At 38.2% G+C, this 144,179-nt stretch overlaps 5 protein-coding genes, 1 long non-coding RNA gene and 1 pseudogene across 9 annotated transcripts; 4 read left to right on the top strand and 3 right to left on the bottom strand.

Moving 5' to 3' along the window:
* The first annotated feature begins 53,030 nt into the window (after positions 1 to 53,030).
* On the top strand, positions 53,031 to 56,033 carry LOC104248916 (cyclin-dependent kinase F-1). The gene is made up of 2 exons (XM_009805271.2): positions 53,031 to 53,541; positions 54,722 to 56,033. The coding sequence occupies exons 1-2, from the start codon at positions 53,056 to 53,058 to the stop codon at positions 55,655 to 55,657; spliced, it is 1,422 nt and encodes a 473-aa protein (XP_009803573.1). The 5' UTR covers positions 53,031 to 53,055; the 3' UTR covers positions 55,658 to 56,033.
* Positions 56,034 to 62,533: 6,500 nt separating this feature from the next.
* Positions 62,534 to 74,567, top strand: LOC104248917 (protein tesmin/TSO1-like CXC 5). 2 transcript variants are annotated; one of them, XR_716573.2, is made up of 9 exons: positions 62,534 to 63,208; positions 63,914 to 64,024; positions 65,539 to 65,716; positions 67,260 to 67,616; positions 67,912 to 68,012; positions 68,087 to 68,181; positions 69,608 to 70,027; positions 71,013 to 71,249; positions 74,116 to 74,204. XR_716573.2 is itself a non-coding variant. In XM_009805272.2 (8 exons), exons 1-8 carry the CDS (start codon positions 62,883 to 62,885, stop codon positions 74,364 to 74,366), a joined length of 1,839 nt encoding a protein of 612 aa, XP_009803574.1. In that variant the 5' UTR covers positions 62,534 to 62,882; the 3' UTR covers positions 74,367 to 74,567. The 2 variants fall into 2 exon arrangements, 1 of the variants encoding a protein (XP_009803574.1); XM_009805272.2 differs by lacking the exon at positions 71,013 to 71,249 and having other exon boundaries at positions 74,116 to 74,567.
* A 537-nt stretch (positions 74,568 to 75,104) lies between these two features.
* LOC104248918 (peroxisomal fatty acid beta-oxidation multifunctional protein AIM1) lies at positions 75,105 to 84,243 on the bottom strand. 2 transcript variants are annotated; one of them, XM_009805273.2, is made up of 18 exons: positions 83,938 to 84,243; positions 83,763 to 83,834; positions 81,488 to 81,550; positions 81,340 to 81,396; positions 81,135 to 81,202; positions 80,972 to 81,053; positions 80,816 to 80,871; positions 80,089 to 80,391; positions 79,784 to 79,870; positions 79,019 to 79,193; positions 78,730 to 78,851; positions 78,378 to 78,541; positions 77,594 to 77,848; positions 77,206 to 77,327; positions 77,007 to 77,128; positions 76,740 to 76,888; positions 76,175 to 76,313; positions 75,105 to 75,467 (listed from the first exon to the last, which is right to left on the bottom strand). In XM_009805273.2, the coding sequence occupies exons 1-18, from the start codon at positions 84,029 to 84,031 to the stop codon at positions 75,420 to 75,422; spliced, it is 2,178 nt and encodes a 725-aa protein (XP_009803575.1). In that variant the 5' UTR covers positions 84,032 to 84,243; the 3' UTR covers positions 75,105 to 75,419. The 2 variants fall into 2 exon arrangements, with proteins under 2 accessions (XP_009803575.1, XP_070003979.1); XM_070147878.1 differs by lacking the exon at positions 77,594 to 77,848.
* Positions 84,244 to 108,673: 24,430 nt separating this feature from the next.
* LOC104248919 (uncharacterized) lies at positions 108,674 to 109,259 on the top strand. The gene is made up of 2 exons (XR_011400493.1): positions 108,674 to 108,964; positions 109,067 to 109,259. It is a non-coding gene; the product is annotated as an uncharacterized lncRNA (long non-coding RNA).
* A 1,937-nt stretch (positions 109,260 to 111,196) lies between these two features.
* Positions 111,197 to 116,581, bottom strand: LOC104248920 (heme A synthase COX15-like; annotated as a pseudogene).
* Positions 116,582 to 117,805: 1,224 nt separating this feature from the next.
* LOC104248922 (probable protein ABIL5) lies at positions 117,806 to 120,586 on the top strand. 2 transcript variants are annotated; one of them, XM_009805277.2, is made up of 8 exons: positions 117,806 to 118,048; positions 118,622 to 118,704; positions 119,197 to 119,344; positions 119,444 to 119,543; positions 119,651 to 119,687; positions 119,969 to 120,102; positions 120,195 to 120,259; positions 120,345 to 120,586. In XM_009805277.2, the coding sequence occupies exons 1-8, from the start codon at positions 117,965 to 117,967 to the stop codon at positions 120,441 to 120,443; spliced, it is 750 nt and encodes a 249-aa protein (XP_009803579.1). In that variant the 5' UTR covers positions 117,806 to 117,964; the 3' UTR covers positions 120,444 to 120,586. The 2 variants fall into 2 exon arrangements, with proteins under 2 accessions (XP_009803579.1, XP_009803578.1); XM_009805276.2 differs by having other exon boundaries at positions 117,809 to 118,048; positions 119,960 to 120,102.
* Positions 120,587 to 120,742: 156 nt separating this feature from the next.
* On the bottom strand, positions 120,743 to 125,577 carry LOC104248921 (rho guanine nucleotide exchange factor 8-like). The gene is made up of 7 exons (XM_009805275.2): positions 125,076 to 125,577; positions 124,660 to 124,776; positions 124,147 to 124,301; positions 123,968 to 124,042; positions 123,024 to 123,290; positions 122,031 to 122,354; positions 120,743 to 121,308 (listed from the first exon to the last, which is right to left on the bottom strand). Exons 1-7 carry the CDS (start codon positions 125,341 to 125,343, stop codon positions 120,862 to 120,864), a joined length of 1,653 nt encoding a protein of 550 aa, XP_009803577.1. The 5' UTR covers positions 125,344 to 125,577; the 3' UTR covers positions 120,743 to 120,861.
* Between the last annotated feature and the right edge of the window lie 18,602 nt (positions 125,578 to 144,179).

The raw sequence follows: 144,179 nt of genomic DNA, 5'->3' as shown, positions 1-144,179 counted from the left end.
AAGATTGAATTGAGATTGGGGTACCATCAGTTGAAGATTTGGGATTCGGATGTTCCGAAGACTGCTTTCCGAACTAGATATGGCCATCATGAGTTTCTAGTGATGTTCTTCGGTTTGACTAATGCCCCAGCGACATTTATAGATTTGATGAACATGGTGTTTAGGCCATATATTGATTTGTTTGTCATTGTCTTCATTGATGATATTCTGATCTATTCGCATAGCATGGAAAATCACGAGCAGCATTTGAGAGTAGTACTTTAGACCTTGCGGGAACAGAAGTTATATGCTAAGTTTTCCAAGTGTGAGTTCTGGCTAGATTTTGTAGCATTATTGGGGCATGTTGTATCAGGAAAGGGTATTAAGGTATATCCCAAGAAGATCGAAGTAGTTTAGAGTTGGCCTTGTCCTACTATGGCGACTAATATGAGGAGTTTCTTGGGGTTAGCAGGTTATTATTACCGGTTTATAGAGGGCTTCTCATCTATTGCAACACCTTTGACTAGACTGGCCTAGAAGGGTGCTCCATTCCAATGGTCCGATGATTGTGAGGTGAGCTTTCTGAAGCTCAAGATAGCATTGACTTTAGAATCGGTGTTAGTGTTTCCTTCCAGTTCAAGGATGTATATTGTATATTGTGACACCTCACGCATTGGTTTGGGTTGTGTATTGATGCAGGAGGGGCGAGTTATTACATATGCTTCACATTAGCTGAAGCCCCATGAGAAGAATTACCTATGCATGATTTGGATTTTGCCGCGACTATTCATGCTCTTAAGATCTGGAGGCATTATCTTTACGGGGTGTCTTGTGAGGTTTACACCGATCATTGTAGCTTGCAGCATTTGTTCAAACAGAGGGATCTCAATTTGAGGCAGCGCATGTGGCTTGAGTTACTAGAGGACTATTATATTACCATCTTTTATCATCCGGTCAAGGCGAATGTAGTTGCGGATGCCTTGAGCAGAAATGTGGAGAGTATGGATAGTTTGGAATTTACTTCAGCAGAGGTGAGGCCACTAACGTTGGACATCCAGTCCTTGGCTAACCGACTTGTGAGGTTGGATATATCAGAGCCCAACTGAGTTCTTGCATGCGTCGTTGCCCAGACTTTATTATTCGAGCAGATCAAGGCTCACTAGTTTGATGATCTGCACTTGTTGGTTCTCAGAGAGACGGTACTACGGTGTAATGACCTGACCGGTCGTTTCGGGCATTTACACTCCTTTCAACTATTTGAAGCCTTGAATAACTTCTTATGATGTATTATAGCATGTGTGAATTGTTAGTTTTGGCTTTCAGGTATTTTGAAGTCAGTTTGGAAGAATGAAATTCAAAGTTTAAAGCTTAATTTTAAAGGTTGACCGGATGTTGACTTATGTGCAATGACCCTGGAATAGAATTTTGATGGTTCCAACAGCTCTGTATGGTGATTTTAGACTTAGGAGCACGTTCGAAAAATTATTTGGAAGTCTGTAGTTTAGTTAGATTTACAATGGCTAAAACATAAATTTAAGTTTGGAAGTTTGACCGAGGAGTTGACTTTTCGATATCGGGGTTGAAATTTGATTCTGGAAATTGTAATATCTCAATTATATCATTTATGACTTGTGTGAAAAAGTTGAGGTCAATCGGACGTGTTTTGATGGGTTTCGACATCGAATGTGGAATTTGGAAGTTCATAAGTTCTTATGGTTGAATCAATGTGAGATTCATGTTTTATCTTTGTTAGGTGTGATTTGAGACTCCGAATAAGTCCGTATTATGTTACAATACTTGTTGGTTTATTTGAACAGGATCCCGAGTGGCTCGGGTGAGTTCCAGAGTGAGTTTTGGAAGAGCTTGGGCATTTCGACACTTTGACAGTGTTATAGGATAGCTAAAGTGCGGAGCGCACCTTTTAGAGGGCAGAATTGCGAACGCACACCCCAAAGTGCTGCAGCAGCTGAGATTGTACGGACCACACTTGAAGATGTGCGGGCCGCAGTTGAAATTGTACGGTCCGCAGAATTCTTCCCACGGCCGCAGAAATGCGATTTCGCAGATTCGCTGGTCTGACTTCGGAAGCTTATATCTTTTGATATACAAGGAATTTGAGTATGACTCAAAAACAAAAGTTGTAGACCTTTGAATCTAGTTTCCATAAAAGTATATCAATAGTCATTTGGACATCAATAGAGAATTTTATGGCCAATTTACTGAAGTCGGGTAGTGGACAGGCTGGAAGTACGGCCGCACTCAAAATTGTGCGGTCCGCAGAACCTGGAAATGTGCGACCGCATTTTAAAATGTGCGGACCGCACATTCAGAGGTAAGACAGTTTGCTATTTAACTGAGAGTTAGGGTATTATTTCATTTTTGGACCTAGAGAGCTCGATTTGTGAAGAGTTTTCGTGGGATTTTTAAGAAATTCATCAGGGTAAGTGATTCTAACTCTTTGGTTAATATACATGAATATATCATTGTTTTCATCATTCAATTAGTATTTTGAGATGGAAATTTGGGGAACATTGTAGAAATTTCATAAAATGAATTTTTCAGATTTGAATGTCGATTCGGAATCGGATTTGAGTAAAACTAGTATGGTTGGACTCATAACTGAATGGGTTTTTGGATTTTATGAGTTTCGTCGGATTCTGAGACGTGGGCCCTACAGACGATTTTGAGTTAAATTTTGGATTTTGTTGAAAAATTAGTATTTCTTTATGTAATTAATTCATATAACTTGTGTTGACTGAATCGAATTAATGATGGCTAGATTCGAGGCGTTCGGAGGCCGAATCGACGGGCAAGGGCATAGTAGAGTAAAGAATTACACGGTTTGAGATAAGTAAGTCTTCTAAACTTAGTGCTGAGAGTATGAAACCCTGAGTTATGTGTTATGTGATTGGTATTGAAGTGACGCACATGCTAGATGACGGGCATGTGGGCGTGCACCCGGTGAATTGCGATTCTGTTGTTTCCATGGAACTGTATAGTAGCTCTATCTTGTGTTATTTGTGTTTTCGCCATGTGATAAAGTAATTGAGTTGTCAATCATGCTAGATATCATGTTTGGTCTTTATGCATATATTGTTGGGACCCATAATGGTCGTTTCTTGTTGTCATCTCACTGATTTCATTGATATTTCGTACTCAGTCATATTCATGCATTCATATCATATCTTAGTCTCAGTTGTTATTTATTGATATACCATATCATTGTTGTCGGGCTAGTTTCATGACATTGTATGCCCGTGAGTGAGACTGGAGAGATTAATGACTGAGTGAGGCTAAGAGTCTGATTATGAGTGACAGTTATGGATCGGGCTGCACGCCGCAACGGTTATATTGATTTATGATGGCGCTTGGGCTGAAGGAGCCCCTCCGGAGTCTATACACACCCCCAGTGAGCGCGATTAATTATATTGATGGATGGATCTTCCCTGGACAAGGATCTTGTCTGAAGCATTTATATACTTGGAGATGGATCTTCTCCATGGGGCTGGATTGGCCTTCCTCGGTACTGGCGACTGATGGTCAGTAATGTATATATATTCCGGGGTGGATCTTCTGTCACGACCCAAAATCCACTAAGGGTTGTGATGGCGCCGGACACCGCTGTCAGGCAAGCCAACTGAAATACTTAATTAAATTCTTGTTTTAATAATTTTGAAAACACTTCTTTTATACAATTAAAACAATACTCAGTATATTCCTTTGAATGAATAATGAAATATCTAAACAACTTTTAAAATTTCCGAATAAACCCAAATACATCCCAGAACCCGGTGTCACAAGTACATGAGCATTTACTAAGAAGGAAATAAAATACAGCATCCGTCTGGAATACAGTGGACAGAAAGTAGATACAATATACTGGAAGGGACTATACTAGCTGCGGGCCGCCTCGAATAATGCAACTCAACTAGTCCCGGTATCATCTGTGCTGCTAGGCCTAGTAGGCCACTAGAGATGCATGAGCCTGTGCAATAAAAATGCACAGAAGTGTAGTATGAGTACGAAAACAACGTGTACCCAATGAGTATCTCGTCTAATCTCGAAGAAGTAGAGACGGGAGGTCGACTTCAACACTTGCTAGTGGTCAAATAATAATATCGTGAAGATGTGAGTAAACATGGATTTATCTAGAAATTTTAACTCATAAAGCAGGGAAACAGGTAACACCTTCTCAAATAATAAGGAAACTTCCAAGATTCACTTTTCATTATCTTTATTAGTTTATATCAGCCATAAAGAGGCGATATCAACTTCAATAAGTTTCAAAGTAAGCAATGCAAGCATGCGCAAATTATAACGGCCCGATCCAACAGAAATAAACTGTGCACTTGCCAAGGGTCGACGACGCACCTATAGATGCATCTATTTAATCTACCGAGGCGTTCGGCCCATTCAAAAATAAACACACACAGACAGACAATCAATCAAGAAGTCAACATGAAGCAATTATCCAAAGAAAGGCCAATCCTCTGTTAACCATTTAAGAAAAATGAAGTTTAATCCTTTTAGAAATTTATTTACTAATTCAATGTGATTTAAGCAATTCAAGCTGTCAATAAGTTTACGATTAATCCAAGTATAGCATGCTTTTGGGTCCTAGACTACCCGGACAATAGCATAATAGTAGCTACGCACGGACTCTCGTCACCTCGTGCGTACGTAGTCCCCACAAATAGGAGTACATAACCAATTAACTCACCTATGGGGACAATTCCCTTTTATAAGGTTAGAAAGGAGACTCACCTCGCTCTGAAGGTCCATAACCGGCATTCCACGCCTTTCTGAAGACTCGAATCGATGCACAACGCTCAAAAACTAGCCAATAATTATGTAAACCCATTAATATATGCTAAGGTACTCATTATAATCCAATTTATAACAATTCCTAACCCCAATCGAAAAGTTGACAAAAACGTCCTGGGGCCCACGTGCCCGGATCCGAAAATTTTCGAAGATAATATTTACCCATAAACTCATGAACTCAAATATATGATTTTCTCTTAATTTCATATCCAAAATCATGGTCAAAATTCAAGAATATCAAATTTCTAGGTCTTACTCAAAATCCCAAATTTCCACTAATTTCCAGGTCTAAATCCATATATAAACCTTGTATTTAATTAAAAATTAGCATAAATTACTTACCTCATGAAGAATGACGGAACCCCCTCTTCAAAAGCTCCAAAAATCGCCCAAGCCAAGAGAAATATGGGTGAAATGAACTCAAACCCCGATTTTTAAACATTCTGCCCAGTCCAGGTCCGCCCTTCTTCGCGTTTGCGACCTCTCGCTCGCGTTCGTGAAGGCCAATTACCCAGCCCCTTCGCGTTCGCATACCAGGACTCGCTTTCACGTAGGCCAATGACCCAGGCCCAGCTTTTCCTTCTACGCGTTCGCGATCTCCTCCTCGCGTTCGCGTAGTAACCAGCTCGACTCCTTCGCGTTCGCGACCTCCACCTCGTATTCGTGAAGGCTAAAACCAGAAGCCTCCCATCTTCCTCTTCGCAAACGCAGGACTCCCTCCGCGTTCGCGAAAAAAGAAACCAGATACCAGCAAAACAGCAGCAGCTTTTAACCCATATTCGATCCGTTAACCATCCGGAATCCACCCGAGGCCCCCGGGACCCCAACCAATCATATCTATCAGTCCCATAACACTTTATGGACTTGATCGAGGCCTCAAATCACATCAAACAACGCTAAAATCATGAATCAACCTCCAACCCAAGCTTTATGAACTTTAGAATTTTAAACTTCTACTTTCGATGTTTAAACCTATCAAATCACGTCTGATTGACCTCAAATTTTCCACACAAGTCATATTTGACATTACGGACCTACTCCAACTTCCAGAATCGAATTCCGACCTCGATATCAAAAAGTCCACTTCCGGTCGAACTTCTCCAAAAACCTTCAATTTTCTATCTTTAGCCAAATGACTTCAAAATGACCTACGGACCTCCGAATTCACTTCCGATCGCGCTCCCAACTCCAGAATCACCATACGGAGCTACTCCCAGACCTGGAATCCCAAATGGACATCGATAATACTGAAATGCACTTCAAGCCAAACTTATGAAATTTCTTCCAAAATGCTAACTTCCACAATAGGCGCCAAAATGCTCCCGGGTCATCCAAAACCCGATCCGGGCATACACCCAAGTCTGAAATCATTATACAAACCTGCTGGAACCTTCAGATCCCGATTCCGAGATCGTTTACTCAAAATTCCAATCCTAGTTAATTCCTTCAACTTTAAGCTTCAAAATGAGAATTCTCTTTCCAAATCAACTCTAAATTTCCCAAAATTAAATTCTGACCACACGTACAAGTCATAATACCTGAAATGAAGCTGCTCATGGCCTCAGACTGCTGAACGATGCGCTAGAACTCAAAATGACCTGTCGGGTCGTTACATTCTCTCCCACTTAAACATACGTTCGTCCTCGAACGTGCTGAGAACTATACTAAAGTAGTCTGAAATCTCTGTTTAACACCTCATGCACCTTCCCGTGCTACCACAACTTAGTTGAGCACATTAGCTCGGTAAATTCCGAAGATATTCCCTTTTATCAAGCAAATAGGCCTTAGAGCCCAATTCCAACATCCAGAATTCTATGCCAGACCTGCTTCCAACATACGCTCACCATATCAATCACTACATGTTGTACCCAAACATGACTGCACAATTTTGCTGAATTCACACCTTGCATCACTTTACTCATCGGACCACAATAACATTTTCTGATCAACTTAGTCGAAATTCCATGAACCTGATGCTCCCATTGCACCTCATGACAGACATAGGTCTTACTCTAACTCTTACAATACCGCCAAGACGGAAGAGATGTGCAGAAATTCATAACCAACTACGGAATCAACAATTCATTGGGTCTATAATCCTGTCAAGAACCATCACTGCATTCTGAAGAATAATGGCCTTAGCTCCTTAATGTAATTCATATACTCAGATTGCACGGATCTTAAATCCAATAATCTCGTCTCACCCAGTACGAACTGCTCAGGCAATAAGCCCCTCAAACATCATCAAAAGTCTCATATGATGCCACAATGTGCCAATAGTCTACCAATTCGAATGCGATACAAAAAGAAAAACGAACTCCGAAAAGGAAATTCAATTACCCCGCTCGCAAATCGTACATGCGACGCGGTTAACATAATTAAACAGACATCCCGCTCGCGAATCATACATGCAACGTGGGCACACAACTAATATGAGCTTTTCTTGGAAAAATAGGAAACAAAACACATGAAACAGACATAGGGAACTGTACTCAATATCACATTGTTGTGGCATGCAACCCGATCCAAATAACATACCCATGGCGATGTGCCACCCGATCCATATAACATGCCCATGGCGGCGTGCCACTCGATCCACATATAGAACTCATATAAGGAGATATACCTCGAACTAAATTTCTTATTAAAACAAAATACCGAATATTGGTCATAAACACGCTAAGTGCATAATACCATCCCTGAAGGGACATATCGCGCGGTAAGCTACAAAACTCAAGCACAACTGAGGTGCGATATACGATTTGAATCTCAAAAGCCAATTTGCTCATACAACATCATCTCTACGCGGATCCTCAACACATAAGAAATTCACCAAGCCGTCTCACAACTCGCACGATGCAATACATCATTACATGAAATAGCTGACGACGAAATAACACCCCGACTACTCTTCCATAAGGAGCGCTTTGCTGAAATGAACACATCGGGCCTGATATAGTGCCCATATTCACATTTAAATCCATTCACAGACCCCAAGCTGATTCCAATCACACTGACTAGGCTAATAGCCTGGCAAAGGTCCATAATGACGCCCCCTTTTATCATAACACACAAGAACAATCATCATAACCGGAGTAATCCTCCACAGTCCACAACCCAATAAGCTGGGTGCCCTCCAGGCATATATTCTCAAATTGACAATTTCATCGCAATCTCCATACTTGGTTTGAATCTTTAATCTGTCAAGTGACTACATGCCACACTTATACAATCTTCCTGTGGGACACGCTCCCATAACCTACCATAACAAATAACAAGTCTGTACATCCAAACCACCGACCGCACTAACGCTGTAAAGCGATCAAGAATCCTTAACCAGGGTGCAAAGCCTCTTTCATAAAACACCAACCTCAGGTGATGCTTAAGACAACACCAACTTACTTTAAACATCGAAACTTCTTTCCTGCTCATCCGAGCTCGTGACATCTTTGTCAACACCGAACTGCCACCTTGATCCTCACTTCAAATTCCTTACCACTCACTGCACCCCAACATGCCAATACACGATAGAACATGACCTTTATCATAACTCCGGAACTACTAATAGATTAACACTTCATCATATAAAAACTTTTCACTTAACTCACTTCAGGAGAACCATAGCAACACACAGGTGAAGTCTTATAACCGTAGAGTATGCAAATCTCTAAGTAGTGGTCTAAGCCACCATAACCCTTCTGGGATCCGCTTACACATAACAGGCCATAGCAATAGAATGCTTCTAAATAACATCAATTACGGCGTCCGACAAGCCTCACACGTTCCTTCACAATCACTTGCATAACTTGATCACGCTGAAGGAACTGATCACTACCAACATTATGCCAATTCAACTAACCAACCTATCTTCTTTCCAATTTATCATTGATTTCAATGGAAATAATAATAACTCCATTCAACATGTACCACACTCTATCTGCACTCATCCTAAGTGACCTTGAATCACGAGACCATGTTGTATCAAATCCCACAAACCATTTCATATCTCTCAAATGCTACACCTCAAGTCAAAACATCATAGAACATTATGGGCCTCTTCTCATAAGCTGTTGTAAAAGCTTGAATTCTCAACCGCACCCATAAGCTCGAAATCATTAGGCACCATACCTTACCCCTTTTGAATCCATTAAGACCGTTGTTGAGAGCCACCCACTCTGACTTGGCCTCGAATATAATCAACTTCATGAATCTTCTAACACATGAATACCCTCTCGACGAAAAACCTGGAAGAATCACTTCCCTTGGAACCCGCATCTATACAAGGCACAAATCCTGAATCATTTCCCAAATCTGAGCATGAGCCAACAAGGCCAACCATAGCACACCTTTAACCATTCCTTGCTCAAATCATCACTTATGTTCTTTTCCCGTAGCTGAAATAGCCCATCACAATGCTAATAATCAGAAACCTCGCAAGTAGCTAACTATGCAACCCAATCATAGGCGGTGGGACTCTCCCACTTAGCTTGAAGCCACCATTACACAACTCTGAAACTCACTAGAATTCTTTTCTTGTTGACATAACCTTACGCAATCAACCGCCCAAATTCTCGGAATCTTTCTGTAGAAACCCCTTTTATACTTTGAATCATCAACCACACTTGCACGACCGATCTCTTTGCTGCACAACCAATAGAATTCCTTGTAGAAGCTTCACCAACTACGCGACCGCTAACCTACCCACCGGGAATCACCCACCAGTAGAAATCACTTCCCGACATCTTCCAACGCTGCTGCACGGGGTACAATCACTTATGACTCTACTAACCCATCCTGGGTCCGAGCTCACTCTCCGGCTGCACTAGTTCATTCACCCCTCGTGGACATCAATTAAATGTGCGGCATCATCCTTCCAATTCATAATTATGATGTATCCTTCTTCATTTTAAGCGGCTCCTTTCCGTCGTATCAAATCTCCTGTCGCATGATAGCCCATACTTCAAATTAAACACGTAGGCCCCAATCACTAATCTCTGAAATTCCCCAAATCATTCCAAACTCTACTTAAGGTTCGTAGTCATCCTACTGCCAAGCCCATATGCAACTCTGCCACTCTCCCACTTTGGGCAAACTTGCTTCTTTAATCAACTACTCGACCTGTGCTTCTTATACCTGGCCTTCTAGAAGTTTTAAACATCGTCTGACACTTCCCACATGCCCTTCCTCATACTTTGCGGCTCAATTGTTGCCTTGGATAAAATCTATCTTCGTAGCATTTGAACCCACAAATCGCTACTAATTTTAAACTTTTTCGAAGATCATATTTCTCGAGCCGCCGACATTAGGAATACTGATTAAATCCTGCACCGCCGCACCCCGCAATATCTAACAGTCGCTTCTTCAATATTGACCCGCAATATCCTGCTCCAAAGGTGAATTGTAGAAGATCATAACACCGGCGAATTTAGTACATTCAATAAGGACAACAACACCTCATCATAGAAGGAAACTTCCACCACGCTAGCAAATACCGAGTCTCGATACCTCAACAACCTAAACCTGAACATTCTCTGCCTGATTGCCTTTCCCCTACCGGGAATAAAACACTGAATCTCTAGATCATGCACTGAGTAAACCTCCCTTCAAGTTATTCACTGACTCGACACGTAGGTAAACATCCTACCATCATATCAATACTACAAAATAATCGTTCATAAGCATCATGGCAATCTGTGCCTAGCCTCAAGGCTCTCAGAAGTACCGCTACTAAGCTGAAACAATAGAATATCCTTCCATAAGGCAACGATAATAGTTCACACAACCCCGTAGGGAGAAACACCCCACACCACATTCGTAGTACCATTAAGATTATTAAATTCTCGATTTACATCAAGCGATTCGCGTCGCGTAAGATTGAGTAGGAAGGAAACAAGGGCATAAGTCTCAAGGAAATCAAATCGCACGATGAGGAATCAAGAAGAGAAGTACTCCTAACAGCCCTGTAGCCTCCCGAAGATAAGTACAGATGTCTCCGTACCAATCCGCGAGACTCTACTAGACTTGCTCATGGCTCGTGAGACCTACAAGAACCTAGTGCTCTGATACCATATTGTCACGACCCAAAATCCACTAAGGGTCGTGGTGGCGCCGGACACCGCTGTCAGGCAAGCCAACTGAAATACTTAATTAAATTCTTGTTTTAATAATTTTGAAAACACTTCTTTTATACAATTAAAACAATACTCAGTATATTCCTCCGAAAGAATAATGAAATATTTAAAAAACTTTTATAATTTTTGAATAAACCCAAATACATCCCAGAACCCGGTGTCACAATTACATGAGCATTTACTAAGAAGGAAATAAAATACAACATCCGTCCGGAATACAGTGGACAGAAAGTAATACAATATACTGGAAGGGACTATACTAGTTGCGGGTCGCCTCGAATAATGCAACTCAACTAGTCCTGGTATCATCTGTGCTGCTACGCACAGTAGGCCACTAGAGATGCATGAGCCTGTGCAACAAAAATACACAGAAGTATAGTATGAGTACGAAAACAACGTGTACCCAATGAGTATCCCATATAATCTCGAAGAAGCAAAGACGAGAGGTCGACTTCAACACTTGCTAGTGGTCAAATAATAATATGGTGAAGATGTAAGGAAACATGGATTTATCTAGAAATTTTAACTCATAAAGCAGGGAAACAGGTAACACCTTCTCAAATAATAAGGAAACTTCCAAGATTCACTTTTCATTATCGTTATTAGTTTATAGCAGCCATAAAGAGGCGATATCAACTTCAATAAGTTTCAAGGTAAGCAATGCAAGCATGCACAAATTATGCCAAGGCGACGGCCCGATCCAACAGAAATAAACTGTGCACTTGCCGAGGGTCAACGGCGCGCCTATAGATACATCTATTTAATCTACCGAGGCATTCGAACCATTAAAAAATAAACACACACAGACAGACAGTCAATCAAGAAGTCAACATAGAGCAATTATCCAAAGAAAGATCAATACTCTTTTAACCATTTAAGAAAAAATGAAGTTTAATCATTTTAGAAATTTATTTACTAATTCAATGTGATTTAAGCAATTCAAGTTGTCAATAAGTTTACGATTAATCCAAGTATAGCATGTTTTTGGGTTCTAGACTACCCGGACAATAGCATAATAGTAGCTACACACGGACTCTCGTCACCTCATGCGTACGTAGTCCCCACAAATAGGAACACATAACCAATTAACTCACCTATGGGGACAATTCCCTTTTATAAGGTTAGAAAGGAGACTCACCTCGCTCTGAAGGTCCATAACCAGCATTCTACGCCTTTCTGAAGACTCGAATCGATGCACGACTCTCCAAAACTAGCCAATAATTAAGTAAACCCATTAATATATGCTAAGGTACTCATTATAATCCAATTTATAACAATTCCTAACCCCGTTCGAAAAGTTGACAAAAACGCCCTTGGGCCCACGTGCCCGGATTCCGAAAATTTTTGAAAATAATATTTACCCATAAACTCAAGAACTCAAATATATGATTTTCTCTTAATTTCATATCCAAAATCATGGTCAAAATTCAAGAATATCAAATTTCTAGGTCTTGCTCAATCATACCAATCAGTCCCATAACACATTACGGACTTGTTCGAGGCCTCAAATCACATCAAACAATGCTAAAATCATGAATCAACCTCCAACCCAAGCTTTATGAACTTTAGAATTTCAAACTTCTACTTTCGATGTTTAAACCTATCAAATCACATCCGATTGACCTCAAATTTTGCACACAAGTCATATTTGACATTACGGACCTACTCCAACTTCCGGAGTCGGATTTCGACCCCGATTTCTAAAAGTCCACTTCCGGTCGAACTTCTTCAAAAACCTTCAATTTTCTTTCTTTAGCCAAATGACTTCAAAATGACCTACGAACCTCCGAATCCTTCCGATCGCGCTCCCAACTCCAGAATCACCATACAGAGCTACTCCTAGACTCAGAATCTCAAACGGATATCGATAATACTGAAATGCACTTCAAGCCAAACTTATGAATTTCTTCCAAAATGTTAACTTCCACAATAGGCGCCAAAATGCTCTCGGGTCATCCAAAACCCGATACGGGCATACGCCCAAGCCAAAATCATCATACGAACCTGTTGGAACATTCAGATCCCAATTCTGAGGTCGTTTACTCAAAATTCCAATCCTAGTTAATTCCTTCAACTTTAAGCTTCAAAAATGAGAATTCTCTTTCCAAATCAACTCTGAATTTCCCGAAATTAAATTCCGACCACGCGTACAAGTCATAATACCTGAAATGAAGCTGTCATAGCCTCAGACTGTTAAACGATGCGCTATAACTCAAAATGACCGGTTGGGTCGTTACATCTTCCCTGAGTCGTATGAACCATATACAGCACCGAGTGGTTGAGCATTTATATATACCCGGAGATGGATCTTCTTCATGGGCCAGATTGTCCTTCCTCGGTACTAAGTGACTGATGGTCAGTGTCACACCTCCTTTTTCCGCCCCGCGAGGGGCGTAGGAGTTTTTTCCAATTAAAGGACAATCGAAACGGGATTTGTTTGTCTATTTTAGAGTCACCACTTGGGAGATTTAGGGTGTCCCAAGTCATCAATTTTAATCCCGAATCGAGGAAAAGAATGACTCCATATTACAGTCTGCGCACCAGAAATCCGGATAAGGAATTCTGTTAACCCGGGAGAAGGTGTTAGGCATTCCCGAGTTCCGTGGTTCTAGCACGGTCGCTCAACTGTCATATTCGGCTTGATTATCTGATTTTATACAAATATGAACTTATGTGCAAATTTTAACTTTTTACCGCTTTCATAATTATTATTATTATTATTTACAGGGAATTGCAACATTGCAAAAATGTATCTCGAACCGCGTCACAATCAATGTACCCGTGGTCGTCGGCACATTTTGACTCCATTGAGATTTGGATTTGGGTCACATAAATGTGCACCCGAGTTTAAGAAAATTAAATTATTAAAGGCGCGCCTAAAGTGACTAGCGTATCATTTACTTTGGGTAGGGCCGTGGAATTTTGCTAAACGGTCCATCCCGAAGTCTAAGCAATTTTAAAATAAATTTTTTACTGAGGGCCCCGCAATTTTGTATTTTTTTATTCGACGAAGCTCATCTCATTCTTATTTTTTTAAAAGGAATTTGGAACGTCATGGACACGCAGCTCGAACCATATCACAATCAATGTACTCGTGATTAGAGACACATTTCGACTCTGCTGAGATTTGGATTTGGGTCACATAAATGTGCACCCGAGTTTAAGAAAGTAATTTAATTAAATCGCGTTTAAAGAGGCTAACGCGTTATTATCTTTGGGGAAGGCAGCGAAATTCACTAAACAGTCCATCCCAAATTCTAAGTATTTATTATGACCAATTATTGAGGGCCCCGCAATTTGTATTTTTCTTTGGCGAGGCTTGTCTCGTTTTATTTAAAAAGGTCGTCCTATAGTGGCTATGTTTTCTATTGAATTTATCTCTAATAATGAAAGAAAAGATACCTCATTTATTTACATGCTTGAGAGTTATTATTAAAAGAAATTTCGGACCTAAATAGTTAACATCGAAGATAGACGGGAACATGAGGGCTAGCACAATTTTAGGGGCCCAGGTCCAACATACCGGGCACGGAACTGGACTGGGGCCATTTCTATATATACTTTTTTACGTCCGACTTGCGGCTTACTTTTACATTTTTATTATTCACAAGAAGGCAGAAATGGAATCGACAACTACAAAACTCCTTTTATGCCTCTAAATAAAAACGCCTGTTAATTTGAACAGTTTAAACTACTGATTAATTAGCCTAGAGCCTTTATACGTATTTGAAACATGCTTTGCACAGAAATAAGCTGAAATAACAGAATGCAATCATTACATTATTGGTTCTTGTAGAATAATATGCGAGGAGTTCTATATACTATTACTGCTTGAATACTCAATTTTACATAGCAAAACTACTACATGCTTCTAACGAATGAAACTATGTATCCTTTACATAACTTAAAATTTCAGAATACATGAAACCAAACGTAAAAATTTCAGTTCTTCATCTCATATTCATGCTTCAGATTTTCAGACCTACAACAGCCATGACAAAGTTGTGTACCTGGTAGAAGAACAAAGATACAGTGGAAAAGGAGTCAGCAGTGATAGCAGCAGTGCAGCAACAACACAAGCGGTACTCAGCAACCAAACAAAACCCAGCAGGCAGATTCAAGAACCAAAAGACAAACCCCAGCCGAAAAAATCCAATGACAGCCAAACAGAGAAACCAGCGACATGTTTGAACCAAAAAATAGAACACTAGGAGTAACCTAATGGAACAGTACTCATCAAGCAGAAAACTAAACAGGGGCAAGCAACAGGGATTTCTGATTTTTGTTAAACACTCAAAGTCAAGGACAAGTTGAAGTTTTTGATGTAAAGCTTAACCTAGAATGAGGATCAAATAGCCCTCCCACTCTTGTTCCTTTCCTTTTCAATTCTGAAATCTTTTTCCTCTAACTTAGTATCTGATTTTTCTGCCCTTAAACTCTGATCCCTCTTTTCTTTCTAAATGAGCCTATATATATATCCCAAATAGGCAAACCCCAGGCTGCCTTGATATCTTTCCATCTTAACTCTGCCCATACCCCTAAAACATACTAAACTAATCAGAAAATGCCTATGATATTCCTGACAGCTCCCCATACCGCATGTTTTTCTCTTTTTTAATCAAAATTATGGGTGTCTACTTATTTTAATTAACCTCCCACATGCCATTTAATCTTGTTCCCCACTATTGCCTTAGTTTAAACCTATTTCAGTACCCTATTTTCAGCCTAGCTTAAACTAAACATTTCTGATCTTTTCAAACCCCCAAACTAACCCTGCTAAACCCTGATTATTACAGTATTACCCTATTTCAGTAGCAGGAATTTTGGACTTCTGAAAGTTCTAATTCAAATTGCCCTAAACTAAACTCTAGCTGTTACATTGCAGCTACAGACCATTCACAGATATGTCAATCAATTAGCTAAACGACAATGATTCGACCAGTCATAAGAAACCATACGAATCAGAATAGTTGCGCATTCAGTCCTATAAAAACTAATCGACGATGTTTATCTAATCGACTATACTAATTATAACATAGAACAATCAGTCGAACAAACAAACAAACGAATAGGGCATCAATTGCCTTCAATAATTTTTTGCACGACACTAGGAACTCATATGAATTATCTGCCCGACGATATCAATCAAATTGAACATGCATCTTATCATACGTGTTCAAACATAAACAAAAGAACAATCGACCAAATAAAAGGTCTTACAAAGACGGAGAACAAATTGGAAAATAAATATTAGAAATACCAAACAAACTAACCAAACATGCTGACAAACTAAAACAACATTTTAAACAAAAATAGAAAAGAAAGGGGGAACTCACTCTGAAAAGCTTAGACACAGACGACCCCAGCTTTGACCGTATTTGCCCATTTAGCGGTCGAACAAACTTTAATCGGGGTGTTCTCAACCGAGAACACCTTGATTAAGGTCTATTAGACCCCAACCCTCTGTTAAACTGGCCGGATTCCAAGGTTCTTGTGTTCTAGGGTTCGAAACAGTCCGATTTGGGGCTTGAGGATTTGTGGGTAGATTCGGACCGAACCAAGCTTGGTTTGGTCACGAGTGAGGCCAGGGTGGTGACTGGTGTGAAACTAGGGTGGGTTGGTGTAGGTCAGGGTTGGGCTCGAACCTTCAAATTAAGATTCGAGATGATGGGGGATGATTCGAGGCAAGGGGTAGCAGATCCGTGTTCAGGGTGGTGAGGTGCATCAGGGGTGTTACTTTGGTGGTCACCGGCGTCAGGGCCGCCGGGTTCAGGGTGAGAGTGTATGGTGGCGGCTAGGGTTTGGAACGGGGGCTTGGGTTTGTTTTTGGGACGATGGTGTACAGTGGTGAAGGGTGGGGTTTGGTTTGGGGCGTGGGGTGTGCTGGGGAGCTTATATACGGAGGGGGGTGGTTTGATCCTGGCCGTTGGACAAAGAGTGATCAATGGCCAGGATCCCTTGGCTAATGTAGAACGGTGTCGTTCCACTTAAGAGGGGATCGGGTTGGTCCGGGGTTAAATGGATCGGGCATATGGGGATGTTCTGAGGCCGTTGGATGGGGTTGGGTTAACGGTTGAGATCAGATAGCCCTATACGGCGTCGTTTGGGTAAGTGAATTTCCTGATCTGGACCGTTCATTTGAATCAATCAATGGCTCATGATGGGAATGTTGATTCGGCGTCGTTTGGGGCCGTGCCTGGGCAGCCTGGATTTGGACTGGGTTGTGGTAATTGATTTGGGCTTGACCTTTCATTTATATTTCTTCCCCATCCGAGTTTTTTCATTTTTTTTTCAACTCTTTTTCTTTTTCTTTAATTACCAAAATTAAACAAAAAATCCTAAATAAATTATAAAATTAAAAATAAAATTACACACATATTATTTAACACCTATAATAATTAACACACAAATTAACATTAAATAAAATCACACAATGACAAGAAACACACATGCATATTTTTGTGATTTTCTTTTAACCAAATTATGGTTAATTAATTTCTAAATGTACCATTAATTCCTAAATGCATGCAACATGTATTTTTGTATTTTTCAACTATTGCAAGGTGAGTATTTACGGACAGAACAATTATCAAAATATCACGCAAATTCTCAAAATTGTTCCCGAAGGTAACTTGTTTTATTTTTATTTTTATTTTTCGATTTCTTTTGGAGTAGTTTTCCGTGAAGCAAAAATCACGTTCTCACAGCTGCCCCTCTTTTCCCGAAGACATGAAGGGTGTTCGTGCAAAGATAAAGTGAGCAATTTTTGCCCATCCGAGTACTCCGTGTGAAGTATTTTTTTTTTTGAAAAAGGTTTAACCGAACCTTTGCTTCAAAGGTTTCCTACATATCCCTGGCTAAAGGGGAATCAGGTTAATGTAGTTCGGGAAGTTTTGGTAGCTGGGACTACCGTGGGACTGCAAGGTTACTGCTGTTGCATGCTATTACCACTGCTTACCGATCTCCTTGTTACACCGTGCTTAAAAGAAAACAAGAAGCTAGGCTAGACTGCAACTTGTTCTTGTTGCCTTGCTTTCTTGTCGGCTTGTGTTTCCTCCGGTGCTTTTCTTCCGTGAATTTGGGGATAACACTGGCCTTTTGCCTTTCTGAATACCAGTTTCACCATTTTGCTCGGTCCGCCGGGGATAAGATGACACTAGCCTTTTGCCTTTTTGAATACCAGTTTCATCATTTTGCTCGGTCCGCCGGGGATATGGCTTTCTTCATTAAGCTTTTCGGCGGTTCCTCTGGGGATACGACTTTCTTCATCAGATTTGTTATGCTGGGCATGATTTAATGTTCACAGGCTGCTTCTTTCAAGACGCGTCTTTTCTTCCTTTTGACTCATGCGCTTGAATTTGTGCTGGGACCTCCTGTTGCGACCTTCCGCTTTCCGGTGCTGGGGTTTTTTATTGTTTCCTGCTAAGGATTCCTGTTGTAACCTTCTGCCTTCTGGTGGGTTACTGATTTCAAGATCTGCAGTATAAGACTGAAAAACATTCTTCTCGTTATACAGGTGGGCGCCTGAGTGCAAAAATTATGAAATGTGTGCCCGCATTATACTGGTGGGTGACCTAGAACAGAAATGGAAAGACATAAATGTATTCCCGCATTATACTGGTGGGCGACCTAGAACATGAAATGAAAAGACAGAAATGTATTCCCGCATTATACTGGTGGGCGACCTAGCAGAAATGTATTCCCGCATTATACTGGTGGGCGACCTAGAACAGAAATGAAAAGACAGAAATGTACTCCCGCATTATACTAGTGGGCGACCTAGAACAAAAATGTATTCCCGCATTATACTGGTGGGCGACCTAGAACAGAAATGAAAAGACAGAAATGTATTCCCGTATTATACTGGTGGGCGACCTAGAATAGAAATGTATTCCCGCATTATACTGGTAGGCGACCTAGAACAGAAATGAAAAAGCAGAAATGTATTCCCGCATTATGCTGGTGGGCGACCTAGAACATGAAATGAAAAGACAGAAATGTATTCCCGCATTATACTGGTGGGCGACCTAGAACAGAAATGTATTCTCGCATTATACTGGTGGGCGACCTAGAACAGAAATGAAAAGACAGAAATGTACTCCCGCATTATACTGGTGGGCGACCTAGAATAGAAATGTATTCCCGCATTATACTGGTGGGCGACCTAGAACAGAAATGAAAAGACAGAAATGTATTCTCGCATTATACTGGTGGGCGACCTAGAACAGAAATATATTCCCGCATTATACTGGTGGGCGACCTAGAACAGAAATGAAAAGACAGAAATGTATTCCAGCATTATGCTGGTGGGCGACCTAGAACATGAAATGAAAAGACAGAAATGTATTCCCGCATTATACTGGTGGGCGACCTAGAACAGAAATGTATTCCCGCATTATACTGGTGGGCGACCTAGAACAGAAATGTATTCCCGCATTATACTAGTGGGCGACCTAGAACAGAAATGTATTCCCGCATTATGCTGGTGGGCGACCTAGAACATGAAATGAAAAGACAGAAATGTATTCCCGCATTATACTGGTGGGCGACTGAGAACAGAAATGTATTCCCGTATTATACTGGTGAGCGACCTAGAACAGAAATGTATTCCCGCATTATACTGGTGGGCGACCTAGAACAGAAATGTATTCCCGCATTATACTGGTGGGCGACCTAGAACAGAAATGAAAAGACAGAAATGTATTCCCGCATTATACTGGTGGGCGACCTAGAACAGAAATGTATTCCCGCATTATACTGGTGGGCGACCTAGAACAGAAATGAAAAGACAGAAATGTATTCCCGCATTATACTGGTGGGCGATCTAGAACAGATTTGTATATGAATTTGTTTCCTCGTTCTTCCGAGAAAATTTTTGAACAACGGCAGAAAATTTTTCTGCCCCGGTTTTGGTGACCTTTCTTATGGCGTGTTTTTCCGCCACCATCAACCGTTATTTTCCTGTAAAAATCAAAGAGAATCTTGTTAGTTTTAACATGGTGAGTGATCGTGTCCCTCCTGCTGGGGTATGATTGTTCCTTTCCCTTTTCCTTGCTCTGTGCTCCCAAAAACTGGTTGGGGGATAAAATTGCTTGTTGGGGATGATATGTCTGCTGGGGATGGTTTTCCATTTATCCCTTCCCCGCCTTCTTGTTTCAGAACGAGCTGTGGGAGTCCTCTTTAATTCCAAAACTACTCTCTTAAAATTTTTATTCCTTCCCAGAACTGCAGGGCATAGGATGTTATCACCTGGGATATCCTTATTTGGGACAGGACTGTTAGGGTTGTCTTGCGGCGGATCAATTCTCCCTGCCTCCTTCCCCCTTTCTGTGGTGTCTGGCCACCTCGGACCTCGGTCCATGATCTATCGACGTTCTGCTGAGGGATCTTATTGGAACTTGGTCCATAAGTCCCTCATCCGTCGTTTTCCGCTTTTCTTCACGTCCCCCTTAACTTTCTCAGCCAATTTGTCCTTTGGTTTTGCAACAAACGCCTTTTGTCTTGTTGCCTCATCTTTGGCCTGTCCCATTCGTATTTTGCTTTTGTACCACTTTGGTCCCTGGTAGTAAACTCTGAAAAATCCTTTTCAAAACAAATTTCTGGAAAAAAATGAAAAAGATAGAAAAGGAGAAGAATCTTTCTGAACAAATGCTGGGGGGGGAAGAAGAAAAGGAAAGAACTTATCTGGATGGTATGACTGGTCCCTATGATCATGTCATGCACTACAGATTCCCGACCCAGTCTATTTGTATTCATCAATCTGCCTGATGGCCTTACTTGCTGGGGATAGATAGGTGCCCACCTCTTCGCAGATGCGGATCCTATTGCCAATCTGTCTTGTCGCCTTACAGTGCCCTTCGAGGGTTTTCACTAATAAGACTCTCTCTTTTCTCTCAGCTCCCATCGCCTTACGGTGCCTGTGAAGGTTTTCACCGATAAGACTCTCTCGTTTTATCTCTCTCATCTTTCATCGCCTTATGGTGCCCGCAAAGGTTTTCACCGATTAAGACTCTCTCATTTTATCTTTCAACGGGTGATTGGAGTGTTGCCGATATGACTCTCTCTTTCGGAGATTCTTTTCGGCCATCAATTCATTTCCAGTTTATGACCCTCTTCTTTGCTGGAGATCAGCGTATTATTCTCGGCTTCCATTGGCCTGGCTTGGCACTTCTCGGATATTGATCAGGAGGTCTTTTTAGGCATCGGTGTTGGTTTTGTGTGTCAAATATTTAACTTAACTTTGATGGGTGAAGTGTTACAACTCTTGGAATCAAACCCTTTTTGGATATTCAAAAACATAATTCCTGCCCCAGTTTTCTTGCTTGGGGAATTTTATATTTACACTATGTTGAGCTATGCATATTATGCATACTATGACCGAGTCGTGAGGCGCCTACGTATCTTCTTTGAGGAATCAGGTCAAACGTAGTTCCTAACGCTTTTGTTGTTTTTTTTTTGTGATTTTTATCTCTTTTTTTCATTTTTCTTTTAATTTCCCTTTTTTCATACCTTTTTCCCATTAGTGATTCCAAAAGAGGGGTACGAAAGAATAACTTAAGGCTCAAAGGGGGGAAGCAAAGGTTAAAAGTGTTTGGATAGAAGAAAGAATTGCCTCCGTCATTTCATTATCCAATAAGTAATAAATACAAACGAACGAACCAATAGCTACCATAATTAAAGAAATCACTCATAATATCTTTGACTGCATCAGAATTGATAGTCATGTCGACACACCTTCCCTCGATATCTGTTAGACACAAAGCACCGTTGGACAACACTCTGGTCACGATATAAGGCCCTTGCCAATTTGGGGCGAACTTGCCTTTCGCTCGATGTGGATGTTGATTTTGGTTTCTCTGACATTATCTGCATCCCTTAGATTCACAGCCTCAGTGTCATTCAGATTAGGCTTGAGTTTCTCTTCAAATTGGCACAATTCTCGGTTTATTTCTTCGAAGGCTTCATCCCCATCATATTCAGACTCATCGTCACAATTGATCTCTTGTATCATTAAGTCGGAGTCGGATTGATTTATTAGACTAGGTCGAAGATCCACTGTGCATGCCATGTCATTAGAACCAGTAAAAAGAGAATTGTTCAGAAAGAAAAAGAACAAAACAAAATTAAAACGAGACAAAAGAAAAGAATTTTATTGAAATTGCGGGATAACAGGGTTCACACTTTTACAAAACAAAATAAGAGTTGGATTACACCCTGGAATACTCCGAAACAAGAAAGCAAAGATCAAAGCCTACTACCAGGACTCCTCCCGGATAGGAAGAGGAGTAACCGTCCAATTGTTGGTTTTGGCCTCAGGCCCCACAAACTGTATGTCCGCTCTTACAGCGATCGACTCTTCTTTCGGAGCGGCTTGGATTGTCATCACTGTCTGTGAGGGTTTCTTTGGCTCTCCTGCCTCGTATACCAGCTCGATCATGTGAGCTTCGTGGTGTACTGGCAATGGGTTTTGGTTGATTTTGGGCGCCTCCGGTGTCTGGACTTCGATCTTATTGGCATCAATAAGATCTTGTATTGCATGCCTTAACTTCCAACACTTTTCGATATCATGCCCCAGCATTCCTGAGCAGTACTCACAGCTTATTGATCGGTCCAAATTTTGGGGTGGAGGATTTGGTCCTCTAGTCTCGACAGGACTAACCAAACCTAATTGCCTCAATTTGTGGAACAAGGCGGTGTAGGTTTCTCCCAACTCAGTAAAAACTCTATGTCTCTGTAGCCTGTCATTTCTAGCAGCTTGATTTCCCCGAAAGCCCGCTCCTGGAGGGTTTCTGTATGACCTTGGTGGAGGATAGGTGTTTTGCGGTGGTGCATGTGTGTTCTAGGGAGCCGGCGCGTGCCATTGCGGGCGAGCCGGAGGCTGAGTGTATGTCTGGGCTTGGTGCACGGAGAAGTGTGGTTCTTGAGGTGGATAGTAGTGTTGTGGTGGGCTGTATGGGTAGTTTGGCCTGTGGGATCTGGGTTGGTTGTAGTATGGTTTGCCGGACCTGGACCAACTGCTTGCCTCAATCGTGGCAATTTCTTCTTTCTTCCTCCTTCCCAGCGCACCTCCCGTGCCGCTCTGAATAGCCTGGGTCGTTGCCTTGAGCGCCGAGTAATTCAGGATTTTGTCAGACCTCAGACCCTCCTCTATCATGACCCCTATCTTTACTACTTCATTGAAGGATTTTCCAACCGTCGTCACCAAGTGACCAAAGTAAGTTGGATCCAGTGTTTGCAAGAAGTAGTCCACCATTTATCCCTCTCTCATGGGAGGATCAACTCTGGCTGCTTGTTCTCTCCAGCGGAAACCAAACTCACGAAAGCTTTCCCCAGGCTTCTTTCCGGTCCTCAGCAATGTGAGACGGTCAGGGACTATCTCGAGATTGTATTGAAAGTGACCCGCGAAAGCCTGCGCCAGATCATCCCAAGTGTACCATCTGCTGGAATCCTACCTGGTATACCATTCCAGTGCCGATCCACTCAAACTTTGACCGAAATAAGCTATCAGTAGCTCGTCTTTGCCGCCTGCCCCTCTCATCTTGCTACAAAAGCCCCGCAAATGTGCCATGGGATCACCGTGCCCTTCATATAAATCAAACTTAGGCATCTTGAACCCAGCCGGGAGTTAGACGTCCGGGAAAGGGCATAGATCCTTGTAGGCCACGCTGACCTGGTTGCCCAATCCGTGCAGGTTCCTGAAGGACTGCTTCAGGCTTTTGAACTTCCCCATTACCTCATCTTGTTCTGGGACCTTAACCGGCTTTTCAATCTCTGCCGGTACCTCCAAGTGCGGATTGTAGGTATGGGGTTCTGGTGCATGAAATGTGGGCTCAGGGGGATAGTATTGCGTATCGTGAGCCTGAAACAACGGCTCGTTGGTTGATCTTTGTAGGGTGGCTGATGTGGGTCCCATAAAAGTGGGAACATTTGGTGTTGGGAGAGGTTGATGGGGTGATGGAGCTTGGGAATCATGGGGGCTTCTCTCCTGAAGATCACGGTGATTCGGGAGGCTTGTTGAAGGGCCAGAGTGAGGGTATTCCGGCATATGCCCCAGTGGTTCAGGGCTCTTTTGTGCTTTGGCCAGAGCTAACTGCATTGCATTCATCTCTAGTCCCATCCTTTCTATTTTCTCCATCGCTTCTTTTAACAACTAGCTCAACGGCCTTTCTTCCTCGGTACTATTTTCTGAAGTAGTCATGCTCGTTGTTACCGGTCCTTTGGATCTGGTTTGGTAAGGGTGTGTTAAAAGAATGCTTTAACAACTAACTGTCTGATATTTGTTGAAAACAACAAACTTGTTAGCGTTAGAGTTTAACAGATTTGATGATAGCACATTGGGTATGCAATGCTCCTAGGCAGTTAACCATTTCTAACATGCTTTGCTTCAAACAAATGCGTCATCCCGGCTCGCTTATTTTCCCCTTTAAAGTATTTTGGGAACCCCTGTATTTTATTTTTATATTTTCTTCTTCTCTTTTTTTTTCTTTTTTTCTTTTTTTTTTCTTCCTTTCTTTTTTAATGGTGGTCGAATCTTATGTGGATTGCCTACGTATCACGTCCCCGCGTGAATCAGACCGGGCGTAGTTCTGCCCAATGAAAGGTAACAACAATGAAACATTTTTTTTTTTGGAATTATCAATTTTCATAATAAAACAAAGTGGGTTTCAAAGGTTTAAAGATGACATACAAACTTGAAAATCAAACGACCCACATATTCTAATCAAAAGTTTTACGAACTCAAAAACAAACGGTCAGCTCCCTTTCTCTGTTCGACAAATGCAACCAAACGGTTATTTTTGCAAATGTGGCCCCTTCCAAATTTCACATGAATTTTGAGGCCGGGGAGGATTATTTTATGACACTTTACAAACTTGTCCGTTCTTTTACGAAAATAGCCTTTCGACAACTGAAAGATACTCTAAGGCTATTTCGGCAAGAACGGTTTAAGACACTGCCGAAGCTGACTCGGCTTATTTTGACTAAAAATCCAAACGGTATTCACCTGACCGCTGACTCTTTGTTGTTTTTTTTTGTTTTTTTTTAAAAAAATTAAAATAAAAGACCTGCTGTTGCAAACACAGCCTTTCAGTGTCTCGGGGACAAAGATTTTAAGGCTGTGTGGGTCAACTGGACCAAAATCCTAAACATGACCCAAAAGGTGGCTGTTTATGCAAAGTCCGCCTTCCGGCGTCCCTTTCGGGGACATTCGGCTATTTATGAAAAAACAACATCACCTGACTTATTTATGACTCTTTTTATCGTTTTTTTTCAAAATAGAAAACTCAATATTACAAACACAGCCTTTAATCGCCTCGGGGACGAAGATTTTTAAGGCTGTGTGGGTCAACTGGACTCAATCTTAAACATGACCCAAAAAGTGGTTGTTTATGCAAAGTCAGCCTTCTGGCGTCCCTTTCGGGAACATTTGGCTATTTTTGACAAAACAACATCACCCGACTTATTTATGACAAAATTAAAATTTTGACATTTTTTTTCTTTTTATTTTGTTTATTTATTTGTTTTTGGCTATTTTAGCAAAAAGGGAGGTTGGACCCGATGAGGGTTGCCTACGTATCTCACATCCGGTGAGAATCAAACCCGCGTAGTTGGGGAAGATCATGAATAAGTAAATGAACTAACTTTTTTTATTTTATTTTATTTTATTTTTTGAAGGAAAGACTTATAAAGAAGAAATGGAGCATTTTTGCAAAGAAGGATTTCTAAGAAAATATTTTTGGAATTTTACTTTCAATGAAAGAAATGCTTCTAAAAGTATTTTTTGAATTTTGAATTTTCTTTTCAATTTTGAAAGAAGAAGGAAAATATTTTCGGATTTTTTATTTTATTATATATTTTTTATTTTATTTTTTAAATAATTAAAAAGACTTTCTAAAGAAGTCAATAATGGAAAATATTTTTGATTTTTTGTTTTGAAAATTGGGGGTCTAAAAAACTTTTCTAGACTTTTTGGCAAGACAAATATTTTTTGCAACAAATAAAGATATATATATATATATTTTGGAAATAAAGAAAACTTTTTGGATTTATATATATATTTGCAACAAATAATGAAACCACTTTCAACGCGTGACTCTTTTTATTTATTTTTAATTTTTGGCATTTTCATAAACAAATAAATATAAAAAAATCATTTTAAAAACAAGACTCTTTTTTCATTTTCATTTTCATGGCAAGACAAACTATTTTTTTTTATTTTTTTTTTGAAAAACAAGACAGAACAACGACTTTTTTTTTCTATTTTTCCTTTGCTTTTAATAAAACAAACTAATAAGACATTTTTTTTCATTTTCTCAAAATTTCGGCGCAGTTTTGACTGTATTTGGGTATTGGGTTTTTTCAAAAATAAACAATCAATTCCCTAACTGCTATTTTTTTTTAATTTCACAATAGTCCTGATATTCGAAAGCCGATAAACACACAAGTCCGAATCAAATAAATGCACAAGTAGCAGCAAGTAAGATGCACCAGGATGGTCATTTTTATTTTTGGTACTCCTGTCCTAGACAGACCCAACCCCTGTGTTGAGCCTCCAAAGTCAGATGCACGTGATGCAAACAAACGTTCCTACTAGGGATCCGACATGAAGCTGAGTTATTCTAAGTTCATAACCTGGGTATTTGTTCTAGACTGTGTACCCGAGCGGACAACTCGAGTCGAGGAGGGGGCTACGTACCGGGGACCCGCGGGATCGTCCGGCTTTGTAACTTGTCCGGCCTCTTTCTTATTTCAGGTATTGACACTAACAGAAAAGGGAGTCTCGACCAGCGAGCTTCTCCCCGGAGGTAAGAAGAGAAGGGTTTCGGCACAGTTTATATACAGTTCACATAATATCAAAACGGTAAACGCATCATTTAGCACATTGAGCCCAAACATGTAACAAAATCAGAAAAAACCAAATATAACAATTTATCTAAGCTCGAATTTCTAACCCTGAACCAGTGGTTCTGGGTTTTCTCCCCAGCAGAGTCGCCAGAGCTGTCACACCTTTTTTTCCGCCCCGCGAGGGGCGTAAGAGTTTTTTCCAATTAAAGGACAATCAAAACGGGATTTTTTTGTCTATTTCAGAGTCGCCACTTGGGAGATTTAGGGTGTCCCAAGTCACCAATTTTAATCCCGAATCGAGGAAAAGAATGACTCCATATTACAGTCTGCGCACCAGAAATCCGGATAAGGAATTCTGTTAACTCGGGAGAAGGTGTTAGGCATTCCCGAGTTCCGTGGTTCTAGCACGGTCGCTCAACTGTCATATTCGGCTTGATTATCTGATTTTATACAAATATGAACTTATGTGCAAATTTTAACTTTTTACCGCTTTCATAATTATTATTATTATTTTTTACAGGGAATTGCAACATTGCAAAAATGTATCTCGAACCGCGTCACAATCAATGTACTCGTGGTCGTCGGCACATTTTGACTCCGTTGAGAATTGGATTTGGGTCACATAAATGTGCACCCGAGTTTAAGAAAATTAAATTATTAAAGGCGCGCCTAAAGTGACTAGCGTATCATTTACTTTGGGTAGGACCGTGGAATTTTGCTAAACGGTCCATCCCGAAGTCTAAGCAATTTTAAAATAAATTTTTTACTGAGGGCCCCGCAATTTTGTATTTTTTTATTCGGCGAGGCTCATCTCATTCTTTTTTTTTTAAAGGAATTTGCAACGTCATGGACACGCATCTCGAACCACGTCACAATCAATGTACCCGTGATTAGAGACACATTTCAACTCTGCTGAGATTTGGATTTGGGTCACATAAATGTGCACCCGAGTTTAAGAAATTAATTTAATTAAATCGCGTCTAAAGAGGCTAACGCGTTATTATCTTTGGGGAAGGCAGCGAAATTCACTAAACAGTCCATCCCAAATTCTAAGTATTTATTATGACCAATTATTGAGGGCCCCGCAATTTGTATTTTTCTTTGGCGAGGCTTGTCTCGTTTTATTTAAAAAGGTCGTCCTATAGTGACTATGTTTTCTATTGAATTTGTCTCTAATAATGAAAGAAAAAGATACATGATTTATTTACATGCTTGAGAGTTATTATTAAAAGAAATTTCGGACATAAATAGTTAACATCGAAGATAGACGGGAACATGGGGGCTAGCACAATTTTAGGGGCCCAGGTCCAGCATACCGGGCACGGAACTGGACCGGGGCCATTTCTATATATACTTTTTTACGTCCGACCTGCGGCTTACTTTTACATTTTTAGTATTCACAAGAAGGCAGAAATAGAATCGACAACTACAAAACTCCTTTTATGCCTCTAAATAAACAAACATGTTAATTTGAACAGTTTAAACTACTGATTAATTAGCCTAGAGCCTTTATACGTATTTGAAACATGCTTTGCACAGAAATGAGCTGAAATAACAGAATGCTATCATTACATTATTGGTTCTTGTAGAATAGCATGCGAGGAGTTCTATATACTATTACTGCTTGAATACTCAATTTTACATAGCAAAACTACTACATGCTTCTAACGAATGAAACTATGTATCCTTTACACAACTTAAAATTTCAGAATACATGAAACCAAACGTAAAAATTTCAGTTCTTCATCTCATATTCATGCTTCAGATTTTCAGACCTACAACAGCCATGACAAAGTTGTGTACCTGGTAGAAGAACAAAGATACAGTGGAAAAGGAGTCAGCAGTGATAGCAGTAGTGCAGCAACAACACAAGCGGTACTCAGCAACCAAACAAAACCCAGCAGGTAGATTCAAGAACCAAAAGACAAACCCCAGCCGAAAAAATCCAATGACAGCCAAACAGAGAAACCAGCGACAGGTTTGAACCAAAAAACAGAACATCAGGAGTAACCTAATGGAATAGTACTCAGCAAGCAGAAAACTAAACAGGGGCAAGCAACAGGGATTTCTAATTTTTGTTAAACACTCAAAATCAAGGACAAGTTGAAGTTTTTGATGTAAAGCTTAACCTAGAATGAGGATCAAACAGCCCTCCCACTCTTGTTCCTTTCCTTTTCAATTCTGAAATCTTTTTCCTCTAACTTAGTATCTGATTTTTCTTCCCTTAAACTCTGATCCCTCTCTTCTTTCTAAATGAGCCTATATATATATATATATATATATATATATATCCCAAATAGGCAAGCCTTGATATCTTTCCATCTTAACTCTGCCCATACCCCTAAAACATACTAAATTAATCAGAAAAAGCCCATGATATTCCTGACAGCTCCCCATACCGCATGCTTTTCTCTTTTTAATCAAAATTATGGGTGTCTACTTATTTTAATTAACCTCCCACATTCCATTTAATCTTGTTCCCCACTATTGCCTTAGTTTAAACCTATTTCAGTACCCTATTGTCAGCCTAGCTTAAACTAAACATTTCTGATCTTTTCAAACCCCCAAACTAACCCTGCTAAACCCTGATTATTATAGTATTACCCTACTTCAGTAGCAGGAATTTTGGACTTCTGAAAGTTCTAATTCAAATTTCCCTAAACTAAACTCTAGCTGTTACATTGCAGCTACAAACCATTCACAGATATGTCAATCAATTAGCTAAACGACAATGATTCGACCAGTCATAAGAAACTATACGAATCAGAATAGTTGCACATTCAGTCCTATAAAAACTAATCGACGACGTTTATCAAATCGACTACACTAATTATAACATAGAACAATCAGTTGAACAAACAAACAAACGAATATGGCATCAATTGCCTTCAACAATTTTTTGCACGATACTAGGAACCCATATGAATTATCTGCCCGACGATATCAATCAAATTGAACATGCATCTTATCATACGTGTTCAAACATAAATAGAAGAACAATCGACCAAATAAAAGGTCTTACGAAGACGGAGAACAAATTGGAAAATAAATATTAGAAATACCAAACAAACTAACCAAACATGCTGACAAACTAAAACAACATTTTAAACAAAAATAGAAAAGAAAGGGGGAACTCACTCTGAAAAGCTTAGACACAGACGACCCCAGCTTTGACCGTATTTGCCCATTTAGAGGTCGAACAAACTTTAATCGGGGTGTTCTCAACCGAGAACACCTTGATTAAGGTCTATTAGACCCCAACCCTCTGTTAAACTGGCCGGATTCCAAGGTTCTTGTGTTCTAGGGTTCGAAACAGTCCGATTTGGGGCTTGAGGATTTGTGGGTAGATTCGGACCGAACCAAGCTTGGTTTGGTCACGAGTGAGGCCAGGGTGGTGACTGGTGTGAAACTGGGGTGGGTTGGTGTAGGTCAGGGTTGGGCTTGAACCTTCAAATTAAGATTCGAGATGATGGGGGATGATTCGAGGCAAGGGGTAGCAGATCCGTGTTCAGGGTGGTGAGGTGCATCAGGGGTGTTACTTTGGTGGTCACCGGCGTCAGGGCCGCCGGGTTCAGGGTGAGAGTGTATGGTGGCGGCTAGGGTTTGGAACGGGGGCTTGGGTTTGTTTTTGGGACGATGGTGTAAAGTGGTGAAGGGTGGGGTTTGGTTTGGGGGCGTGGGGTGTGCTGGGGAGCTTATATACGGAGGGGGGTGGTTTGATCCTGGCCGTTGGACAAAGAGTGATCAATGGCCAGGATCCCTTGGCTAATGTAGAACGGTGTCGTTCCACTTAAGAGGGGATCGGGTTGGTCCGGGGTTAAATGGATCGGGCATATGGGGATGTTCTAAGGCCGTTGGATGGGGTTGGGTTAACGGTTGAGATCAGATAGCCCTATACGGCGTCGTTTGGGTAAGTGAATTGCCTGATCTGGACCGTTCATTTGAATCAATCAATGGCTCATGATGGGAATGTTGATTCGGCGTCGTTTGGGGCCGTGCCTGGGCAGCCTGGGTTTGGACTGGGTTGTGGTAATTGATTTGGGCCTGACCTTTCATTTATATTTCTGCCCCATCCGAGTTTTTTCATTTCTTTTTCAACTCTTTTTCTTTTTCTTTAATTACCAAAATTAAACAAAAAATCCTAAATAAATTGTAAAATTAAAAATAAAATTACACACATATTATTTAACACCTTTAATTATTAACACACAAATTAACATTAAATAAAATCACACAATGACAAGAAACACACATGCATATTTTTTGTGATTTTCTTTTAACCAAATTATGGTTAATTAATTTCTAAATGTACCATTAATTCCTAAATGCATGCAACATGTATTTTTGTATTTCAACTATTGCAAGGTGAGTATTTACGGACAGAACAATTATTAAAATGTCACGCAAATTCTCAAAATTGTTCCCGAAGGTAACTTGTTTTATTTTTATTTTATTTTCGATTTCTTTTGGAGTAGTTTTCCGTGAAGCAAAAATCACGTGCTCACAGTCAGTTGATGTATATATTCCGGGATGGATCTTTCCTGGGCTGGATTGGTCATATACAGTACTGAGTGATTGAGCATGATGAGTGAAAATTGTGAGCCAGTGAGATTGAGTACTATGAGAGTGTGAGTACATGATTCATCTTTGAGATACATGGCATTGGCATGCACACATGACATACATGCATAGAGATACATTTTTCCTCATGTTGTACGGTATCACGTCATTCATGACTTTTTACACACATTGATATATGGGCATAGAGAGGTATTTCACACTTGCTATTTGGAAAGGATTTTTAGAAAAATTGCCGTTTCCAAACTATCTCATATTTTTCGACGATGTCGGTAAAGGATTTGGGCTTTTACTGATATTCTTGAAAGGCGGAACTGTTTTCGAAAAACTGTGAAAAAGCTGAGGATTTTATCTCTGAGTTAATTCCTTAATTATATGCTTTACGTTGTTATGAATTGTTATTGGATATTGGTGTTGAACCCGACCCTGTTCCAACTTATCACTACTTTCAACCTAAGGTTAGGTTTGTTAAGGTTGTACTCATACTACACTTCATGCACATTGCGTGCAGATTTCGGATGTCGATGTTGTTGTGCATGGTGGAAGCTGGATTTGAAGGTGTACGTGTGTCCCTGCATCTTTTCAATGGTAGCCTTAGATCTATAAAACTCTATATATGTATATTTCAAACAGATGATGTATTTATTTCATACCAGTTTTGTAAACTCTATTCTTAGAAGCCCATGATTTGTACTACCAGTCCTTGGGAGGTGTATAAAAGATCATTTATTTTTTCTCAGTAAGTTATATTTGTATTGAACTTGATGAATTGGCTTACCTAGCGGGATATTTTAGGTGTCATCACGACTAGTTGAATTTTGGGTCGTGATATACGGGATTGTGCCAAGGAGGCTACTATCCGTGAGGATGGTATTCTGCGACTCCAGGGTTGCCTATGTGTTCCTAATGTTGATGGCTTGAGGGAGAAGATCCTAGAGGAGGCACAAAGTTCTCGATATTTTATTCATCCAGGTGCTACGAAGATGTATCGCGACCTGAGGCAACATTAGTCGTGGCGGCGGATAAAGAAGGACAAGTTGAGTATGTTGCGAGGTGTCTAAATTGCCAGCATGTTAAGTATGAGCATCAGAGGCCAGGTATCCTACTTCAGCAGATGACTATACCTGAGTGAAAATGGGAGCGCATTACGATGGGCTTCGTAGTTGGGTTGTCGTGGACCTTGCAGAAATTTGATGCAGTTTGGGTCATTATCGATATTTTGACCAAGTCGGCATACTTCATTTCGGTTGTGACCACATACTCTTTAGAGAGGTTGGCCCAGATTTATATTTAGGAGATTTTTTGGTTTCCTGGCGTACCTGTTTTCATTATATCAGATAGAGGTCCTCAGTTTACTTCGCATTTCTGGAGAGCAGTACAGAGAGAGTTGGGGATCCGGTAGAGCTCAGCCAGCCTTTCATCCGCAGACCGACGGGCAATCGAAGCGGACAGTTCAGATCTTGGAGGATATGCTCAGAGCATATGGGAGTGACTTCGGAGGGCAGTGGGATCGATTCTTGCCTTTAGCTGAGTTTGCATACAACAACAGTTATCAGTACATCATCGAGATAGTTCCATTTGAGATTTTATATGGTCGGCGATATCGTTGCCCATCGGATGGTTTGAGCCCAGCGAGGCTACGTTATATGGTACTTATTTGGTGAAAGATGCCTTGGAAAAGGTAAAGTTGATTTAGGAGCGACTTTGCACAACACAGTCCAGACAGAAGAGTTACGCGGATCGGAAGGCGCGTGATTTATCATTTATGGTGGGCAAGAAAGTTCTCTTGAAGGTCTCGTCGATGAAGGGGATCGGGAAGAAGGACAAGTTGAGCCCAAGGTTTATAGGCCCATTTGAGGTGTTAAGACGAGTTGGGGAGGTTGCTTATGAGCTTGCTTTGCCTCCCAGTCTATCGGGAGTTCATCCGGCTTTTCACGTGTCTATGCTCTAGAGGTATCATGCCGACGGGTCGCATGTGTTAGACTTTAACACGATTCAGTTAGATGAGAGCCTGGGTTATGAGGAGGAGCTAGTTGCCATTGTTAATAGGTAGATTCGCCAGTTGAGGTCGGTGTTTTAAAAGGAGAAGGCACAAGGTGAGGCGTTTTACTACGTATGGGGCGAGGCGTAAGCCTCGAGACATGGGGCGTAAGCCCCACGGATCTTTAATTTTTTTTATTTTATAATTTCTCTTAAATAATAAAGTATGAAAAGTTCATTAAGATTATATAAAATTCAATAAACAAAAAAGTTAAGAAGGATTATCATTGTCTAACATAAAATAAAATAAAAATTTGCATATTTGTATACGTAATATTTAAACATATAATCATTGACTACGTGTTGTTTGTATATTATTAAATTATACTCCTAAAAGTTGACTGCCAAATCATAATTCTTAGAGCTCATTTAGTTACTAACCTTTAAATAATAACAATAATAATAATAATAATAATAACCACCACAACATAAGTCTGACAATGAAAGTATTGTAAAAATAATAAGGCAATGCAAACCAATATTGCATTACTCTCTATATCCGACTGAAGTGACTCAACTCTTTTTATGTCATATTTCTTTTTGTGTAAAGATAATTCTGTGATCTTTTTACTTATCCTAATACTGTATAACTTGGTTATGATTACTCCGATGGCCAATATTAGAACGAGTTAGACCAGCCAATAAATTCTAAAAGAAAAATAAAAGACTTACTTTGGAAAATAAAATAGCAAGATAAAACCAATTAAAAAAACCAAACAATAGAAACATAAAACAGAAAATAAAGAAAAAGGTAAAATCATACACGTGATTTCATGAGATAACAACATTTGGAGGGGCGGATTTATAGGGTAAAATGCGGGGTACGTGAACTCATGGTCTCTTCTCAAAATTAAATAGTTTATGTACATATTTTCTAAAATTGGTATAATACTAATTGTTGGCACTCAAGCTTCAAAAAAGTTGATGGTGCACTTGGTTAAAGGTTGAGTTATTTACTAAGAGAAAAAGGGGTCAATTTTTACTTAATATATTTTTTCCACTTTTTTTGGTAGTGCATCCATGTACTAAAAATTCTAGATCCGCCTCTGATTATATAGGAGTGGGATGGGTCTTTACAGCTTTTCCAATGAGCCCCTTTTGTGAAACAGACAAAAATGAAAAACTTTACTTTCAAAGTCACAAAGGGCTTCATCTTCATCCCTAAATACCCATTCACTTATTCAGAAATGACAACTCTTCGTATCAAGCAAATGAGGAGCTCTGAGATTTTCTGAAATAAGCAGTATATTTATGAAATCGCTGATAAGAATCTTTTTCTTAGTTTTATGAATAAAAATATGCAATTTCTCTTCTATGTCTTAGTCTACCTTTATTTCATGTTTATGATTCTTATTGATTTTTAACTGATTTGCTTCAGATCTTCTGGGTGTGTGCCTCGCAGGTGGGACGCAAGGTGTGCCAAGGCGTACGCCCGAGTGGTTTGACTGTGCGTTCCGTGGATATGCGCCCCCAACTCTCGCCTCAGTGCGATTTACCATCGCCTCGCCCAAAGACGCGTCTCAAGGCGCGCCCCATCAGCGCCTTTGAAAACACTAGTTGAGGTCCAAGAAGATTTCCGCGATGAAGTTTCAGTGGAGGGGCCAACCAGTCAAGGAGGCAACTTAGGAGACCGAGTAGGAGAAGCGGAGCAGATATCCACACTTATTCAGCACTCCATGTATAATCCTAGGCTTGTTCGAGGACGAATGTTTGTTTAAGAGGTGAAAAATGTAACGATCAGACCAGTCAGTTTATTTTCTAGATCCTCGTTCCCCTAAATAATATTCCTCGTATGTGCATCAACTGTTTTATGACTTGCGGGGATGGTTGATCGGGATTTGGAAGAGTTCGAGTTGAAATCAAAATACTTGGTTCCTTGGTTTGGCTTTAAAAAGCTAAGTTTGACTTTGGTCAACATTTTGAGTAACGACCTCGGAACCGGGATTTGACAGTTCCAATAAGTTTGTACGATGATTTTGGATCTGGGCGTATGTTCGAATCGGGTTTTGGATGACCCGATGCGTTTCGGCGCTTAATATTGGTAGTTGGCACCTTGAAGGTTTTAAAAAATTTTAAATTTGGTTTGGAGTAGGTTTTGGTGATATCGAGGTCTGTTTGGGATTTCAAATCTGGGAATATCTACATATGGTGATTTAAGACTTACACGCAAAATTTGGTATTATTCTGAATTGTTTAAGTATGTTTTGACGTGTTCGAAGTAAGTTGGAAGAATTTGAAGTTAGTAAGTTGATCCTATTGGTTTTGGGTTGTGACTTTTATTTTGGAAGCTGTTTTCCGTGTTCTGAGGGTGTGAGCGAGTCCGTTTTATGATTTCAAACTTGTTGGTATATTTATACTGTCCCCGGATGCCATTCGGGCGATGTGCGTATTGAGTTAGGACCCAAAAGGGCTGCTGGTGCACCAGTTCTGGTGTGCCTGCACCTGTCAGCTTTTGGCCGCAGATGTACAATTTTGGCCGCAGAAGCGGCTTTGAAGACTTGGCCAGTGGTCCGCAGAAGTGAAGGGGTATGTGCAGAAGCGACACCGCTTTTGCGATGAGGAGCCGTAGAAGCGAGACCGCAAAAACAAAAACCCGTCCACAGATGCAGCCAGCGCTGGGCCTGTGGAGTTCCCTAGAAGCGAGCCTAGTGCTGCAAATGCGGTACTGCAAATGCGGCCCAGCGACCGCAGATACGGAAGTCCTGGAGGCAGAAAGCTTCATTTATTACGGGACTTAAGCCATTTCTAGCCATTTCTCTCACTTTTTGGGCAATTTTGGAGCTTCTTGAGAAGGGTTTTCACTTAGCACTTTGAGGTAAGTAATTTCTATACAATATTAGTTTCAAACATAGGTCTTAGATAGATTTTAACATATAAAATTGTGAAAATATAGGTTTAGATGAAAAACCTGGATTTTGATTAAAAAAAATGAGATTTAACTACGAAAATGGTTGTGGAATTGTGTGAAAATTATATATTTGAGTTCGTGAGGTTATGGGTAATATTTTTCTTCGAAAATTTTCGGAATCCGGGCACGTGAGCCTGTGATGAATTTTAGAAATCCTTCAATTGGGGTTGGGTAATCACTCTAATAGCTAGAATATGAATTTTTGAACATGTATTGATTAGTTTATATAATATTTGACTAGTTGTAGATTGTTCGGCACCAAGTGGGGTCTTTAGAGTGAATTTGTGGCCGGAAAGTGAGCTTTGAGACGAGGTAAGTCTCTTGCTTAACCTTGTAAGAGGGAATTTACCTCATAGGCAATTTAAATTTATATTTGCTTCTAATTGTGGAGGCTACGTATGCACAAAGTGATGAGAGTCCATGCATAGCTACTATTTATGCTTATGTCCGGGTAGTTTAGGACCCAAATCATGAATTACTTGTATTATTTGCACCTGCTTGTTAATTTAAGTGCCTAAACTATATTTTAACTTGTTAGAGGAATTGTAAAAGACCAGATTTCACTTGCTTAAACTTTGAGCGGATTACATGACCAATAATGAATGTATTACATTGTGCATCGGCCTTGTTATAACATTTAAGTCAAAAGTGATTATAAAGTATCCTCTCTTTTTGTGGAGCGGGCCGAACGTATCGACGGTCAAATAGATGCATCTATGGATCGTGTCGCACATCCCTCAACAGTGTACACGTTATTTTAGATCGGGCCGAACGACCTCGGCATAAATCGTGCTTAATATATTTGGAGCCTAATCATACTTGATATTATTTTGTGGCTTGTGAGGTTACAATTATTAATTATGGGAATTGTTTGTGTCACGACCCAAAATCTACCGTCGTGATGGCGTCTATCGTGGAACTAGTCCAGCCTCAACTAAACAACCCAACACAACAACAATAAGTTTAAAAGTAGAAACGGAAGCATTTAAATATTTAAAGAAAACTGTTGAAAACATAAGAAATCCCAATTTACGATACAATTCAGCCCAAAACCGGGGTGTCACTGAGTACATAACGTCTAAACCAGAATACAGTCCACTACAGTATCTAGAAAAATAAACTGAAATGCGACAAATGATAAAGAAGGAGAGTCAAGGCCTGCGAATGGTGTGCAACTACCTCGATAGTCTCCAAACTCTGATAAACTCAATCAGCAACCGCCACTGCGACCGGTATCGCCTGAATCTGCACACGAGGTGCAGGGGGTAACGTGAGTACACCAACTCAGTAGGTGATGAGTCTAAACTTTGGACTGAAAGGTAGTGACGAACTCAACAACAACAGATATAACCGAAATAAATGTGCAGAAACATAGGCATGCTTTCAAGTTAAATAGACAGCTTAAAGAAATAAGGTAAGCACAGATTTGAGCAGTGTAAGGTATATAACTCAGCTATCTCTACATGAAAATGCACATCCTGTATGAAATGTACCATGTGCTCCCACTCTCAAGTGCTCAACCACTCTGTATTGTATATCGCCATCCAGCCAAGGGAAATCCATCCAGTAACATATACAATACTGACTATAAGTCACCTAGTACCGAGGAAAAAGGGCAATCCAATCTTGTGGAAAAATCCATCTCCAGGTAATATGTACTTCGGAAAAATCCATATCCAGGGAAATCCATCCCTCAATAGTATCATTCGAGCTCACTGGGGGGTGTTACAAACTCCGGAGGGGATCCTACAGCCTAAACGCTATCATAATCATCAATATAACCACTGTGGTGTGCAGCCTGGTCTCATAACTGTCACTCATAATCAGGCTCTCGGCCTCACTCAGCCATCAATTTCTTAAGTCTCACCCACGGGTTCACAATATCATGAAAACAACCTGAAACAAAGATATGATGAATCAACAAATAACTGAGACTGAGATATAATATAAAAATACATGACTGAGTACGGAATATTAAAGAAAATAGTGAGACGACAGCAAGAAATGACCACTAAGGGTCCCAACAATAACGGTATAAAGCCTAAACATGATATCTGGCATGACTTGCAGCTTAATTACTTTGTCACATGATAGAAACATGGATATTGACAGGATAGAGTCACTAAACGGTACCATGGAATCACACAAGTCACAATTCTCACGGTGCACGCCCGTCATTTGTCATGTGCGTCACCTCATTACTAATCACATAACATATAGTTTATGGTTTCGAACCCTCAAAATCAAGTTTGAAAGCGTTACTTACCTCAAACCGAGAAAAATCCTACTCCGCAATGTCTTTGCCTCTCAAATCGGCCTCCAAACGCCCCGAATCTAGCCACAAGCAATACAATGCGACAATATAGGCGAAAGGAATCAATTCCACAAGAAAAGTACCAAATTATAGTAAAAAATCCTAAATTGGCTCAAACACGGCCTCCGGGCCCACGCCTCGAAATCCGACCAAAGTCACAAAACCCGAAAGCCCATTCACTCACGAGTCTAGCCATACCAAATTTACTCAAATCCGATAAAAATCCCATTCAGACCCAAAATTCTAACTCAAGAACACTTCTATCACGACCCCAAACCGGATCCGGCCGTGATGACGCCTCTCGTGGAGACAAGGCTAGCCGACACAATTCCCAATTCAATTCAATTCAATCATTTAAATGAGTCAGTATAATGTCTTTTCAATTAATCAGATATTTCATAATATGAGTTTAAATAAACACTGCGAAAATAAATACAGCCCGACATCGGGGTGTCAAAAGTCATGAGCGTCTACTAGGGTCTAACTACAACTGAAGATTCTAAAATGTACTGAGTACAGATAAATGAAATAAAGTGGGAGAAAAGCAGTGTTGTGGACGCCGTCAGCTACCTTGCTAAACTCCGAAGACTCTGCCTTTGATCAACTGATACCCGCTACCGGGTTCAAAAATACCTGAATCTGCACACAAGGTGCAGGGAGTAAAGTGAGTACTCCGACTCAGTGAGTAACAAAGGTAAATAAGAACTGAGCAGTAAGAAATCACGTAAAGCAAATCAACATGCTGTATAAAAGCAGTATAAAACCTTTTGAGAAAAGCAATGAAGCTGTGAAATCTATTAGAAACATATTAGCTCAGTTTAAACTTCTTTGAAAATGACTTTTTCAACAGTTACGCAAATGAATGCAAAATAGTTAGTGCAGATAAGCACAGAAATCCGCCCTTCGGGCACAAATACCATAGTATAACAGGTAAAATGACAAGTAAATATGAAAGATGTTATGAACACATAAAGATTCACCCTTCGGGCACAATGTCAACAACTCTGCCCCTCGGGCAATATCTCAAAACAATACCAGCCCCTCGGGCAATCACATAGAACGGTACCAGCCCCTCGGGCAATCACATAGAACAATACCAGCCCCCCGGGCTATCACATGGAACAATATCAGCCCATCGGGCTATATCTCACATCACAATGGGTACCCGCGCTCACTGGGGGTGTACAGACTCCGGGAGGGGTCCCTTACGGCCCAAGCGCAATATCAAGCCATCTTGTGGCATATAAATCTAGGCCCTCGATCTTATATCAGTCAAGCCACCTCGTGGCGTATATATCTCAGGCCCTCGGCCTCATAAACAATATCACAGGCCACCTCGTGGCGTCTATATCTCAGGCCCTCGGCCTCAAATCAGTATCAGTGTTTTCTCACAACTAGGCCCTCGGCCTTACTCAGTCAAAAATACTTACAAACCCCTCGGGCATTAGTAAAACAGTGTTTCTCAGCCCAAAACATCATTTAAAATATCATTTAAGTCTCAAAACTGAGTAAAAATGGATGAGTAGTAAAACAGTGGAAAATAACATGACTAAGTTCAATTAATAAATTAAAACAGTGAGGAAATAGTAATAAAAATCCCTGAAGGGTTCAAATAGTTGGCACGAAGCCCAAATATGGAAATCAGCCCAAATCATGATGATAACAAATAAGTTTCAGTCAAATACGCGGTAAAATCATCAATCGGGACGGACCAAGTCACAATCCCCAATAGTGCACGACCTCACGCTTGTCATCAAGCGTGTGTCTCACCTCAATATAGCACTACGATGTGCAATCCGGGGTTTCAAACCCTCAGAACATCATTTACAATCATTACTCACCTAGAGCTGATTCAAACTCTAGCCCGCGATGCCTCGCCCGCACGAATCGACCTCCGGATTCTCCAACTCTAGCCATAATCAGTACAAAATCATTAAAATATGCCAAGGAAACGAAGCCCACTCGAAAATATCCAATTTAACATCAAAATCCCGAAATTGCTCAAACCCGACCCCCGGGCCCACAACTCAGAACTCGATAAAATTATCATCAATGGAATCCTCATCCTCTCACGAGTTCATACATACCAAGAACATCAAAATCCATCCACAAATGACCCTTAAATTCCCAAATTTTAGGTCTCCAATTTCAAGCCCTAGTTCTTCAATTTTAGGCTTAGATTTCATGCTTTTCTAGGTGGAATTCACATAATAATCGAGTATTGAGTTCAAAAATCTTACCTCCAAGCGTTTCCCCTTGAAACCCCCTTCAATCTCCTTCAAAAATCTCCAAAAATGATCAACTATGGAGGAAATAAGCCTCAAAATCGCGGACAAGACGAGCTTAAAAACATTCTGCCCAGGCAAAATTCCTTCTATGCGATCGCGGGAGAACCTTCGCGATCGTGAAGCACAAAAACTCAGCTCTCAGATTTAACCCTATGCGAATGCAACAATATCCATGAGAACGCGATACACTGGCATATGACTCTACGTGATCGCAAACAACACTCCGCACTCGCGATGAACAAAATCCAACTAAGACCTCAGATCCACTTTACTCTATGTGAACGCGACCTTCCCTACGCGTTCGCAATCAACAATTTCACCCTACTATGCGATCGCATCTCTACTTATGCAAACGCGAAGAACAATTGAATTGCTCCCTCCAAAGCTTCTATGCGATCGCAAGAGAACCTATGCGATCGCAATGAACAAAATGCCTGCAACTGAAACCTGCAAATTCTGCAACTCTCAAAACATGAAATTGATCCGTTTCACCTCCAGAAACTCACCCGAGGCCCTCGGGACCTCATCCAAACATGCCCACATATCCCAGAACATTATTCAAACTTGTTCCAACCTTCGGAACACTCAAAACAACATCGAAATACCAAATTGCATCGAACTCAAGCCTAAGAATCCCAAAATCTTCTAGATTACGTTTTTGATAAAAAAAAACCAACCAAACCACGTCCGAATGACCTAAAATTTTGCACACACATCCCAAATAACATGACGGAACTACTACAACTTCCGGAATTTCATTCCGACCTTAATATCAAAATCTCACCTATCAACCGAAACGCCGAAATCTCAATTTCGCCAATTCATGCATAAACCTTCCACGGACCTCCAAAATGCATCCCGATCACGCTCCTAAGTCCCAAATCACCTAACGAAGCTAACCAAACCATAAAAACTCTGATCCGAGCTCATATACAAACATGTCAAATCTTGGTCAAACTTTCAAATTTTAAGCTTTAACTGAGAACTGTTCTTCCAAATTCATTCTGATTACCCTAAAAACCAAAACCAACGATTTACATAAGTCATAATGCATCACACGGGGCAAGTCATGCCTGAGAACTGGCGATCAAAGTGCAAAAGCTCTAAACGACCGATCGGGTCGTTACAACTTCATCTTCTTCCCAAATTTTTCACCCCAAATCACCAATTAGTTGATAAAATCAAAGATATAATCATGGGATTTAACCAAAACCAAGCAGGAAACACTTACCCCAATCAACTCCGCAAAAATCCCTTCAAGAATCACCCAAATCCGTGATCTCTAGCTCAAAATATGAAAAATGGACTCAAACCCTCGATTTTGAATTTAATCACCCTTTGACTCCTCTCTACATCTCTCATAATCTCTCTTCCTTACTAGTTTATTTAATGTTTTCTTTCTGAAACATCAACTGAGATACTGTTGGGAAAACCTGCATGCTAATATGTTACACTAGAATAGGTTTTCCACTGATAGAGGCGGATCTAGGAATTTTAAATATGGGTGCACCACTAAAGAAAGGAAAAAATATATATATTAAGTGAGAATTGATCCATATTCCTCTCGGTAAATAACTCTATATTCAACTAAATGCAGTATTCAGTCTTTTGGAACATGAGAGCCAGCAGATGATATCATATTAATTTTAGAAAACATATACATAAAATACCTAGTTTGTTAGAAAGACATCACGTGCCCCACATATTGGGGAGTAATCCGCCCCCGCCACCGTGAGTTTCTTTCTTGCCATACAAAAGAATCCTATAATTTTTCAGTCTTTTTTTTTGATTTTTTATAACCAAAAGTTTCTTATGGGCATTGGCGTACTGTTCAAAACTCGGAGGATAATGGGCCGGCCCCTCTAAGTTTTTCCACTTATATCAAGCTATTGTCAGATTCCTGACATACATGTAAGTTACACAACATCGTAATGTACTCTTACTACTAGAACAAAGCCCTTACAATCCTCCTTCCCTCCCCCTCCCCCCTCCCCACAACACACACATACACACTTTTCTTTTCTTCTTGTATACCTCAGAATCTATATATATTGTACAGTTTTTTTTGTCAACATATTTATGAATTTTCAAATGTGGGATTTCATGTTTTTTTCCTCCAAATTTTCATTTTTAGTTATTTTTTCTTGGGAATTGATGTTCTTGTTTGGCATGGGAAGCATTGAACTATTGAAGCAAGCTACTAAAAATGCAGCTACTCTTGAAAAATTGTTTGTCTTAATAATCTATTTGTGGCTTTTTTGCAGGATTATATTCCTACTGTGTTTGATAATTTCAGTGCTAATGCGACTATGGATGGGAAAATTAATTGTCAATTTGAGATTGTGGGATAGTACTGCAGGTACTTTCACTTGCTTTGATTCTTTCAAATAGATTTAGTTTTCTTAAATTCTGATTGGATGCCTAAGTATTCACTACTAGAAAACTACCTAAAACCGTCCAGAAATATCGATCAAAATTGGTCGGAAAACTGAAAACACCAACCGATTTCCTACCTACTTTAATCCGTCGAAATTAGGTTGGTCGGTAATAAATAGCGACTGAAGTCAGTTGTAATTTCCGACCAATTTCGATCGGTCAATTAAATTTCACAAACAACCAAAAAAGAAAAAATATGCCCAAAAAACCGTCTGAAGTCCGTCAGTATTTTTAATTATGTAATTAAAAAAAACACCATTTGGGAATCGAACCAGGGTATGTACTGTGTCAAGATACTATTCTACCACTGGACTATTGGTACATTTTGGTTTAAGACGTTCTTTTCTTTTATTTTATTTTTACTCTTTAATTGCATTTTCGTGCGAAAATAACTGAAGGGTCACCGGTCGATTTTATTAAAAATATAAAGTTACCGAACGAAGTCGGTCGGTTTTTTTAAATGATCGACTAAAATAAACGACCGATTTCGGTCGGTTTTTTGAATATTAATTTTAATTTATTTTACATGAAAAAGCGAATAAAGTTGGTCGGCTTCTTAAAAAATAAATTTTGCAGGATGCCAAAATAGTTTCCCGCATTTTGCAACAAAACAAACTGACCGAAGTTGGCCGATTTCGTAAAAATAAATTGAAAAATAAAATATTTCGAAAACCGACCAATTTTTGGTCGTTTTTTTTGCCGACCGAAGTCGGTTGGTCGGCCGCGATCGGTTTTGGCCGAATTTATAGTAGTGATTTAGCTTTTGGATTTTATATTTATGTGTTTCTCTAAAGGTCAGGAATATTATAGCAGATTGAGACCATTAAGCTATAGAGGTGCAGAGACATATATCAAGCTATGAAAATGTTCTCAAAATGGTACAATCTTTAACACTTTGTTACTCTCAAAAATCTAAGATTGGCTTAATTTCTACCACGATCCAAATCTCCCTCCGTAAAATGTCGTGACGGCACCTAGTCTCTACAACTAGGTAAGTCTAACAAAGAGCGAAAATAACGAAACGAAAGTAAAAATTTAACAACTAACTGCAACAGATACTTAAATAACTGATAAAGATGTCATTCGGCATGTACAATAACCAACACTCTAGTATACAAAGTATTCCCAAAATAGGAACATCATAAGTCACAAGCTACAGAAGAAAACTAGTATCTCTATACACCAGAGTCTAAGAAAAAGTACGGAAAGTTAAATGACATAGGAGGGAGTATAAGGGGACTCCGAGGTCTGCGGACGCGGCAGATATACCTAGAAGTCTCCAAAGTCTCGCTGCTCACTAATGACGAGGTTGATACGAAGTACCTGGATCTGCACATAAATATGTGCAGAAGAGTAGCATGAGTACACTACAACGGTACCTAGTAAGTGTCAAGCCTAACTTCGATCGAATAGTGACGATGTCAGGTCAGTGCCCCACTAGTATATATAATAAATAAGTCAGAAAAAGTATTGCAGTGTAATAAGAGACTGGAATTTAACAAAGAGGAAATACAGCAAAATAACAATACAACACACAGGATAAAATAGTAGGGGATCTCCCGAGATACCATCTCGTAGTCCCAAAAGTAAATACGCAAGGAGATCTCCCGAGGTACCGCCTCGTAGTCTCAAAAGTAAATGTGTAGGGAGATCTCCCGAGGTACCGCCTCGTAGTCTCAAAAGTAAATGTGCAGGGAGATCTCCCGAGGTACTGCCTCGTAGTTTCAAAAGTAAATGTGCAGGGGAATCTCCCGAGATACCGCCTCGTAGTTTCAAAAGTAAATGTGCAGGGGGATCTCCCGAGATACCACCTCGTAGTCCCAAAAGTAAACACACAGTTCAAACCAATAAATACAATAATTAACAACAAGAATTCTACAGTTAAGACTGATACAGATCAAGGAAAAATAGAAAATCAACTAGTCATGCTGCACAGAGTTCAAATAAGAATTTAAAACACGTAGATATGCGATATTAGGCTAAACATGATAACTACACAAGCTGGTATAACTCAATTAAAATGAAAATAGGTTACTACTCAGTAAAAAATTAGATTTTACAACAAATAGCCCATGTACGCACTTGTCACCTCACGTACACGATGCTCACATATCCCAACAGTACCAAATCCTAAAGGAATTTCCCTCACACAAGGTTAGGCAAGCCACTTACCTCGAACCAAACTCAATCAATCAGTAAGAATGTCTTTTCCGTGATTTTTCCGACTCCGAATGACCCAAATCTAGCTAGAAGCAATTACATACCATAAATACAACCATAAGAAACTAATCTAATTAATGAAGTCAAGACTTTAGCAAGAAATTAGAAATTCGCCCCAAAAAGTCGATCCGGGCCCATGCCTCGAAATCGGGTAAAAGTCACAAAATATGAACACTCATTCACTCACAAGTTCACTCGCCAAAATTATCCAAATTCGAATCAAAACTCAAAAACTTAGTTGAAGAACTTCTCCCATTTTTTCCAGATTTTTCAACCCAAATCCGAAATTAAAGGATGAAATCAACTATACATTAATGGAATATAATCATAAAGGAGTCAAGAATCGTTATCCAATAGCTTCCTTTGAAAATCCCCCAAAATTCCATCCAAATCCGAGCTCTCTATCTCAAGTTATGTCCAAAATGGCTTAACTCTCGATTTTGAAATGTTATATTCTGCCCAGGCATCCCTTCTTCGCGAACGCGGAAGAACCCTCGCGTTCACGAAGCACAAAATTGCTTCAGTCCAACATCCTTCATCGCGAACACGGTTGCGAACGTGAAGGTTACTTAGCTCGACCCTACGCGAAAGTGGGACCAACATCGCGAATGCGTAGGCAAAATGCCCTGGAGACTCAGTTGACCAACTTCCTCCATGCGAATGCGGGACCCTCATCGCGAATGCGTAGACCAATTACCTTAGAGCTTCACGAATGCGGGGCCTCCATCGCAAAAACAAAGCACAAATCTCCTCCTACCTCCAGTTCCTCTTCGCGAACGCGAAGAAGGAAACCAACAACTGGAAACACCAAAAATTCTGCAACTTCAACAAGTTCAAATTGATCTGTTAACCACCCGAAATCAACTCGAGGTCCCTGGGACCTCATCCAAAGGTACCTACAAGTCATAAAACATCATACGAACATAGTCGAGCCCTCAAATCACATCAAACAATGGTAAAATCATGAATCACCTTTCAATTCAAACTTAATGAACTTTGAAACTTCAAACTTCTACAACCGATGCCGAAACTTATAAAATCACGTCCGACTGACCTCAATTTTTTCACACAAGTCATAATTGACATTATGGACCTACTCCAACTTCCAAAATCGGAAACCGACCTCGATATCAAAAAGTCCACTTTTGGTCAAACTTTCCAAAAATTCAATTTTCGCCATTTCAAGCCTAATTCAACTACATACCTCCAATTTACAATCCGGACACGCTCCTAAGTCCAAAATCACCCAACGGAGCTAACAAAACCAACGAAACTCCATTACGAAGTTGTCTTCACACAGTTCTAACTATGGTAGAAAATTCTAGAAATTAAGCTTCCGTTTTTAGGGACTAAGTGTCTCAAAATACTCCGAAACCAAAAACAGAACCTCCCGGCAAGCCACACAAGCAGAAAAAGATATGGGGAAAACAGTATAGGGGATCGGGGCTATTACTCTCAAAACGACTGGCCGGGTCGTTACAACCCCCTCTTAAAATAATCATTCGTCCTCGAACGAGTATAGAGACATACCTGAAGTGGTGAAAAGATGAGGATAACGGCTACGCATATCATGATCGGTCTCCCAAGTCGCCTCCTCGACCGGCTGACCCCTCCACTGAACTTTTACTGAAGCAATATTCTTTGACCTCAGCTTTCGAACATGCCTGTCCAAAATAGCCACCAGCTCCTCAACATAAGATAAATCCTTGTCTAACTGGACTGAGTTGAAATCCAACACATGAGACGGATCGCTGTAATACTTCTGGAGCATAGAAACATTCCCGATAGACTAGGTGACTGGGTAAGTCTGTAGTAAGGCTGTATTTTGGGGTGGGCCCGGGCCTAAATGAGCTAAACGGGACGGGCCTAACGAGCCCGGGCCTAACGGTCCAAATGGGTGGAACTGGCCCACTGTGGGCCTAAGACAACATGGTCCGGGCTAAATGGGTCGGGCTCACTGGCCTAAACGGGCTTTTTCGTTCCACGCTATTTTTTTTTGAATTTTTTTTATCTAAGGCAATTTCTTGTAAACTATATATATATATAGTTTATATGTATTAGAGATATATATAGTGCCTTTTATGAATGAATCTATCCCTATTTCCAATATATATATATATATAGTTTATATGTATTAGATATATAATATATATACTATATCAAATTTAAACACAAAATAAATTGCAAAGAAATATTCAGGGGAATGTCTTATAATTTTTATTATTACGACATTAACAAAAAATGGCAATATCTTTCTTAGTCTTCCTCCCTCCAATGGAATGAGCACAACAAGGTACTAATACCACCATTAAAAGGAAAAAAAACTAAGGAAGATGTGCCAAAATACAAGTGACATATTAGTCTATGTATTATCTCTAACAAATCTCATAAATCCTTCAAGGTCCGGAGGAATTTCCGTTGGTGGTGGTGGAAAATAAGCTTTTTCATCACCGCTTCCGAGCGAAGCAGCATCTTGCGCAAGTTCCGCTAGCATTTCTTCATAAGCTTAGTCTATCTCCGGTTGTGATTCTGCAAGTCCAAAATTTCTTCTTTCCGAACGGATCCAATCTCTGAAGAGTACTGATTTTTCCAAGCTCTCCCTCATAGACGCTCTATGATCACCTATTTGAAGTCTCGCTTGACTGAAAGCGCTCTCCGATGCCACTGTTGAAGCTTGAACACTTAAAATATCTCGAGTCATCCTTGAAAGAACTGGATAGTGTTTTTGTTTGTCCTTCCACCATTCCAAAACATCGAAGGAGCCGTCGGGATTCTCTGATTCAAGTCCCTGCGACAAATAAACTTGAAGTTCATTAGTTGTGAACTATCACCAATATTATCACCTTGAGAACCCCTGAACTCCGTCCAAGAACTAAAGACTTTTACGCCCGCAGTTCTTTTAGATGATTGCGAACTAGACGAAGTAGGATTTGGAACATTTGGTCTAGCATGATCTAAGGTAAGTTGATAAGCATTATAAATTGTTTGAGCATTTATTTTAACTGAGGCTTTTGCATCTCCAAGTGTAGTAAATTCTTCAGCTGAAGTAATAAAGCGTTATAAATTTTTGAGTACCAAAAGTGAGGACCTCCTAATTTCATTGTAGGATTTAACACTGCAACAACACCAAAAATAGGGGGATAGGGAAAAAATATTTGTTAAACTTAGCTTTCATAGAATTAATAGCTTGTTGATAAATTATCCCACCCTCTGAAAATTGAGTAAATAAATCTGCAAGTGCTGCAATATAAACTAAGCAGTTAGAAATAGTAGGATAATATCATTCAGATAATTCATTTGTAGCAACATGAAATTGTTCTAAAAAGTCTACAAGCATTTTAACATTAGTCCAATCTTGATTTGTAAGATGTTCATCATCATCATCATCATCATCACTTATACAAGCATTATACGTTGCGCTTATTGGGTTTCTATATTCGTATGCAACAGCTAAACTTTCATACATGTAATTCCATCTAGTCGGACAAGGTTTAGGAACTTTTCTTTCTCTAAAGCCAAATTCATCACATTTTTTAAAATAGTCTCTAAGTCTACTTCTACGGTTTGAATAAAAAAGCCAATTGAGTGCCATTTTAACCTTTTCAATTTCTACACTTAAAACTTTCATACTATCACCGACGATTAAATAGTAAATATAACAAATACATCTAACATGAAAAATATTACTAAATGCAGGATTTAGTGTAGTTGTAAGCAAGCCTATAGCATTAGTGTTACTAGAAGCATTATCCATTGAAACCGACATTATTTTATCTCTAATGCAAAAATATCTACAAATATCTGCAACTTTGTTAGCAATAAACTTACCTGTGTGGCGTGAATTAATTATTCTATAAGCAATAATGCGCTTTTGCATTATCCAGTCCTCATCTATCCAATGACTTGTAACAGTTAGATAATCACAGTCATTACCACTTCTACCAATATCAGTAGTAATAGCAATGCGACAATCCATATGAGTAAATAAATAGCGCAAATATTGTTCTTATTCTTGTTTATATTTATAAATATCGCTCTTTACAGTTGCGTGAGGTCATCCTTTATAAGTAGGATTAAAAACTCTTCTAATATAATGCACAAAATGAGGGTTAGAAGGAAAACTATAGGGTAAACACATAACAGTAACCATTTTTGCCAATTCTTCACGATCTTTATTTGGATTATAATATAAAATGCCACCAGTAACAGTGTTAATTCCCGGTTGAACTAGATTTGACCATGTACTAGGGTTAACCGTAGTATCTACACTCGTCCCCTCTTGCGCAACTTTCATTTGTAAATATCTAGCTTTATCTCTAGGGTATTTCTTTATGTGTCTAGTCAAAGTACCCGTACCGCTATGGTCTCCAGTATATTTATGAGCCATCAAAGACCCACAAATTTTACACTTAGCCTTATTTTGTTCTCTTAGTTGAGTAAAAAAGTGCCAAACAAGAGATGTTTCGGGCCGTTTAGAAGGTTGTCTATTAAAAATAGGGGTTACTACATGAGGGTCAGGCGGGGCATCAGTTGGGTTATTAACAGGACTAGTAGGTGTATCATCTAAATCCGGTTGCATTTCATCTAAATCATCATTTTCCTCATCATTTTCAAAGATAGTTTGATTAGGATAAAGAGCATTCATAACTTCTTCATTTAATTGTTGACCTGGTGCAACAGCATGGCAAAATTGACTATCGAAAAATTGAAAGCAAGGGTTATCACTATCAAGAATAACAGGTGGAAGAGGACGGGTAACAGGTCTGGGTCGGGGAGCCGAGGGAAGAGTAGTAGCTTGGCGACTACATTCACCAATTTTAGATTTTCCCTTACCCTTACCACCAAATATTTTTTTCAAAGAAAAGTCCATATTAACTATAATTATACTAACTAAAACAAACAAAACTATAATATTAAAACTTAAGAGTTGGAACGAGTTTACCGAATTGACGAACAACTTCTTGAAAATTGAATATCGTTGAAGACTTGAATACTTCAATTCACCAACTTCACAATTTTTCACGAAATTGCAATAATAAAGTAAGCAATTATAGAAGAAAATTAGAGAGAGGTTGATGAATTTGTGAGTAAAAATGAAAGCATGAGGGGGTATTTATAGTTGAGAATAGGAAAAAAAATATAATTATAAAAAGTTTGGGTTAAAACAAAGTTTGGGGGCCAAATGGCTATTTTTGAAAGTGTCAAACGGCTAAAAATACAGGCCAACGACTACATTTTAAAATTCTGACCGTTGGCCTAAGCCCGCGAGCCCGGAACCGACAGGCGTCGGTCCCGGGCTCGCGGGCTTTTTGGTGAGGACCGGCCCACTGTGGGCCTTTTGGACCGCTAGAGACCGGCCCGTTTGAACCGGTCCGTTTGACCTGTTTGCATGCGGTCCCGGACTGGGCCCGACCCACAATACACCCTTAGCCTGTAGGCTACCTCTCCAAGTCCCGATCTCTATGTATTCACAATTTGAAAATCTCCACCATATGTTGATTCCTATCTTCTACTTAATTGTTCAATATCTAATAAGTATCTCACTTTTATCCAATAATAGGCTCTGATTCTCAGATTTTAATAGCCTAACAGTTTGAATAGAAGAATGAAAAGAAACTAAACGCCAAAGTGGAACAAGCAATAGCACCTTGGATAATCATTTTCTTCTCCCTCATTATTGTCAGAGACGGGTCCAAAATTTAAAATTTATGAGTTCAATCTTTAAAGTTTTTAGAATTAAACTCATTGTATTTGTAAATTTATGGGTGCAACATATGGGTGCAGACCTACTATTTGTGACAATTTTAGTGAACTTTTACAAATAAATTTATATTTCACATTAAAAAATTGGGTTTAGATAAACTCGACTTATCGCTACCCTACGTCCATCACTGTTTATTGTAGAGCTAAAATGAGCATATATTAGTGTTCCTTTTCTAATTACTTTAACGTTAAACAAGGCCATTCACACAATTCAACATTGTTTCACGCTACTATCTAGGGTCCTGTTCGGCGATAAAATTTAGGAGTTTTTTTTCAAATTTTATTTTTAAATATCTGTTTGTTTATATATTTTAATTATTTTTGAAAGATTTTGAAAATAAAATCTTCAAATCCCAAAAACTGCTCTAGAATAGTTTTTGAAGTCTTTGAAGTTTTCTACTTACAAAACTTTAAATTCTTTTCAAGTAAAATGTATGTCCAAACACAATTTCATCTTTCAAAATCATTTTTTATCTTATTTTTAAAAACTCATTTTTTTCAAGTTTTAACCAAATCTATGTCTAAACGCTAGCTAGATTTTGTCTTCATTTAAGGATTTTGCGCTAATTGCAGACTTGAAATAAATAAATAAAAGTATATTTTTAAATAACACTACCTTCTCCGACCATTATGACCAGGATGAGGTATATTGTGAGGTTGCTCAAATTTTCTCGTTGGCTGTAATTTTCTGAAGTTTAATAAGAATAAGAATAATTATTATTATTATAATTATAATAATTTTCCATATTTATGCTTAGTCTATTACGAGCGACTCCAATTAGAAGCATTTAATTGACATTACCTAAGGCCATCTCCAACCCTTACCTCCATTTTCTCCTCCAAAAAAGAATATTTCATTTTATATTCTTCTCTCTCTTCAATATTATATTATTATCTTTATTTAAATTTTATTCTCTTATTTCTATTCAAGAAATCTATCTTTTTTTCTTTTTTATATAGTCATCACATATAATTTAATATAAAATTATTTTATACCATAAATTTTTAAATAATATAATTTGTAAGCAAATATTATACATGATATATTTTCATTTAATGTATTTTTAATTTTCACTTTTCAATTTTAGCAGCATCTAATATTTTATATTCGCACCTTTCAATTTTAACAACATCTAATATTTTATATTTGCACCATTCATTTTATTAGATGATTATATATTCTTTGTACAATTATAACTTATAATAAAATTAACTTATAATTTTACATAAAAATAATAAATGCACGAAAATTAATTTATCAAAATTATACGTCAAAGTTAAAATGTAAAATTAATATTATAAAGATATTACATAAATACAGTTAGGTATATATAAAGAGATAAATTAAAAGAGTTAAATAATAAAAATATAATAAAATATACATGAATAGTAATGGAAGAGATGAATAGTGTCACTATTTGGAGGAACATTATTAATCCTCTATTTCGGAGGTAAAAATAAAGGAAAGTTGGAGCTTCGTTATGACAAAAGTTGCCCGTAATACGGAGAAACAGGGGAGGGTTAGCCTAACCTAATTGTGCTATGAGCAATCAAAGTTGAATAATTTTATAGTGGAAAAAGAAAAGTCAAAGTTGGATTTTTTAAAATTTATGTTTCGTCTAACTTCGATGCACGTGCAATATCTCCAGCTCACGTGACATAGCCAATTTGCTTCTTCTTCTTCTTCTTCAAAACAAACCAAAAGAAAGAAAAAAAGAAAATACCATAACAATGGACCCTCCACACGAAAAGAGCTGGAGCATCCATACCCGAAAAGAAATCACAACTAAATACGAAATCTTCAACCGAATCGGCGCCGGCGCATATTCCGACGTCTACAAAGCTCGCCGGAGATCCGACTCCGTTATCGTCGCCCTCAAAGAAATCCACGATTACCAATCAGCTTGTCGAGAAATCGAAGCCTTACAAATCCTTCAGCACTGTCCAAACGTTGTCGTTTTATACGAGTATTTTTGGAGAGAAGATGAAGATGCTGTACTCGTATTGGAATATTTGCCTACGGATTTGAGCTCTCTTATAAAAGAAGCGAAGAATTGGGAAAATGGATTGGGCCTTGGGGAGATTAAAAAGTGGATGGTCCAGATCTTATGTGGAGTTGATGCCTGTCATAGGAATTCGATTGTACATAGAGATTTGAAGCCTGAAAATTTGTTGATTTCTGATAATGGAGTCCTCAAGTTAGCTGATTTTGGCCAGGTTCTCAGTTTTTCTGCTTTTTTCGAGATATCAAAATTTTCGATTTCGATTCGATATTTCTGATTCATTTGAGCTTACAAAATAGTCTTTCACCACATATACAGAACTCGTCAAGTTGTGAACTTTAATATGTGTTCCTCGTCAAATTTTCATCGTTTATTAGTTATTACTAGTAGAATTTTGATTGCAATTCATAAGAGAATTACAGCTTAGCAACAGGTGCAGTCGGCTGGGCGATTAGAACTCATTTAAAGACCACTTTATACCTATGTTGCTCGGAGTCTCCGAAAATATCGTCCAAAAGTAGTGCATTTTTGAAGGATCCGACATAGTGCAGTAGCATTTTGGAGAGTTCACGCAACATTGCTTTTTGCAAGGATCTTATACTAGAACTCTAGAAGATATTATCCTCTGAGGTATCCATTCACTAAGCTCCCTGTTCGAGTTAGTAGCTCTATACGAAGGCAAATCCCAGGATATAGAGTGAGTGAGTTTAGAATGAGTGTACAACAACAACAACAATAAACCCAGTGTAATAGATGTACGTAGACATTATCCCTACCTTGTGGAGGTAGAGAGGATGTTTCCGACTAATGAGTGTGATTTTATTATATATTTATTTATACATTTTGATATTTTTTTTAAATATTGCGGAATTCATGCAGACTTAGCGCAAGATAGGATATAATGAAAGAAAATAATCTGTAGAAGTGATACCTATTAGTTGGGTATATGTTTTAGTCATATTAGTACGTTTTTTTATTTCTTATGCTTTCTAGGAGTCTTTTAGCCATGTCAGAGATTTATATGTTAGTAGAAATATAGAGAACTTATTGGTATAACTTTGGCTTGAGATGAGTTTAAATGGAGAAACATGGTCATTGAGAATTCATATAGCAGAACTCAGCTTGTTTGGACTGCTCGTAGTAGTTGTTGCTGTTTGCATGTGTATAGGTCGAGGCAAAAGAAATAGTTAATTGAACCCACAGTAGTCGCGTTAGATCCCCTCTGTTCTATATACATAACCTTTGTTAAGCACAGAGTCTTCTTCAGGATATCCATAGTGCTTTTGTTCGTGTGATGGAACATCCTTGGATACCTGAACTCTATTCAAGTCTACTTCTGATTAATGTTCTTTTCCTTCTCAATACATGACTTTGCCTCTTCTTGTTCCACACAGGCTAGGATACTACTGGCCCCCGGGTTTGTAGCTGCTAATGACAATCAACAGCCATACGTACAGAGCAATCCCGATCAGGCAACTGTGGCTGGTCCATCACATTTCAAGCACATATCAGATGTGTCTTCTGAAGGAGGTCTATTTATTGAAGAGCCAGGGTCTGTTGTTCAACCTGAACGCCTTGGAGAGTCGGATGAGCTGAGATCCAGGTTCTTGGATGACATTGATAAAGATAGTAATATTCAAGATGGAGACACTTCCTGTCTAGCTACAGGCACCATGAGTAATGTTGAGGAAGATCTCTTACCAGGCACATATTCCTACGATGTTGAAGATGATGAACATGATTGTTTTCCTCCCCTTACCTCCTGCGTCGGAACTCGTTGGTATAAGGCACCTGAGCTACTTTACGGATCCACAAATTATGGACCAGAGATTGATTTGTGGTCACTAGGTTGTATTTTTGCGGAGGTTTTGCGTCTGGAACCACTTTTTCCTGGAAATTCAGACATTGATCAACTCGGCAGAATATTTAGCGTTCTTGGAAACTTATCTGAAGAAGTTTGGCCTGGTTGCGCAAATCTTCCTGATTACAAAATAATTTCATTTGGTAAAGTGGATAATCCAATTGGCTTAGAAGCATGTCTATCCAACAGGTCAACTGACGAAATTCTGCTCGTAAAAAAGTTGCTATGTTTTGACCCGGCTGGTAGAGCTACGGCAATGGAATTACTACATGACAAGTATCTGAATGAAGATCCTTTGCCTGTCCCATCGTCTGAACTGAGGATTCCCTCCAAACATAGTGGCGCAGATGAAGATTCACCTGATGAATTAGGTGATTATAGGGATTTTAACTCTGACTCAGACTTTGATGATTTTGGCCCAGTGAAAGTATCAACCACTGATTATGGTTTCTCAATTAAGTTTACTTGAGCACCCGGGTGTATAATTTTGTTCTTAATTTACTTCCATTTTCCCCCAAAATTTTGTGACTGAGCTATCCTCACATTGGTAGAAGTAATTCCTCTCAGAGTGATAGAGATTCTCAGTTTGCCATGTGATATTCAAGTATCATCTTTGCTGCAAACTTTGTAATGTTGCAGCACTTCATATATTTTGTTGTAGGGGATTCTCAAAGTTTTGTAAGTTGTAACAATTGTGGCTTCCTCTGTTGGAATAGCAATTAAGAAACTGAGCCATATACGTAAGCGGCAAGTCTATATTATTTGTATTGTTTTTTGTACTGAAGGAGACTTCTTGTATTGTGCTACAATCTACTTAAATGAAGAATTGGATCCCATCTGTTTCATCCCAGGTATATAGTTATTAATTTTTTTTATTTTTTTTTGGTTCCCCATCCGGTGTCTGGTACCTGCATTGGGGCCCGACTAAATCCGGATTCGTGTCGGGAAGTCCCATATTAGGGGTAAAATGCTTCCTAACAAAGGTGACTCCATACCCAGGGCTCGAACCCGAGACCTCTGCTAAGTATATAGTTATTAAGTAGTCCTCAATGTTGTCAGTACCTCAAGATTTTGCTCTCATTTTGCCCAGGACTATTTTATTTTTCAATTGCCAATTAACCCTTCAAAATTTGAGAAGTGGAAGTGATCTTGTTTCAACCAAAAACACTTTCTCTTCCTTTAGTCATTGTGACATATGTTATCAGAAACTTTTGGTGGAACTGGAACAAAGCTGGTGATTTACAATAACTCGAGATAACTTATTTAGTGGGCGTTTGGACACAAGAACTGTGAAATTCCAGAAAACAGTGAATTTTTTTTTTTAAATAAAAATGGTATTTGAAAATTATAGTTGTGTTTGGACATGAATACAAGATGAAGCTGTTTTTAAATTTTTGTGAGTGATTTGAAGTGAAAATTTTGACAAATAGCTTTTTGGAGTTTTTCAAATTTTCAAAAATTTCTATGGCCAAACACTGATTCCGAAAAGTAAATTTTTATAATGGCCAAACGGGCACTTATTCCATGGTTACATTCTAATTTCCCATTTTCGGTTTGTGTCTCTTTCTTCCAATTTCTTTGGTAGGTAAAACAATTTTTCATCTCAAAAGACATACGAACCCAATTCTGAAAAAGAGAAAAGCTTAAAATAATCCTTTATGTTTGAGATTACACTAAAAATGATCCCAAATGTATTAGACGATATATATTTTTTTAGTTTAATCATTTGGTATTGAAAATTTACTATACCGATTTATTTTGTTTATCCATTCTTAAGACTCAAACCGAAATATCTGATTAACATCTGATTAAGTATGGTAGAATTTTATCCATCACACCGTACTCTTCGGAAAATTACTAACCGTCCTCCAAATCTAGGTACATAGTTCCAATCTCATTATCCTCATTTTGTCTTTCCTCCTTTTACTTTTTATGCCGATTATTAAAAAAAATTAAAAGGAGGAAAAAAAAAACACCCTCTTTGCTGTCATTTGAATCTCTAATCTCTAGTTAATAACTGTCAAGATTTATAGTCTAGTGATACCAGTAAAAGTTTCTCGCACGATATGTACGTGGTCAATTTCCACTACTCCCTCTAGTCCACGATAATTAACTAATTTGTTTTGGACACATCTATTAAGAAAATACTAAATTTTAGACGAAAATAGTTAGTTTGACTAAACTAGCCTTCATTATATGTTGCACCATAGTTATAGTAGCACTTATTTCTCTTCTCAAATGTGAGGAGTAAATGACTTTTTAAGGATACATACATAAGAGTTTTTTGAAAAACAAATTGAATTTTTTTCTTGATTATATAAATGGACAGTTATTTTGGACCAAAATAAAAAAAGTAAATTGGTCAATTATTGTGGACCGGAGGGAGTATCTTTTTGAGCTCATTTTCTTACCACCAAAGTAATAGAGAAAAAATAGAGAAATTTTCATAAAGCACTATCTTTTAGTAGTAATTAGCCATCTATAGATACCATTTACTATATTACGGATTATAGATACCTTTTTTGTGGTTATAAGATGTATTTGATGTACTTAAGCTATTGTATTCATGAATACAATAGCAAAAATAGGCGTGAATAAGGGAAGTCCAGCTAATCAGTTGTTGTATTCGAGTGTATTCGACTGTATTCATGGAGTGAAACATGGGATTACATCTGGACAAATTATTTTATTTGACTGTATTCACGGCGTGAAACATGGGATTACATCTGGACAGATTATTGTATTTGACTGTATTCACGACGTGAAATAAGGGATTACATTATTTTTAAAATGGAAAGTGAATCAATTAACATAGTAGACACCTAATATAACTCAACAAACTCAATTATAACACACAAATTTTGTATTTTCAGTTATAAATAAGATTCTCAACCGAAAATACCCAAAAAACATAGCAATCTTCAGAGAAATTATATAATACATAAATTATATTAATTAAAAAAACATATGAATACATTCCTGGCATATAGCGAGACAGTGAATACAGTGAAATACCTAAAATACAACGGGATATATTGAAATACAATGAGAGAAAAAAACCAGTAAATACAATGAAATACATGGAATACAACGAGATACATTGAATTACAATGAAAAAAAGACAACGAATACAATGAAATACATGAAGATACATAAGTTGAAAATACATTAAAATATATTAACAGAAAATCAAGTTGCTCAGCCCCAAAATCCGTCGTCTTTGTTCAAGAACAAACCCTAATTTTCAGCTACTCCTATTGCAGCAGATGCAAGAATAACGTCAGAAGCAGCAGCAACAACAGGAAGCCACGACTCGTTTCCCTTCTAACAGCAACAAGAAGCCATGGTCGCCGTCAACAGAAATTATGCCTTTGTTAAAGGAAGAGCCGGAGAAAAACGATTTGAAGGATGGGCACACGAAAGTTATGACAGAAAATTCTTGGAACTTGAAAAATCTTTGAGTAAAATGGTCTATGCCTTCCATGTGATATAAGCGTCTCTAATTTGATTCACACAAGATCCTCAAAAGACCGGCACATGAAAGTTGAAGGCTGTGGTCGGAGAATCCGGATGCCGACGGCATGTGCTGCTAGAATCTTCCAATTAACACGAGAACTAGACCATAAATCCGACGGTGAGACTAATTTATCAACGCCGAGCATGAGATCTGAAGTTGGTATCCGAAGTAGGCCATGGGATCTGATTCGTTAAAACAAGAGAAATTTCATGGAGAAAGACTGGAGTTGAGAGAGAGTGTGTGTGGAGAAAAATCTGAAAGAATGAGAGAGAAAAATAATACAAGCGTATTTTATGGCTTAGGGATAGGAGGTGACCATAAATAGATATTTGGCTATAAAAATCAAAATATAGCTATGAAATATAATTTTTTCAAAGGGTATTTATTTAAAATAAATAAGGTATCAATCTTTGATATAAGAATTAAAAATTCCGAAAAAATATCCTTAGTTAATCTGGCCCGTCTATCCCAATTCCCAAGTGCTTTAATCTTCAAGATTCATTGGATCACTGAACTCTTGCGCAAAAAAAAAAAAAAAGGTATAGAAGTGACACCAAATAGCCAATTTAAAATGTTGTTATTTAGAAATTAGTCAATACATTCTAAATTTTAATTTTTCAATTTAATTTTTTGGAACGCATCCTGAATTATTTTGAACTTAAAATTTTTAATTTTTTTATTTTATAAAATAAGTATTAATTAATTCCTAAATAACTGCCATAAGAATTGTGCACTTCCCCAAGAAAAGTCAACATCTTCGTGGACCTTTAGGGGTCGTTTGGTAGGATGCATTAGATAAAACAATGCATGTATTAGCTTTGTGTATTAATAATACATTGTTTGGTAGACATTTTGAACCTATGCATTAGTTATGCAAGTATTAGTTATACATCCTATTTGGTATTATCCTATGCATAACTAATGCATAGAAAATAATGGTATTAGCAATGCAATGAGTTTTAATGCATGTGTTAGCTTAGTTAAAGACAAAATTGTCCTTCAACATTTATGTTTGATTACAATATGCTAGTTATTATATTGATGGAAGTTTAAAATAATCCAAATAGTGAGAAATAAAATTATAGCTCTAGTAAATAAATAAATACTTAGCATATTTCTTTTTTTATAAATAAATATTTAATTTTATTTTACATATAGGTAGACAAATTAAATAATTTTTTTAAAACTTTTTGCAATAAAAATATTTCTCAACATATGTTTCATTTAGAAAGTTGTGATGGATTGGTTTTGAGGGCTTTGTAAACAAACAATTCTTTTAGAAATTGCACAATGCTTTAATATATCAAACCAAACAATGAATAAGAAATATGTCAGCATAACTAATACCAGCATAACTAATGCAAGCATAACTAATACCAATATTACTAATACACCATATTCAGCATTATTCTTATGCACCCTACCAAACGACCCCTTAGAGCCAAAACCTATTACTACTACTATTTGTATTTTAGTACCTTATTTTATTTTCTTCAAATTAAACATAGCAGAGAGATTCCCTCTATATTAAAAATAAAAAATAAAAAATAATCACGTGCTCTCGAGCCTGCCTAATTTCCCGCTCTTCTCTTCCCAAGCAATGGTGGCGCCTTAATGCCATGCCACATGGCGTCTTACCATTGGTCTCTTGACAATTATATGACTGGTGATGTTGACTTATATAATCCTACTCTCTTTCATCTCAAGAAAAATACAGCATTTTATAGGTTTTCGCAGTTGAAGATTCAACGCACTAGTTTTTATTTAAAAAACTTTATACTATATTCATAGTCTACAAAAAGAAAAAAGAAAGAAAAATATTACTACTTCCATTCTATCTAGAGGTGTCAAACGGGCCGGGTTGAGCCGGCCCGGCCCATACTGGTTGAAACCCGGACCAGCCCGACCCGGTACTTAGGGGGGGCGAATGGGCTGGATTACTGGGGTTAGGGGGTTGATCCGTTCACTTTAATTCATCCGGTTAATCGGATCGGTCAAACCCCGTCAACCAAAATTCCTGTAAAACCGGTTAACCGGCCCGGCCCGCATCGGTTTAAAGGCTAGATTCCATTTTTTTTCCAAGGTTTTAGAGTCTAAGGCAATGCAAAACCTTTGAATTTACTCTTTTTTCGTTAATTTACTTGTTGTTAAATGTAAACCTTTCAATTTGTAAGTTTGAATTTTGAAATAAATGTAGCACTTGCAATTTATAAGTGCATTTTTTTTTTCATCTTCATTGTATTCTTTATATTTTTACTTTATATTAATATAAATTCTAATAGTTATACAAAATACAAAAAAATAAAAAAAACACTAACCCGCCCCGACCCCTTGGACCCGTAACCCTTAAGGTTTATTTTTTACCCGGATAAACCCGAACTCGTTAAGCCCGGTAACCCCTAACCCGTAACCGGCTCGATTCGAAACCCGGATGGTTTCAACTTTTCCCTACCCAGCCCGGCCCGGCCCACCCGTTAGATACCCTTAATTCTATCTAAAAAAAAATAACTATTTGTTTGATAGAGCACAAAGTTAAGGGAAAAAAAGGAGAAAGAATCCTGCAACATATCAAAAGTATTTTACAACTTTTATCGTCTCAAAGTTGTCATACCATTTCTCTAACTATAAGAACATTTCATTAGAAAAGATATAAGTTTAAGTTTAACAAAATTTTAAATATAGAAACTATGTTATTCTTTTTCGATACAATAAGGATTTAGAGCTCATTGATACAATGCTCTAATTTGGTGTTTTTAACCATAATAGTGTTTTCCATCCTTCAAGTTTTATTTTTATATATTTAATTTAGGTAAAGTACTTTTATATTGCAATACAATATTATTTTTTATATTAGTTTTGTTGTCGAGTTCCATTATTTCAGGTTTAAACAAGTAACCAACTATTATCGTCGGGAGTATTTTTTTCCCTATTTATTAAGGTAATTTATTTTTCTTCATCATATAATTTTTTCTGTATGCTTTAAATTTTTGTTTTCAATAGAGCCAATTACTCATATGGTTACTAAGTATCCGAGATTACCTAGAAAAATCTATCCTCTAAAACAAACAACCTAAATGCCTTGACTTGAAAAATATTGAAAATAACATAAACAAATTTGTGGATAGATATATCAATTCTCTTTTCTATTCCTGAAGCAACAAAAACATGTAAATGAGAAAAAAAAAATGTGGCAGTTTTACTTTTGTTGTGGCTTTTTTCCAGTTTATTTGCTTAAGCATATATGTTGATGCATATTTTAAAAAGAAAAAGAAAAAATTGAATACAACAAATGTTGATGCATATTTAAAAATGAAATAATTAGTTTTCTAGATAATTTTTGTCTATAACAATAATAAAAAAGATTTGAATAAATGAGACGGTTATAGAGAACTTTAACTGTTTGATCACAAATCAACATAACTAACTTAACTAAATTGTTTATTGTTCCATGGTAAGATTTTTAATTATTTTGAATTCAATTATAATGTCAATATAATACACTTTTTTCTCTTTTAAATAAATGTTACAAGCCATCTGTTATATAATATCCATTGTTATTTTACATAATTTGTTCTTCTTGTATATAATATTTAGTTATTAAATAATAAAAATGTCATTTTATTTAGATGAATGAGAATGTAAAAGAGATGAACACGCATTTTAATTCTCTTCTGATCCGACGGTTATAGATAATCCTACAAAGCTTCTATGAATTTAAGCCGTTAGATTAATTCTCCCCGTAGCCACCGCACGATTAAACTTTTTACCGAAATCGTACCGTCCAATATTTACAAAATTGAATTTCAAAAGCTTTAGAGGGAGCAGCAATATTTGCTGCTGCTTCTCTTCTTCGAAAAATCCCTTCTTTTCTCCTTCGGCCTGTGTACATACATAAAACACGCACACACACAGTGTATGTGTATTTGTCGATCGAACTTATTGTTGAATTAGGTGAATAATTTGAGTGGATTTCTAGCCAACATTCGCTAGATTTTTGTAATTTGAATCTGATTTTCGAATTACACAGCTTCACCTGTCGAAAATTTGAATTTTGAGCAGTTTTTCGTTATATTTGTTGAATTTTGTGGAATTATCGTGGTATTTGCAGTGGATAATCAGTGAATTTGTGAGGTTTTGTAATTTTTGGGTGTTTGGTGAGTTTTTATTGTGGGTTTGAATGGAGAATAGTGAGGGAGGGGATTCTTTCCCTCCAAATAAGGCTCAATCGGAGGCGGCTGTTTCCGCTTCTGCAGCTACTACGGGGCAGCCGCAGGTGGTTGTGGATTTTCCGGCGAAGAAGCTGGCTAGGCAGCTGGATTTCACGGTGTTCGGTGGCAGTAGTGGTCAATCTCCGGCCACCGCTATGCCGGAGCAAACAAAGCAGATTCAACCGCTTGTGAAATCGATACAACTGCAAAGGCCACAGACGCAGCAACACATGTTGTTAATGCCGACGAAACAAACTGCGGTGCCGACTACTCATCCTTCAATACGACCTCCTCTGTAAGTATCTACGGAAAAGGGATCTTTCTTAGCTCATTTAACTGAAATTAGTGGGTTAGAGGAAATTGTTGTTATAAACTCTATAATTTGTTTGTTATTTGCTAAAGAATGCATCTTTGAGCATGTAGGAAGACAATATAAGATGCCTGGGAACGGTGGGAACGGTATTACAGGCAGAGGCCGATTCAGAATTTGAAGTTTGTGGGTTTCTACAATGACCACAACTTAATATAGAATAATAGCTTGTGTTCAAAGTCAAATATTTATAAATATTTAATGGATTTCTTAATATATATATGTATACCGAGGAATTTAAACTTTATAGGTTTTGGATTCTAGGACAACGACCTCAAATGCTAGTAACTGAATTTAAACTTTATAGGTTCTGGATTCCAGCTTGCTAGGCTTTTATGAGTGATTCTTTGTTTCTATATTTTGGTTGACTGGTGAGCAATACAGGACATTAGAGATGATAATCATGATCCTTTCCTTACAACCTTGTAAGTCGTTTGCAACTACTGGCTAACTTACGGAAATAAACAATATTTGTACATTTCGAACTGTTGATCATCATTCGTCTAAGGTTTGTTTGTGGCCTCTACACAAGTTTTTGGGATTTTGATTTACGAAGCTGTGAGAGGGAGCATTTTTATGTTAGCTTAGACTGAATATGATCTATATGATGCTAATACTCATTGTTTCCAGGAAACCAGATTCTCCAAGAGCACGGCCAAGGCAAAGTGTTAGTGAGGTAAAAGATGGTACTCCTAAAAAGCAGAAGCAGTGTAACTGCAAACACTCTCGATGTCTAAAGTTGTAAGTACTACCTCCGTCTCATACAGATATGTGGAATATCTCAAAAATAACTAAAGTCTATTAATGGATGGCAAACAGATGAAGGCAGCACTGATAAGCTCTGAAATGACTGTTCTTCTATTGTCCTTTCGGCACTGATAAGCTCTAAAATTTCTATTTTTTCCCTTCTTGATGGCAAAATATTTGTTGGAAGGGATATACATGAGGTAATCAAGCATAGATGTGTCATAAACAAATTAACATATTCATTGGTCCAAACAAATATTATCAACTAAACCATTCCCAACAGGAAGGATTAAGAAAATGGAAAATAAAGATGTGAAATGACCAGATATTGTAAGGATATTTTACTCCTTTTGGCACCTTCAATATGTTTAATCCCTGTTCTAAAGAAGCTAATAATTTTATCTTAGGGCTTATTGGTAATTTTGTAAAAGGAAGGATAATAATGAGATTAAAGCCTAGTCCATCACTTAAATTTACCTTGGACACCAGCTCGATTCAATGCTTTTTTCAGGGCCTTTTTTCTTAACCTGTTCAAGTTCGCGAAGTTTCACTTGCAGGAGCATATGTGAATTATTTCTCTTTATGTCATAGTACTGACTGTCTTTGCATTACTCTTGTGAGCACATGCACATAGTGGTAAAATTTTAGGATAAGTTCTCTGCCGCATACGATTTCCAATCAATGATGACTAGATGTGTACATGGATGTACATAGGCGGTTTGGGGTGGTTTTGAACTAAAACCATAACCTAATCATATTTTGCACTGGTTTTTCCAAAATATCCAATCAATTTAGTTTAGTTAGCTTGTGGTTGGTTGGTTGACGATTTGGGCAGATTCAGTATAGATTGTAGTTTAGGTGTTTACGGTTAAACTATACGTTAGAAAGTCTGGTGTTTTTGGTTATATGACATTACATTAGGGGCTCAAAGTTTAGGATTATAGACTTTACATATGATAAATTTGGGATTTAGAGTGTATGTTTTTGTGCTATAGATGGACGTTTGTGGTTTATACATAACACGAATACATACAGAAATTACCAGCTATAGCCCACATATAAAACCACACTGTTCTTAGTAAATTCACCATTTGCAAAAGTGAACCTTTTGGCCATTAGGTTCTAGCCATGAAATAAATGGACTATTTGTTTCAAAGTGGCCATGCAATACATCTATACAGTCTGCATTCTGAAAATGGAGGTTTTATTTGAGTTGTTGCAGCTTTTTATATATAAAAATCAAAACAAACCACCACATTGGTTTTCTAGGGTTGAGCACCAACCCATGGAAAAGGTCAGTTTGTGGGACATTGGTGTATTTTGGATGGTTTAAGTTAATCCCTTTTTTCCCCTCTCACAGTTAGGGATGCAGGTAATATGTTTATACTATTCCATTCTCTGTTATTTGTAAGATTTATTTCGCTTTTATGCATTACTACACTATTAGAGTCACTGCTTTAGTTCTTATGCAATGTGACTTTTCTTTATTCTTTCTATTTTTGGACCAGGTATTGTGAATGCTTTGCATCTGGCATATACTGTGATGGGTGCAATTGTAACAATTGTCATAATAATGTCGAAAATGAGCCTGCTAGACGTGAAGCAGTTGAAGCTACTTTAGAGCGTAATCCACATGCATTCAGGCCTAAAATCGCCAGCAGTCCACATGGAGCTCGAGATAATAAGGTACTTCTTAAAACTAAGTGGATTCGTGGATGATGCTTTCTTAGAAGTTGAACTATTCATAAAAAATCTTTATTCTAATTATGCTAGAGATCTGAGATATCCTGGATATGTTACTCTCATTAATGTCCTTGTGGTCTATGATACTATTTGTTTATTCAGATTCTCTTCAGGCAATGATGTGGTTAAAAATTGCTGATATGAAAAGTAGGAAATGCAATATAATCAATATTTACTTGAACTTTCTGAGCTTGAGTAGTCAATTAGGATCAATTTTTAGTTTGACTTTGAGCTCGAATTCAGCTTGTAAATAAATGTAAATGTCAGTGGTTATTCAAGCTTGCATTTGAATACTGGAATTTTGACGAATCTTACAAACAGTAAAAAGTAACCTATATTTGTACCTTATCTAATATAAATCTATATTCTGTGTATTGCGTGTAAGAGTAAAAAAGGTTGTTCGTTTAAAGGCTTTTGCATAACCAATGCACCCTTTGAATTTTAGTTTGACTGTGAAAGCATCACATCAGAGTTTAGATTTTGAATGACTGACTTTGACTTCTTGAAAATTTGCGAGTTGTATAAAGAGGTTTGGTGTCAATAGAATTTTATTTCGGATGGACCCTCGGCTCAAGAAAATTCAAAATAGGTTTGAAAAATACAAGAGTAAAAAAGGCTAAGATAAAAATATTGAAGAAAAAAGTATTGACAGCAAAATAATAACGATGTTCAAAGTAAAAGAAACAACAGTAGTAATAAATTTGAGGGATAAAAAATAGTAGAATAATAACAATAATACTGATAAAGTAAAGAGGGAGCATATAAGGTGCTCTAAACTAGAACCATACTCTCCCATAGAAAATCGCTCGACTACCTACTAACCTTCAATCTTAATGCTTGACCTCACATCTTCGGTGAGCTGAAGATGTGTCATGTCCTGTCTAATCACCTCTCCCCAATTCTTCCTCGGTCTACCTCTACCTCTCCTCAGCCTATTAATGCCAGCCTCTTGCACTTCCTCACTGGGGCATCTGCGCTCCTTCTCTTCACATGCCCGAACCATCTCAGCCTCGCTTCCCTCATTTTGTCTACCATGGAGGCCATTCCCACCTTGTCCCGTTTATCTTCATTCCTAATTTTATCTCTCCTAGTATGCCCACACATCTATCTAAGCATCCTCATTTCCGCTACTTTCATTTTCTGAATGTGTGAGTTCGTGACTAGCCAACACCCTGCCCCATACAACATAGTAGGTCTAATAACCAGTCTATAAAATTTACCTAAAGGGGTCAATCTAACCACGAAGTAAACTTAGTCAACTCAATATGGTGGTTTTGAAGCTGTATCATGTTATACTATTCTTCTCATGATGTCCTAGGAACTTATTCTCTTTTGTAGTTTTGTGAAATTTCGCTTGATTTCTAGAACTACTTGTGCTTATCAGGATGAATTTGGCAGAGTTGAAATTTGATGTAAATCAAAGTAGCGTCAAATATTGTTTCTTATTCTATTTGGTAACTTTCGAACTGCGTTTAAACCTTTGTAGGAGGAAATTGGGGATGTCTTAGTCTTGGCAAAGCATAACAAAGGATGCCACTGCAAGAAATCAGGTTGCCTCAAGAAGTACTGTGAGTGCTTCCAAGCCAACATTCTTTGCTCTGAAAATTGTAAATGCATGGACTGCAAAAATTTTGAAGGAAGTGAGGAGAGGCAGGCTCTTTTCCATGGAGATCATGCAAACAACATGGCATATCTCCAGCAGGCGGCAAATGCTGCTATCACAGGTGCCATTGGATCCTCCGGTTATGGATTATCTCCTGTGAATAAGAAAAGAAAGGGCCAGGATCTGTTCTTCGGGTCATCAGTTAAGGAACCTGTTCACAGGCATGGACAATCCCAACAGGTAAATGATATCCTTTACCATTGAACTCGAGGCATTTTTCAACTGTTTGATTGGTGAAGAATGTCCGAGTTCCTTCTCATTAGTATAATCCACCGGGCATCGCTGCATTGCTGTTAATAGATGATTGCACACTGAAGGGCATGGTTTTCATCAGAGAAAATGCATTTAACAACTGCTTGAAATTCGTTTTCTGGATTTATTCTTGTTGATATTTTTTGCTTAAATAAGCAGGGGAGACAACTTACAGTCTCCCAGAAAATAATTGATGGATGAATTAACATACTGTATTATACAGGGGAACCATATCAAGGCTTCTGTCCTACCTTCATTATCTTCAGTTCCTGGTCCTTGTGTTGGAAATGCTGCAACAGTGGGTCCTTCCAAGTTTACTTACAGGTAGCAGTAACTACCCCTAAGAAATTAACCTTTACTGCTCATTCAGGAAACTAATTGTCATGTTATGGTTGAAGGTCTCTGTTGGCAGACCTCATCCAACCACAGGATTTGAAGGAACTTTGCTCAGTTTTAGTTTTACATTCAGGAGAAGCAGCCAAGATGTTGGCAGGTATATATCTTTCAAGTACTTTTGATTACTTGTATGACCAATACGTTTGGTCCATCTTCTTTGTTATGTTGATTCCGCCTTTTTGTTCACTTTAAAATCATAAATTGAGTTTCCATTGGAAAGTAAGAAGTTATCAAGACTTTTTTCTGACATGTTTTTCAAATAATGTTTGAAGTATTTTCTTCACTCTCTCGCTTTACTATTCAAGTCTTTTTCCTTCTTGATCCTTGGGAATTATAAACAGCAGCTTAGGGATGAATGTTTTTCTTTTCTTCCTCCAAATGGATAATCAGTCAAAGATAATTGGAATGGAGTATGAAATGATTTCTGGTGGAAATGAATTAGATCTAGTTTTCCGCTGGTCGAAACTTGAAAGCACCAAGTCATCACAGAAATTCAATTTCTTTTACGACGGTGGTGTCCGGGCCGGCTTGCGCATTCTTCTACTAATTCATCAGCATAGGTAGCAAGTAACTCTGCCCACCAAGGCTTAGGCCGAGAAATAGATCACCTGGTTTTTTATTGGCCTTTGCTGAGACTTGAACTTCGGCTCCTGTAGCTTTTTCCACTTCATTGACTGCTAGGCCACGCCCTTAGGTGCTCATTGAGACTCATTTCTTTTTTCCTCCCCCACCTTGTTTTTAAATGAAAGCCTTATGCATAATACATGCATTCTGTTTTGGAGTATCTATAAGATCTACAGCAGAATTACTTGTGAGTTTGCGCAATTAGGATTAAGCAGAAGCCACATTAAGATTCTACAGTCACCACACATGCATTATGGTACCCTATCCAAAAGTAAACCACAATGTTCCTAACTAGAGCATGGAAGTTGGGCCAGATGTACTCCAATTTGTTAGAGGGAGACTACGAGGATCAGGTAAGGTAATTATGCATAAGCTGGTTTTCAGACTGTTATGCCTCCCTGCGCATCTGGTAGATGACAACAGATATATGAATTTAACTTGACTTCTTAATAATTCTGATTTGAAAAAAAAGGAACTAATGAAAAAGATTATATTTTTTTATCAGTTCTGTGTATAAAGAATGTTTTTGCAAATAGTCCTCCTAGAAGAAACACGAGTGATGTACTTCTTTTTCAAAATGGAGAACTATAGAATCATAAATTGGTTATAATGAGGATTCATCGTAAATGGACTAGATCTACTGCATAGACCATCAACCTACCGCAAATCTCTCGTTTATGGGCTTGGGACAGGTACTGTGAGTTCATGTAGGATGCTAAGCTCGCATAGGTGGAGTTATGTGTTGAACATGGATTGAATGTGCAATTCAGATCTTATGTTATTGGAAAGATAAGATCTTTCATCTGGTGGTTCTACCATGTGAATTTTGTGATTTTATTACACGTTTGCAGTAGTTGGTGTCCAATTATTTTAATGATTACGTGTTGGAATGCTTTCAGATGAAAAGGATGCTTCAATGAAACAGGCTGAGGGGCAGAGAGAAGCTTCCTTAGCTTCATCAACTCAGGAGCGAGTACAAAACCAGAAAGATTCTGGTACTGAGAAGGATATGCTTGACTGTTGTTCAAGTGGGGACCAAGGTGAGAAAATCAGTGTGGAAGAGTCTAGTTTGGATGGTGCTGATGTATCAAAAAGGCCAATGTCGCCAGGGACGTTAGCACTAATGTGTGATGAATCACACACCATGTTTGCAGCTGCTGTTGCTTCCCCTAATGACCTAGCGACTCTTAGCTGTAATACATCTTCTCAATTGCCCCACGGGCAGGGCACGACCGAGACCTATGCAGAACAGGAAAGAATCGTGTTGATGAAATTTCGTGATTGTCTTAATAGGCTTGTCGATTTAGGACAACTAAAAGGTAAGTTTCTCTTTCTTTTCTGTCCATACCTGGTTCTTATTCACTGAATATGTAGCTGTTACCAAATTTATCTACATCAATGAATCCATAAATAAGCCCCAAAATACCTTTCAGTGATACGTTCAACGGCCTCTGTTTAAACTGTTGTCTTCTAGTGCAAATGGGAGATAATTTCCTGTTGGATTCCTGCATTAGGCACGAGAAATGTAGTATTAACAGGGATATAAGTGTAATGAGCTGAAGAAGAGATGGTAGCTGATAACTGCAATCCATTACTAGATTCCTAAGTATAACCCAAAATAATTAAATGTGGTTAATTAATTCCCTTATAAATAATCAAATATGCAAGTATCCTGACCAACCTACCTGAGGTACATTGTACAATGTTTGAGTTGGACATGTTTACTTATGTTTCCGATCCCTGCACATTGCGGGAGCTTAGTGCATTGGGCTTCCCTGTATTCTAAAGATTAATGTGAAGTGCTCAAATCCATATCATTACCCAATCCATACAAGTATATCAAGACAAAAGAATTGTGTACTTGACATAGTTTATGATAACCCACGACCAGACTCCCTGCATACACATAAATTAGCCTGTCATTGGCTACTGAATGTAAAGGAGTGAAGATTGAGAACCCATTACTCAGTAATCCTTCAAAGTGGAACTATCCCTCTTCCTTCTTTTTCATGGTAATTCTCTTTTCTAGGAAAAGTCCACCTTTCACTTCCTCTTTAGCTCCTGGTAACTGGTTCTTCCCTTTTATGGGTAAGGTAGGAAGTCTATTTACATGCTCGTAAATGTACCGAGTTGGAGCTACGTTGTAAGCGTTACATCTATCGACTTGCCATCAAACTCGTGACATTGTTCTAATCATTTACATCTATCTGTTCACCCGATAAGATTATAGTATTTGTGCATCTATGCTTTAGTCTATAAAGCAAGATCTTGTATTCAAAGCGTCTCCTATTTCCTTCTCTCCAGAGTGGCTACATTATGTAAGCGGCAGTGGTATCTCAAAATCTTCTGACTGATCGAGATTTTGTTCCCTTTCCACATAGCAAAACTTTCGTCAACTGTTTCAGCATTACCCAATTCAGGCCAAACAAGGCAAGGAACACACCACAAATTTTAGCTAATTCACAGTGAAGGAGCAAGTGACTGATCGTTTCTTCCTGTCTGCCATGCCTCAGACCTGTGCACAGTGGTCTTCTTTTCTGTGTAAGTTGTTTATTATAGCTCCATGATCTGCTGTCCAAACAAAAAAAGATACTTTCAGACTAAGTTGCTCGGGCTCGGGTGTGGGTGTCCGTTACGGGTGCGGATCTAGAGGTCGGATCCTTCATGATCTAAATTTTAAGATTCAGGGGTGCGGATACGGGCAAAGATTTGGTTAAAAATAATTCCAATATCTAAAAATAGAGTTATAAAAATGTCTAAATTATGAGAGATTATTTGTAAAACTGACGCAGTATTCCGAGAAAGAGAAAATATTGATCAAGAGGAGATTCCGAGAAGGAGATAAAAGTAAATGACTAACGTTGAAATTTCTATATACCATTTTTTCCAATATCACCCTAGCTTTTGTTTTGATTTCAGAAATCATTGTATTTGTCCCTAATTTCTCAGTCGCTTTTGGTTAAAGTACCCAAAATCAATTGACCGAATCCGGTATGGTCCCACACCCACGTCGTGTCGACATGGGTGCGGCACGGAAAGTGAAAAGTCCGAGCAACTTAGCTTTCAGAGGCACTTGGTCTGACATATTGCTTTCCAATGATCGAATTCAGCTTCCTAATTCCTTTGAAACTATTCTAGAGTGAATAGATGTTAGCAAGAAGCTGGCTTTTGTCTCCTTCGCAAGTAATTATATCAGCTTCAGTATTTACTTCCACATATTCTTACAACCTGCTAAAAGCTGATTAGTGAACCACAGTTCCCACCTATCTGAAATTCAAATAACTCTACTGGTTGCAAGAACACAAATTTGGTGCAATCACAGAGATCATTCGTTATTCTCATCCATAGAAAGGAGATTGAAGTGACGTAAGATTAGACGGATCCTAAGCATAGATATTCGGATAACTATGCTTAGCTTTAAGAAGAATTACATGATAAATGAAGATGCAATACATAAAAATAATAAATTGAGGAGTGCTACCAGTATAATACGTGATAGAAGGGTAATCAATGAAGTAAAAGGCAAGTTCCATAGAACGAATGTGAGACCAACAAGTAATATAGGAGAGAAAGTTGAATCTGAAATGCCCAACATACCCGCAAGATGGATATCATAGAATAAACTACAGATTTTTAGAGGATGTGCGGTCAACAGGATAGAACAGATTAATCACATTCAACAGAGGGTTCAAGTAGCACATATGGAGATAAAGCCAGAGAAGGTTGCCTGAGACAATTTTGTTCTATCTTATATAGACCTCTATATGCACTGGTTCATTGGCATGACAGTATGATGATTAAATTTTTTGACAATGGACAATATGATAATTAAATGTGATAAAAGAAGAAGAGATAGACCTAATCACATGGAAGGAAGTAGTCCCAAAGAACTAAAATCTTGTGGAATTCCATGCAGACTTATTTATTAATGATTGATAATAATGTCTGAATATTGAATGGTATTTCAATTAAATTTTTAAGTATTAAAAGTTAATAATATGTCCAGGTGTATAGCATTGCTTTGTTTTTGGTGTAAAATGGAACAAGTAGATGAGGCTGAATCTATTTTAGAAATGCTACATTCCCTACTGGTTCAGAAGGGTTATACTTTTGCCACGTTTCTCTTTTGGCTGCAGGTGTATAGTTTTAACAGTATATCCTTTGTGTTGTTTCATTTATATTATGCCTCACCTTTTCAAAAAATAATAATGTCCAAGTATTGGTTGAAACAAGTGATATGGAGTAAATTAGAATAGTTATAAAGGAAATGACTTCTGCCTATTAGTGAAGGAATTCATATTTTCCTTTTTGGTGGAATATGTTCTTGTTAGAAAATATTTTCTCCTTTTTGTTGGAATATGGTCTCCTTAGAAAATATTTTCCTATAATCCATAATCAAACATCAAAATATGACTTATTTACAGAAAATATTGAGTCAACCAAACAAAACCTTAGCTAAAAACACAAAGTAAAGGATCCAAATAGTCGATACAATTGTTTGGGATTTAATCAGTTGTCCAGGAAAAGATTAGTGTGAGATTTATAGTGCTCCTAACATGTGCCTTAGAAAGGTTAATTATTTACTAGTGGATTGAAATGGACTTGAATAAAACGATATGGATTTAGAGTATTCATATTGTTGGCCCAAACTGATTTGTGGTTGAGGCTTAATTGATTGTTGTTTGATTAAATTGATTCAGAATCCTCGTCTATAATAAATCTGCAGAGCTCTAGGTACTGCCACTAGCTTCCTTTCTCCATTTTTCTTTTGTATCTTAGATCAATTCCACTTGACCACACTTGCAAGGTCATGGTGAATTAGAACATGTGCCTTGTTTTTCTCTTTTTGTAGAAATTATTTACCTGCGCTTAATAAGGAAAGGACGCCTTGCATATCGTAATAGAAATAGAAAATAGTAACCTATGTGTACTATCTGGCTCTTAAATTGCTAATCATGTTATTTTTATATTCTTATATCCCTATTAATTTAAATTAAAACATCAATAATACAATTTCTTAGAACTTTTGGTTCAACCATCCGATGTCTGGAATACACTGGCTTGAGTAATCTAGATTGACACCATAGGAAGCCTACTATGGGTATTTTTTTTGCGATAGTGGGACTATGTGTGCTCCCTACCAAAGATGAACTCCATTCCGAGGCTCGAAGCCAAGATTTCTGGGTAAGGGTTCGTTACAACTATTTGTGAAGTATTTAGTTACAGTATCGTTTTATAGGCTTTTGGAGCTTTCCACAAAAAAGATATTATGCTTGCTTCATATGCAACTGCATACTCGCCCCCCACCCCACCCTTCCGATTTGCTCCCCTTTTTCTTTATGCTGTTACCACTGTGTTTCATTTGGAATGATGTTATATGTAACTAACCATCTATTTCAAATTTCAGAACGAAAATGTTCTTCAATGATCCGAGGTGCTGACCCTGTCGATCAAAAAGATATGATTGGTAATGGTTTTACTACGACTGAAACGAGGAATCAGCATGATTCCTTAAACAATGGTGTTGCCAAGTCTGCTCTTCCTCAGCCAAGAACAACTCAGTTGTTTAGTGCAGTAGTAACTACTGCTAATAATAATAATCCATTTCCTAAAGTTCATCGTCCAGATGAGAATGGGGATGTCAAACCAAAAATCTGAAAATAAATCGAAGTGAGTTTTAGAATGAGATTTGCCTGTAACTGCTGCTTCTATTGTAATATTAGGCTTTTATTCATTTTGTCTTTCCTTGATGTAGCAGTAAAGTTCATTCAGGCCCCATTTGTTAGAGCTAACAACCCATGTAACTTCTACCACATTTACTTTAGTATAATTTTCAATCAAAATTTGCATTTTATTTAACTTTTTCTTGAATGTGTAGACTCGCTCTTCTCATCTAGAAGAACAGTTCAAGGGCTTCTTTGATAGGGAAATGCACACTCTTCTTTGTTGTTACTAGTCCCTTCCCCTTGGTTCAAGATGTCCCTGCCGTTTCTCAGCTTATGGGATTAAGGCGCGCCACCTTCAGAGGAATTATTGATGCAAACATGGCATCCTGTATTTGCTTGAATATGTTAGGCCCATTTTCGAGGGTCTAACGAAAACAATCTCTTTGTCCTCAATGGATAAGGGTAAGATCTGCATACGCCTTATCTTTCCCAAACGTTGTTATGTTAGGACTGCTTCAATAGAGTTTTGATGATTCTAATAGAAGCATATCTAGGGCAAGATTGCAACGTTGGAACTATCTTATCATACATAATTGTTACTAATTGTTAGCTATAATTCTACAAATGTTTCCTCAATTTGCTGACAAATGAAATTGTTCAAAGAAAGTAATATTTCCGTGAAAAAAAACTAGCAAGCATGTAGATGCTAAACTCACTAAATTACGCCTGATTAGTGCAATTTTCGACGTTATGAACTTCTGATCTACTTCTAAAACACAATAATTGTTATAGTAACAAAATAGAAAATAGCATGTAAAAAGTTGGAATTTTTTCCAACATTATTCAAAAAACTAAGCAATCCGCTACATCCTTGTCGACAGTCCACACCACTAAATTGGACTTGAAATTGGGTTGTTCTATACCAAAGAAGTTAACATTATACAAGCTGAAGAGGTCAAAGTAGGTGCGTCTCTCCAAGGAAATTTTACATTTCCATATTCCACTACGTCCTGTTTCCACAGTATCTGAAATTTTATTGCATTGCTCACATGCGTGACCTTGAAGATGAAGAAGGGGTAGAAGGAGGAGCGCTCTGCAGCACACGAAAAGATGTTATAAGTTAACATTTGAGATATGCACATAGCACGAACAGCAGGCAATCGGAGTTCAAAATGTGCACACAACTGCCAACAGTAAGTTGTAAGTCTCCCAAGTTGAACAGAGTGATGAAATTAATCAAGAAAGAACCGCCAAAGAAGAATTCCTAGTGCATCATCCAAATTTATGAAAGGGAGCTAGCAATCCCCAGACCTTTGAGAGGTTCCTTACAATAAAGGCAGAACAAGTTATTCCAACTATCTTGTAGTTGGCAGTGGATATTGGCAGTGAATATTGGAGTTACTCCAACTCCAAAGTACGATAGAGTTGAAATCTTTCGGTAAGCAGCTCCGTGGCTGTTGCCAGCAGCATAAAATTATCTCCTCTCTCTTGTTTTTTCATCCCAACAAACTGAACTAAACCTAAGATGGTGCAAATTATAGCGACATGACTAACATCTCTGGTTTATGTGGTTTGGTGAAAGTGGGCTCATAATTATGGTGATGTATTTTTTATTATTGATACTTCGACTAATCTGATAAAGTAATAATTGTTACATCTGCCGAGATTACTATCTCAACTGTATATTGAGTCTTAATAATTCATAGGCACAAATCAATGACCAAATTGCTAGATGAGACACACGGGACAGGTAAAAAGATCTATATATTGCATGATAAATCTATAAGATCAAGTTCTTACCAAGGGAACGCCGTTTGCTGCTCTCTCTTCCAAGAACCTTGATGGCTTGAAGAAATTACCATATAGTTCTGACCACTTCTTGAGGCTTTTATATATATGATCAGCCCCAACTGTATCTGCCCAGAAAACAATGCCACCTCTGCAAAAGGAAAATCATTGTAAGAAACATTTGTTTTAAGAAAAAAGTGCTCGTTTTGGCGGGAAAAAGAAAAGACCAGTTACAAAGTGTCGAGAAAAAAAGGTTAGAAAAGCTGGTGATCTTTTGTCTTCTGTAAACACCATGATTTGGTAACAACTTGCACTTGTAGACTGTCTATTCCCTCCATCCTTTCCCATTCCTCTCCACCGATTAGTTTTAACAATCCCTTTGTCTCTTGGGTATACAATCTCCCCTAAGCATGCGAGATTACTCCCCGTTTATACCAAGCAAAACAGGAGATATTGATTTTGTGTTAGTCCCGTTGTTCACACTTCAAAAATCATTAGTTATCACAAGCTAGCACGGAGTAAATATTTGACTTATCCATGAAGCAAGTGAATGCTGAATTCACAGTAGAGAACCAACCTATAAGATGGGAAACTCATTCCAAGTACAGAAGCGACATCAAGGTCTGATGCCCGGACTACAACCCCGTCTTCCAAAACACGACATGCCTCGTTCACAACGGGAAAGAGTATCATCTCAACAATTTCTTGATCGGTAACAGATATTGGCTGCCACAGATTAAAAACAAAGAAACCGGTTATGGTGAGGGGATTTAGAATTTTAAAAACCCTTCAGAACCAATAATCAACTAATGATTTGAGATTTGCTTTTGTTAGCTGGTAATACCTTTCCTCCAGGCATAATATTAGTGAGCCTTCTGGACTCCTCAATAATTGGAAGCACTGAAGGATCAGGTTTTGGCTTCTCTCCCTTCTTGTAAATGTAGTATCCTTTTCCATTGTTTTTACCTGCAACACCACCAGTGTCAGTAGAAAAATCATTACCTAGAAAGCAATAAAACAAAGGATGAGACTTGCAATATTACCATTTCGCCCACTTTTTATTAGAAGGTCAAGCATTGGAGACTTAAATGTTCTATCAGGAAAAGCCGAAGCAAACTCTTTCCCTGTAGCAACAGCTACTCCATATCCAGCCAAATCCTGAAGCCTACAAAATGTTGAAGCAAATTATTTTACATGCCTAACCAACTTAACTATTGCTTGCAGTAGGCAGGCTGCTGTATGCGGAAAGAAAACTTGTTAGTGTTGATGTTCTAGGTGCATTTAAAAAATTGAATTGTTGTACATAAATCATCTTAAAGCTGTGTAAGTCAAATCTACCATGAAAATTGCATTTGCAGGCTGCAGAGAACTGCTGACTAGTTTACTATCCCTCACATGAAAAAAAATGAGAACTTTGTGGAAGAGAATTACTGGAATGGACCAATAGGGAGACCAAAGCTAGTGATTTGCGCATCAATCCTGTAGACATCCACTCCAAGATTGGCGAGAGTATGTGCACTATGGGAATATGGAAAGAATGTCCTATTCACAGCAAAACCAGTACAGTTTCCCACTACAACAGGTACTTTCTTTATTGATTTGCCAACAGCCATGAGGTCGAGAATTGCCTGTGCAGATGTCTTCTCGGTCCGTACTATCTCCAGCAGAGGCATCACATGAGCAGGACTTACCATAGCAAAAAATCAATCATAAGTGCAAAACAAAAGTGCTCCAACAGAATTATCTCAAGGATTTCCATTTAAAAATAAAAATAAAAAAGGGAAGGAGCAATTAGCTTGTTAGGCAGGAGTCTCTCACTAGGTTCTCCTCCCTTTTTTTAGATTGCTAGGCAGCAGTAATAACAGCTTTTGCTCTATATCTCCCCAATTTCTCTTATAAAGAACAAAATAACAAAAAGACGAATTGAAGAATATCCCAAATTTTCTGGGAGCAAAACTTAAAAATGAAACTATTGAGACATGTGAAAGATAATCTCCTCACATCCATATAACACTTTGTTCCACATTATTCTGTTTCCATACTATATTTATACTTCTCTTTCATGTAGCGGTCATATTCCCCTCAACAAAACACATACAATATAATAACTTTTATACTTGAAAATCAGCTGTACAGGATCATAATGGTCAATTTTTCTTGATTAGTAGTGTTGGCCTTCAGTAAAGAACTAAAGTTACAGGGCAAGAATTCTAACCTAAAAAAGTGTGCCCCTATAACCCGATCTTGAGATCTCGTCTTTTCTCCAATCAGGTTGAGGTCAATGGTAGATGTATTGGTTGCCAAAATACAGTGAGGAGGACAGACCTTCTCAATATCACTGAAGATTTGTTGTTTTAGCGGAACATTTTCAATGACAGCCTACAGACAAAACAGGACTGTTTCAAATAAACTTACGACAATTTCAACATATTAAGGATACTAAAATTCTGGTCATCGCCATTTTTATAGCACCACGATAATAGAGAAACAAAACAAAGAAGCAAGGAGGGAAAGGAAGAAACCATCCTGCGGAACATTACTTGGCAAAATATAGGTTCAGTCCATACCTCTATGACCATATCCACATCCTTAAATTCTGAGTAATCCAGTACACCTTTAACAATTGAGAGAGCTTTGTTTGCTTTGTCCTGCTGCAACTTCTTTCTCGCTACCAATCCTCGTATGTTTGCTGTAATATAAGGTGCTCCATGTAAGTTTCTAACTTCCAAGACCATAAAAGGAGTATCAATATAAAAATGGTCAAAGGGCCTCACAATCTCGCAATTTATCACAACATATTACCAAGGCATCAACTACTAAAATATAATAAGTTCCTGCTGAAAGAGTATCAATAACCTTCAACTGCTTTTATCCCCCTTTGAAGATACTCGGGATTAATTTCCTTGAGAATAACAAATATGTTGCTCAGAACTAGAGCGGTAGCTATGCCTGAACCCATTAAACCTCCACCTATTATGGCAACTTTCTTCATTGGCCTTGGTTTCAGACCAATATCAGATACATTAGGTACCTGAACCATTTAGTAAGTAAAATATAATTCAGAAATAAGATAGAATTGATTGTCCCATGGGGAAGCAGATATCCAAATAACTTTCTTAATAAAGTCAAACTAGCCCTAGAGCAGGAGCATAAAGGCAACAGGAATGATCAGATACAAATATAATTTAACAAGTACAGAATACTTAAATATATACAAGAGATCCAGAGTCCATGTTACTTCTCATTCGTGAAGTCACACTGGTAACAAACTTTCATTAGCTGACGCACATAAAGAAAAGCCATCCCAAAGTGAAACCTCAAGTATATGAAACCTACCAAATCAAGTTTGTGTAATGAAAAAAACAGAAGATGAACCCAACCACAGAGTGAAATAATCTGTAATCAGATTTATGTGCTCAGAGTTAAATGTTTAAGAGCCACTTTGGAAATTGGAGACAAAGCTACAGCAGATAACAAGAGGAAAAAAAAAAAGATTTAAGCTTTAAAACTGCTAGGGAGCATAAGTTCTAGTCATCCACATTAATTTTATTGTTCATTCTTGCCTACTCAGCATTCTTGTCCATAAAGTTATCATTTTCCATGGTGAAGCATATATTGTACCTTTGATGTAGCCCGTTGGGCAAAAAATACATGAACAAGACCTCTTGACGTATCTGATAATACTAGGTCCTCAAATACTTGAGCTTCCTGAAAAAGACTCGAAACAAGCTTGTTAATCCATCTGGTCCACTTTTATCAAATGGCTAAAGACTGAGTTAGCTACCTTTCTATGACACTATTTGTGATAATCTGGATTTTGTTAACAAAAAATGGTTAAACTAAAACGTTGTCTTTTTCTGAACATACACATTAATTGACCATACGCATTATAGAACATACGTATTAATTGACCGAGCAATAGATACCTTGAGAACCCCATTATATCCACCATGGACTATGCCTTCTTCAATTACATCAAGGCATGCCAAGTGCTGAGGCATATTCCGAGCTGTTTGCTTCACTTGTTGCCTAGCCGACTTCAGTACCTCCCGTGCTTCTGAAAGGGAACCAATTTTGTCGGTCCTGTGAAGGGAACGCATCCAAGGTTTGCGCCGTTCTGCAATGTCAAGTGCCCACTGTCTAGCTACTTTCAACAACTCTGTTGAAGGGACAATTGCATCAATGAGACCTAGCTTCTTCCCTTCTTCTGACATTATTGGTTTGGACGTCTGCAAGACGTTGTTCACATTAATTAGGCTACAGAAGTTGTTCATACAAATCATTGTTTCTACATTGATTAACAAATTTGAGTAAAAAGCAACTTAATTATTCTGCATGTATTGCAATCACGGGGGACGTCAATGTGCGGACAACTGATTAAAGTTAAAACCCAGCAATCACAATCAGCCAAAAAACAGAGCTTGAACTAGTACATGTAATAAGGATGTGACATTTTTGCCCTTTCATATTTCTTATCCTATTTTAGTTGCTATCATGAAAGAAAGTCCAGAATCACCATCTAATGCTGAGAATAACTATGAAAATTTCTGTTTAAGATGATGCACCCGGTAAACACATTATTTCTCCAGCAGTTACTTTGAAAAGGAACTAATTGCAAATGGTTAACGTAAGGACGAATCACGAATGACTTACCATCATCATCTCAATGGCCTTTGACAACCCTATAAGCCTTGGAAGACGTTGTGTACCTTGAGAAGAAACATAATCTCTATGCTCAGTCAAAACTAAGAAAAGAAAAAGACATTTAACCTAAACGCAATTTCTATGAGCAGTAAGTGGCAGAGTTACCTCCAGAGCCAGGAAGAACTCCAAGGCTAAGCTCTGGCAACCCAAGTTGTGTTCTTGGCGCAGCAATGCGTGCATGGCATCCCTACCAAAAGCATGCATTACATTATTTACGCACCAGAGAAAGAGTTAAGCACATGCAATACATTTTATAGAGAACACAAACCAATGCCAATTCCAAGCCACCACCAAGACAAAGTCCTTCCACGGCAGCCACTGCAGGCTTCTTTCCATCTAAAGTTACAAAACGAAATGATCGACAGTATTATAAATAACATTTGACACGAAAATGACACGGAGAAGTAAAATAAGAAGTTACAGTAAGTCATTAAAAATTTTGAGATCCTAATTTGGACCCACAGTCCTCTTACCTTCCATAGTGTTCACCACGAGATCAACAGAAACACCAGGCAGTAAAGAAATATCTCCTGCAATGCATATGAATTCCAATTTTCAAAAACAAGGTTCCTTGAGACACAATAACAACTTGCACAAAGATGAAAGGAAGCTAATCATTACCTGTCGTATGAACCTTTTGGAAGACATTGATGTCAAAACCACCAGAAAACCTCCCACCATGTCCTGCAAAAACAATGAGAACATAAACAAAAAGGAAGAGGGAAGACCCACATACACAAAGCAAACAAAAGCAGAAAGGGCATGAACCATGAAGCAGAAAAGAAAATCAACACTGTTTTTCTTTGCCAAGGTACAGAAAAGGAAATTAACCCTTTACTGTAGCTTGTCCTGAAGAGAGAAAAACAACAACAACAACAACAACACCTCAATCCCCAACTAATCAGCATCTGCTATTCAGACCATTTCATTCCACTACTAGTAAATATTTGTACTTTAAAGCAAATTAGGGACTAGAGCTTCTCTAAATCTGCCGAAGCTAGTGTAAGTATAAGTGAACAACTAATCCCTACTAGTTGGTATTATCCATTTCGTTGTCTGCATCTTGTTATATTCTTAAGTTTGCATTAGCTAAGTCTGCATTCAAAGATAATCTAGTTAATTTCATTAAAGCAAAAAGGTCAAATTTGCCTATGTACTATTTGAAATTGAGTAGCTTTTGCTCTCTGTACATTCAGGACATGTACGACGGTGCTAAGACTCGGGTGAGGACACTAGGAGGGGACTCAGAACACTTCTCGGTTGTGATGGGGCTGCACCAGGGGTCAGCCCTCAGCCCATTTCTATTTGCCTTGGCGGTCGATACGTTGACGCGTCACATTCAAGGGGAAGGTGCCGTGGTGCATGTTGTTTGCAAATGACATTGTACTGATTGATGAGACGCGTTGTGGTGTTAACGAGAGGTTAGAGGTGTGGAGACAGACTTTGGAGTCTAAAGGTTTCAAGTTGAGCAGGACCAAAACAGAGTACTTGGAGTGCAAGTTCAGTGGCGTGACTCAGCTCAGGAAGAGGACGAAGACGTGAGGCTTGAGTCACAAGTCATCCCTAAGAGAGAAAGTTTCAAGTACCTTGGGTCTATAATACAAGGGATGGGGAGATTGATGAGGATGTCACACACCGTATTGGGACGGGATGGATGAAATGGAGGCTCGCTTCCGGTGTTTTGTGTGATAAGAATGTGCCACCAAAACTTAAAGGTAAGTTCTATAGAGTGGTGGTCAGACCGACTATGCTGTATGGGGCGAAGTGTTGGCCGGTCAAGACATCCCATGTCCAGAAGATGGAGGTGGCCGAGATGAGGATGTTAAGTTGGATGTGCGGGCATACCAGGTTAAATAAAATTAGAAATGATGTTATTTGAGACAAGGTAGGTGTGGCCCCTGTGGAGGACAAGATGTGGGAGGCGAGACTTAGATGGTTCGGGCATGTGAAGAGGAGAGACACTGATGCTCCGGTTAGGAGGTGTGAGAGGCTGGCATGGAAGGGCCAACAGAGAGGTAGAGACAGGCCAAAGAAGTATTGGGGGAAGTGATTAGGCAAGATATGGCGTTGCTCCAGCTCACTGAGCACATGACCATGGATAGGAAGGTGTAGAGGTTGGGAATAAAGGTAGAGGGTTAGATGGTCGAGTATTGTCCTTGTTTGTAGCAGTAGCTTTGACACACCACTTGGTGCCTTCCGTAGCAGTTTTTTTTTGTTGCTAGTTTTCTGTTACTACTTGTTGTTGTCTTGTGTTTCGGTTTTCTGAATGCATTACCTTTTGCTAATTTTGTATTTTGCTTTGCTTGTTATTGCCCCTCCCCTCCCCCCATCCTGAGCCGAGGGTCTTCCGGAAATAGCCTCTCTGCCTTTTTAAAGGCACGAGTAAGGTCTGCGTACGCTCTACCCTCCCCAGACCCCACTTGTGAGACTACACTGGGTATGTTGTTGTACTCCTAGCATAGCTCCGGTAATTTTGAACCATAGTTACACATTTAGGGGTATAATTGAACTTCTATTTTTGAAGAATTTGGACAAGTGGAGTCCACCCATTTCACGCTGGAGCTCTGTTAATGACAAGAGCAACTATGAGATAATTTGCTAATGACAAAGGTATGAATGAATCAAAAGTGTCATGAAGGACAAAATTGAACAATTCCGGTTTCCGGATAGTACAAAGGCAAATTTGGACCTTTACAAGAGTAAATTTTACTAGCAACGATTACTAGAATTCAAACAAACATCAGCCTCACAAATTCATAATTCAGAACACTAAATAAATTTCTAAAGCTAATTAAGAGTACTATTTAGTGATACTAAATTCTATCCAAAATCAAACAGATCAAAAGAAGAATATTTTTTTTAAAAAAACGAATTATTAATAAAATTGAGAGCTTACCAGTCAAAACAATAGCTTTGACATCATTTCTCTTAGCTGCTTCGTTCCATTTCTCCTTTAATCCAGCAAAAACTATAATAACCAAACAGAACTTATAAATCAAAATCAAAACACCGTTTATATAAACAAACTAAAATACTTATAAATAGAGATGAATTTAATTATTTAAACTTACTTTGAATTGCAAGAGCATTAACTGGAGGATTAGAAATCGTGATAACGGCAACACCGTCAGTTCCAACTTCCATCGTCACTTTCACTTCCGCCATTGTAACGCCGTCAGTTCCGAAGGTACAAATTTTGGAAATTCTGTGAAACAAAAAATGAAGAGAAAAGAAGAAGAAAGTGAATATATTGAGGATTCGCTGAATCTGAAAGGGATGGATGTGACGTTGATAATGATGTCAGTTTTGTGCATAACAGCTTGTCGTTACTTATTCTTTTTGTAATTTATTGTATTGTACTTTATTTAGATACTTCCGCTCGCTATTTTGGACATTCAATTTCTTAAAATGCTAAATTCCGTATCGTGGCTTTGTCTCTTTTTGGTTTCGGTTTATTCAGCCATATAATTTCGGTTTGTTCGGCTTGAATATTAAGTAGCGCATAAAGTCATAGACTGTAATATTCTTAAATAAGATACTCACAAATACGAAAATAAAAATATTATAATGTAGTAAAAAAAAAGAAACAAAAAATGCTAAACCTACTTAGAAACATAAGTAGGCAACCAAAGAAAGGTGAAAGGAAAGTATATTGGGAAAAAATGATAAAACTTATGGAAAACTATAAAAATAACAAAAAATAAAATTTAGAAGTTTAATATTTATGTTATAATCAATAATGTGTGTATTATTTAATTTTGTATATATTTCGGTACAGTGTCGGTATTTCGGTATTTCATGTTCAAATACGAAATACCATACCGAATACCAATTTTTAAAAAAGAACTTAAACCAAAATACCATACCAAACTATCGATTATTAAATAAAATTTTTGGTTTCGGTACGGTAGTTTGGTATTTATCAAATTATGCACTTCTCTAATTGTATTGTACTGTATTGTTTGATGAATACAATATTTGGATTGTATCGTTTAATGTCGTTTCATGATATCATACACCAGCAATATGAAGAATAAACTTGTAATATTATAAAGAAAAATTATGATATGAGATACAATTATTATATAAACAAGTAGGGTAAATAATAAAATAAAATTATTTAATAATAATAAAGGGTGATGAGAGAAAAGATAAGGTAACGACGCAACCACACCAAATCAATCGTTACATAAAATGGTAGATTTCGTTATTATATAACGTTAGATTTAACGATACGATACAATAAAATTTAATTTAAATAACAAGCAAAACAAACATGCTATTTAAAATAACAATACGATACAATATAATAGGCATCAAACCATCCAAACAAGTTGTACGTCAAAGTTGACGTGTTGACTCAAGTAATGAGTCTTTTAAAATTTTAATTAAAAACAACGTGGAATTATATTTTCAAATAAAAAAATCTTGTTATTTTTTGAGATTGAGGTTAAATTGTATTAAGGGAAAATGTCCAAATTTTGCTTAAATATTTTTTTGCGTAATTTTTTGTTTTCCATTACACTTTTGATATTCTTATTGTTAGCACACTGTCTTTTTTTTTTTAATTTTAAATAATTTTTTATTAGTGAAGTTCCAAAAGTCTACATTTATCTGTCAAATTACCCTCGGAATAGAGTTTCATTAGGGGCAAATGTGAAAAAAAGAGAATATTTCCTAATAGCTAAAATAATATTAGACAATTTTTTTACCTAATGATAAAGTTGCTAAATTTGGAATAGTACAGGACAAATTAAATGGCAATGTCTCTATAATAGACTTTCTTGCAGAAAGTACCTAGCCCACATTGGTATTAACATTGACCCAATTTGTCCCATATGTGACAAGAAAGAAGAAGAGAATATCACACATATTTTCATGACTTGCACTATAAGTAAAACTTTTTGGGACAATTTGGGAGTTTTAACCATGCATGATCCATCTAGAGGCCACTGAATAACTCATTTAAAAAATCAAAAAGTGTCTTTAAGACACAACCAAATTGACTGGAATTATATCCTCCCTTTCATCCTATGGAAAATTTGGATTACTAGGAATGCTAACAATCAAAATAATTTGAGGAATGCTATTTTCTTTAAAAATGTTACTCAAAAAGCAGTGGAGTATAAGATGCTCACTGAATACAATTCGCTTCACATCCAAAAGATTCGACTTCAAATTAAGTGGCAAAGGCCTCCAAAGGGATGATACAAACTAAACGTGGATGCTACTCACAATAACTTCCAAAGCTCAGTATTCCGTAACAATAATGGAAATTGGGTCGTTGGTTTTAACAAAACCATTCATGCAACAGGATCACTGGAAGCTGAATTAAAAGCAATTAAGGAGGGATTCAAAACTGCCCGGGAGTGGGACTTATTTCCACTACAAATTGAGACAGATTGTGCGGAGGTCATTCAAGCTATACTATATGGTAATAAACTGTTTGAATGTTGTTAATATTTGTAGGTCGTTAATGCACCAAGGGAAGGTGACCCTCCTCCAGTACACTTTTAAGGAACGCAACAGTGTCGCCCACACCATATCTAAGATGGAAGAAAGTCCATGAGTAAAGACGAAAGTATTTGTAGTAGCTCCAAATGTGGTTTTTAATCTTGTTAATTATGATGTAGACAATGATCGTTGTTTTGTTAAGTACTTATCTATGGATGCTTGCAATAGTTTAGCAAGCCTAGGCAATCAATGTATCCTAAGTGACACACTATTAGGCAATGATGTAACAAACTCTCTTTAATTTTTAATATATATGCTTCCCGTTTGCTCCAAAAAAAATATTTTTCCTTCTTTTAATGAAAGAGCGAGCTTTTTTGAAAAAAAAAAATTCTATTGGTAGAGTCAACAATCAACATCAATGTCCAGTATATGTTGCCAATTTTGGTAAAGACAAATATTTTAGCAATTAGGTCTTTAGATAGTTTCAGTAAAAGCAACTTTTAGCGTGTTTCTAGCTTACTATAAATGGGGAAGCATATCATGTAGTAGGGGTGGATATCGGTCGATTCTGTTATCAGTCCTTGTCGATTAATCGGTTATCAATCCTTATCGGTTATCGAATATCGATTTATCGGTTATCAATCATTATCGATTCGGTAATCGGTTTACCCGATAATAATAAAAGATATCCAATTTTTTATATTTTTATTATAGAAATCGTGTTCATACCGTTAAGAGAAATGGACTAAATTTTTATTCTTAACAAAAAACGGGATTAAATTTCAACTTTAGAAAAGAAAACTTTCTTTACATTTAAAAATCCCCACGAATGATCTCAATTTTCAAATATATAAGTCAACAGGAGTAAGTAATAAGACATTTAATTTAATCTTACTAACTATTCCGTACATGTAGGCATAACTCACAGAAAAATAATAAAATCATTATCTTATAAATGCTAAAGAACCAGTGCAACAGAAAAAAATAAATAGAAAAACAAAAATTTGAACAATTAATTTTTTAAAGTTTAAAACTAAAAGATCTTAATTGAAGAATGAAGATGAGAAATTTAAAAAAGTAAAAAACTTACGCTAAGGATTAAGGTATGAAGATGAAAGTAATTGTTAAAAGAATTAAGAGAATGAGAGAATGAATCCATAAGGTGGCTTTATATACTTAATGGGGAAATTATAATTTTGATAAAGCTTATTGGATTATCGGTTAAGCCATTAGTAAAATTAGGCAAATTGAGATCCGAACCGATAACCCAATAGTCAAATAATATTAAACCATTACTTAACTATTTATCTAATAACCCGATATGAATAACTCTATAACATTTTATCGGTTCGTGCTATTGGTTATACCCGATATATGCCCAGCCTTAACATGTAGTCGTAGATGTATTACATTGTATTATATCGTATTGTTATTCTAAATATAATGTTTGTTTTAATTGTTACTTAAATTTTATTGTCTCGTTAAATTTATCGTTACATAACGACAAAAAGTGCCATTTTATGAAATGACGAATTTAGTGTGGTGGCGTCATTGCCTTGCTTTTTTTTTTTGTCTCATCTTGCTCTTCCTTATTATTAACTAATCATATTTTATCCTTTACCCTACTTTTTTATATAATTATTTTACTTCATGTCCTATTTTTTCTTAGTAATGATGCAATTTTATTCTTCATATTGTTGGTGCATGACATCACGAAACAACGACAAACGATACAATCTATCCAAACGTTGTATTCATTAAACAATAAAATACAATACAATACAATACAACAACAACAACATACCCAGTAAAATCCCACTAGTGGGGTCTGGGGAGGGTAGGATGTACGCAGACCTTACCCCTACCCCGGAAGGGTAGAGAGACTGTTTCCGGGAGACCCTCAGCTCAACAGGAGATATAATAATTTCAAAAAGACACGAAAGGAGAGATAGGTAACAACAAAAAAGCAAGAGAAGTGATAACAATATCTTAAAAGAGACCAAATAGGTGAAATGGAGTGCAATAATATAATCATATGCAAAATAACAAAATAGTGTGAACTATACCGCTAGCATACCTAGGCATAACTCTATCAGACTACCCGGTATAAAGAGGGAACAACTATGAACTTACCCTAGCCTACAACCCTAATGCTCGACCTCCACGTTTTCCTATCAAGAGCCATGTCCTCGGAAATCTCGAGTCGCGCCATGTCTTGCATGATCACCTCTCCCCAATTCTTCTTAGGACGCCCTCTATCTCTTCTCGTACCTGCCAAAGCCAACCGCCCGCACCTCCTAACCGGGGAATCTATGGTTCTCCTCCGCACGTGTCCAAACCACCTAAGCCTCGCTTCCCGCATTTTGTCGTCCACAGGAGCAACACCGACCTTCTCCCTAATAACTTCATTCCTTATCTTATCCAGTTTAGTATGCCTGTACATACATCTCAACATCCTCATCTCGGCTACTTTCATCTTCTGGATATGTGAATTCTTAATTGGCCAACACTCAGCCCCATATAACATAACTGGCCTAACCACCGCTCTGTAGAACTTACCTTTGAGTTTCAATGGTACCCTCTTGTCACACAGGACTCTAGATGCTAACCGCCATTTCATCCATCCCACCCCAATGCGGTGCGTGACATCCCCTCGACCTCCCCATCACCCTGGATAATAGACCCTAGGTACTTGAAACTTTCTCTCTTGGGGATAACTTGTGAGTCGAGCCTCACCACCCCGTCCGTTTCCCCCGACATACTGCTGAACTTACACTCCAGATATTCCGTCTTGGTCCTACTCAACTTGAAACCTTTGGACTCCAGAGCCTGCCTCCACACCTCCAATCTCTCATTAACACCACTACACGACTCATCGATCAAAACTATATCATCAGCGAACAACATACACCATGGAACCTCCCCTTGAATATGGTGTGTCAAGGCATCCATCGTCAGAGCAAATAAGAAAGGGCTAAGCGCAGATCCTTCGTGTAACCCCATAATCACCGAAAAAAGCTCGGTGTCACCTCCCGCAGTTCTGACCTGAGTCTTAGCTCCATCATATATATCCTTTATCGATTCAATGTATGCTACCGTCACCCCTTTCACTTCCAGGCATCGCCAAAGAACGTCCCTAGGGACCCTGTCATGCGCCTTTTCTAGGTCAATAAACACCATGTGCAAATCCCTCTTCCTCTCCCTATGTTTTTCCACCAACCTCCTTATAAGGTGGATAGCTTCCGTAGTAGAACGTCCCGTCATGAATCCGAACTGATTTTCAGAAATAGATACCGCTCTCTTCACCCTCCCTTCCACCACCCTCTCCCAAACTTTCATGGTATGAATTAACAACTTGATGCCCCTGTAATTGTTACAATACAAAATATTATAAAATATTATGTAACAATAATCCAAACAAGTTGTTAGTAGTATGAGTTCAATCAACTCCTTAGAAAAAAATAAGTAAAAACTTAATTGCATTTTTTAAATCGATATATTGTCGAGGACCAATAGAACAGATTCAAAACCGTTCTCCACTTAAATATTAAGCTTTTGTCTATAGCAAGATTCGAATCCATAACATGTGCCACATCACAAGTTGTGATCTTACCACTAGACCAAAGCCTGGAAGCTTGATTTTAGTCTGTTGATCCAGGCAAATTCTAAGTCTGCAGGTTTTCATGATGCAGATATTTAAAAATGGGGGTAACCAGAATTATGGTAATTCACAATACGACTGTAATATACAAAAATGTTTCTTTTCATAGAAATCCAATCGAAACTCTGCTATTAAAGTTGATTGCTGCTAATTTTCTAAAGACTCACTGAATGAGCATTGACAAAAGTACAAAGATTAATTATTCTAAAGTCCCCGGGAAAGCATGAGAACAAGAGGGGCAGAAAGAAAGGCATTTTTTCTTATTCTGAAAGTTGCGCAAGGATCGCAAATGGTATAATTTTTTAATATGCTGTATAAAAAATTATGGTATCGATATCAGACCATTTTCGAAGGGTAGCTTTGGCGTAACTGGTAAAATTGCTACCATGTGACTAGTAGGTCATGTGTTCGAGCCGTGAAAACAGCCTCTTGCAGAAATATAGGGTAAGGATGCGGACAATAGACCTTTGTAGTCCGGCCTTTCCCCAGACCTCGTGCATAGCGGAGCTTAGTGCACCGGGCTGCCCTTAATATCAGACCATTTTCGCGACGAAGGGTAACGTTTGGAGAAGTGACGGAGAAGGTCGTTGCACAGTGTGATTGAGCAGGATCATGAATGTTAAAAGAGTCAAAGCTCCTGTCTGATGAGCAGTTCCTAGAGAAACTGGGACATATGAAAAAAGAGTAGATATGCCCAATGTTACCTGCATTTGAAATCAAAATGATTCAACCACACTGGTACCAGTGAAAGTCTTCCACACAATTGGTGTGCGTTCAATTCACACTATTGTTTCCCACTTTATATGATAAAATTATTTTATTTTTTTAAATTAAAAAAGACAAGAAATAGCCATTGGGGAATATTATGTTGATACCTGCAGAGCAGCCATGCCCATGGTGCTTCCGATTAAGTGTCGTACAGCAGGATGCATATCCAGCTTCCTGGTTGACCACCATAACCCACCTATTGCAGCTAAAGTAGCAGTGGCAAGTATACGATGATCAAGCTGCAAAAGACAAGAATGAAATTCGTCATAAACAACACGTCTAGAAGTTTTATGTCACGACCCTAAACCCGGATCCGATCGTGATGGTGCCTCTCGTGAAGACAAGGCCAGCCAACACTTCCCATTTTTCATTTATTAACAATTGAGCATTAAGAAACAGTCGAAACATGATAAAATAATACTAAGTAGCAGATAATATCATAAATACGCGGAAGAACAACCCAACACAGCCCGATACCGGGGTGTCACTGATCATGGGCATCTATATAACCTAATACAAGTCTGAAGAGTCTACAAACTATTACAAACGTTTGATAAGAGAAAGAAAAGATAAAGAGGGAGAAACACGGGTCTGTGGACGTCAAGCAGCTACCTCGTGAACTCCGAATGTCCGCCGGGAGCTCTCAACTCGCACTGGCAGGATCAACAACGCCTGAATCTACACACAGGGGTGCAGAGAGTAAAGTGAGTACTCCAACTCAGTGAGTAACAAATGTAAATAAAGACTGAAAGCAAGAAATCACGTAAGGGACAAAGCATTCTATAATGAAGCAGTAAAACCATTTAAAATTAGTAAATCAATGAACGATAGGTACAAATCCTTTAAATCAAATGTAGTTTCATGAAAAGCCTTTTTCGATAATTAAGAAGGTAATTGACAGTCAATTATGAAAAGTAAACACATAAAGGCTCGCCCCTCGGGCACAGTATCAACAAGTCCGCCCCTCGGGCAATATCTCAGAACAGTACCAGCCCCTTAGGCAATCACATAGAAAAATACTAGCCCCTCGGGCTCAATCTCACATCACAATGGGTGCCCGCGCTCACTGGGGGTGTACAGACTCCTGAAGGGGCCCCTTTCGGCCCAAGCGCAATATCAAGCCACCTCGTGGCATCATCACTAGGTCATCGGCCCCATATCAATCAAGTCACCTCGTGGTGTACATGTCTCAAGCCCTCGGCCTCATAATCAGTATCAAATATTTCCTCACCGCATAGGCCCTCGGCCTTACTTAGTCAAAATCCTCACAAGCCACTCGGGCAGTAGTAAAACATGTTTCTCAGCCCAAAATATCATTTAATAGATCATGTAAGTGTTAAAACAGAGTAAACACGGTTGAGTACGAAAAACAGTGAAATATAACATGACTGAGTTCAAGTATAAAGTCACAACAAAAACAGTGAGTAAATATCAGTAAAAATCCCCGAAGGGTTCAAATAGTTGGAACAAGACCCAAATATGGCATTCAGCCCAAATAATGATGATAACAAATAGATTTCAGTCAAATACGCGGTAAAATCATCAATCGGGACAGACCAAGTCACAATCCCCAATACTGCACGACCCCACGCTCGTCATTAAGCGTGTGTCTCACCTTAATATAGCACTACGATGTGCAAATCCAGGGTTTCAAACCCTCAGAACATCATTTACAATCATTACTCACCTCGAACTGGTCAAATCTCTAGCTCGCGAAGCCTTTGCCCCTCGAATCGGCCTCCTCTCGTGTCGAATCTATCCAAAATCAGAACGAGGATGTCAAAATATGCTAAGGGAACGAAGCCCAAGCGAAAATAATCGAAATACAACACAAATCCCGAAATTACCAAAACCCGACCCCCAGGCCCCACGTCTCGAAATTCAATAATTTTTACATCAATAGGTTCCTTATCTCCCCACGAGTTCATACATATCAAAAGTTCTCAAATCCGACCCCAAATGGTCCATCAAATCCTCAATTAAAAGTCTAAGTTTCCAAGCCCTAGTTTCCCCAATTTTCACCCTTAATTTTCATGATTTCTAGTTCTAATCCGCGTAATAATAGCATAAGAACGAGTTTTAAGTCCAAATTCCTTACCTCAATGAAGTTCCCTTGAAATCCCTCTTCCATATCGTCCAAAAAGCTCCCAAGCCAAAGTAGAAATGGTGAAAATAGCTCAAAATTGCGAATGAAATAACTTATATGTTCTGCCCAGACATTTTCGCATCTGCGGTACTTCAACCGCATCTGCAGTACCGCATTTGGGGTTCTACGTCCGCTTCTGCAGAATCACTTAAGTTCACAGCCACCCGCATCTGCGGTTCCTAGCCCGCATCTACGACATCGCAGATGCGGTTCTCCTAGCCGCTTCTGCGGTCCCAGTCAAACATACCTCTGACTGTTTCTCCGGCCCCTCTCTCGCATATGCGGCGCCGCACCTGCGGTCCCCAATCAGCATGTGCGAAAATACCAGAAGCAGTAGTTCAACAGCTGCAACAACAATCCAAACTTCCCGTTAACCATCCTAAATCACCCCGAGGCCCCCGGGACCTCAACCAAAAGTACAAACATATCCTAATACCTTATTCAAACTTGTTCCAATCATCAACTCACCTCAAACAACATCAAATCACCTAAAACACATCGGATTCAAGCCGAATTTTCAAAAATCTTTCGAATTCCGCTTTTGATCAAAAATCCAACCAAACCACGTCCGAATGATCTGAAATTTTGCACACACATCCCAAATGACACAATGGAACTACTGCAACTCTCGAAATTCCATTCCGACCCCTATATCACAATCTCGCCTATCAAGCGGAAATTGCCAAAATGTTAACTTCAACAATTCAAGCCTAAATCTACTCCGAACCTCCAAAACCCATTCCGATCACACTCCTAAGTCCCAAATCACCTCCCGAAGCTAACCGAACCATCGAAACTCACATCCGAGCCCTCTAACACATAAGTCAACATCCGATTGACTTTTCCAACTTAAGTTTTCTCAAAAGAGACTAAGTGTCTCAAACCTTACCAAATTCATTCCGGATTCGATCCGACCAACCCGATATCACATAACACGGATAAACAAAGCATAAAGAAGCAGAAATGGGTAAAACAGAGTGATAACTCACGAGACAACTGGCCGGGTCATCACATCCTCCCCAATTTAAACAAACGTTCGTCCGCGAACGAATCAAGAAATATACCTAATGCCTCAAACATGTGAGGATATCTGCTTCGTATATCCCGCTCGGTCTCCCAGGTAGCCTCCTCCACGGGCCGACCTCTCCACTGCACTTTCACTGAAGCTATATCCTTTGACCTCAACTTTCGAACCTGACGACCCAAAATAGCTACTGGTTCCACATCGTAAGTCAAATCATCATCCAATTGAACTATGCCAAAACATGAGACGGATCCCCAATATACTTCTGGAGCATAGAAACATGAAATACTGGATGCACACTCGACAAGCTGGGTGGCAAAGCAAGCTCATAAGCCACCTCCCTAATCCTCCGAAGCACCTCAAAAGACCCAATGAACTGAGGACTCAACTTCCCTTTCTTTCCGAATATCATAACACCCTTCATGGGCTAAACCTTTAACAAAACTTCTCGCCAACCATGTAGGACACATCCCGAACCTTCCTATCCACATAGCTTTTTTGCCTCGACTGCGCTGTACAAAGCCTCTCCTGAATCACCTTCGCCTTGTCTAAGGCATCCTGCACCAAGTCTGTCCCCAATAGCCTAGACTCACCAGGCTCGAACCAACCAACTGAAGATCTACACTGCCTCCCATACAAAGCTTCATATGGAGCCATCTGAATACTTGACTAGTAGTTGTTGTTATAAGTAAACTCTTCAAGCAGTAGAAACTGATCCCATGACCCTCCGAAATCAATGACACAAGCACGCAACATTTCCTCCAATATTTGAATAGTGCGCTCAAACTGCCCGTCCGTCTGAGGGTGAAAAGCTGTGCTCAACTCAACCTGAGTACCCAACTCTCGCTGCACAGACCTCCAAAACTGCGATGTAAACTGAGTGCCCCTATCTGAATGATGGAAACTGGGACACCATGCAAACGGAAAATCTCCTGGATATAGATCTCTACCAACCGCTATGAAGAATAGGTAGTACACACAGGAATGAAGTACGTGGACTTGGTCAGCCGATCCATAATCACCCAAATAGCATCAAACTTTCTCAAAGCCGTGGAAGTCCAACAACAAAGTCCATAGTGATCCTCTCCCACTTCCACTCGGGAATATCCATCTACTGAAGCAAGCCACCCGGTCTTTGATGCTCATATTTCACCTGCTGACAATTGAGACACCGAGCTACAAATCCCACAATGTCTTTCTTCATTCTTCTCCACTAATAATGCTGTCTCAGATACTGATACATCTTCGCGGCACCCAGATGAATGGAATACCGCGGGCTATGGGCCTCATCTAGAATCAACTCCCGAAGCCCATCCACATTGGGCACACAGATCCGGCCCTGCATCCTCAACACCCCATCATCACCAATGGTCACATCTCTGGCATCATCATGCTTAACTCTATCCTTAAGGACAAGCAAATGCGGATCATCATACTGGCGCTCTCTGATGCGATCATATAAGAAGGACCGAGAAACCATGCAAGCCAATACCCGACTTGGCTCCGAAACATCTAATCTCACGAACAGATTGGCCAAGGTCTGAACATCAACCGCAAGAGGTCTTTCCTTAAATAGAATATATGCCAAACTCCTCATACTCACCGCCTTTCGGTTCAAGGCATCGGCCACCATATTGGCCTTTCCCGGATGGTACAATATAGTGATATCGTAATCCTTAAGCAACTCCAACCATCTCTGTTGCCTCAAATTGAGATCCTTCTGTTTGAACAAGTGTTGTAGGCTACGATGATCAGTAAACACCTCACAAGACACACCATAAAAGTAATGCCTCCAAATTTTCAACGCGTGAACTATGACAGCCAACTCCAAATCATGAACGGGGTAGTTCTTCTCATAGGGATTCAACTGACGATAAGCATAAGCAATAACTCTACCCTCATGCATCAATACACAACCAATCCCAACTCTCTAGGCATCACAATACACGATATATGAACCTGAAGCTGATGGCAAAACCAACAGTAGAGCTGTGGTCAAAGCTGTCTTGAGCTTCTGAAAGCTCTCCTCACACTCGTCCGACTATACAAATGAAGCACCCTTCTGAGTCAACTTGGTCAAGGGCGATGCGATAGATGAAAATCCCTGAACAAACGGCAATAATAACCTTCCAAACCAAGAAAACTGCGAATCTCGGTGGCTGAGGACGGTCTGGGCCAACTCTGAACCGCCTCTATCTTCTTTGGATCGACCTGAATACCCTCGCTGGACACCACGTATCCCAAGAAAGCCATTGAACTGAGCCAAAACTCACATTTGGAGAATTTTGCATAAAGCTTCTCCTCTCTCAATCTCTACAACACAACTATCAAATGCTCCGCGTGCTCCTCCTGACTATGCGAATACACCAAAATATCATCAATGAAGACTATGACAAACGAGTCAAGATAAGGCCAGAACACACTGTTCATCAAATGCATGAACTCTGCTGGGGCATTGGTCAGCCCAAAAGACATCACCAAGAACTCATAATGACCGTATCGGGTCCTAAAAGCTGTCTTAAGAATATTCGAGTCCCTGATCTTTAACTGGTGATAACCTAAATGGAGATAAATCTTGGAGAACACTCTCGCTCCCTAAAGCTGGTCGAATAAATCATCAATGCGAGGCAAAGGATACTTGTTCTTAATTGTTACTTTGTTCAATTGCCTATAATCAATGCACATTCTTATAGTGCCATCATTCTTCTTCTTCACAAATAGAACTGGCGCACCCCAAGGTGACACACTAGGCCGAATGAACCCTTTATCAAGGAGTTCCTGAAGCTGTTCTTTTAATTCCTTCAACTCCGCTGGTGCCATACAATACGACGGAATAGAAATGGGCTGAGTGCCCGGCACCAGGTCAATACCAAAATCATTATCCCTGTCCGGTGGCATGCACGTCAGGTCTGCAGGAAACATATCGGGAAAATCCCTCACAACTGGGACAGAATCAATACTGGGAGTCTCAGCTCTGACATCCCTCATAAAAGCTAGATACGAAAGACAACCCTTCCCAACTATACGCTGGGCTTTCAAGAATGAGATCACTCTACTAGTAACATAATTAGTCACACCTCGCCACTCAATCCGTGGCACACCCGATATAGCCAACGTGACTGTCTTAGCATGATAGTCCAGAATAGTACGACACGGAGATAGCCAATCCATGCCCAAAATGACATCGAAATACACCATACACGACCGCTACACACGATCTACAACAACAGTATCGCCCACCGGGGTAGATACATGCACAAGTGAAGCAAGAAACTTACGGGGCGTACCCAAATAATGAGCAAAGTATGATGAAACATAAGAAAAGGTGGAACCGGGATCAAATAATACAGAGGCATTTTTGTGGCACACTGAAACAATACCTGTAATAACAGCATTTGAAGCAATAGCATCAGGTCTGCCTGGAAGTGCATAAAAACGGGCCTGACCGCCACCTGATTGACCTCCCCCTCTGGGGTGACCCCTAGCTGACTGACCTCCACCCCTAGCTAGCTAGGCGGATGGTGGTGAAGTAACTAGCGCTGAAGCTGATGACTGACCCCTCTGCTGAGATGAACTCGAAAGACGACGAGGACACTGCCTCCACATATGACCCATCTCACCACACTCATAACAACTCCCAGGTGTTGGAGAAGGGGACTGAAGGGAACCCCTAGCACCGGAGTGACTAGCAGATGCACTCGACATAGAAGAGCCCTGAACCGATGGAGTACAAGACGAACTCTGAGCTGGAAGGGCACTAAGTGATGACTGGCCCTGATGAGAACTGTGAGAACCATGACCCGATGACGCCCCACGATAACCTGGGCAAGCTGGATGAGCATGCTTGAATGGACGGCCTCTATTGTGCTGAAACTAACCTCTCGAATGAGTACCACTGTAACTACCAGATCCTCGAGGCCTCTTGGCCTCCCTCTCCTCTCGCTCATGGCGACGAACAGACTCAATCTCACGGGCAATATCCACAACCTCCTCGAAAGTAGCACCAATCACCCTTTCCCTAGTCATGAGAATACGAAGCTGATAAGTGAGGCCATCAACAAACCTCTTAATCCTCTCTCTATCTGTCAGAACCATGCAAATAGCATGACGAGCTAACTCGGAGAACCTCATCTCGTACTGCGTCATAATCATCTCTCCCTGAAGCAACCACTCAAACTCCCTACGCAGCTCATCTCTACGGGACTACGGCACATACTTCTCTAGAAAGAGAATGGAGAATTGCTGCCAGGTAAGGGGTGCTGCACCAACAGGCCTACACCTCTCAAAAGCCTCCCACCAAGTAAAGGCAGCTCCCAAAAACTGATAAGTAGTGAAAGCGACCTCGCTGATCTCCAGAATACCCGCTGTACGAAGCATCCTCTAACACTTATCTAAGAAACCCTAGGCATCCTCGCCCTCTGCACCACTGAAGTTTGGAGGCTGCAGTCTACCAAACCTCTCCAACTTACATTGTTCATCCTCCGGCATAGCAGGAACTACATAGTCCTGAGCAGCTGCAACCGGCTAGGCTGGATGTGCCCCCGACATCTGAAGTCCCTGCACGACCTGCTCAGGTGTGCAAGCGGCAGGAGTCTGATTGCCTCCCCGACCTGAGAAGTAGCTGCGGCTGTAGTGGCTGAAACCGCCTGAGCTAGGCCAGTGCAAACTGATAAGAACTGAGCCAAGGCCTCGTGAAGACCCGGAATCACAATGGGCACAACTGATGCCTGAGCTGGTGCTGCAGGAGCGTCAATAACTGGGACCTGATCCTGAACTAGGGCAGCTGGTGGATCTGCAGGTGCTGCCTTAGCTGCTCTGCCCCTACCACGACCACGACCGCGTCCTTAGCCTCTGGTGGGCACAACCGGTGGTATTGGTGGTCATCCATCCTGACCGGTAGCGCGTGTCCTCACCATCTGTGAGAGAGTGAAATAACAGAAGTTTAGTATTCGGATTAACAAGTTCGCACGACAAGAATTTCAAGAATATGAAGTTTTTCCTAATGGTCCTGCAGCCTCTCGAGGATAAATACAGACGTCTCCGTACCGATTCGTGAGACTCTACTAAACCTGCTCATGACTCGTGAGACCTATATAACCTAGGCTCTGATACCAACTTGTCACGACCCTAAACTCAGGTCTGGTCATGATGGCGCCTCTCGTGAAGACAAGGCGAACCGACACTTCCCATTTTTCAATTTATTAACAATTGAGCATTAAGAAACAGTCGAAACATGATAAAATAATACTAAGTAGTAGATAATATCATAAATACGCGGAAGAACAACCCAACACAGTCCGATACCGAGGTATCACTAGTCATGAGCATCTATATAACCTAATACAAGTCTGAAGAGTCTACAAACTATTACACACGTCTGATAAGAGATAGAAAGATAAATAGGGAGAAACACGGGTCTGCGGATGTCAAGCAGCTACCTCGTGAACTCCGAATGTCCGTCGGGAGCTCTCAACTCGCACTGGTAGGATCAACAATGCCTGAATCTGCACACAGGGGTGCAGGGAGTAAAGTGAGTACTCCAACTCAGTGAGTAACAATGTAAATAAAGACTGAAAGCAAGAAATCACGTAAGGCACAAATCATTCTATAATGAAGCAGTAAAACCATTTAAAATCAGTAAATCAGTGAACGATAGGTACAAATCCTTTAAATCAAATGTAGTTTCATGAAAAGCCTTTTTCAATAATTAAGTAGGTAAATGACAGTCAATTATGAAAAGTAAACACATAAAGGCTCGCCCCTCGGGCACAGTATCAACAAGTCCGCCCCTCGGGCAACATCTTAGAACAGTTCCAGCCCCTCGGGCAATCACATAGAACAATACCAGCCCCTCGGGCTCAATCTCACATCATAATGGGTACCCGCGCTCACTGGGGGTGTACAAACTCCTCAAGGGCCCCCTTACGGCCCAAGCGCAATATCAAGCCACCTCGTGGCATCATCACTATGCCCTCGACCTCATATCAATCAAGTCACCTCGTGGCGTACATATCTCAGGCCCTCGACCTCATAATCAGTATCAAATGTTTCCTCACCACATAGGCCCTCGGCCTTACTCAGTCAAAATCCTTACAAGCCACTCGGGCAGTAGTAAAACATGTTTCTCAGCCCAAAATATCATTTGAAAGATCATGTAAGTGTTAAAACAGAGTAAACATGGCTGAGTACGAAAAACAGTAAAATATAACATGACTGAGTTTAAATATAAAGTCAAAACAGTGAGGAAATACCAGTAAAAATCCCGAAGGGTTCAAATAGTTGGCACAAGGTCCAAATATGGAATTCAGCCCAAATAATGATGAAAACAAATAGATTTCAGTCAAATACGCGGTAAAATCATCAATCGGACGGACCAAGTCACTATCCCCAATAGTGCACGACCCTACGCTCGTCATTAAGCGTGTGCCTCACCTCAATATAGCACTACAATGTGCAAATCCGGGGTTTCAAACCCTCAGAACATCATTTACAATCATTACTCACCTCGAACCGGTCAAATCTCTAGCTCGCGACGCCTTTGCCTCTCAAATCGGCCTCCACTTGCGTCGAATCTATCCAAAATCAGAACAAGGATGTCAAAATATGCTAACGGAACGAAGCCCAAGTGAAAATAATCGAAATACGACACAAATCTCGAAATTACCAAAACTCGACCCCTGGGCTCACGTCTCGAAATTTAATAATTTTTACATCAATAGGTTCCTTATCTCCCCACGAGTTCATACATATCAAAAGTTCTCAAATCCAACCCCAAATGGTCCTTCAAATCCTCAATTAAAGGTCTAAGTTTCCAAGCCCTAGTTTCCCCAATTTTCACCCTTAATTTCCATGATTTCTAGCTCTAATCCGCGTAATAATAGCATAAGAACGAGTTTTAAGTCCAAATTCCTTACCTCAATGAAGTTCCCTTGAAATTCCTCTTCCAAATCGTCCAAAAAGCTCCCAAGCCGAAGTAGAAATGGTGAAAATAGCTCAAAATCGCGAATGAAATAACTTCTATGTTCTGCCCAGACATTTCCGCATCTACGATACTTCAACCGCATCTGCGGTACCACATTTGGGGTTCTACGTCTGCTTCTGTGGAATCACTTAAGTTCCCAGCCACCCGCGTCTGCGGTTCCCCGCCCACATCTGCGACATCGCAGATGCGATTCTCCTAGCCACTTCTGTAGTCCCAATCAAACATACCTCTGGCCGCTTCTGCGACCCCTCTCTCGCATATGCGGTGCAACACCTGCGGTCCCCAATCCGCAGGTGCGAAAATACCAGAAGCAGCAATTCAGCAGCTGCAACAACAATCCAAACTTCCCGTTAACCATCCGAAATCACCCCAAGGCCCCCGGAATCTCAACCAAAAGTATAAACATATCCTAATACCTTATTCAAACATGTTCCAATCATCAAATCGCCTCAAACATCAAATCACCCAAAACACATCGGATTCAAGCCAAATTTTCAAAAATCTTTCGAATTTCGCTTTTGATAGAAAACCCAACCAAACCACATCCGAATGATCTGAAATTTTGCACACACATCCCAAATGACACAACGGAACTACTGCAACTCTCGAAATTCCATTCCGACCCCTATATCACAATCTCGCCTATCAACCGAAAATTGCCAAAATGTCAACTTCACCAATTCAAGCCTAAATCTACTCCGAACCTCCAAAACCCATTCCGATCACACTCCTAAGTCCCAAATCACCTCCCGAAGTGAGTCGAACATCAGAATTCACATCCGAGCTCTCTAACACATAAGTCAACATCCGGTTGACTTTTTCAACTTAAGCTTCCTCAAAAGAGACTAAGTGTCTCAAACCTTACCAAATTCATTCCGGATTCGATTCGACCAACCCGATATCACATTACACGAATAAACAAAGCATAAAGAAGTAGAAATGGGAAAAATAGAGCGGTAACTCATGAGACTACTGGCCGGGTCGTCACATTTCAGCATTAAGAAAAAATGCTTAAACTGGCATTCCAATCATAGTTTTCCGCCTGTTGCCTTTTATTTTTATTTTGATAAGGCAATGTTGTGCTATTGTAGAAAGTGCATATAACAAGTCTGGCTCAATGTCCAGAAACTTAAACTTTGTCATAACAGCTTTATCATAAGAGACAAATGAAATACCTATTAGTAAAACAAATCAAAATTCTCCCGAAAACAGCCTCTCTATCCCTCCGGGGTAGGGGTAAGGTCTGTGTACACTCTACCCTCCCAAGACCCCACTAGTGAAATTATTACTGGGTTGTTATTGTTGTTGTTGTTGTGTTCAAATTAGAAGAAATGTAAAAATTTAACAAGGAAAATTCAGAACACATTGCCTCCTACCCTTTTGCAGAAAGAAACTGAATATGCCGGAAAAATTACTTAAAAAAACATACAGGTGTCACACCTCCTTTTTCTACCACTCGAAGGGGTATATGGGAGTTTTTTCCAATTTAAGTGACAATTGAAACGAGATTATTTTATTTAAAATTCAAAGTCGCCACTTGGGATAATTTATGGTATCCCAAGTTACCGGTTTAAATCCCGAATCGAGGAAAGATTGACTCTATTTTACAAATTCTGTTAACTCGGGAGAAGGTGTTAGGCATTCCCGGTTCCGCGGTTTTAGCATGGTCACTCAACTGTTAATATTGGCATATTTATTTGATTTTAAATCATCTTTGAAACCTATGTGCATTTTTAATCCTTTTAAACCGCTTTTAATAATCCAATTGTTATACAACTAGTTATTTGATTTACACGTTGCGAACTTCTTCAGCAACTTAAAGATGGGCTCACAAGTTGTTGTGAGTTGAGCAATAAACCTGCTGATGTAGTTAAAACGTCCGAGCAGACTCATCACCTCAGTCTTGTTCCTTGGAGGTGGCAATTCTTGGATAGCTTTGATTTCTGACGGGTCCAGTTCTATGCCTCGACGACTAACTATGAATCCCAATAGTTTTCCAAATGGAACACCAAATGCACACTTGGCAGGGTTAAGCTTAAGATTGTACCTGCGGAGTCTTGGAAAAACTTCCTCAAATCTCCGACATGGTTGGCCTGTTGCTTTGACTTTACGATCACATCATCCACATAAACCTCAATCTCCTTGTGTATCATGTCATGGAACACAGTAGTCATTGCCCTCATGTAAGTTTCCCCAGTGTTTTTCAAACCAAATGGCATTACCCGATAGCAATAAGTCCCTCATGGTGTGAAGAATGCTGTCTTTTCTGCATCCTCCTCGTCCATCAAGATCTGATGGTATCCCGAATAGCAATCCACAAAAGAACCAATATCATGCTTGGCACAATTGTCAATCAAAATGTGAATATTTGGCAATGGAAAATTATCCTTTGGATTTGCTTTGTTGAGATCGCGGTAATCAACGCACACCCTGGTCTTGCCGTCCTTCTTTGGTACTGACACAACATTAGCTAACCAAGTGGGGTATCGCATGACTCGAATGACCTTTGCGTTCAACTGCTTTGTGATTTTCTCCTTGATCTTCACACTCATGTCAGCTTTGAACTTTCTTAACTTCTGCTTGACGGGAGGGAATGCCGGGTCAGTGGGCAATTTGTGAACCACCAAGTCAGTACTTAGACCCGGCATGTCATCATATGACCATGCAAAAATGTCTTTATATTCAAACAGTGCTTTGATTATTTCCTCCCCAATTTGTGGTTCCAAGTGTACACTTTCTTGGTTTCTCTGATATTATCCGGATCCCCTAAATTGATAGCTTCAGTTTCATTCAAATTAGGCTTGGGTTTCTCTTCAAAGTGACTTAGCTCTTTACTAATTTCCTCAAATGCTTCCTCCTCATCATATTCTATTTCATCATCACACTCTATTTCTTGGATTATTATTTCAGAGTTAGATTGGCCAAAAAGACTTGGCTGAAGATTTCGCATGCATGTCATGTCATTGAAACCATCATAAAAAGAACTGTACAAGGAAAGAAAAGAAAATGACACTATTAGGAGAAATGGAAAAGGGAAATTGCATTTCATTAAAATAAAGGATAGAAGGGTTTGTACATCAAAATAGACGGAAAATAAAATCTGAATTACAACCGTGGAATAATCCAGATAAACTGAAAGGAAAACAAAGCAAACTACCAAAACTCCTTCCGGGTAGGGAGAGGAGTGACATCCCAATTGTTAATCTTCACTTTTGGCCCAACAAACTGCACATCCACTTTGCTGGAACCTTCCCCAGTTTCTACCATGTTCACTTCATCAAACAGACTCTCCAGAACCTTTTAACCAATTCCTCATCAAAATCAACCACCGGCCTTGGAACTGTTGTCACTGGACGCTTCACCACCCCTGCCTTGATGAAAGACTTAGAGAGACGTGGGACTGGCTTAGGGAGCGACCATGCCTTCTTTTTTAGCTTTCGAGCCTTCTTCACATCATCCCTAGTAGGCTTGAACCCCAGACCAAATGTACCCAGATTTTCACGCAAGGACACTGGCTGCACGATACCTTGCAGAGATGCACTCAGACCCTTGCCCGGCATAAAACCATTTCTCAACATCTCAGTTGCTAACATGATGATTGAAGACGCTAACTTTGGACCCGGAATGTATTCCCCTTTCGGAACCTTTTCAACTGACACCGTCTCAGACACTTGATAGACCCACGACCCCTTATCCTCTTCAGCTTCAATAAACAGGACGAAGGTATCATTGAAAGCACATAAATTCTCATCGCCATGTACGTCGATTTCTTGTCTATCACATTCGAACTTCACCATCAGATGTAGGGAGGACGAAACTGCCTTGTCAACATGTATCCAAGGCCTACCCAACAGAAAATTGTAAGAAACAGCCACATCCAGTACCTGGAACTCCATGGTGAATTCGACTGATCCTATTGTCAACTCGAGCATGATGTCGCCAACAGAGTCTTTTCCTCCTCCGTCAAAACCTCGGACGCATATGTTGTTCTTGTGAATCCTCTCATCATCAACTTTTAACTTGTTCAGAGTAGAGAGAGGGCAGATGTTTGCACTGGAACCATTGTCAACTAACACCCTGGTGACCACAGACTCTTAGCATTTCATTGTGAGATAGAGGGATCGATTGTTTACCGTACCCTCCAGAGGCAAATCATCATCAGAGAATGTGATCTAGTTAGACTCAAATATCTTATTGGCAATCTTCTCCAGATGGTTCACAGTGATTTTGTTGGGGACATGAGCTTCGTTCAGAATCTTCATCAGGGCCTGGCGATGTTCATCTGAATGGATCAACAATGATAACAGGGAAATCTGAGCAGGAGTCTTTCTCAACTGTTCTATGATGGAGTAATCTTGTACCTTTATTTTTCTCAAAAACTCCTCTGCTTCTTTTTCAGTGACCTGTTTCTTCACTAGAACTGGATTGTCTCTGAGTGTTTTAGCTTTCCTTAACTCTTCTGGGGCAAAGCATCTCCCCGAACGAGTTAATCCCTAGGCCTCGTTAACTTCCTCTTTCACTTTCTTCCCTTATAGGTCACTATCACTCGCTCATAGTTCCATGGGATAGCCTTGGTGTCAGCTGCCGGCAGTTGGGTCACAGGTTTGATAATGATAGGGTCTGTGCGAGCACCCTCCACAATTATGACTGGTTTACTTGCGACCCCGGCACGATCACCTTTGGCTTTTCTTGCTTTGCTACAACATCACTTGGGGACCTCTGTTCAATTACCACAACTGGCTTATCATTTGGCATGCTCAACTTGTCCACCGATCCTTCAACTATCAAAGAGGTTGCTTTTATGACAAGCAGGTCCTTGACCGACTTACTTTCACTAGACCGGATCATCATGACAGATTGTGAAGGCTTCTTAGGCTTCCCATCTTTGTGCACTATCTCAATCATGTGCGTTTCGGCATAGGCCGACAATGGGTTCTGATTGATGTTGGGTGCTTCTAGGCTCTGGACCACAATCTGGTTCGTATCAATGAGCTCTTGGATGGAGTTCTTCAAGTGCCAACACTTTTCTGTGTCGTGCCCCGGAGTATCAGAACAGTACGCACATCTGAGAGAATAGTCTAGGTTCTTTGGAGGGGGTTTGGTAGTTTTGACTCAATTGGCCTCAGAACATCCAACTGCCTCAATCTTTGAAATAAGCTGGTATAAGATTCCCCAAGGTTTTCTTTCGCTGCATCCTTTCATTCCTGAATTCTGGCTTGGCTCGAAAATTTGGACTAGTGGAATTTCGGTATGTTTGTGGTGGTAGGTAAGGGTTTCGTGGGGCTGGTTCACGCCATTGCGGGTGAGGAGGGGGTTGAGCATATGACTGTGCATGATGGACGTGATATTGGGGTGGCCTGACTGAGTATTGAGGCTCTGGTGGTGGAAAGTAGTGTTGGGGTGAACTATATGGAGTTGAGGTATAGGCTTGAAGCTAGGGTCGAGGTTGGGTTTAGTGGGTAGGAGAATCCCCTGAAACGACCATAGCGACATCCTCTTTTTTCTTTTTCCCAAGCACGCCTTCGGTGCCATTCTGGATTGCCTGCGTAGTTGCTTTAATAGTAGAGTAGCTCATGATCTTGCTTGACTTGAGCCCTTCTTCTACCATTCCTCCCATTTTTACTACTTCGTTGAAAGACTTGCCTATGGCCGAAATCAGATGACCAAAGTAGGTAGGCTCCAAGACCTGAAGAAAGTATTCCACCATTTCGTTCTCCTCTATTGGAGGGTTAACCCTTGATGCCTGTTCTCTCCAGCGGAAACCGTATTCCCTGAAACTTTCACTAGGCTTCTTCTCAATCTTAGTCAAAGACAAACGATCTGGAACAATCTTGATGTTGTATTGGAAATAGGGGTGGGCATATATCGGGTAAAATCGATAACCCGAACCGTTAATTACTTATTGGGTTATCGGTATTGGGTTATTGGGCTAATGGTTCGGTAATGGGTAAAAAAAAATTTCTTATTGGGTTATCGGTTCGGGCTCGGTTTATCAAATCTGTTATTGGGTAAACCGATAACCCAATAAGAGTTTACTAATTTACTAGTATACCCTTTAGTCTAGTAATACTAGGGTTTCATTTTCATTATTTCATATAGTGCTTTGCTTTCTCCGCTGTCCGCCTCACAGCCTCACTCACTCCTCCTCACTCCTCAGTTAAGCTCAAGCCTCACCAGCTCAAGCTCAAGCCTCACTCCTCCTCCACAGTCCTCACCCTCAGAAGTCAAACCTCACCAGTTCTCTGCCAGTCCGCCACCGGCCACACGGCTGAAGCAGTCAAGCCCTCACCAGTTCTCTGCCTCATGACTCACGCAGTCACGCCCACACGACTGAGCCCGTCAAAACTCAGTTTTCTAAATCTTTTTCCGGCAGAGCGTTGCACTAAGGTTAGTGTTTCATATCCCATTTCTGAATTCGTCTTAGTTTGGTATCTTAGAAATCAATTTTTGCATATTTTCCTTTTTTATGAAGCTCGAAAGAGTGGGGGTTACAAAAGAAGTTAACTAAATGGGAAATCGAAAGGACGCAGAAGCGGGACCAAACTAAGACTGATTGGTCTTAGTTTCCCTAAAATGTTTGGTTTCTTGAATTTATACTACACTGATTGTTTGGTTTCCTTTTTCATACTATACTGATTTATATTATAACATCATGCAAATTTAGTGGGTAACATCCTGAAAATTTGGTGTTGCACTGATTTCCTTTTTCCTTTCTGCTTGATAGTTGCTGCTTAGAGCCTTAGACTGAGTAATGCAGTGTTCTGTATTCCAATGTTTAACCAGTTTACAATAACCTGCATACAAGCTCTAGAGAATTGGCATTCAAAGAACAAATGTTCAATTGTCTCAGGTGCACTATCACATATTGTGCAAATTGTGTCATGTCTACATACCAGATCCCATGCTATTAATGGTGCTATGTTACTTATCTCTTTGAGATTGGAACCCCAACATACCAAATCAATTAAGCTTTGTTGCTCCATATTAGCACTAAAGATAAAAATCAATCAATTAAGCTAAATATGTAGTTATATCTGAGTTTGCTTGATCCAAACCGAATCATGAACACCCGGAGAATTCGATCGTTAATGTTAAAATTGCATTTGCCTCCCCATCTATCATTTTGTAATAATTTGCATGTTTTGCTTCTTGATTCCTAATTCTCGAATATTTTTTCTTTCAAGATATATATGTTAACGCTTGAATATTTTTAATTTGCTAATTTGAAACAAATATCATCTGTAAAAATTTATGAGTACAAAGGAGTTTTGACTTGTGGTTTAATTTGAAGCAGATCGTAGATTGAAATATCTAGAGTAATATATATACATGTAGTACGTACAGTGCTATTTTATGTTCCCCATTTTAATTTGCTGTCTGTTGGTGGTCATAAGAAGTGAAGTGTGATAATTATAATTGTCGTCTGATGTACACTTGTAAATGACTTGATCACATGAGGAATCCAACATCACTCTTTACTTTATTTAACCGGTATACATAGATTTTACATAGATATACACATATTGCACATGTGCTATTATATATATATCCACCTGCTATTTTTAGTTAAAAAAAATTAAATGGACGGCTATTTTTACGACTAGTTATGATCAATTGAGGCTTAGTTGTGTGTATATATATATATATGATTTGCAGGTAAGCATTGCAGCTAAGATAGTTGATCCATTCATTACTAAATAGAGATCATTTTGCCATGCCGTTTAGTATCAAACAACGTCAGTTTGTCATTGATAATTGGTCTACTACACCATCAAAAACTAAAAGTACAGACAATCAACTCAAGGCGAAGGAACATCAAAAGACATCATGTTTAGTAGAATCCAAATCAAACATCTCAAGTTCATGATCTTCTCTTGTCAGCAGATCCATAAAAGATATTTGCTGGGGTTGCTGCACCCAGCTTGGGCTAAGGAACTGTTGTTTTGCATTTAGTTCTTCAGTCAATATGGAGCAATTTTCATCTCCCATTAGCAATTTCATAAAAGAGAAAGACGACGCGGACCCTGTTGTCTCGATGATGATATGTAGAATCTTAGATAGTTGTAAGTTAAAACTTTGGTAAGTTAATTATTCAACTTATATGTTATACATAGTATGATTACAAATATTACTTGCTTAATATATTTTCTTGTTATGTTTAATAGGTGTAACCATGCCTCGACTTTGTGGTCTCAAAGCTATCTCACATGTTTGGAGTCACTATGAAAGGATTGAAGAAGGTGATGATGGATGGTGGAAAGTAAGATGTAGTTATTGTCATCTTGTTTTATGTATTATGTTTGGACTTTGGACAATTGGACTTGTTAATCCTAAGGTTGATACTACTTTGCATTGTTATTAATGTGTTTGAACTATTACTTTGGAGTTTGGACATTACTGTGTATACATCTGTTTTTGGGTTGTGAAAGTTGGGATCTTTTTATCTCCTATTTTTGTTAGATTGGAAATTGAGCTGTTTGCATTTTGTATGCACAGGCAATTGAGGTACTGCCGTACTGGGTATGTTTAGTTTGAGGCAAAAAATGTACAGCTTTGTGTGTTGAAATTATTCAGTGAGAAGTTTAACTTTAAACTGAAATTATTGTGAGAAATGTTGGTTTTATGTGCAGCTTTGTGTGCAGTTTTCTGTTATCATATTTTTTTTTTATGTGTAGTTATATGTGTTTCATTTTAAGATTTTAAAATGAGGCATGTTGAGCGTTGTTTGTTGCGCAAGTTGGTGAAGCCTATAAGGATTGAGTACGTGGGCAATTGAGGTACTGGCCACTGGGTATGTTTAGTTTGAGGCAAAAATTTAATCTTTTTTGCTAAAATTATGATTATATGATTATGGGTGTTGGCAATATGTGTTTAATTTTTCTATGTGCAGCTTTGAATTGTTGTTCTATGTGCAGCTTTGTGACAGTCTTCAAATGCTTGTAGTTCTGCCACAAGATCTTGATTCTTGATACTGAATAGAAGTTTAAATCTCATTGACAGTCTTCAAATGTTTGATTCTTGTTACTCAGTTGTAGTTTAGCTTGAAGTGTCATATATAGCAGCTTCCAATAAACTTTGTACAAAATTTACTTTGTACAAATATTAGCGTTCAACACTCTTAATTTTAGGTAATATTCAGCGTTCAGCTTCAGCAATCAGCACTCTTAGTTTTAGTTTTACCTTATCGGGTAAACCGATAACCGAACCGATAATGATCAATAACCGATTAACCGAAAACCGATAACCAATATCTTATCGGTTTGGTTATCGAGTTATGATATTTGTAAACCGATAACCGATAGGCAAAACCGATAATATTTAAAACCGAACCGAACCGACCGATGCCCACCCCTAATTGGAAATGACGAGCAAATGCTTGGGCCAAATCATCCCAGGTATACCATCTGCTGTGATCCTGACGAGTGTACTACTCCAATGCCACGCCATTCAGACTCTGGCTAAAGTATGCCATTAACAGCTCATCTTTCCCACTGGCTCCTCTCATTACAAGTTAAATTTGGGCATTTTGAACCCAATAGGCAACTGTACGTCAGGGAACAAACACAGATCTTTGTAGGCTACGCTCACTTGACCTCCCAACCCTTGCATGTTTCTGAGCGACTGTTCCAGGCTTCTCACCTTCCTAAACATCTCCTCCTGCTCTGGGTTTTTAGGTGGTTTCTGAGTCTCAACAAGGAGGTCGAAATAAGGGGTGTAGGAGTAATGATCTGGGGCCTTGAAAGTAGGCTCTAGGGGATTATATTGACATTGATAAGGAAGGTAATGATAGACATCATGACAAGTGAAAAGCGCTAAAAGTTTTAAGATTCAGATTTGATCACATCAATTTCGAAAGCAACAGGTAACTAAGAATCGAAATGAGGTGAAGTAGTGTAAGTAAAACATTGAAATCAGCGCCATAGCCCTAACAGAAGTTAAATTTTCCAAACAAACTACTGTTTTTAACAAAAAAAGAGATAAAATTGTATCTTAAAATTTACAATACTAAAACCTTAACCCCAAATGCATTACTGTTAGCATCCATTATCATATAAATGACCAGGCTGGTGTTCCAAGTTTCAAAATCAGACCAGGAACTAAGCATTGGTTCAACCATAAATTTAACAACAAAATAGAACTACTGACCTCCGAAATCAAAAAATGATCACCTACAACATGCTGACGTTTTAAAAGACGACCCTAGCCAAAGGATCAAAAGAATATGAACAAATCAGCATGGTTCAAACAAGTTCATAATACATTCCACAGCCCGTAAATATGAGTTCCAACAGTGATAAGAGAAAATTTTCTATATACATCCCATGCTTGAAACGGATTAACAAAGGCAAACACCATTGTCCCATCTACTAGTGCTTAGCAATCAACTGGAGTTCATGACAGAAAATATGGATCAAAACTTTGAAGTCAAGAACATGAATACAAATAAACCAAACCAATTAAAATAAACTATAACCCTTTGTGAAATATCCAAGCATGAATCCAACGAGTCCAACCCATAACACTATCACCATCTAAATGCATCAAACAAACACACCCATTTACAACATTTAAACAAGGTGAATATCTACACCACTATAGAATTGGAAACATATTTAAATAGAGGTGAGCTCAAGTAATCTTCATTCAACGGAACACAATATTTGCATCACTCCGGTAAGAAGTAATACCTGATTATATCAAAAACAATAGAGAAAATAAGCCTGAAGTTTGGATGAAACAGCAGCAACAGATCAACAGCAAGGGGAACAGCAATGACAACCACACAACAGCTTCTAAATCAAATCATGCTTCAGCTTTAGAAAACCAGCAAACCCAGGAGTGAGTACTTCCTAAACTTTTTTCCAAAGAAGGAAATCCAGCTCCAAACTATAGTAGTTTTCTTCAGAAAAAGATATTCATCCGTTTTTCTATTTTTAGGTGTTCTCGTCTCTGCCCTAGAATTTAGGAAAATGAGATTCTTATAGAAGGGGCTTAGGGCAGTAGAACCTGATTTTTATTCACCTTTAGGCCCTCCCTATCTTTTATTTTACCCCCAAGTCCCTTAAAACAAATATCTGAACCCCTGTCTTTCTTAGCATGCAAGTCTCTCTCTTATCCTCGAGAAACTTCTTTCTTAACAGAAAATATTCTCTAGACCTAAATTATCCAAAGTACCCCCTGACAGCCATGTATTTACTCCCCAAAACAAATCACTCATGAGTCAAATTGACCCATGACTCAAACCCATATGAATGGGCCTCTTTAACCGGGTCAGCGATGACCACACAGCTAATGTAGAAGCCCAATCAACAAAATGAGCATCAAACTCAAATTAAGACCTAGGCTAAACTGGACATTCTAATCGAAAGAAAAGGAAGAAGAAGAAAAGAAAAGGGCCAAAGATAGAAAATAAGAAATTTGATTCATAAATGAACCAGCCAAACCAAAACAGAGAATAAGAAAACAATATTAACCCTAATGCAATTATACAAAACAAACTATTTAAAAAAAAAATTAGGTCAACCAACAAACAAATGGACCAACTGATACGGGAAGAACAGAAATGGACACGCAAGAAAAAGGGAGAGATATATACTGTATTTTGCCAAAAACATTTGAGCGACTTGACGAACGGTATCATTTGACGAAGTTTTGCCGGTCTTTGGTCTTGCATGGAATCTGATGGGCTTTGAAATGAATCGAAATTGATGCTAATCGATTATTCTTACGGAGAACAATCGATTGGCATGAGTTTTGATTCATTATCAACTGAAATCCGTTTTTACTTCGAAAGACGAAGAATCAGGGTTCTTCAATTTCTGGATTAGATTCAAAATTGGGGCCAACGGATGGGGATTTTGGGGACAACAGTGACGAATTAGGGACCAGGGCTAGGTGGTGGTTGTGTGGTATGAACTTGGGGTCAATTGGAGTCATGCCGCCGGCTGGTGGGGTTTGGGGGCGGCTGGGCCTGGCTAGGGTTTGGGTGGGATTGAACTGATGGAGTTCAAAATGGGGGGGGGGGTGTTTAGCTTTAGGACTGTTTTATATAAAATGGGCGCCCAGTTCACAGCCGTTGGATCACACAAGTTCAATGGTTGTGAAGGAAAGAGGCAGAAACGGTGTCGTTTGGTGATGGGGGGGACCTGGACCGGGTGGGCTGACTTTGGGCCTGGATTTGGGGCGGGTTTGGGGTAAGATTTGGGTATGGACTGACCCAATTTGAATTAAAACAGCCCTTTTGCAATTAACCCTTTATTTCCTATTCTTTTTGTTTTTTCTTCTTCTTTTCTCTTTTTTTTAATTAAAAACCTAAATTAATCTAAATTGTAAAATTAATCAATTTCATAAACATTATAAAAATTCCTTGATCCTAAATCAAAAGAGAAAAACTACTATTCTAAAATTAAAGTTAAAAATGCAACAATGGCCCATTTTTTGTGATTTTTATTTTCTAATAAAATAAATAATTAACTAATTAACCTTGAGAATGTAAAAATAAAACCTAAATGCAATGCATGGTATTTTTGGCATTTTTTTCATGATTTTTAATGGAAATTAAACGTGCACAAAAATGCAAACAATTAACAAAAAATCCTACAAAAAATCTATAAAATTGCAAATAATTGGGAAAACTTTATTTCTTTAATTTATAGGAGTATTTCATATAGGGCAAAAATCACGTGCTCGCAACAGGCATCTTGAGACAGTCTTGCGATAAAAATAAATGTTTCCCTGCGGTGAAGTTGTAACAAGGTAGCCGTCTCTCTTTTAGTAAGCAAAGGAATAAACTTTGTTAAATTTCAGCATTGAGCATAGGCATCCTCTATTTCAAGATTAGAAGCATAAAAAACGACCTCCATAACTACACTCTTTTCTACCAGCTCTTCTTCATGGTGCTAACTTTGGAGATAGATTTCATGCCAAGATTAAAATATCTAATCTTTTAAAAAGTAGATAAACTGGAAAGTTAGGAAACAAAAGTTTACCTGAACTGTTGCCGTATTCTCAAAGAAGTTGCGCATAATAGGTTTCATGCTAAAGATATCATCAGGAATCCATGTATCCCCCATCTTTGGAAAAGTATTAAATGCTCGGCCCTGGAAGTTAATTCGTTCAGCCAATATTTAGATGAATTCCCTTTTACCAAACTTATTATGAGATCATTTCCAGCAACGAAAGCTCCTGAGATAGCAGTAATTCCAACAAGGATGCCCACGGGAAGTGCAAGCCGCTTAACTTTTGCAGCCCCACAAACACAGGCAAGTGATTCAGCAGGAGGTTCAGGCATAACGACAGAAAGAGCCGTCCAAAAGAGTCCACAATAAATAGCAAATGCAGAGGTAAGATGAGCTGCAAGACGGTAAGGGCTTACTCTTGGTTCAACATACTCAGATGGTGGCTCCTGCGGGAAAAAAAATAATCATTTAATCAAAACTTAAAGAACGCTGTGTCTTATGTGAGTTTAAGAACGGCATTAATGAAATCAATTTGCTTGGTACCTCTATACCACTTTTCACCATCCACCAACCGATAAGCCCCTGTCCAGCACCAAGAGCAAAGAGTCCAGAAAGTCTAAGTCCAAGTCTTACTGTTATATATCCCTCACGGAGAAAAAAATATGAGAACGGAAGTGCAAACATTATACCAAGGGCCCTTCCCCACATTCAGTGTGCATATTCCATCCAATATATGAATTTGAAATCCTCAACCTTCATCCCCTTGTTCACACTGTAAGGGTTAAAACTTAAGTCAAAGCACTAGGCAACCCAATACAAAAATAACTCCAGAAATAAGATTCAATAATAATCTTCATAAACTCATAACAAAAAATATCTGTGCTAAAATTAGAGTAATTGAAGTGCATAGACACATACTGCTATTTGGACTGACCGTTTGTATTCGGGGGATTGTTTGTACTTCTCAAATTCAGCCAACCAATCTTCATCCGTTAGAGGAGGAAGGCTCCCAGTGAATTTCCAGTCTGTCATTGATAGACCAGAACGTGTCAACCGTGTGACACCACCAAGCACAACCATACTGAAGACCCAAGCAGCAGATGCAAAAAGCCATATGCCAACCATTTTCCGGGCATGGGGTCCAGCAGTCACAAGAAACTTTAATCCCTCCTTGTTTTCAGCTACAGAAGCTGCCACTGAAGAAATTTTCCTGAAAAACATTCTATGAACACCCTGAAATCAATACAGATACCCCTGTTGGCTGCCGTAATGGAACTTTTTGGACCCCAAAACAAGACATAAAGGAAAGGAATCTGACTTAAGCACTTCGAAATTTCTTGCATATTCATACACCTATTCAACACATGAACGCATGCCTTTAACTTACCACATCAAAATTGTAACTCTAAATTGGAGCATTTTGGGGAGAAGAAAAATGAACAAAGAATAAGTCACAATGCATTAGCTGTTACTTATTGGGTAAAAGCAATTAGACTTGTAAAAATCAAAGCAACAACTAGCTAAAAGATCATAACCATCGCTACTCTAAGAATATAAAATACTTCCTATTAAAAAAAAGCATAGTTAAGTACAAATTAGTCAATCCAAAACCAAGACAACCCTCGAAAAATGAATTAACTAGTACGTACAGTATAAGCTATGGGTTCAGCCGAACCTAGTAACTTGGTACAGACCTCACCAGTATACAACAACAACAACACCAACAACCCAGTATAATCCCACTAGTGGGGTTTGGGGAGGGTAGTGTGTACGCAGACCTTACCCCTACCATGGGACAGAGAGACTGTTTCCAATAGACCCCCGGCATCCTTCCCTCCAAGAACTCCCCACCTTGCTCTAGGAGTGACTCGAACTCACAACCTCTTGGTTGGAAGTGGAGGTTGCTTGCCATCAGACCCCACCAGTATATGTGTAAGAAATCTACTAAATATGTACAAATATTAAACTCTAAACCCAGTAACTCCAATGGCCAGTGGTGTTTCAGTGGCATCCCGAAACCATAAAGTTCAAATTTTGGATCTGCCTTTGACAGAATCCATCACACAACTTACAAAGATTAATAGAATTGTCATAAGACCCATAAAACAAATCATGTTCAATTAGCAAAAAAGGTGACATAATCCAAGAATGATTCTGTATATAACTAGCCACACCTCTGAACTACAGGGGAAAAGACGACGACAACAACAACAACTACTACTGCTACTATATGCCTCAGTCCCAAAAAAGTGGGGGTTACAGGAATATCATCTCATGCCAATATTATGCAACTATAAATAAAAAGTATTATGACTTTCTGCATATATAAATGTAAAAAAAAGACAACTTTCTGAAAGATAAGCACAAAATCGAACCTTGTGATTGAGGTGATGAAAAGATCTTAAACCACAGTTAGCAATGGTTCTACTAATGAAGTTTCTGCTAGAAGGAGCAAGCTTTGGGATAGTATTTAAGAGCCTGTGTTGATTCAATGTCGAAAATGAAGCTTCATTTGAAATCTTGGATAGTGTAAAACCCCATCTTCCAAGATTTGATGAAATCATTTGACCCGAATCCTTGTTTCGCCTCAACATTGAAATTAATCTGCTCTCCAACATTGCTTTTATGTTGGGTTTCGATTTTTTCTATCTAAATTGCTGTGAATTTCGTGTTGTCATCTATTTGTGTTTGCTGGGTTCTTGTTTTTTTTTTTTGGGGCACTTTGGCTTGGGCAAGTTTGTTAAAGCGTTTGGACATAAGAATTGTAAAATTAAAAAAAATAAAAAAAAAAGGTTTTTTCATGTGAAAATTATATTTAAAAATTAGAATTGTGTTTGGACATAGATATAATTTTGGATTGTTTTTAAAGTTTTGTGAGTGATCTGAACGAAAATTTTGAGAAACAACTTTTTGAAGTTTTTCAAATTTTCATAAAATTACAAAATTCATCTTCAAGTAAAAATTAAAATTTTTATGGCAAACTGCTGATTTCGAAAAAAAGTAAAAAAAATTATTATGTCAAGCTGGGCGAGGATTTGAGGATGAACCGGCCGGTTCATTAGAGAGGATAATAAATTTTATTTTCTAAATTTTACATTCCACCATTTTGTAGGTAGTGAAAGTGAAATAACACATGTAAATTATTTTTCTGTCCTATAATTACAAAAATATTTGTAATTTATAGGATTTTCGTGTTGTTTCTAATGTTTTAGGTTTATTACAAAAGTATCAACCAAGATATAAATAGTTTTGGCAATGAACTAAAGGTACTTTCAGAGGGGTGTATTATATATGAGGTTACATTTAGATAGATTGAAAAGTAAGGAACAAAAGGTCACGAGACTGACAAAAGAACTTGTCTTGTTTTGGATGTGGTCACCACAGTCTATACACATAAACTTCCAATAAGAGAATCTCTCTGTTAAAAGCTTTTTTGGTTGTTTCCTCTATTTTTGGTTTTTTGTTCTCCTTTCATATAAAGTGACTCTGAATAATTGTCACGAGATTTTATTATAACCGACCACCCCTTTGTTCTCCACGTCCATATAAGCTCAAATAATTCATAAGTACAAAAATAAATCATATATTTTACTTTTTGTTCTTGTTAGTTTTGGAGCACGGTAAAATTGTCTCTGTGTAACGTTATGGGTTCAAGTCGAAAAATGTTCAAGCAAAATCAACAAGTGATGCTTGTATCAGGGTAGACCACCTATATTATACGCACATGGGGTGCGGCCCTTCCTAGGGGCGTAGGCACCTTGTTTGAAGCGGTGTCACATGACATTCGATTTTTTTTGTTTGTAATCTTTGTGTATAAATAATAAATAAAATTAAAATATTAGGTATAAATATAAAAAAATGACATTGCTTATCCTGACAGTAATTTATTCATTTGTTCATTTTTCAAATATTGACACCGTTTACAAAAATTCCTGCATACGCCACCCCGGACCTTGCGTGAACACGAGATAATTTGTGCACCGAGCTGTCCTTTTGTTCTTGGTATAAAATAGAACCTGATAGCCTTCAAATGTAGAGATAAGGAGAGACTGTGATTTGCTCTAATTCTTGTTCTTTATCAGGACTTATTGCAGTGACACAAGAATGGAGGAGGAATTTAATTCATCTCCCAAAAAATATGCAGAATCTGAAACTGATGATGCAACTAAGTTTAACAACTCCCTGCAAGTAAGTTAATATGAATTTTTCTTTTAAACCTATCTGATTATGTGAATACTTTGTTTGTTTGTTGGCCAGTTTTTGGATGCTGAAAACTATGTGTGAGCTTGCTCACATTGTCAGTCCCAAAGTCCGGATAAAGGAGGAGAGTTACGGTAACCTAACAGTCGGCGTAAAACTCGTCAATTTATGATGAATCCTCGCAATATAATGTTAGACGGCTTAAATTACAGCAATATAGATGGTGGGGATTCATATAGTTAGACTCACCACTTGTTTAAGATTAAGGCATAGTTGATGTTGGTGTTTTTTTTTTTCTTTTTTCTCTCATTTTTGGGTTCTTGAAACTCTGTGTGAGCTTACTCACATTGTCAATTCCACGTTTTAAAACTGTAGTCAATTATGATGAGATCTCACAATACAATATTAAATTGAGTTGTGCTTAAATGGAGTGATGATTCATATAGTCGACTCCAACTTGCTTGAAGTTGTTGTTTTGGGTGCTAGAGGAGAGTATGTGTGTATAGTATTTCGTGCCAACAATTACTCGTGGAGCTAGCTTACATTTCTTTTTGATTGCAGGAACTAAAGGACTTGTGCTCTCAGCTTCACCATGCTGCAGATTATTGTGAGAAATCTTTTCTAAAAGCAGAAGAGAAAAAAGAGTGAGTATTTCTGTTTCTGCCTTCCAGCAGCATTTGGAAGCTAATAGTTGGGAGTCTTGTTCATGCAATTGAAAATTTTGTAACATGAGAACTCAAAACTAGGAGAAAATAGGAACATACAAGCAAAAACAGAATAGAAGAGTACAAAGTAATGACAGCTTCTAAGATATTTGAATATGATTCAAGTTATATACACTGACAGTGTAAAGATTTTTTACACTATCAGTGTAAGCAGGGTCCAGGGAAGGGCCGTACCCCAAGGAGGTATCATGTAGGCAGCCTACCCTGAAGCATCACTGGATGATTCCACGGCTCGAACCCATGACCTATAGGTCACACAGAGACAAATTGACCGTTGCTCCAAGGCTTCCCTTCACCTTGTAAATGAAGTAATTCTGTAAATATTATTCACGCTGTCACTGCATAGAACTTAAACGCTCACTGAATACTGAAGCTCATTGCTAATGTAACAATCTATATTTCCATACGCAGTGTAGTGGAAAACACAAAAGAGTACCTCTGTAGAGCTGTTGTTACAGTCGTCGATCATTTAGGATGTGTATCAGCTAAACTTGAATGCCGGATTGCCAAGATTGACGCAGCTTCTGAAACAGAACTTCGGATTGATGGCTTGACTCAAGTTCGTAGCTTTTACTCAATTTCTTTATACTGTCGATATATATAACTTAAACGCATTAACAAGTAGTAATGTTTTTCTGTGATGGTTCAATTTGATTAGAGACTTGCAACCTGCCAACAATACTCTCAAGAGCTTGCTCTCTCAAGGCTTTGTTGCACTACTGATTTATCAACATATCATCGTCGCTATATATCACCACGTAATTAATCTTTTAGTACTTTTTAACATGTTCAATCCATTCAATAAGGTCATTATATTCTGATACCAAACATAATAACTTCCTAATACTTTTGTTTTCTAAACCAGCAACTCAACATCTCAGGAGAATGAAAGAAATGCCAAGGTAATATCTTTATCCAATCGCGTCATTTCAAGAACGGAAGCGGAGCCTTGGCACAACTGATAAAGTTGCTACCATGTGACCAGGAGGTCACGGGTTCGAGCTGTGGAAACAGCCTCTTGCAAAAATGCAGGGTAAGGCTGCATACATTAGACCCTTGTGGTCCGGCCCTTCCGAACCACTCCTAGCGGGAGCTTAGTGCACCGGGCTGCATATTTCAAGAACGATGTGAACTGGTAAAAAATAGGACTAATGGACTTGCATGATAAATGAAGGGGATTCAGTATACCAATTGACAATAAGGCTGTGGACAGAGATGAATTTGAGGCAGAAGAAGATGTGCCCCTATTTTTATACACTTACAACTACAAGCCTTCTCTACTTGAAGATTCAGAGAATTCTAGCTTTTCACCTCCAGGTAAGGAAAATACATTTACAATATGGAAATTTTCAACATTAGAGTTTTAATAACAAATGTTCATATTTCAATGTTCACATATGGATTTGCAGTACTGCCAGTTCGGGACGGTCTATCTGTAGTACCAAAAGCACAAAAATCCAACTTTGAATTTCAGGTACCCTTATATCAGCAATCTTTTGATATGGATATAGTGTTAAAAACCATGTTCATGTGTTTTTTTCTCTTTCTTTTGAATGCAGGAGGCTCGAAAGCTAAAACGAAACTTATTAAATTGGAGACCGATGCATAATAAGGACATAAGGTCACTCATTCGACGAGGTAGAAGAATAGTAACATGAACTTATGAAGAGTCTGAGACTGAGATTATAATTCGATTCAAGATTTTGTAGACAGATGCAGGCTTCATGTTACCAGTATCGAAAATATGTAGTCTTACTCTTGATTTGCAAATTATGTACATTATAAAGGGGACTTAGTAGTAGCAGCTGCTGCAAAAATATGGAGAATGGAGTTTATGCTACAAAAAATATACATTAAAAGCACAACATAACATTGTTAACTTCCCTATCCACAATGGAAGGAAGAGCAGTCGCATACTTCAAACACTAACCACATCCAACGCCTTAAAAAGGTCGGAGTATTTACACACAGGTAAACTTCCTAACTACTTCAGGTTTTGTTTACTTCCTATCTTCCTATCACCTTGACATTGTTCTCGTTTATCCTTTCTTTCCTCAGTGTCGTTGCCTAGTGCTGTTAGTCCCGAGCTGTTGGACTTCTTAGGCCACTTTCAATCTTGTCAATGTAGGAAAATTTCTTGGGAGTAATATTAGCTAGTTTTGTCATGGATTTGTTGTCATTTTCACCTTTGAAATAAGCCTCCAAGTTACCCGTCGAATGATTCTTCTTCATTCCTGTTTCCCCTAGCTCCACATTCCAGCCAATAAAATCGAATAAAGTCCTCGAAGACGGTGTTTGTGCTGTAGAACTTAACAACTCTGCCTCTAATTCCTTGGGAGTTGACACACCACTTAATGGAAGTGGAGGTGAGGAATCAGCTGAGAGGTTCTGGTTTGCTATCGCGAGTGATGGATCTTGCGTTAGAGAGTCCGCGTATAGCACGTCTTCAATACGTGACATAACTGTGTTAGCTAGGCTTTCTAGTACCCTTGAGTAGCTCTCCAGAATAGAGTGTCCTATATCCTGTACACATAGCAAAAAACAGAAACAAGCATGTCATGATTTTGTGAGGTAATGTGTGTTTGTTCCTCTGTCCGTTTCATTTTATATGTCACTCTTTCTTTTTTAGCCTGTTTCATAAAAGAATGACGTGTTTCTACACTTAGAAACTCTTTAACTTCAAATTTCCTACTTTTCCTTTAATGGTACGTTCTTATAATCTTATACAATCCAGGGAGAACCATACACCAAAAGCTAGCTATTGAGGTGGGAGAGCCCAAAATTATATAAATCCCACATCAGCATATTGCAATACCGATATGGGACTCAAGTCCAATATCTTATAATGGACCATAACAAACCACCACGCTCCGCATTCTTCGTCCCCGACGGCTGTGCGCTAGACTTTTCTAGCCCCGGGCGAATACTGCAATACCACGTCACCATCCATGGCACGGTGGACACGGAGGGCGGTGGATGGCTTTGATACCATTCATACAACCTAGGGAGAACCACTCCCCAAAAGCTAGCTATTGAGGTGGGAGAGCCCAAGGCTATATAAATCACAGATCAGCACATTGCAATACCGATGTGCGAGTCAAGTCCCATACCGTACAATGGACCATAAATATAGTCGTAGAAATATCATGATATGACTACAAGTTCTGAAGACCGTTATTTCTTCCTTAAATTATGTATCCAGTCAAACACGGCTTATATAAAATGAAATGGAGAGAGTAACTTACATTGTTATATTGGATTTTGCTGATGTCAAGGGAAGATTGAGGGATTCCAGGAAATCTTTGTTTTAAAAGGAGTAAGATAGTCTCTGCTCTCTCTTCAAAAAGTTCCCTTTTCTCCAAACTCACAGCTGATCCCCAAGAAGATTTTCCATCTTTATGGTGCATTTTTCTCTTCCAAATCACTACAGATGCCTCAATTCTGTTCTTAAGATCAAGAACTTTGTGTTCTGTGGACAAATCCATATTGGTTGAAAGGAATTGTTCAGGATCAAAGAACTCAACTGTGATGCTCTTGTAGATTGAATCACCAAGACTTTCTCTACCATTCTTCAAGAAATCAGAATAAATTCAAGGGGTTAATTTCACGTATGGTCATAAAAACTATCTTTTGTCAAATTAAAATAACGGAATTGTACGTACTATAACAGTAAAATCACTAAACTTTACTCAATATGACAGTATAAGTTGCAAGTACTATTTTTGCCACGCTAAAGTAACTGAACTTTACCCATTATAACAATATAAGACGCATGTGCTATTTTTGTCACATTAAAGTAATTGAACTTTACCACTATAACAGTAAAATCATTGAACTTTACTCAATTTGATAGTATAAGTTGCAAGTACCATTTTTCTCACATTAAAGTAACTGAACTTTATCCACTATAACAGTAAAATCACTAAACTTTACTCAAATTGATAGTATAAGTCGCAAGTAGTATTTTTGTCATATTAAAGTAACTGAACTTTACCCACTACAACAGTAAAATCACTAAACTTTACTCAATCTGACAGTATAAGTGGCAAGTACAATTTTTGTCACATTAGAGTAACTTAACTTTACTCATTATAACAGTAAATTCACTCAATTTTACTCAATCTGACAGTATAAGTCGCAAGTATTATTTTTGTCATATTAAAGCAACTGAATTTTATTCACTATAACAGGAAAACCGTTAAATTAACCATATATTCAAGAGAGTGTTTTTTCCTCACCTTGGGAAGAGATTCCATGTAGTTTTCAGGAATTTCCATTTCTGAGAGTATTTGTGCATTAATAGCCATAGATGCTTTATGTACTTGATTCACACAATCCTTTTGATATTGTAGCCATTTTCGACATGTATCCGAGAGACCTTCTGGTGGTACCTTGACTGTAGGTAGCCACCATTTATCATTCCTCTGTACACCTTTCTCAGATTCATCAGCATCTCTTGAAACATACCAGAACTCATTCTCATATTTGAAATTTTCCAAGCAATCCTGTTAAGTTTCATGAAATTTTCCAGTATTAGAGAATAGAGATAATGCAACTAATGTACTCCCTCTATTCCATTATTTGGAAACTCTTTGATGTTAAACTTTCCGTTTTACCTTAATTACATGCTCTTATAGCTATAGAAATGTCATAGCATGTTTTACATAGTGGTGCCGCCACATGTATTCAAGGGGTCGTCGGAAAATTATACTGCATAGCTTGGTAAAAAAATTATTTGTATATATATTATATATTAACACCTCTTGGCTTTTTCCTAGGGCGGATGCTGCATATGGATACTTGTTTCATTTGAACTCAGTATTTTTTATCCGGAGTATAAATTTATGTGTCACTGCATAGCAATAAATTATAGATATGTACCCATAACTTTAAAAATATAATAATTTCAATGCTAAAACATTAAAGAATCGACTCATAGACCTTAAATTCTAGATCCGTCTCTAACTTCTTTATGGGTTTATTTCTTAATATTTTGATCCTCCCTATTGAAAATACTGGCTCCCTCACTTATTTTAGACCACAATATATAAGGGTATTTTGGTATGTGTCAGATCTTTTTTTTCTTTATTAACCTCCTTGACCAGTCAAACACAATCATATAAAATGAAACGGAAAGAGTAATAGATTTATCAAGTAATAGCATAAAATTGCAGGTTCTCACAATGAGCATTGCATCAAGTTTTTTCAAGGCTGGGATGTTCATAAGCAGATCTCTTCTTTGTTGTGTCACCATTACCTGTCAAATTAAATCACATTTCTTATTTTCTTTTTTTTTCTTTAATAATAACTATTCTACTTTAAATCTTGAATTGGAAATGAGATAGAGAAATGATATAGGACCTCCATGTTTGTTCCATCCTTAGATTTTTGTTGAGAAGGAACAAATTCAACAATGTAATCTGATACAGATAAAAGCCAGTCTATTTCTTTTCTCCACCTTGCTTTTCTCTCTTGAGACATAGGCTCTAATTTCCATTGTTCTCCAAAAACAGAAGCTATATATTTCACACACACAAAAAAAAAGAAGAGTTATTTCTGAATATTTCTTGTAAAGAACAGAACCTAGCAAGATGGTTTTCACAATTTCATAATATATCATCATATGATGATATAAATATGAAAGGGAGCCTTGGCGTAACTCGTAAAGTTACTGTCATGTGACCAGAAGATCATGGGTTCAAGCCGTGAAAACAGCCTCTTGCAGAAATGTAGCGTAAGACTATATATAATAAACCCCTGTGGTTCGGCCCTTCCCCGGACCGCGTCATAGCGGGAAGCTAGTGCATCGGGCTGCCCTTTATAATAATATAAATGTCTAACACAAATATTATAACTGATTTTGGTGAAATTTACCTGCAAGATTAGTAATGGCATTTGATAAAGCCAGAGCTGATGAAACACCCTTTCCTCCACCTGACATATCTTCTCCTAATAGCAGCTTTGCAAATCTTTCTTTCATCATTTCCATGTCTAAAAAAAAAAAAAAAAAATTGCACATTGCCTCATCTTATTATATGCACAAATTCCAAGACATACAATTAATGATATATGTGAAGTATAAGGGTAAAACAACATCCAACATGTACATAATTGTAATTCAGACGTACACATGCATGCGTACAGGCAGAGGCAAATTCAGAATCAAGAATCAGTGGATTCAGAATGAATGTGGTTTCAATATATATAAACATTTCAAATTCTATTTGCATATGTATATATAACTCGATCCAAAACCAATGAGTTCAGCTGACATGAAAAATTATACGAACCTGAAGAATATTTATCTTTATGGTTGTTTCCTGATCTTGATCCTTCCTTTGCAAAGCGCGAAATAGGATTAACAGACCGATTAAAAACGCTACCTATATGTTGTTTTTCTAATAATGCTGAAGATGATTTTCCACCTTGACTTCTAAAATCCATGGCTTCTCTACCATGTCCATTTTCTAACATAACACTATGTGCTTGTCTTCCCTCAAACATCTTCCTAAAATTGAAAGATTTTGACTTATGAATCTTGTATATTTCTCTAACCATTTTATGCCTTGTAATACCTACCTATTTCTTGAACTTGTTACTATAGCAACATAATGTCACATAGAAAAAATTGTCAAAAATCAAAGGCAATGATATGATGAATATGAGAAAATGGTAATTTTTTCTTCTTATTTTTGATAACAATAATAAGGAAGAGAAATAGTGGGAGATATGTTTTAATTTGCAGCTAAGTATGTTAATGAATTTTTTTGGAAAGTGGGGTGCATGTTTGATGAAGGGGAAACTGAAAGGGAAAGGGGTAGGTGAAAACAAGTGGTTTTGGGATTTATTAATGGTTGAATTTTTAATACTAGCAAAAAGCCCGGGAAAGCATATAATGGACAACTAACTCTCGTTTAATCTCGTTGATGCCCCTCTTTTCTTATTATTCTTTTTTTTCCTTTGATTGCCTAAATTTTAGGAAAATGAACTGTATAGACGCTGTAAAAATAATAGGCGGAATATATATATATATATATATATATATATATATATATATATATATATATATAGAGAGAGAGAGAGAGAGAGAGAGAGAGAGAGAGTATGCTATATACAAAATTTTTGCAAATTTTATACATTTTTTCAGCTACCAGATGTAAATAGTTTCTGGCGCGGACTAAAAGTGATAATACCCCCTAATTTTAGGGCCGTCAAATTTGACTCAAACCCAAATGATCAGCCCAACCCGTCCAAGGTTGGACTGGTTATTGATCCACTCATTTATTGAACTCAGCTCATCTTGATCCAACCCATTTAAAGTTGATCTGATTTTTAGCCCAAATTGATCTATGAGTAACTTTGCCAAAATATCTTTAAAATAATTATTTTTTGTTTGATATGTTATATATGACCATAACAGAAAAAAAATCTTATTTAATAATTATACAATTCATAAGAAAACAACACGTACTAAGTAAAGCTTGATAAGAGTTGGGCAGGTTGGGTTATGACCCAAATTTTAGCTTATCTTAGCCCAAGTAACTTAAATGACCCGCTTGATTACGGACTCAACCTATTTTAACCTGCCCAAAATTGGCCAAATCCGCCAAATTGACACCCCTACCTAATTTTAAGAGAAATGAAGAAAGTTCTTAATGTATTTTCAAGGTTGTCATATTATACTTGATATATGAAGTCTGATGGTTTAAAAGTTAGTTCATATAACTTAAACTCATTTCAAGAACAAAGAATAAGCAATGAAAGATAGGACACAACCAGAGGTGTATACACCTAGCTCCAAGCAGCGTCACATGATATTACTTTGTTGAATTTTTTTATCAGAAAATTGCACCCGATGACCTTGATAATGAATAGTCTTAATTTTTTTACCCCATGGGCAAACTTTTAAGGTCAACAATAAAAAATGTTGCTCATGGAACAAGTGAAGTAACACTTGTTAAACTTGGAGTTCTGCACATGGGACAAGCGGTGTCAAAAATCAAGAGTAGCACCTGAAGTGTCCTATTTGTGCAAAATCACCTTTTTTTTACTAAACATGTATATATAGATAATAAATAAAATAAAAATAGCGCTATAAATATAATTAAAAAAAATGACACTACATTTTATTATAATTTATTCATATGTTCATTTGTTTAAATATTGACATCACTTACGAAAAATTCTATATATGTCATTTGACACAACTTTTCTCGTTTCTAGCCGGTAGCCACTACCCTATTTTGATCGTTGTCTAATAACAGAAGTCTACAGTTTCAATTTACGGATTACTGCACAAATAATCGGTCATATTCATTATTTACTTTTTCTAGTCATATACATAGATTATACATAATTACACACATGTAAAAACATAAGTTATGGATATATTATATATTCACTGGCTGTTTTTAGTTTAAACGTCGGTTATTCGGGTTAATTCTTCTTCAATAATTAAATTATCTAATAGTTACAACCTTAAAATGCAGTTCAACTTGGTCCAAAAACCTTCCCATGTGCTTCCCCCTCTTCCCTATTGCTATCAGCGAGGTCCCAAACTCTCATACGGTGCTATGTGGGATTTGAATTTGAGGCCTATATTTAGTCAATTGTTTACGTTGCTATACATAATTTGTACGTTGGATATTAATGAGTGCGTTAAATAGGGCTAGAAGTTGGATGCAAGTTAGGAGGTGACTCTACTATGACGACTTTGACTTAAGACTAGTATATCTGGCCATCAATAAAAATGAGAAAATGACAAAAATGTCAAGTAAAATTTTTACACGGCGTCTTATTTGGTCGTTTCCATTTAATTTATATCCACTTTTAAAAAAAACTAGATTTAGGACACGCGTGATATACGTAAATTCTGTCTCAATACAACAACAACAACAACAATAACATACCCAATATATTCCCAACAGGTAAAGTGTAGGGAGGGTAGTCTGTACGCAGATATTAGCCCTACCTAATAAAGGTAAAGAGGTTGTTTTCAATAGACCCTCGGTTCGGAAAGAAGAAGAAGGAGGAAGAGGAGGAGGAGGAAAAGGAAAGCAAGAAAGGAAGAGAGAAGAAAATAGTATTAAGTAATAAAATAAAAGTGTAAGTTCCTAAAGAAGATCATGAATATTAATTGTATATAACTAACTCAATAAGTAAAGGAACTATCTTAGAAGTCCTTAATGTCAATAATTCAACTTAAAATTTTGTTCCAAGTTTATAATTCGGGAGAAAGAACCTAGAAAATCTAAATAATCTTGAAGAGTACAACTTATAAGATATAAGCAGGTAACTAATAATCTACGAACTTTAAATAACACAAAATCAAAGTGTAATAATAGACAACAAAAGGTATTAAAAAAAATAAAAAATAAAGTAAGCTAGTAAGAGAATCTACAATTGAAAGCTAGCTAATAAACCCACTCATGTTTAGCTAAATGTATCATGGATTAAAAATCAAAGAATCTCATAAATTATCTTGTTTATTTTGTGCCTTTTATTGATTTCTTCGCAACATTGCCCATAATTATAATAGTGCATTTAAAACTTTTGAAATTTAAAAGTATAATATTGAATAATATTATTAGTGCAATAGTCTTGTATATTTTTAAAAAGTGAACTATCTACGCTATTGTTCAAGAACTCATACCTCTTCTTTCTTAAATATTTTTATTTTTTTATTTTTTACATTTATATATAGTTTACGTGTAAGACTTATACAAAATTCGAAATGAAAAAGGAAAACAAATTTTAACTTTCTCCATGGTTCAAATAAGAAAAAAATTAATAAGTAAATTTTAATTAATTTTAAGATCTAAAAGTTTTTGAAAAATAATTAAATAACTATTAAATGAAGTGTTTCTTGTAATATTTAACATGAAGTTGAGGGACTTCAGAATATAATTTTGTATGTGATAAAAGATCAAGTTTGCAATGAAAAAAAGGCATTAGTTTTGAAACATTTGTTTTAAGTATAATTTTTTCACTTCAGACCTATTTACCCTTAAGTGTATGAAAATATTTGTTGCACTTCAAACTTTTTTTTCTTCAACCTCAAACTCGATAATTCTGAAGTTGATCATAAAATGGGTAGACTTGTAAATTTTTGTGCAAAGTGAGTATAAGTTCAATGGTGAAGCAAGCTCACTCTCATTCCAGGAATCAGAGGAAGGCATTTTGTCCGGTAATGAAGTTAGAAGTTTCCGGCTTGCTTTCTCTCTTCTCTTGCAGTTGGCAGTCTTAGTCAACCTTGTTCCGAGCCTTCTCTTCTACTCTATTTGCTTATTGGATTGGTAGGTATAGTCTTTCTTCTAGGCTTCTGATTGAACTTTAAGGTAATGGGAGAGAAGGCAATTGACAGATAACTGGTAAGTAAAGCTATGGATTGGGTTCTGACTCTAAGCCAGTACCAGTAATTTGAAAAAAACGATAGACATCTAGCGCATTCACTCATTTTTTCTTTCTGATAGGCCAACTCAAAGAGGGAAATGCACGGGGCGTTGGCGGTCTTTTTTGCCTCGCCTGCTACTGGGAAGAGAGAGCTGTTGTCATTCTTCGCTTCGTTCGAGAATCAACTGCACATGAATAGGCTCTTCATTATGCCTTCAAGGAGGAAGCGGCTTTTTTCCAAAATTCCCGGGAGAATGAAATGAACTTCTTTTCGTAAGGCAAGAAAGTCACCTAAGGAAAGTAGAAGTCTATGCACACTAACCGAATCTTTGGGGAATGGTGGTGCAAATTGGCCTTTTCCCTTCTCCTATTAGAAGGAGATGAACTATCTATAGATTTGTATGTGAGTGCACGATAGGAATTAAGAGAAAGCTGGCATCCAATCAAGAAAAAATCACTTCGGACAATTAGACTAAGCTTCCCCCTTCTCTATCTTCTTTAGCTAATGATGAAGCAAATCCCTAAAGTCAAAGTAGTCCATGAAAGCATCTATTTTTTCCGTTCAAGAAATTGCTTATGTAAAGATGGGGTGAGTCTCTTATAAGATCTTCCTTTCTTCTCTTTTCTTCTATTAGTTAGCTTGGATTGAGAAAGCTCCGCCCAATAGCGCTTAGCCATGTGTGTGTAGACCGAAATGGTCTCGCGAAGCCGGTCAACGGTAGCCTAAGAGCAAGTCAAAACTACGAGAAGGGCGCGAGAAGTTTTCTGAAGGTAGAGAGAGATTTTAAAATCAGACTTCAAGTTAGTGTGTCGCGTGTTAAAAAGGCAGATACCGCCTCAGGCTTTGCCCTAATTCCCATCTAAGGTTGAATAAGTTAGATTAGTCTCACTAAATTCGTTCTCGAATGATTCATCGATGGAATTAGGTCTAGGTCTATGAAAATTTCTTGTGATTCCCCTTCTTTCTTCGACGACCCCAAAATTGGTACATGTCACGCCCCAACCTTGGGAGGTGCGACCGGTGCTCAATCGAGTAAACCCCAACTGAGCAAGCCTTATTCATACATTTCTACCTAACTCACTATGGTTAAGGGAACCATGCTTTCTTTTATTTAGACAATAGCAAAATCGAACATACACAATATTAATCCATTTTCATGTCACAAACCAAAACCATTGTTAAGTTTCAAGATTTTATACGGTTATAGTTTATAAGAACTAGAGTACAAAGTTACAATATAGTTCATCGACCCATCCAACACCCTTACCTTACCTTACCTTACCTTACCTACACAAATATCTACGGAGCCTTTAAGGAAACAAAAGACAATAATACCAATGCCGACAACAAGGCCCCGACTATACCTCAAAAGTGGATATCTATAACAAAAGATGTACAACATAACCTCTTGAAGGAGAAAGGGGCTCACCAAGACTTTGAGAGGAGGAAGCTCCGCTACGCGCGATCGGCACTATCCGTTATGGAGCAACCTACATTCATTTAAAAATGTAGCACCCCCGGCAAAAGGGACGTTAGTACCATGGAATAGTACTAGTATATATAACTAAACACCATCCAGTTATAAAGAACAACCATACAAGAGTACAAATGAAATCATAAGAAACACAAAGCTTCAAATAAGCACCACGTCAACAATGTAAGAGGTTCACATAGTTTTAATAAGATTTCTGAAATTTGTAGATTGGGGCATTCCATATCGTTGCATCATCATCCACATTACCACCACTTCCTTGAGCGGAGTCCGATCACCGCCCGATCGACTAAGCCGTCTTACGAAGACGTTACCCTTATTTCATTCTCACTTTCAAGTTTTGATTATCAACATATTACCACCATGTGTGTATAACATGGTGTCCGATCACGGTCCGATCGGCTAAGCCGTCTTACCAAGACATTACCCTTTTCTTTTAATCATCTCACTTCAATCTTTGGTTTCACATGTATTAGTTCCTCGGCACTTGGGGCCACAATTACCACATTTTGTAACTCACATTTCACATTATTCCCATTTTCAACATTGACCTTGCCATTTAAGATCATAGGCACATACAAAATCAATTTAAGTTATAAACATAGAGAGAAATTCATCTAGTTCGACATATTAATCACAATGTAACCTTGACTTGACATTTAGACGTTTAGCACATAACTCATGTTTTTCCACACATCCTCAATTTACAAAGAATAACATACTAAACACATGGAGAAGCATCTTCCACATGCATTTTCACAACATCAATTTATTTGACATAACAGGTACCACATCAATCGAATTCCAGGCTTACAACATTTGCACGGGCACCATGGAGGCTCAATTTCTAAAAGGTAGACATACATACCTTGTTTAAGCTTTCCTTAAGTTACTACGACGTTCCGAAAGTTTTAGCAATCCCAATCTACTTGAGACATAACAAAATTGAACACAAATTAGGAAGGTATTCATGATTTCAGCTCATTTGAGCACTTTATCAAATACTAGTTGAGCATCTTGATTTCAAATCTCGTTTACAAGATTCCCTTCATTCCCCAACCCAATCTTTACTTATTTATATTCAAAAATCTTCCCACAAACCTAATTTGTATATGCATGTATACATAATACTATTATACCCAAGAATCATATCTCAATAACCCATCTCATAATCTCTACAATACCAACACAACCTAGGTTAGGCACCTATGGCTTCCAATCACCATCCCATGAGTTCTAACGTTATATATCATACATAAATAATCACCATAGAATAGTTAGAGATGATAGACATACCTCTTGTAGTAAGAATCTTGAGAATCCCCACTTGAAGTGTTCTTGATCAATTTAGGGATTTGAATGGGAATCTATGGATTTTCAAGATCAATCCTTGTTAATATAAGTGTTTAGGAGTAGTAATCAACTCAAAATACTCCAAAAACATTACCTTGGATCATACGAGGGAAGTATGGGACGGACTCCCCTTGATAGAGCAAGCCCTAGCTCAAAAGAATGACTTAGAGAATCTCCATACCCGGTATTGGGGTATTTATAGGGCTGCTAGGCGCACGACCGCAGTCAAACCGCGCCTGGGACGCGGTGGCCGCGCTCGGAGGCAGAAACTTTCAATTTTCCCGCGGCCGCGGCGGACGCGCGTCTGACACAGGTTCGGTAAAATGGTCATAACCTTCTGTATACACTTCCAAATGATAAACGGTTTGATGCATTGGAAACTAGACTCAAAGAGATTTAATTTGATAGGTTGTGCATAGCACAACACCTTATATAAATGGAGATATGCTTGGCCAAAGTCAGGTCTTGTGCGTACTCATTTACAACTTTAGTCTATTATGAAATTTTTCAACTTGGCTTAGACTTAGGCCTCTCATTAGACCCCAAATCACTTATAATATGACTTATACGCTTATTAAGATATCCAGTTGATATCCATTATATCATGAATCCTTATTTGCACACAAAATAAAATAATTAGCCTACCTTGGCACCACGAAATCTTAAATTACTTAGCAAAATTTTCTGGGGCTTTACATTCTCCCCCGCTTAGGATCATTCGTCCTCCAAGGATAATTGGAGTCAATCCGCAAATACTTAGTAGAACTTATCTCCTTTCTCACACATCTTTAACTCCCAAATTTTGACTAACTCCCAAATTTTTCAAAAATTTCGGCAGCGTTTCCCTTGTAACTGGGCCAATCCACCTGTCAGAAAATCCCAGAAACACATCCTATCAACATATACATAATCCAAAGATGCAACATAATATAAAATGATGCCAACCGTGGCCCCATAAGCAATGCATTTCTAGAAAAGAAACACTATTATCATCAACTAACCATGTGATACATAATTCATGGAAGGTAAGCTTTCAACATCTTCATAGGACATAAACACTTAATTACATAGCTATCCAAACAAGTGAGGGTACTTCTTCTTCATTTATTCCTCGGCTTCCCAAGTGGCTTCCTCACTTTGCTGGTTTTGCCATAACACTTTCACGGAGGCAATTTCTTTATTTCTCAACTTTCGGACTTGCCTATCAAGGATGGCAACTGGAATTTCTTCGTACGATAATTCTTCATTAACCTCAATAGTTTCAACTGGCACAATAGTGGACGGATCTCCCACTACCTTCTTCAACATAGACACATGAAAGACTGGGTGTACCAATGACATCTCGGGTGGCATCTCGAGCTTGTATGCCACCTGACCAATCCTCTGAATGATTTTGTATGGTCCGACATACCTCGGACTCAATTTTCCCTTCTTTCCAAACTGCATGATACCCTTCATGGGGAAAACCTTCAAAAATACCCAATCATCTTCTTTGAACTCCAAGTCTTTGCGACGAACGTTCGAATATGACTTTTGGCAACTCTGAGCAGTTTTCAACCTCTCTTTAATAATATTGACCTTCTTTATAGCCTGATGCACGAGGTCCGACCCTATCAATTCATCTTCTCCAACCTCGAACCACCCAATGGGAGATCTACATCTCCTACCATACAACGCCTCAAATGGTGCCATCTGGATACTAGCATGGAAGCTGTTGTTATAAGCAAATTCTATGAGTGGAAAATGGTCATCCCAACTACCTTTGAAATAAAGAGTACAAGCACGCAATATGTCCTCAAGCATCTGAATAGTACGCTCTGCTTGCCCGTCGGTTTGAGGATGGAAAGCTGTGCTAAGATTTACCTGTGTACCCAAACTTTGCTGAAATTTCTTCCAAAAGTTGGCAGTGAACTGAGCCCCTCGATCTGAAATGATTGAGACTGGAGTGCCATGCAACCTGACTATTTCTTTGATATACAACTAAGCATATTGTTCTGCTGTGTCGGTAGATTTAACTGGCAAGAAGTGCGCTGATTTCGTGAGTCGGTCCACAATCACCCAATTTGAGTCAAACTTGCACAGAGTGCACGTCAACCCTACCATGAAATCTATGTTTATCATCTCCCATTTCCACATTGGAATCTTTATGCTTTGGGTCAATCCACCGGGCCTCTGATGTTCGGCCTTCACTTGCTGACAGTTCGGACATTTTGCGACAAAGTTCGCCACATTTTGAGATCATGATACATTTTCGTAGAACCTGGGTGCATGGAATACCTAGAAGTGTGAGCTTATGCCATGATCCTCTCCTGAAGACTGTCAACATCCGGAACACATGAGCGACCTTGGTACCGTAGGGTACCATCATCCATGCCAAAGGAAAAAGCTATAGTCTTGTGTTTATGAATCCCCTCTTTCAGTTGTGCTAACAATGGATCGTTGAATTACTTCTCTTTCACTTCCGCCACAAGCGATGATTCGGCCCTATTCTGCATAATTACTCCTCCTTCATTAGAGTTCGCAAGGTGAACTGGTGAACCTCCCTGGCCAACGGCCTCTGATATGCCTCTAAATGAGCCAAGCTCCCTATAGATTTTCGACTAAGAGCATCCGCTACAACATTAGCCTTTCTCTGGTGATAGAAAATATCAATGTCATAGTCCTTGAGTAACTCTAGCCATCTTCTTTGTCTCAGATTCAACTCCTTCTGTTTGAAAATATATTGAAGGCTCTTGTGGTCCGTAAATACATCCACATGCACCCCCACACAAATAATGTCGCCAAATCTTTAGTGCAAACACCACTGTCGCAAACTCTATGTCATGGGTTGGATAGTTCGTTTCATGGTTCTTGAGCTGCCTAGAGGCATAAACTATTACCTCAACATGTTGCATCATTAGTGGAACATCTTTATCATATTTCTCTTACATAGAACCTCCCACGAATTGAGTTCTACAATAATTTCCCTGATATGGTTACAATCTCCTATGAATACTTGCAACTAACTCTTCCAAATTTTCCACAAAAGACATTACTGAATGAGTTTTTTTTCATAGGACCTTCTGTCTCAAATGAATAACACCTACTAATTTGTGCACATACACTGATAACATTAACCTGCACGACATTGCATCAAATGTAAGGTAATATTGTGCTCCGACTTTTCTTAGCCAACCTCTTCTCCCCATATGTGCATTATAGAATTTAAGAAACCACGCTACTTCCCTGTGAATATTCTCATGATCCCTCTTTACGGTTAAACACCGCCCAAAACACATATCAACCAACACCCTTTATATGTATACAATTTAGGAAGAGTCACTGGCCCGAGAAGGGCATTCTCTGAAACTTGAGATCCTCCTTAATTCTTCAACAACTTTTGATTTTACTCTTAAGTATATGACTTAGTCCACCTGATTCTATCCTCGATGAGTAACTCACCTCATTCCCCGTATTGTAGCTACCAATAGAGTTCCCTGATATTGCGGTTTAAGAGTTACCATGTTAAACATGTCTGGTCTGTAACAAGTGTTCATCCTCTTTCAATATATTTTGAACCTTTCATTTGCCCTTTAGGTAGATTGTGTTGTCTTTTCCCTTTTTTTTATCGCATTTGGCCAGGACAATATGTTGGTACCATCCTTTCCTTCTAACTGGAACATTCATTCACATTCTATTTTGCTTATTGTGCATAATTGATAGCCTTATTGTGCCACACACTTGTCTACCTCCTGTGAACTTGTAATTTCATTGTGCCTGATTTAGTGAGTTTATCATACCACAACTTCACCTCTAGCAGTCTCACTTTCCATTGTATGTACGGTTAGTCATTTATAACTTTTATTAACATTTATGCTCGAAGCGAGTCCACCATTCTGATACAAGATATTTTATGATAACCATGACCATCTCAATTTATAGGTTTTCTCCCCATTTCTTCTCACCTCATTCTTCCTAGCTAGTGAATAGCCATGCACTCTTCAATATGTTACGTGGTCTTTTCCCTTAGTTATTTCACCATGCTCACCTCTTAACTCTTGTGAGGATATCCATGGGAAAGTGTGTTCATCCGCATATCACTTAACACTTATTTGCTTGTAAGATTTTTTTTGAGGCTCTCCATCAAGCCCAAATACCCTCTTGGGTTATTATAGCATCACATTTATTTCTCCCACTCGTTCCGCCTTTCTTAACGTCTTGAAACTTTGGTTAAATCACAAATATATGATTAACCCATTCTAAAAACTCACAACTTCCCACATTTGACCTATAGTACTTCCTTAGGTTCCATTGTTCTTGACCCTCTAACAAGTATAAAATCCCTTTACAAACATACTCTTAGTTTCTAGGATCGTTGACCCTATCATTCACATTGCCATGTAAGAAGAATTTACCTTCCTTAACCATCCACCTTTTTGGGGGTACTAGTGGTCTACCATTAGCATATCCTTTCAGATAATCACGTTATCCATTATCACTTTTTTAGACTACGCATGTCTTCAACAAAATATTCAAACATCATAGCTACATGGTCTTACTCTTGTTTCATTATATTTAAGTGGCCTCACTATGGCCTTCCTCCCCCACTTGGGGCGAATGTCCCAGATTTCGACACAAGTCTTGAATTTTGGCAAATTTAGGGACATATGTCTCATATATCTATCCCTCATATGTATGTTGGACTATTAGGGAGATTTAAGTCACCTTGGTATTAATCTCATAAGTTCTCTTCTCTTATTTAGCCACACAGGCTTGGGATTCCAATTCCTCATGTCAATATCCGTTAGGAGTGTAATATCACTTCGTACACTTTTGGATTTTTATAAAGTTCGTAGTAGAGGGGTCTTCTCATCGTGGGTACAATTGACTCTCCTTTCATAACTTCTTGTCTCCTAGGAGAGACTTTCACTCTCATCATTAATCTCCTGGTCACGTCTCCCATATATCACGTGCTTATATAACTAATTTTCTTTCACACCTTAGGATCATTTACATACTTCTCACACTACCCACATGTGCTATTCAAGCTTACATATCACTTATCAATTCAATATTTCTTTAGAGGTGGTAATCATTTTTAACACTTTTCTCGAATAAATTATGCGCATGGTACAATGTACTTATCCTATATGCCCATACCATTCGTTCAACAAGATACATGTGCCATCTCCTTAATATTGATGCCTTTTCCCATTGGTCATGCCATATGATAACATTACTTGAAATAGACGAAAGAGCGTTTAGACTTACCTTGAAGCTCAACGCACGAGTTAGAAAACAATTTTATAGTCAAGCTTTATCGCACGATCTAGAGTGTTGAAGAAGGGTCACATTCCTAAATGTCCGTGTAGCCTCCAACTTATAGATGTGGTCGACAACACACCGATAAGAAGGACTCTACTAGACACAGCTCCGAGACATCCTAGGACACTTTAAAACCTTAGGCTCTGATACCAAGTTGTCACGCCCCAACCTCGGGAGGCACGACCGGCGCTCAATCGAGTAAACCCCAACTGAGCAAGCCTTATTCATACATTTCTACCCAACTCACTATGGTTAAGGGAACCATGCTTTCTTTTATTTAGACAATAGCAAAATCGAACATTCACAATATTAATCCATTTTCATGTCACAAACCAAAAACCATGGTTAAGTTTCAAGATTTTATACGGTTATAGTTTAGAAGAGCTAGAGTACAAAGTTACAACATAGTTCATCGACCCATCCAACACCCTTACCTTACCCACACAAATGTCTACGGAGCCTCTAAGGATACAAAAGACAATAATGACAATGCCGGCAATAAGGCCTCGGTTATACCTCAAAAGTGGATATCTATAACAAAAGATGTACAACATAACCCCTTGAAGGAGAAAGGGTCTCACCAAGACTTTGAGAGGAGGAAGCTCCACTATGCGCAATCGACACTATCCATTATGGAGCCACCTACATTCATTTAAAAATGTAGCGCCCCCGGCAAAAGGGACGTTAGTACCATGGAATAGTACTAGTATGTATAACTAAACACCATCCAGTTAGAAAGAACAACCATACAAGAGTACAAAGAAATCATAAGAAACACAAAGATTCAAATAAGCACCACGTCAACAATGTAAGAGGTTCACATAGTTTTAACAAGATTTCTAAAATTTGTAGATTGGGGTATTTCATATTGTTGCATCATCATCCACATTACCACCGGTTCCTTGAGCGGAGTCCGATCACGGCCCGATCGGCTAAGCCGTCTTACCAAGACGTTACACTTATTTTATTCTCACTTTCTAGTTTCAATTATCAACACATTACCACCATGTGTGTATAACATGGCGTCCGATCACGGCCCGACCGGCTAAGCCGTCTTACCAAGACGTTACCCTTTTCCGTTAATCATCTCACTTCAATCTTTGGTTTCACATGTATTAGTTCCTCGGCACTTGGGGCCACGATTACCACATTCTGTAACTCACATTTCACATTTTTCCCATTTTCAACATTGACCTTTCCATTTAAGTTCATAGACACATACAAAAGCAATTTAAGTTATAAACATAGAGAGAAATTCATCTAGTTCGGCATATTAATCACAATGTAACCTTGACTTGACATTTAGGCATTTAGCACATAGCTCATGTTTTTTCACACATCCTCAATTTACAAAGAATAACACACTAAAAACATGGAGAAGCATATTCCACATACATTTTCAGAACATTAATGTATTTGACATAACAGGTACCACATCAATCGAATTCCGGGCTTACAACATTTTCACTGGCACCATGGAGGCTCAATTTCTAAAAGGAAGGGGTTTTAGCCATACATACCTTGTTTAAGCTTTCCTTAAGTTACTACGACGTTCCAGAAATTCTAGCAATCCCAATCTACTTGAGACATAATAAAATTAAACACAAATTAGGAAGATATTCATGGTTTCAGCTCATTTGAGCACTTTATCAAATACTAGTTGAGTATCTTGATTTCAAATCTCTTTTACAAGATTTCCTTCATTCCCCAACCTAATCTTTACTTATTTATGTTCAACAATCTTCCCACAAACCTAATTTGTACATGCATATATACATAATACTATTACACCCAAGAATCATACCTCAATAATCCATCTCACAATCTCTACAACACCAACACAACCTAGGTTAGGCACCTATGGCTTCCAATCACCATCCCATGAATTCTAACGTATATATATCATACATAAATAATCACCATAGAGTAGTTAGAGATGATAGACATACCTCTTGTAGTAAGAATCTTGAGAATCCCCACTTGAAGTGTTCTTGATCAATTTAGGAATTTGAATGGGAATCTATGAATTTTCAAGATCAATCCTTGTTAATATAAGTGTTTAGGAGTAGTAATCAACTCAAAATACTCCAAAAACATTACCTTGGATCATAGGAGGGAAGTATGAGACGAACTCCCCTTGATAGAGCAAGCCCTAGCTCAACTTAGAGAATCTCCATACTCGGTCTTGGGGTATTTATAGGGCTGGTAGGCGCGCGACCGCGATCAAACCGTGCCCGGGATGCGGTGGCCGCGCTCGGAGGTAGAAACTTTCAGTTTTCCCGCGGCGGACGCGCGTCTGACACATGTCCGGTAAAATGGTCATAACCTTCTGTATACACTTCCAAATGACAAACGGTTTGATGCGTTGGAAACTAGACTCAAAGAGATTTAATATGATAGGTTGTGCATCGCACAACACCTTATATAAATGGAGATATTCTTGTCCAAAGTGAGGTCTTATGCGTACTTATTTACAACTTTAGTCTATTATGAAATTTTCCAACTTGGCTTAGACTTAGGCCTCTTCTTAGACCCCAAATCACTTATAATATGACTTATACGCTTATTAACATATTCAATTGATATTCATTATATCATGAATCCTCATTTGCACACAAAATAAAATAATTAGCCTACGTTGGTACCACGAAATCTTAAATTACTTAGTAAAATTTTCTGGGGCTTTGCAGTACAGATACAAATGCCCCAAAAATGTCTGACAGAGGGCGGGCCAAAAAGAAGGACTGACAGTCTTCTAGGCTGCCAAGTTTCTGAAAAAAGAATACAGATGACACCTTGGGTCTAGGGGCGGCTCAATGATATTTGTGGCCTAAAGCAAATTTTATCAAGAGGCCTTAAGAAGCCAAAAGCAAAATTTATATTTATTTATTTGTAGTTTATTTTAAAAAAAATTGAAATGCAGAGTTCTTTTTCTTTGATTTCATAACCATCTAGCTCAATTAGATTGGAGAGTTGTTCATTTTTAGAACACTTTTCATATACCTTTTTTTATTTAACTTTTTCTATTGTTTGATAGAAATTTATTAGGAGTGCTTTTTGAGATTGTATTAAAGTTATTCATATTTTTTGTTTACATATTTAAATTTTGATTTGACAAAAAGAAAGATAAAAAGATAAAAAGAAATTTAGAACGATTAAACCTGATTGTGAAAGTTGATAACTTGATGATTGATATCAAAATAAACCAATCCATAAGAGAGTTTTACTACTTCAATTTGCTTCCTTTAATGCTTGAAAACACGAGAAAAAAAAATGAAAATGAAGGTGCAATTCGAACTATTCAATATGTGTTTTTGTTTGACAGAATATGTAAATGCCTAGAAAAAAATATGGCTCGTTAAAAATTCTTTACACGTAAATGCTCATTGTCCATGTCTCCTTTTTTAAGAAGTTCTTTTCCATAACTATTAGGGAAATTACCATTTATAAGTAACTTATTATAAAAATTGGCCAATTGATAAAATATTACTAATATTAGTCAAATTAGCCAATTAGCTATTTGTAGCAAACAAATATCAAATTTTTGCTTTATTTTGAGTGGGTGTTATTAGAATAGATTGGGTACAACTTAAGGAGCTTGAATCTCAGTTTTGGGATGATTTGGTGAAGTTTTGAGGTGATTTGAATTGAAAAGTCGAAGTAAAAGCTGAACATGAAAAAAATGATATGTGTATCATTTGTGTATCACATATGTATCATATTTGTATCAATTATGTATCAAATATATATCCATTATACCTGTGTGTGAGATACATGCGTGATACATGTTTGATACATGTGTCGCAGAAGACTTTTTTGAACTCGATTTAATTACGAATTTTGATACAAAACCAGTACAAATCACCTCCAATCTTCCTCAAATTTTATATATTGACTTATCTATATATTTTCAATGAATTTCAACTATACCCATTGAAAAAGTTTCTTTTTTGTTTAGATTTTTAGAATATTGTATAGATTTTGGTATTTCATCACCTTATTTGCTACCCCCGTCCATGAAATTTCCTTTCCGTCTTGTATCTAATGTTGCTAATCACGCTTAAAAATATGGAAGGTGATTTTTGCATGTGATTCTTTGAGAGAAAGAACCATATTATTTGGTTTATCAATTTTTGTTGGCTAGTTTTGGTAAGTCTATGACTAATGGCTAGAGGTTGGTAAGTTGAGATTTATTTGGGACATTTGTGTAAGTTTCCCTAACTACTACTCCCTCCGGTCCACAATAAGTGACCAATTTACTTTTTTATTTTGGTCCGAAATAAGTGTCCATTTATATAATCAAGAAAAAATTTAATTTGTTTTACAAAATTATTCTTATGTACATATCCCTAAAAAGTTTTCTTACTCCTCACATTAAATATTTAATTAAGGGTAGTTTAGTTATACTAGGTATTTTTATATAAAATTTAGTATTTTCTTAATGGGCGTGCCAAAAGCAAATTGATCACTTATTGTGGACCGGAGGGAGTACTTTATTTTTACAAGGAATTAGTAATTGTTCTTAAAAGATTCAATTTTCTTATAAATAATCTTAAAACATAAAAACAATTACTAACAAATAGCAATATTTTGGGGCCCTAATTTTTGAGGGTCCTAAAGCAAGGGCCTCACTTGCTTGACCCTTAGCCGCCCTTGTTGGGTCCATCATTGAATTTATACCCATATTGCATAAAATTTTACAAAGTTTATCCGTTCGGATCTGAAGTAGTTCAATCTCTTCAATGCAACTTCAGAAATCAAATCTGAAGTTCTCCTATCTTTCAACGACAACTTCAGAAATTCAAATCTTAAGTACTTCAAGCTCTTCAAAGCAACTCAGATTTTGAATATGAAGTTCTTCTATCTTTCAATTGCAACTTCAGAAATTCGAATATTAAGTAGTTTAATTTTTCAATACAACTTCAAAAATTCGAATCTTAAGTAGTTCAATTTTTCAATACAACTTCAGGCAACTTTATATTCAAAATATAAAGTTGTGAAACATAAATTTGTTCTTCGAATTTCAATATCCAACACACGATTCAACACCCAAATCTACTCTAAATGAGCTCAAATTAGAAACATAACTTTTAAATATCATAAAGAACAAACCCTAATCATTAAATTGTTAAAACAACAACAAATTTAACAAACCCGTTTTGCAACTAAGAAGAAGAAGAAACTCAAAACACAAATAAGAAGAAAGCAACAGCGAAGAAGAAGAAAAAAATATACGTATTTAAATTTATTAAAAATTGGATACAAATTCAATTGGTGGTACAAAATTGGGCGCCACATAAAAATTTTACGACACTTTAGGCGAATCTCACGACAAAATACAAAAGAAAAGTAAAGAGCTTTAGAAGCATGAAAATAATTCTTAGTAAGAAAATGTCATCCAATTCCATGGAATGAGAGGTATACTAAGGCCTCATTTGTTTTTCTAAGATTAAGACGTATGAATCTGAAAATATATATGAATATCAAGATGTGTATTAAGATTAACACATATGAATACAAATACATATCTGAATATTAAGATGTGTTTTAAGATCTGAATACTAATTGTTTAAGACTTTTTGTGATGACCCAAATGGTCATCTTATATTTTAGAACTCGATTCCATATTTTGAGGCCTTAAAACCTTATTTTATCTCTTCTCGATTTGCGTGCACACTCCAGGCGTGATTCCGGTAAGCCTATATGTGGATGATTTATGAAATAATAATTTTTGGCCTAAAAAGTTGATTTTAGTTGACTTCGGTCAATATTTTGGATAAACGGATCCGGACCCGTATTTTGACGGTCCCAGTAGGTCCATAGTAAAATATGGGACCTGGGCGTATGCTTGGAGTCGAATTCTGAGGTCCCAAGCCCGAGAAATGAATTTTTGATGAAAATTGTAACACTGAAAATCTAATGATTTAAAGAATTTGATTGATGTTTGATCTTGGTGGTATCAGACTCGTATTTTAGTTCCGGAGCCTGGTACAGGTTTAATATAGCATTTACATCTTATCTATAAAATTTGGTGAGAAACGGGACTGATTTGACGTGATTCAGACCTTTGGTTGAGAAAATAGAAGTTTAAAAATTTTCTTGAAAATTTCATGCAATTTGGTGCTAAATTCGTAGTTCTAGGTGATATTCTGGCGATTTGATCACACTAGCAAATTCGTATGATGTTTTAAGACTTTTGTGCAAATTTGATTTGGAGCCTCGATGGCTCGGGTGAGTTTCAGATAGGCTACTGAGTGATTTGGACATATTAAATTTTGCTGGTATGCTTCAGGTCTGGCGAAGTCTGGCTCGCAAATGCGAGCCTCGCATTTGTGAAGAAGTTTTGCATTTGCGAGCAGAAGAGCTGGGAGGGGACCTTCGCAATCGCAAAACTCAGGATCGCAATTGCGATAAGCACAGGTCGCATTTGCGAATAATTGTTCACATTTGAGATGGTAGCAGGTCCTGGACATTCTTCGCATTTGTGAAGGGATGTTCGCATTTGCGGGGTTTGCATTTACGAACCCCCGATCGCAAATGTGATACCTGCAACTGTTCAAAAATGATTTTGGACGGGATTTTTCATTCATCCTCCCATTTTTCAAAATCTAAACCTCCAGAGGTGATTGTCACACCTCTTTTTTCCTACACCCCCCAAGAAGGGATGTATAAGGGAGTTTTTCCAATTAAAGGACAATCAAAATGAGATTTATTTATTTAAAGATTCCAAGTCGCCACTTGGGAGATTTATGGTGTCTTAAGTCACCGGTTCAAATTCCGAATCGAGGAAAAGGTTGACTCTGTATTACAGTCCGCGAACCAGAAATCCGGGTAAGGAATTCTGTTAACCCG

The sequence above is a fragment of the Nicotiana sylvestris genome, chromosome 6 (genome assembly GCF_000393655.2).
Source record: "Nicotiana sylvestris chromosome 6, ASM39365v2, whole genome shotgun sequence".
In the NCBI taxonomy this organism is placed as follows: Eukaryota; Viridiplantae; Streptophyta; class Magnoliopsida; order Solanales; family Solanaceae; genus Nicotiana; species Nicotiana sylvestris.
The sequence above is the reverse complement of the archived record's forward strand: the minus strand, read 5'-3'. Positions and strand labels throughout refer to the sequence as shown.

Excerpts from the sequence above, each read along its gene's own strand:
- LOC104248916 (XM_009805271.2), top strand. The coding sequence starts at position 53,056 with ATGGACCCTCCACACGAAAAGAGCTGGAGCATCCATACCCGAAAAGAA. Across the intron at positions 53,542-54,721 it reads AGTTAGCTGATTTTGGCCAG|GCTAGGATACTACTGGCCCC; the intron begins GTTCTCAGTTTT and ends TGTTCCACACAG.
- LOC104248917 (XM_009805272.2), top strand. The coding sequence starts at position 62,883 with ATGGAGAATAGTGAGGGAGGGGATTCTTTCCCTCCAAATAAGGCTCAA. Across the intron at positions 63,209-63,913 it reads CCTTCAATACGACCTCCTCT|GAAACCAGATTCTCCAAGAG; the intron begins GTAAGTATCTAC and ends CATTGTTTCCAG. Across the intron at positions 70,028-74,115 it reads CGATTTAGGACAACTAAAAG|AACGAAAATGTTCTTCAATG; the intron begins GTAAGTTTCTCT and ends TTCAAATTTCAG.
- LOC104248918 (XM_009805273.2), bottom strand. The coding sequence starts at position 84,031 with ATGGCGGAAGTGAAAGTGACGATGGAAGTTGGAACTGACGGTGTTGCC. Across the intron at positions 78,542-78,729 it reads ATGTGGATATGGTCATAGAG|GCTGTCATTGAAAATGTTCC; the intron begins GTATGGACTGAA and ends TTTTGTCTGTAG. Across the intron at positions 77,328-77,593 it reads CTCCCTATTGGTCCATTCCA|GCTTCAGGATTTGGCTGGAT; the intron begins GTAATTCTCTTC and ends AACATTTTGTAG.
- LOC104248922 (XM_009805276.2), top strand. The coding sequence starts at position 117,965 with ATGGAGGAGGAATTTAATTCATCTCCCAAAAAATATGCAGAATCTGAA. Across the intron at positions 118,705-119,196 it reads AAAGCAGAAGAGAAAAAAGA|TGTAGTGGAAAACACAAAAG; the intron begins GTGAGTATTTCT and ends TTCCATACGCAG. Across the intron at positions 119,345-119,443 it reads GGATTGATGGCTTGACTCAA|AGACTTGCAACCTGCCAACA; the intron begins GTTCGTAGCTTT and ends CAATTTGATTAG.
- LOC104248921 (XM_009805275.2), bottom strand. The coding sequence starts at position 125,343 with ATGGTTAGAGAAATATACAAGATTCATAAGTCAAAATCTTTCAATTTT. Across the intron at positions 124,777-125,075 it reads TAAAGATAAATATTCTTCAG|ACATGGAAATGATGAAAGAA; the intron begins GTTCGTATAATT and ends TTTTTTTTTTAG. Across the intron at positions 121,309-122,030 it reads GCAAAATCCAATATAACAAT|GATATAGGACACTCTATTCT; the intron begins GTAAGTTACTCT and ends CTATGTGTACAG.